The 104,110-nt window shown below is 36.9% G+C and overlaps 3 protein-coding genes across 4 annotated transcripts; 1 reads left to right on the top strand and 2 right to left on the bottom strand.

Moving 5' to 3' along the window:
* Positions 1-10,119: 10,119 nt before the first annotated feature.
* On the bottom strand, positions 10,120-22,149 carry LOC149837027 (uncharacterized). Its single transcript, XM_090005766.1, has 4 exons — positions 22,015-22,149; positions 19,677-19,792; positions 11,312-11,526; positions 10,120-10,561 (listed from the first exon to the last, which is right to left on the bottom strand). Exons 2-4 carry the CDS (start codon positions 19,764-19,766, stop codon positions 10,261-10,263), a joined length of 606 nt encoding a protein of 201 aa, XP_089861892.1. The 5' UTR covers positions 19,767-19,792; positions 22,015-22,149; the 3' UTR covers positions 10,120-10,260.
* A 14,548-nt stretch (positions 22,150-36,697) lies between these two features.
* Positions 36,698-74,221, bottom strand: LOC149837026 (uncharacterized). Its single transcript, XM_090007210.1, has 25 exons — positions 74,122-74,221; positions 70,135-70,258; positions 69,437-69,508; positions 68,847-68,948; positions 68,477-68,645; positions 68,249-68,347; positions 65,829-65,978; positions 65,652-65,691; positions 65,433-65,490; positions 65,203-65,285; positions 64,805-64,903; positions 64,592-64,707; positions 64,361-64,479; positions 60,446-60,516; positions 59,889-59,994; positions 57,512-57,651; positions 46,825-46,983; positions 46,628-46,731; positions 45,957-46,132; positions 45,682-45,871; positions 45,480-45,579; positions 45,194-45,362; positions 44,547-44,629; positions 44,384-44,460; positions 36,698-37,309 (listed from the first exon to the last, which is right to left on the bottom strand). The coding sequence occupies exons 1-25, from the start codon at positions 74,173-74,175 to the stop codon at positions 37,138-37,140; spliced, it is 2,832 nt and encodes a 943-aa protein (XP_089863336.1). The 5' UTR covers positions 74,176-74,221; the 3' UTR covers positions 36,698-37,137.
* A 17,917-nt stretch (positions 74,222-92,138) lies between these two features.
* On the top strand, positions 92,139-98,734 carry LOC149837025 (uncharacterized). Of its 2 annotated transcripts, none has more exons than XM_090005765.1 (4): positions 92,139-92,162; positions 93,600-93,959; positions 95,257-97,697; positions 98,414-98,734. In XM_090005765.1, the coding sequence occupies exons 2-3, from the start codon at positions 93,616-93,618 to the stop codon at positions 97,664-97,666; spliced, it is 2,754 nt and encodes a 917-aa protein (XP_089861891.1). In that variant the 5' UTR covers positions 92,139-92,162; positions 93,600-93,615; the 3' UTR covers positions 97,667-97,697; positions 98,414-98,734. The 2 variants fall into 2 exon arrangements, with proteins under 2 accessions (XP_089861891.1, XP_089861890.1); XM_090005764.1 differs by having other exon boundaries at positions 93,591-93,959.
* Positions 98,735-104,110: the final 5,376 nt, after the last annotated feature.

The following is a 104,110-nucleotide window of genomic DNA, read 5'->3' as shown; positions in this document are numbered from 1 at the left end:
TCATGACACTACCTGTGAATTTTATCAAGAGTATCATGTTGTTGGTTGTAAAAAAAAAATTCAAATAAGAAACCCAAGGCTATTTTTGCATAACCTAGGGTTTCTTGTGGTCTCAAGACCTTTTCTTTCCCTGAAAAATTTATAGCAAAATACACATCCAATTCTACCCCAACTATATTCCATTAAAAATTCTTTCCTCCCAAAACATTCAAGCAAACACACCCTTAACTATTTTTTTACTCATGCACAGGGGAAGATATAAGGACAGGTCCTTATAAGGTCTTGGACACTTGTCCTATAATGAGCCATGTTTGGGCCTAATATTTGGGCTTAGGCATGGCCAAGCATGACAGATGACTCCAAACTCAGGTCAAACAGAAATTGCATCTTAATAGGCTTAGAAAAGATCAAAACTTTTGGTAGGAGTTGAATTCAAAGCCAGGAGCATAGATCTCTACCAAATCCATTTCAAACATATATCTATATGTAATTGGGTTGGATCTTGTCAGAGTTTGAGTCAAACTCATATTTGAGCTCAGACTCTAATGTAATTAAATGTAGCTTAATTAAGTTTGGCCCATGTAAAAAGGTTTACTTTGAATTTTGATGTTGTAAACAAACTAGAATTGAAAACGAAAAATGATTGTATTGTATGAATAATTTGTCTCGATTCTCTAAAAATCCTATAATTTTTTATATTCTCTCAATATCCAAAACCATAAATATCTAACATCATTAGGACCCTTTTACCCTTCACAATTGCGAATTTAGCCTTATTGCGATAAAATTATACTGTCCATCAGCTTGGTCCAACTCTGACTTAAGTCCAAATTTTCAAGTTGTGTTATGCTGACCCCACGAACTCATATAGACTTATTTATGTTTTTTTAGTAAAACTGAAGCTACCAAAATTGCAAATATCCTATTCTTTCGCATATACGTCAATATTTCACATAAATATATTTGCAATTTTGGTGATTTCAGTTTTTTACATAAATATATTTGCAAATTTCTTACTTTTTGCCTATACTTTCCAAAAATTGCATAAATTTATGCGTGAAACCACTTACCACAAAATTCATAAATAGCCAACTTATTCGCATATACTACATGATCTCGCATAAAGTTATTTGTGAATCTCCTTATATCACAAATATCATACTTTAATATTTGCAGAATTATGATAAATATGTGATATTTCTTATTTTTTGTGGATTTCTTGAATCATATATAAACCCATTGTGGTCCCCTTGCTTATTTTTGCATAATCTTGGGATTTTTTTTGTCTTTTGTCCCCAACTTGCTTTTCTTGCAACAATTATTTCCAACTCATTTGCATATATCAGACTTTTTTGCATATACGTTCCAAAATTGTGTGAACTATATTTGCGAAAGACCTACTAATCGACAAAAATCTGACTATTTTGCAAAATTGTTTCTCCATGTATAGACAAGTAAATATGAATAACATAGAACTAAATACATTTAGTTTGCAAGAAATCAAATATATTGAAGTTTAACAATTACAAAGTTACATTCAATACATAGGCTTCATTACAAGGTTGCACTCAAAGTTTAACTTGATTAATTCAATTACAAAGTTTAACTTGGTCCATCTAATTACAAATGTAAGTTTAACTTGATCTATTACAAAGTTGCATAATGGTTTACAACTCAGCTAGATGGGCAAATTTTTCTAGCACCTCTCTAACTGATGTCTCTACCTTTTCATTGTCTTTCGCACCCTTGAAGGCATTTCCTACATGTGATTGTAAAACTTGATCATATGATTTCTTATAATTGTGATATCTTGCTGAAAATAATCCTTTATTAGCAAACAACTAACTACAACGAACATCTCAAACTAGTAAACAATTGACAAATAAATGCATACATATATGAAGTTCAATTTTCGGTTTCTGCTCAAGTACTACATATATTGTATAACAAATATACCACAGTTATATTTGTAAAATGAAGAAATACCAAGTGAAAAATATGTACATATATGAAATGAATTAACAAACAAATGCAAAGTAATTACTCATTCTCTTGTTGAGGGATACCCTCCATAGTTTTCATTATCCAATTTTTGTATATGTAATATTAATCGTATACAATTTATTTTGTTGTTAAGAACATATTAATGAGAAAGGAAAAGCTACAGAAGAAAACATCCCAAAGCTGAAAGAGTATGAGTTTGGCAAAAAGAATCTTTTGTAAGTAACGTGAGTGTTAGTTTTGCATGTTAATTTGTTTATTTTTTTGTTATATCTGCACGTAATTTTGTTTTTATTGTTACCACACTAGATTTACTATGTAGCATATAGCAAGATTCGTACAAAGACTCCAAGTGGCTCACAATGAGGATCGAGAAAAAGGCAACTTGCCGAAAACCCTTTACTTCATCCTGTATTTCTCTATGACTTCGAAAAACAATATTTATATTATTGTACTACCGATTAAAAAACTAACTAGTAAACATTGTATGTTCATTGCAAATGATTGCAACTAAAGGGCAACGAGGTGGGGCAACTGACTGATCATGCATATATTTTTGGATGTATTTCATACTAAAATATGCATGATTTCATGAGAAAATGTTTTAAAAATCGAATTTTATGCTAGTTTTGGGTAAATGTGCTAAAATAATTAAAAAATAGAAAATGCTTGAAAATTAGTTTTATTTTGTAATTTAATGTATATTTTAATGTTTGTCATTAATGTAGTATTGTTAGTTTTAAAAAAATAAAAAAATTAGAGTTAAAATAGAGTAACTAGATTCTTTTTAAAAACATAAGTCGAAATGAGGTATTTGGTAAATAATATTTTTTAGGGTAGTGTTTTAGAATTTTCAAAAATCGTGTAACAACCCCAAATGGTTTTAAAAACTCATGAAGGGTGAAAATTTCTCTCGTCTTCTCCTTGGCGCCAAACCCTTTCTTCCCTAACCCTTCTCCTCCACCTCTTCTTGCCTCTTCTTCCCCTTCTCCCTCTTTCTCTCATCTTTCCTTTTTCGGTGGAGGCATCCGGTCTACGGTGATGGCATGAAGGAGAATTCCAAACCCTCTTTTCTAACCCCTCAAAGTTACGGTAAGCTACAACTTCCTCTTCTTCTTCTTATCCTCTACTTCTTCTCTTTCTTTCTTTTTATTTGAAGTTTCTGTTTGTGCATTAGTTTGTTTTAAAAAGAAAAAATGAAAAAAATAGATCGGATTGTGTGTGTTGCATTCCAATTTTCGCATCAACAGTTGAGTTCTTATTTTCATGCATTAGCATTTTCCAGATCATTTCTCTTGTTCATTTCTGTTCTTGCATTTCCATTTTAGTTCCCTGTTTAGGTGCATCGTATCTGCATCCATTTCTTTACAACAACATCTTATCGGTAATGTGTTGTGCTGGCAATCAATAACGATTTATGTGAAGTTTCCAGCATCTGAGCCTGATTTGCATTTGAAAGATAATCGATCATCTGATTAATTATCATTTGCATTTGAAGAATTGATCATCTAGAGTGATCAAACTTGATTCACGGTTCCTCTTGAAATGTCTACTGTTTTCGGCGATGAGATGAAGAGATCTGATTGAAATATCTATTGTTTTCGGCGATTCTCGGTTTGAAAGCCTATTAATTGATTTCTGAAAGCAAGGGGAGGTCTGGAGACAAATCTGGCCGGCGTGCATGAATCCTCTGTACCTGCCGTAGATAGCCTATCAGAATCCTCTGCTTAAGCCAGAATAAATTCACAATTATTGGGAAGAATCTGGTGGTTTTATTCTTGATCCACCATGAAATTCATTTCACGATTTACTGTTTTCGATTAATGATCAGAATCATGAAGATCTTTGTCGATGCTATTACTGTTTTTGGGTGACTAATTGCTGAAATTTCATCAAGGGATGATCTGATTCTATCAAATATCGATCAAATGGTTGAAGTTTTTGATCAACAATTTCTGTCTGAGTGTTTAGATTTCTGAGCACCGTGTACTTGAGCTCTAGCTACTGTTTGAAATTTCGATGGATGTCTTCTGCTATTTGAAATTCCAGCGATTATTTTTGAAAAAAAAAATCAATCGGATGTCTGAATTCGATGTGAATGTTAAGAGACACTGATTTTTGAATCAGTGATCTACTATTTTCTGTTAAAAGCAATAAGCTCTGAGCATTGTATTTTCATTGATTTCTGGCAAGGGGACTGTTCTCTGATCGTCGTTTGAAGGCCAATCAACTGTGTGAGTGTTTTGATCGACTGAACTTGAATATTTAAAGTTGAACATAGCCTATCTAAATAATAGAATTTTTGAGTTTTTTTTACTGTTTCTAAACTCTATTGATTACTGGATCCAGTTTGAATGCCTAGCTGCTGAGTGTTGTATTGGTTTGATTGATTGCTTTACTATCGGATTTCTGAGCATCATCTAACTGCTGGTGAATGGATGTTAGTTAAGTGTTTTGTTAGCTGATTAGTAGAATAATTTTGTTAGTTGTAGTTAAGTAATGTGTAATAGTTAGCTTAGTTATTAGTTAAGTGAGTACTTGTTAGTATAATTGTGATTTCATTTACCTAGTTAAGTAATTAGATTTACTCAATGCTATGCCATTAGATTCACCTAGTTGCGAATGATTGATTAGTTGTTTTAATATTACATTTAGTGTTTAGGTTTACTTAGTGATTTGTCATTTAGCGTTTAGTAATCTTTTTCATTCAAATTTGTCATTTAGATTTCTTTCATGTTATCTTTCATTGTTTTAGCATTTAATTAGTATATCTGTTTAGTATAGTTTCTCTGTCTATCAACCTTAGGTCACCCTGCTTTACGAACCACTTTTGGTGGATAGACAAGTAGGTAGAGCGATGTGTGAAACATTATCCGCCATTAGAAAGAATGGATATTGATTATATATAGCTTGATACGATTTTACTTTGAAGAACTTAATCTTCTAGTAGGTTACCCTCATACAAAATGCATGTGATTGCATGTTTGCAAGGAATCTTGCTAACGTGCCACTCTTCATAAGATCACAAATGCCTCTGAAGATCAACACTATAGCTATAAGATCAATCATGAGCTTTGTACCATTGTCAAATGCAATGCAATGCAATGCTTACACACGTATTTGTTGTGCATTTTTTTTTTAATTTCTCTCGCCTTTCTTCTATCTTCGGCACCACAACGCCTCTCATATGCTGCCCCCACAATCTTTTTTTTTCTCAAAAAGTTTCATCAGCGTGAAATGAAGCTTTTCAATAAGTGGAATTAGGGGCTTGTCACATATGGCAAGAATCCACGAAATGAAGTTCTTCGCTATATTAGATGTTAAGCAGCCATATCTTTTCGCTGAAAAGTAACAATTAGACTAATGTTTTAGATGCATGTCAATAGTAACATAATTATATATGTGTATGCTTTGTTTATTAATTTTTTTTAGAAAATAATTGTATTGTTTTTTTGTGGTTGCTCGAGCTGCGCTCTACCAAAGTGTACTGAGTGGTGAACCAAATTTCTTCGAAAAGTTTTCAATCAAATGCTTTATGCAAAATTCAACATGACATGTAAGCCATGTGTGAGGGACAACATACTTTAAACCTGGATGCCTATCTGGGATAACTGTCAATACCCCTCTCTCTATAAACTCATCGAAGTGTATGAATTTGCGTTTTAATACCTCTAAAAACTATGCCCATGAATCATTGGACTCTTTATCAACAACTACAAATGCTACCAAAAATATCTTACTGCAAGGATCAATAGTATGGGTCGACAACAATATACTTGTGTGTCTTCGTTTTATGAACATGCCATCTACCATAAGAACTAGAGGATATGCTTTAAAAAACTCATCAATGTTTGGCCGGAAGGATAAGAACAAATACTTAAATCTATCTTTCTGATCGGTCTTAATATAGCCTAGCAATCATCGATTAGCCTTCATTAGATGATACAAATAGACATGAAGGATCTTGAAAGACTCTTTGAATAAACCATATAATGCAGCCTTCATGTGTTTTCATCCACGCCATGTTTGTTTGTAAGTAACCTCCACACCTTCCTCGTAACTGATATCATTCATGATTTCTCTTAGAGTTATCTTCGGGTTATCGTGCATGTGTTTGTGAATAACACCTAAAATTCTCTTGAAAGGCATTTTCTCCACTACAAGGTTGCCTAGTGATCCACTAGATGTATGCTCATTATTACTACCACATGTATACTCACTATCATACATCTTCACTTGAAAGAAACATGTTTCACGCACCTTTGGACAATAGATCTTTCAGGGACAATCAATCATCATATGAGTTTTCTTTCTTGTGCATACGATAGTGATTCTGTTGTTGCATCTCTTTAAGAATTTTGTTTTATAGTTATTTCTGATCACATGATCTCTCAAAAATTCATGATAGTGCTTATCATTAAACCTTATGCCAAAAAAAAATCTTGATCATTTGAGTGTGTTGATAGCCATTGAAATTGTTCACAATCAGTATGCAATTGTTCATACAAATTAGATGTCTTCACTTCAATGATTTTCAATTGCAGTGATCCATTGATCATGTACAATATCAATATCATCCACTATTTGGGACAATTGGATAATCGGTAAATGACTGAGCTCGATAGATGGTGCCTGAGATATATGCACATTCTCCACGAGATTCACATCATTTCATTGATCAACTACTTTTTGTTTAATTTCTCCTTCGTTAACTTTGCATACTTTCAAGTAAACATCACCACTAAATAACATCGATTTTGCGACATCCTCCTCCTCTTCAACATCTATCAATATTTCTTAGTTTTTTAAGTTTAGAGAATAACTATACTGAAGGCTCAATAAGTATGTCGCATATCCGATTTTATGAGACATCAAAGCTGCAAATTTTTTAAAGGTGATATTTTTGGAGACCATTATAAATTTTTAATTAATGCAATCAGACTTACGGTAGTATATTTTAGCCCTTTCAGATGCCATCATTGACAGTCTACAACAACCATGATAATATACATTAGCCATTTCAATGCTTGTGCATAGTGAACCCTAGCCACATTACACCAACACAAAAACAATAAATATTAACTAAAGGACAAGCAAGCAATCATAAATCATCTACAACAATATGTATTCCTATGAAAAAAATTATAAACTACCCTAAATGATAAATCCAGTAGCTGAGGAAGTCAATGATAATACAAAAAAATACACAAAATACATCAATAGCAACAACCAAACACAGATACACATGGGATATTCAATGATCGTGAGTTGGATTCATTCACACCTTTGATTGTAGGCTACCATATTAAACAGAAATACGCATGAGGATACACATGTATATATTGTATTGAACTACTTTTTGAACCTATAGATGGGACCTCAGAATGCAAGAATCGGTTCTATAGAGAAGTTCTTTGCAGATACAAGCGAGAATAAGAAACCCTCAAACAAAAATGAGTATATATATATACAAAATCACAAATATTAAAAAAAAATACATATAATAAAAAAACTGCAAATATTTAAGTAAGATATTTATGATTTTGTTGGTTCCCTTTAAGTGGAGTTTTAAACATAAATTTATGCGATTTTGAAAAGTATATGTGAAAAGGTAGGATATTTACGAAAGGTATTTCACAAATATATTTATGTGAAATATTGACGTATATGTAAAAGAGTAGGATACTTTGTTATTCTAGTGGTTTCAGTTTCACCAAAAAAACGTAAATAAATTTATGAGAGTTTGTGAGGTCCACATAAAAAAATCTATGATTCTGGATTTAAGTGGAAGTTGAACCTAGCCGACAGGTAGTGTAATTTTGTCGCAATTAGGCTTAAATTCATACTTGCAAAGGGTAAAAGGATCCTAACGATGCTGGATATTTATGATTTTGGATACATGAAGATTATCGAAAATTATAAGGTTTTTAAATAATCGGGTCAAATTATTTGTACAATATGGTCATTTTTTGAATTAAAAATGTTAAAGTCCAAATTCAAGTCTAATTTGGAATCTAACTAAGGCTTTGTTTGAGAGTCCAGAGATGAGAGAGAAGATGGCATTTAATGAAGGTTTAATTAATATCACATGCTCCCACATGTGTTTGGGAACCCTGTTTTGGGAGATGAGAATGGTGTTGAGAGTAGAGAAGGGGTGGAGGGTCATTTTCATCACAAGGATGTAGTTGACAACTCCATCCTCATCTCACATTTTCTTCTCCACTCCCATCATCCTTCTCATCTCATCTCCAACACCGGCTCCCACACAGCCTAAATGAACTTGTTTTCTGTTGGATATCTGACCCAAACTCAAAATTTTGCATCTTAAGCTTTTAGATAAGAATTTTCTTTGTATTGCATGTAGCAATGTCATAGATCTGGTAACATTGCTTGTTTGAGCTCTGCTCATTTATCATGGCCCGAGTCAGACAAGCCCAGCCACGATTTGGCTCGTATAAAAAGACTCAAGTTGTATTTAAAGTTGTGAAGAATGGGATTTGACCATGAGACCCCTCTCTTACATGTCATATACTTTAACAAACTATGCATTTATACTGCATGTCATATTCTCATGAGCTGAGTGAAGCCAAAAGCCTCTGTTCATGCTCGACTTGTTTATCTGCTCGTGGCTGGACTTGCCAGCCACACAACTAGAAGAAGAACGAGTTCATGGTGAGCCAAAGAGAGCAGAGACACGAGCTGCTCTGTTCATTTTCCAGCCCTAAGCAGCAGTCAGCTGTAAGGTTTTTTTTTTTTCGAATCAAAAGCTGGGCTGCTTCTTTTTAATTTGGAGACATCTGGCCCTGATCAGCTCCGGTTGGGATTAATGGCGCGGCATATGCCAAATGGCACAAAATTAATTCTTAATCTCTTTATATTAATTTAGTTGCTTATGAATATGCGATATTCAATTACTTACAAATTAAAATTCAACATAAATTGCCCCAAGGGGTTGGCATAGTGGAGTGAAGCTGTGGCTGCTAGATGGGCAGTCAAGGTTTGATTCCCATGGGAATTGCCCCTCTGCGCCGACACCTAGCATAGGCACTGGAGGCAGGGGTCCTAGCCTTGGAGTTTTATGCTGCGACCGTAGGTATGGCAGGCTGAGCCAGCGCAACCAGGTCTTCGTGCCAGGTGCGGTTTCTTCAGGTTGTAAATCCAAAAATTCAACATAAACTAAGTTAAACAATTCGTGTTATACGATGGTCCAAATCAAACAGATTGGGTTTCAACAAATGTGTTGTCCAGTGGCAAGTTCAGTGACATGAGAAATCTTATAACCTTTTTCATTAAAAAAAAATCGATAAATAAATTTGTTTTTATTCTTAGGCATACAGATTTGGGAAACTGATATTTCCAATCAGGAGGAAATCATGTATTTTGTGGATTCTATGCTGTTTCACCCCATACTAATTCATGGTTACATAGATAGGACCAGTGCAAACACACATCACAAAAAATTTGTTTTGCCATTTGTTGGGCGTCTTTTGAGACCAAGAAAAGGCCAAATTACAATTTTCTAAAAAAAAATATTACCATGGGATTTTCTAACCCAGAGGATTCTTAAAATCCTAGGGTCTGTTATAATGGATTCAGGTTAATTCAGTCCATATCCAGGTAGACCAGACGAGACTTGACCCTATGCCAAAGTACAGTCTGGGTTTTTATGTGAAAAATCTACCAGTCACATGAAGGCTGAGCTAGAGTAACTATGGTTGATGAAGAGTTAACGGTATAGAACTCTTCGGAACCGTAGTCACAAATATCACCAGTATTTTAAAATACCATGATTTTATCATGATATTTTCAGAGGCCAATAATATAAAAAAGCCCAATATTTTCCAAATATCATCTACCTCAAAAATATTGTGTTTCTATTATCATATTAATGTAATAAAACATTTTTTTAGAGTTTTTCACACTATTCATAGTTATATATATTTATTTTTCTGAGAAAAAAAACTAGATTTTTTAAAATATCACGCAATTTAATTTTTCCTCGCTGATAAGATCTCTGACAGACACCCATATTCCAGGGCCATACAAACCACACACTTTCAGCATGTTCAAGAGAAATCTATGCACATCAAGAAAATCCACAAAGGAAAGCATCTGATAGTGAAAGTAAAACTAAAGCCAAAGTCTCGTACTATTAATTTAGCAATGAGGGGAACAGGAATCATCCAAGTTATTTTGTGGTAGTATGTTTTTCTAGTTCCAACTAGGCAACACCACAATATTCAGACTTCATTGTCTAACCTATACGGTGGGAAGTTGGTGCTCAGTCCTCCCAGTAGGGATATCTGATGTAAGGACCAAACCATAGTCACCCTTGGAGTCTTCCTCTTCTTCATAGTCTGCTCTGGAGTTGAGTGTCAACATTTGGCAAATCAACCAAAAGAGAGTGGAATCAAGGGCCAGGAATGCACCACCACCAAAGAGACCTGTTTTGGCAGTTGGACACGTATAGCTCATGTCATGGTGTGTACTGTGCACAATATGAAGGCTCTCAGTAATTGTAGCCCACAGCAGCAGAACTCCAGCAAGGACAGAAACAGAACTGGCACCAGATACAGGAAACTCACATTAACAATGTCAGAATTTGTGACGCTAAAATTGAACTGCCCACATAGCAAAGTTGGACCACTGCCAGATCAATAGTGAACTTTGGTACTGAATTGATAACCCAAAGCAAAGGCCGTTATAAACATAATGTGACGACAGTAAACTTAGTATAACCGCAAATATTTGATACAGTAGTGCTTTGATGAATTTGTAAACAACCATTTCTTTGGCTATGTTTATACTAAATGCTAAAAAAATGTAACATGTTTTGCTTTTGCTTTACAATTTTGATAAATGGAAATATAAAGGGCGCCTCATTTGAGAAAACAAAGGCCGTTCTTTTTCTGTTTATGTTTTTTAATCTTCCTCCCTCTCTCTTGCTGTGAAGCTCTAGCGTCATCCCCTGCATCTCCACAAACATCCAGCGTCATCTCTAACTAGAGAGACATAGAGCTTTCCTTATGGTGCAAACACAGTTTATTTTTTCTAAAGTTTTTCATCCAAACAAAACTATTTTGAACTCATTAAACTGATAAAATTAAGTGAAACAAAATATTCCTAGGTCCCAACATACATACATATGCACTAACATGCATGTATGTATATTGAGAGGAAGAAAGGTCATCTGCTGGTAATCAATAGGAAGCTCTAGTTAAAATGTTTAGTAGAAGAATAATGAAATTTCAAAATTAATGCCCTCAACTAGCACAGACAGCAAGATACAAGAATATCGTTGACCACTTACATTGCAATCACAGAGAACACGAGAAGAGTGGTGCTCCGGAACAAGCCTGCAGCTGGAATTGACTTCCCTTTATAAGGGTGGAACACAGCGATGAAGCCAAGAACAGTTGAAAAGAATAATAAAATGACAGACAAACTGCCCAAAGCAACTGTATGATCATTTGGGAATTTGCAAATCACAAGATTCCTTAACGTGGTTACTTCTCCAGCTGCTGGCTGCAGGAATTAGTAACCAACATTAGAAAAGAATCACTAACAGAAAACAAGTAGGAAAAAAATGAAAATAGGTGCAGTATGTACCAAAATGAACTCAAAACTATCCAAGAATGAAAGAAATGAATGCATTTGTTCCACACATAATCTAACAATAATTTTCCAATATCTTGAACAATTTTCAAAATTGAGGACTATGTAAAATAAAATTTACAAGTGCACAGCCACAGTCATAAATATTGCTGATGCAAATATTGCCATCAATGCACTGTTATTCACAAGAATAGAATCTTCGCTTCCTGCCATTGCAATTGCTTAAACATTATATACCTATACATTTTAAGGAAAGATTTGCACTGAGTTCTCATGATGGGATCATTTTGGTCAGAACTTTGCCAACAGACAGTACTTAGGCAACAGAATTGCTGAATCCCATGGAACCATATAATTGCCAATGACTTAGTTGTTTACTTCATATGCTTGATAGCATATCTTGAAAGTACAAAATGTTCTGAATACAGACTAATATCTGAAAGATCTTACAGAATTGTGTCTTCGTTTTTTTCTTGGTAAAGAAAAAACCAAGTTGGTGTGCGATAGTAAGTTTCTAAAGTGCAGATCTGGATTTTCTTGATGTTTTTCTGCACTTTAGAAACGTTGTGCAATAGAAAGCATGAGAATTCTTGAGAGATATTTATACCAGAGTTACCGGAAACACCTAGGTAAGTGGGAAAGCGTGTTTTGGAAGCGTGAAACGTCGCGCTTCCAAAACGCACGGAGAAGCGTGCTTCCCTTTTATGGGAAGCGCACTTCCCTTTAATGGGAAACGCTTTTCCTTTTTTCGGGAATCACACTTCCCCCTCGCTTCCTCCATTTTTTCATTTTTTTTTTTGTATTTTTATTTTTATTTTTTTATCTTTTTTTGCTTCCCCCTCGCTTCCTATGCCGCTTCCAAGACAATTCCTGATTCACTCCTAAATCATCCCACGCTTCCCGCTTCCTAAAATTTTGAAAGTGCCTCGCTTCCCGCTTCCTAAAATTTTGAAAGTGCCTCGCTTCCCGCTTCCTAAAATTTTGAAAGTGCCTCGCTTCCCACTTCCGCACCCGCTTCCTCAACTGGCAACCATATGATTTATACCATGAAGGACATGGCTTTTAGTGAAATCTCCACAAAAGAATGACGTCATTGAAGGAAGGTGACAAATCCATCCAGGATTATTACAACAAGATGACCCTCTTATGGAGAGAACTTTCCCTCTTGGAACCTAAGCTGAAGACAGAAACAACTTAAAAGAGAACAATTTTCCATGTTCCTTAAAGGTCTAAGGCCAGAGTTCGAGGGAGTGAAAATGATGCTACTCCATAAACCCAAAATTCCTTTTATCCATGAGACTTTTACCGAGTTGAGTATGGAGGAAGGAAGATTGAAGGAGGATAAGGAAGACAAAACAAGTGACACCATTCTTGCCGCCTCCAAACCTGGTGCCACTACCAAGGCACATAGACTTTTACACTTTAGAAAACAAAACAATGGAGGATCAAGGAAGATCATGTCACTTTTGAAATGAGCCGAGGCATATCAATCCGGCTTGCCCAAAGTTAAAGTCAAAGGTGGTTTCGGTTGGAGACACCTCCACTAAAACAAGCAATGATGCCAACAAAAAAGATGGTGAACTTAAAGATCTATCAATTGCGCAATTGGCAGAGGCTCTACAACAAATTTTTAAGACATCTACTCCTACTTCCGGTATCGTGGTCTCATCTTCTTCTCCTCTGGGTATGACATCTTGGATCCTTGACTTGGGAGCCTCTTTTCACATAACACCTATTGAGTCTTTACTATCCAATTGTCACACCAATAAAAAAAATCCTAGGGTTTCTACCGTTGATGGCACTTTTTTAGAAATCACTAGCATTGAAGACTTAAAAAATGATTCTAAAAATCTCTTTATTCCAAAAGTTAGAGTTATTCCCAAATTGAATTTAAATTTATTTTTGATTTCTCAAATTTTCGATCATGGGCATGAAATCTCCTTCTCATATAAAGGTTGCTTGGTGCTGGATCGTTAGTCAGGGAAGTTGATTGGAGAAGGCCATAGAAGAGGAGATTTATACTACATGAATTTTTTGTGTATTCTTATAAACTCTTTTTGTAACTATACCCAAGGAAAAAATATTGAAACTTGGCATAGAAGACTAGGACATCCAAGTGTATTTAAATTATCTTATTTTCCTTTTTTGGAAAAAACTTGTAATAAGAAATAAGTTGTTTGCAAAGATTGTATACTTGAAAAAATGAAGACTCTTCCTTTCCCTTCTAGAACTTATGAAACTAAGGGCATGTTCGGTTGGATCATTCTGATTTACTTTCTCATTTGAATGAGAAAGTGAATCTGATTTGTATAAGCAACCGAACATAAAAAGTTAAGTTGTGAGAAAGTGAATCTCATTTGCCTTTGCAAATGAGAGTCCCTTTCTAATTTGCTTGAGATTCAAAATCAATTAGAAAGTGATTCTGAATCATGTTTTTTGAAAGGAGCATCTGAACGTGCCCTAAGAGACCTTTTGAATTGGTACACTCAAACTTGTGGGGACCCGCTCTGGTCATGTCTAAAGTAGGGCTCTCCTACTATGTTACATTTATTGATGATCATACTAGATATACTTGGATCTATTTTCTTAGGCAAAAATCGAAAACCTTCTCTTGTTTTAAGGATTTTTATAACTTAATTAAAAAACAATTTCAAACTAACATTCTTATTTTCTGTTCTAATTCAGAAGGCGGATTTTTATTAAATGAATTCAAATGTTAACTGAAGGAAAATGACTTGTTACATCAAAGATCTTGCCTAAAAACCCCATAACAAAATGGTTTTGCCAAAGCATGGACATATTATAGATACTACTAGAACTCTTCTTATTTCAAAAAATGTTCCTAAAAGCTTTTGGGCCAAAGCCACTCTTACCGTCATCTATTTAATAAATAGAACACCATCATTCGTTTTGAAAAACATCTCTCCCTTAGAAAAACTTTTCAATATCGAACCGGATTTTAAAAGACTAAGAATTTCCAGTTGTATTGAATATGCTTTTCTTGGTTATGGGAAAAATCAAAAGGGTTATAAATGTTATTATTTAAAAAACGAAAAACTTTATATTTCTAGAAATGTCACTTTTCTTGAAGATGAAAATGGATTTGAAAAGGATGTGACTAAGGAAAATATTGATTACTCCTTGTTCGATTTATTGCCTAAGGAAAAGTATGAATCATCTAAGATTGATGATGATGATGATTGTATTACTAATTGATCCTAGCAACGATAATAATGATGATTGCATTACTAATGACCCTAGTAATGATAATGTGAATGACGATTCTCTGAATCTTTCTAGAAATGAAGACAATGTTAACAAAGCCAATGATATTCAAGAGTAACAATGAAGAACATCCATGTGCACTTGATAAGTTCATGCAAAACCAACTCATAAATGAAACCAACTTAGGAGATCGGATCATATATCTAAGGCCCTAGTAGATTTGTGTCATATGAGTCTTTTTTTCCAAAATATAGAGCTTGTCTATTAGTTATTCATGTCTTTCATGAACCTTCTACATATAAAGAAGCCAAAGACTATTTCCATTAAGTAGAAGCAATGAAGGTTGAGTTTGATGCTCTCTATAGAGATAAAACCAGGGAAACTGTGAGCCTTCCCTTAGGAAAGAAAATCATAGGATGTAAGTGGGTATTCAAAGTTAAAACCAAGAGTGACAAAACTTTGGAAAGGTATAAGGCTAGGCTAGTAGCCAAAGGGTGTGCTTAGGAAAATGATATCGATCATGAAGAAATTTTTTGATGCAGAGCATCCAGATCATCCCGACATATGCGAGGAGATGGAGAATGACTCGCCTTTGACAGCCCGTTACGGGAAAATATACTCTAGAAGATCCAACCAAAGTCCTAGCCATTTGGGTCCAAACGGATCTCAAGGGTAAAAGCATCATTTCATACTTATTTATTTTCTAAGATTTTTGTTCTATGAATCTCAGAAAATTTATTTTGATGTATGGCTCCAATTTTGTGATTTTTTTGGAAACATACATAAAACATTTGTAATTTTATTTAATTTTTTAGGGGCCCGGATCTTCCGTGAGATTTTATTATTTTTTTTTTTTAGGTCCAGATCTGGATCAGTTTTGGTTTGAAGACCCACATTGCTTTTGGCCTCTTGTAGTTGGGCAGTCAAGAGGTCCAAGGAGAAATACACATTTGAATTTGGGTCTCTCATTGGCATCTTGGAAGGTGACATTCCAAGGGCCCAATGAGAGTCCATGGGCTATAAGAGGAATGCCAAAATCGTGAAAGGGGTTTTTTTTGCCCTCTTTCTGAAATTTGTGAAGGACTGTTGGACTGCCCCTTGGAGAAGAGACTTGTGGGTTTCATTGTTGGACATTGAGGTTGCTGAGTGAGACGTTCTCCTGGGGGAACTGAGAATCGTGTGGAGCTTGTGTTGCGTGACTGGTGAGCCAACGTGTGGAGGTGCTACTTCGTGAGGTCTAAGCATCTGGGAGTGAACCCTGTTCGTGTGGCAACAGCTGAGCCGTTCCAGTTTGAAGTCGCCTTTGGGCATTGATGTTGCTGTACCACCAGATTATTGTTCGAATTGTGTCCAAGAACCCAGCTGATCGTGGTGGATGTCAAGAGAACCTGGAGTCATCTTTGTGGATGTTAATCGTGTTTGTTACTGAGATTATTCACACTAATCTGTTTTATTTCATCTGCTGAATCATGGTTTAATGTTGTGCTAAGTGATTTATATTTAAAGTCTGATCCTTGATGCTTGCTGAAATGATACCCTGCCTAAGTCACACGGACTCGGCTAGGGAGGCGCCGCACCCGAGTCGACACGGGTGCGGCTTCAGACACGGTCCGGACTCGGTCAATGCCGAGTCAGACTCGGTCAACAAGTTGAGGCCGAGTCCGTCCTTGTTTTGGACTCGGTCAATGTTGACTGAGTCCAAAAATGTCCATTTGTAGGGTGAAAAAACTAAAAAAATGAATTTTTTATATTTTTTATTTTAAAAAATATATAAAAAGAGGCTGTGTTGTGCACAGTCACAGTGCACAGTGACAGTGTTGTGCACAGTCACAGACCTTTGCACTATTTTTTTAAAATATATATATATATAGCCAAGTCCCCGTGTCCAAAAATTTTAAAATCGCGCCGCACCCGTGTCGCACCCGCACCCATGTGACATAGTACGCTGCTGATTGTTGCTGAATGCATGCAGTGCTAGCTAAAACCTGAACATTGGTCAAGCGTGTGAATGTTGTTCAGTCATATTCCCTGATTTTGTGGAGGTTTTACTAATCTTGAAAGAATAGTATTGTTGAAATATTGACTGAGTCGTATTGCATTGTGTTTTTGTCACTCTGAAATCGATTCAGCAGTGGGAAAACACTGATAGTGTTTTGCCTGAATTCATTGTATCCAATCGCAGCCAGGGTAGCTGGGCACCCTTTTGATTCTTGTTCGTGACCCACAGGGTCCCATCCTTGGGTTTTCTTGTATAACCCACTCATCTATATCAGACCTGTTGGATCTGCTTTGACGCCACCTAGAGGGTCTGATTCAGTATTTCAACATTGCCAAAACTTTCAGCTGAATTGATAAATTAATTGCTTGTTTCTTGTAAGTTCAAGCTATTTGTTTAAATTGCTTTGGAAGTGCCAATATTTTTTGTGATATTGAAGTCCGGAGGGAAGTTGGGACACGGAATATTGGAATGTTCTTATTGCAGGTCACAAACGATTATATATATATATATATATATATATATATATATATATATATATATATATATATATATTGGGAAAACCCCGCGGTAGGTGTGCTTGCGAACCGACTCCTATAGTTGGGTTGCATCACTTTTTCACCGGTAGTTAGAATGACCGGTGTTAGGATTCTCATAATTGTAATTTGATTTACCAATTAGATGTCAAGAATGCATTTCTTAATAGAGATCTTAGTGAAGAAGTGCACATAAACCCTCTAATCGGACTTGATGCCGAGGAAGGTAAAGTTCCTCAACTTAAGAAAGCTTTGTATGGTCTTAAACAAACTCCTAAAGCCTAGTATGATCGTTTTAATAAAGTCATGATTGGTTTTGGTTTTATATCTTGTTATAATGACACTCCTCTCTTTGTCAAGAATGCAAGAACGGGCATCATTATTTTACTTTTATATGTAGATATGATTATTACTGGTAGTGATAGAAAAGGAGTTGAGTTTATTAAAAATGTTCTTAAAATTTGATATGTTTGATCTTGGTTTTCTAAAGTATTTTCAAGGTATTGAGATTGCCTACTCCCCTCGAGGATATCTTTTGTCTCAAATGAAATTGGCATATGAAATTGTTGTTAGGTCCGGGTTGACAAATGAAAAGGTTGTGGAAACTCTTAAAGTCATCAATGCTAAAATGAGGGTCAACGATGGAACTCCCTTAGAGGATCCCACACCTTACAAACAGCTAATTGGATCGCTTACATACTTGTCTATCACTTGACCCGACATAACACATACCATAGATAGCGCTAGCCAATTTCAGCATGCACCCACTCCAGTTCACATGAGTGGAGTCATGTGGGTCGTTCAATACAATAAGGGCACTTTAACTAAATGATTATTTCTCTCATCTTTCTCTTGTTTAAATTTAATTGCTTATAGCGATTCTAATTGAGGAGGCAATCCTAATGATCGTATTTCTACAAGAGGAGATTGTGTTTTTTTTGTAACTCCCTCATATCTTAGAGGTGCAAGAAGCAATAGAAAGTGTTGTTTTCCTACACTGAAGTTGAGTACCAAGCAATGACTTCTACTACCATGAAAATTGTATGGCTGAAAAATCTTCTAAAAGACAGGCATCAACATCTTTACACCTACAAAGACGTGTTGAGATAATAAAAGTGTCATCTACATTACAAGCAATCACACCTTCCACGAGCGGGCAAAGGACATAGAGATGGATTGTCACTATGTTAATGAAGAATTCCTCAAAGAAACTATCGAGCTACCTTATGTGACATCAAAATATTAAATTGTTGATTTCTTCACTAAAGCCTTGCCATCGCCTCGCTTGTCTTTTCTTCTTAACAAATTGCCAGTCATTTCCCTGTCAGTTTAAGGGGGTGTTAAATGTATTATATATATATATATATATATATATATATATATATTTTTTTTTTTTTTTTTTTAAATATGTATTTTTTATAGATTGTAATATAAGTATTTTTATTTTTATTTTATTTGTAATAAGTACTGTCCATTAGGAGCAGTTTGGTCTTTTTTTATTTTGGTTCTTATTTTGTAATAGGCATTGCCCATTAGGAGCAGTATAGATTTTTTTTCGTAGGCACTGCTGTTGGGCTAGTCCAACGGCTAGTCAAACTAGCCTTTGGATTATCCCAACGACTAGTTGGGCTAGCCTCTCTCTCTTCCTCATGTATATATATGTGGATCTCTTCCCACATTTGTTCAATGTTTTCCTTGAGCATTTTATCAATAAATATTATTTGTTTTTTATATGTTTTTCAACCCTTTAGTGGCTTGTGCCTGTGTATCACTAGTGAATTTTGTATTTGCCCTTAGTCACTATTGTGTATTGCCCATTGTGGCTTTGTATTTTTGCACATCTTACAGTGTCTTGTGTTGTGCACATATTCTTTTGTATTTCATTACAATGCCTAACAACTGTCACACTTAAAGATGCTACCTTCTAGTTTTATAGTGAGGGGTAAGAGTATACATGACAATATGACATTATTTTTGTTGTACTTCAACCAAAGCTGGAATAGTTGCTGCATCTTGCAATACAAAAATTACTTAAGAACATACTTTTCATATAATTTTTTTAATGAAGCTGAATGCATGATCCAACTCACCATAATGCCACCTAAATTTAAATTTCTAACTAAGATGCATTATTCACTAAATAGCCTAAAAGTAAAAACCATCAACAAGCATAGAGCCATTTGGATATCAAACACTTGAAGTTATTGTAGTTTCCACTTTCCAAGCAACAGTGTGTAATAAGAAGTTAGCAAAACTAAATAATTGGTTATTACTAAAGAACCATAAGTCCAGAAAATGAAAACCTTCTTGTTCTCTGCAACTACTCCAAATATGAATGCAAGAGAACCAACTAATGCCATTGAAATAGCAATACGTGCAGGACTTAGAGCCATTATGCCACGATTTTTAGCACCACACCCTGGAAACAAGGTAAAAAAAAATCTGGCTTTAGTCCACAGAAAAGATACCAGATAAACTGTCAACAGCAATTTGCAATACAATATGGTAAGAGTAAGCTTCTCAAGGGAATATCTCTGTATAAAATAATGTTGTCCTCTAGCAGATTGGAGAGCAGACACAGAAGGACAAGATCCATTACCAAAATAACAAGGCTGTCAAAGGCATGTCTGTGGATACAGAAATATGAGGCACTAATGAGCATAGCTACACACAATTAGTCAGCCATCTATGATACGCTTGGCCTAGGAGCAAGATAATAAAAATAAAATACTGAATATTTCTCTTAAACCAAATGCACATATGTTTTGGCTACAAAGAAATTACATGTTTTTATTTCATGGCAGGATACAAAAATATAAACAGTACAAAGCATTGACAAACAATGAAAATATTTGATGGAATTTAAATAGGTTTCTTGTTCTACAAAAATGCAAGAAATAAACTTTCAAATAACAAGAGAAAAGTGTTAAGATGAGAAAAATAATTTCATGTAATAAAAATACCAGAAGAAAATTGGAATTCTGATAAAATCTATCTCATCGATTTCTCACATTATAGAAATATGTATTGCAATCAGCACTCCAGTGCAAACTTGCACATGCCTATAAAGTAATGTCACATGGATACTCCATTTTGACTTCTGTTCCATATCCCCTTACATAAAAGACATGTTGAATATAGTTCAGAAAAATGGCCAGACCCCCATATCCAGTCATATCCATGTGACATATCCATAAAGTTATGTGCTGAAAACACCATATTCAACTATTTTCATTAGCTTTTTTCTGGGTCATGAAAAATACCAGTTAGAAAGTATGAAAATATTTTGGAACTCCAAAAATATCAAGAACATAAAACATCAAATAGAAACTAAAACAATGCAATTCTGTATCCAATCATGAAGGTTGACATGCTTCACATTGTATTAGCATCTACAAACAAAGCATGTCATGACCATCAAACGAAAGCAACCTGCTCATTTCATGACCACTGATATTCGGACCTGTTATTATATGAATAAGGAGAAAAGGAAAACCAGGTAACCATTGAAAAAAAAATTATAAAAAGAAATGCCACATAATGAAAAAAACCATAAATGTGGGAAAAAATAACGGTCAAGGAAAAAAGATGTCTTATAAGGATGTGAATATTATTGAGAAGAACTACACAAGTGTCATGAATCTCATATCAAGATCACAAAGATGATAAACACAGGAAAGATGCCACAGAAACAAAGAACTCAACCCAGTAATAACAAGAACAATAGCACAACACACAGATCGGGGGGTTCTCAAAACTAAAAAAAATGGGGAAGAGAGAGAGAGCAAACTAACCATGAACAAGACCAAGGTAAAAGGAGAACTAGACAGGACAATTCCACATATTTCAAACTGCTAAGAAGCAAACGGATTTTAAAAACACTCTTTTTGAACAAAAAATCTTCAAAAATCAAATTTTTTACAATCTAACAAGCATACTTCTAGAAAAGAAAACTAAAAAAGTAGAAAATTCCGAAATATTTCAAACTACAAAGAAGCAGAAAGACTTTGAAAACTCTCATTTTGAACAAAAAAAATATCTTCACATATTGCAAATTATTCAAAACACCATATATGCTTTCTCTTTTAAAAAAGGAATATTTGGTCCCAAAAAAACACCTATTTTGGGAAAGGAAAAAGAACTGAACCAGTACAGAGAAATTTTTATTGGACAAGTTGGGACTAAAATAAAACAATGGTTTAGGGTCTTGGTTGGGTGTTGTCACACCTCTTCAATTATATCGCAATCCTTTAAACATAAAAAAGCAAAAAAAAAATCAACGATCAACCTAACAAAAATATATATAAAAAGAAAAACGATTGGATCGTCATTAAAACCTTCACACAAAAATGGTAAAAGAACGAATTTAAACCAATAAAAATAAATAAATAAATCAAGCAACCCAAATCCCAAACACCCAAGAATACAACAAATAAAAAAATATACACAAAAAAACACTACCTACCAAATCAAAACCCAACAAGTAAAAGAAGAGAAACACCGAATCAGAATAGAATGAAACCACAAACGACTTCAACATACGAAACAGATCACCCAAATAACAAAAAAACAAATATCTAACAAAAAAAAGAAAAATAAAAAACAAATACCCAAGAAACAAAAAAAAAAAAAAAAGGTTACCTCTTTTATGTGAAGAGGGCTAAGACTCCCACACTAACGCACAGATTCAGCAGAATGCAAGAGGGTTCCCCCAGAAATATATGGAGAGAGACTAGTTTCCAAATGGAAACGCCCTCCTTAATTATTGGTTAGGAGTAATCTTTTCAGACCATGACAATGATGGAAATACTTTATTACCCTCTTTTATCAGCTGTCACCGGGAATTTTAGTTTTTTTTAGATGGCAGTGGACCGGGGCGGGGTACAAGGTCTCCACCCCTGCCATCACGGGTTTTGATTTTATAACCTCCATTCCCTCCCGGGTCCAAATGAAACGAAGCGGGGCGAGACCCATTTTCTCCGGTCCACTGCCATCCCTACTTCTAAAAAGCTTGTTCTGAACATGAGACCCTTTCTCTTTTGAGCAATTTAAAGGAAGGACCAACATAAATTAACACCAGTTTGATCCAATCTCAGTGCCTAGTTAGGGTTGATAAACAAGACTATTTTGGGTTGTTCGGGCTCGGCTCGTAGGTCCAGCTCGTCACTAGCCCAAACTCATTACAAGCCGAACACAAGCTGGCTCATTTTTTTAAAAATATTTTTAACCATTTTACTCACCTGGCCAGTCAAGTTGGATCCAGGTTTAAACTGGCCAATGACCCGCATATATATATATATACGTCTCCTCTCTATACAGAACGAAGATGGGCTGAACCTGGCTGGAACTATTGTAAATGAGTGGAAATTCCAAAATTTCGGATCCTAAACATCCTGCCCCGGTTCACATGGGACTCATTAGGGAAGTCAAGATCCGACCCAAACTTTGATCCCCAACCAACTTGGTGGGGACAGTCTCCATGTGGTTCTTTTTATAGTCTATGAGGGCCAAGTCAACTTCTTGGGGACCCACATCCCTGTGATAAAAATAAAAAAGATTAAGAACGTTATCAAAGGCTTGCTTGAAGAGCATGGATCATGGACCATGTTTAGGGTCCGATGTGGGCCAACCACATGAGCTGGACTCTTATGTATAACAAAAATTGAGTCCGTGAGCGCCAAAAGATAGAAGAAACTTGCTTCGACAGCTTGGCAGTTTTATTTCCTTCCCAATATTTACCTTTTTTACTGGCTCTTTTTCCTTTTTTGGTTGACGAGGTCAGTCTTTAGCTTGGATAATTTACATATAGGCTGCTAACGTAGGGAGAACTTACGCTTATCCAGCTCAGATTTCAAATGTTGAAGTTAAAGCTTAAGGGTTTCCCTTTTCAATAAATTGTTCATGACTGCTTGAGTTATTTTTTGTCACCTGACTCTAAACTCTTTAAAAAGACACATTTAACGGTTCCTTTTTTTAAATTATTAAAATAGTTAATTCTTGAAAAAGATGCATCTAAACTTTTCTTTTTCTAAATTATTAAAATTCACTTTTGTAATTCATAGATATTATAAAAGCAAGTTAACTTTTTAAAAAGACACATTTAACCTTTCATTTTTTAAAATTATTAAGATAGTTAACTTCTAAAAAAGATACATTTAACATTTTCTTTTCTTTTCTTTTCTATTCTAAAATAATTAAAATTCACTTTTGTAATTCCTAAATATTGTAAAAGCGTAACACTACAAGAAAAATGAATTGACGATGCTAATCTGACGCTAATTCGTTTAGCGATGGATTGACGACGAATTAGCGATGGATAGCGTCCGTTGTAATTTTTTGGTCGCTAATTAGCGACAGAACTGATATATCGCTAATTTACGATGGATTAGCGAATGTCATGATCCGTCGTTAATCCGTCGCTAAATAAGCACGGATTTAGTTTTGCGACAGATACATATCCGTCGCTAATCTATCACTATTTTAGCGATGGATTATATTCCGTCTCAAAACCAAATATTAGCGACGGATAATATCTATGGCAAAATTTAAAAAAAAAATTGAAATATAAATATTGGGAAAAAAAATCGTTATACAATTTATATAGGTTATGTATAAAAGACAAAGTATACATAATAAATACATATACAAAGTAGGTGAAACAAATTTAACACAAGTTATAAGTGAAACCCAAGGCCACGGTTCAGTAGGATCTATGTTGATGAGCAAACCACATACTCACAATGAAAAGAAATAATAACCTAAGTGCATGTGATATAAACATAAGTAAACCACTAGAGATGCATTCAAGAATCAACAAGTGCAGCTTGTCCAACACAGGCAATTGAATGAGTGGTTATTAAAGTGTAAACTTCAGGCATGTTCATTGGTTAAATTACGATAGTTAGGATACAAAATGAGCATGACACAAAAAACAAAAGGTTCACATATAAATAGTGTAAGAGCTCAACCTTCTTCGCGAGTTCAATAATATGACCCACATAAAGATCTTCACGCTCTCTAACACGTTCAATAGCATGAAACCGCTCTTCATTCTCAAACATGGTGACAGCTTTACTGATACATAGATATGCCAAATTAGCCTAAACACAAAAGAAGATCAGCAAATATACAATTCTGGCAACACATTAAGTGAAACCTATATTGCTGTAAGCATAAGTGCAAATGATCCTTTAATCAACATCATCCAAATATGCACCTAATGGAGTAGCCCAATCCAAACAAGGTAACTAAAACTGAATTTACTTAGCAATTTACACATGTACAAAACAAGAAAAAGAATTTTTTAAAAAAATAAATAAAAAGAAAGCTTGCAACAGACAGGAAACATGATTTCAACAATTTGACTCAGCTGCAAAGAACAAAGTATTATGACCAAGTTGCCAGCTAAACAAAAATAACCTATCCAAAAAGAAACAAAACCAAAAGTAGATACAGATTTATAAATTTATAAGATCAAAGGAAAAGGAGAACCTCCATCGAGTGGTTGAAGTAAGCTCCTTGTATTCCTGAATAAGAGAAAAAGGACAGAGAAAGAAACATAAATATGAAACTATAGAAAATGAGATACAGACAGCATGGGTGAAAAGAGAGAAAAGAAAAAGGCAATGGAACTCTAAAGTAAATAAACTCACTTCTAGCATTTTTACAAATTTCTCCTTGGCTTTTTTCTGCTTGATGCGTTGTTCCTCGGCTTCCTGCTTTTTTGTTTGACCTAGGTACTATACCATCAAGAGCATAACATACTCAAAGAAGAATATAATAAAAACTTGACAGAATCCACATGGTTGTGTTGTGTTGTATAAATAGAAAAACCATGAGAACTGAGATGGCAGGCTCAAACAAGTATCAACTAAGCATCTTTTTGCCATAAATATCAGTAGATATACCTCATCAAATGCTTGCTTCCTCTCACCAAGTGTTCTAAGAGCACCATACCTCTTGTCATTTATAATTACTCGCATGGCCTGAAGCTTGTTCTTTTTAGTTTTAAACAATCATCACGAATGAAATAAACAACCAAAAAGATGTTGAATAAGACATAATTACCTGCTCCCAGGTCCAATCATGTGCAGATTCCAGGAGCTCCTTAAATGCATTTTGTGCCTCCTGTTTTAAGGGAAAGGAGGGGGGCAACTAAATGTAAGCTCCAACTTTAAATGGTTAGAAATCCAAGCAACAAGAAGAAAATAAGAAAAATACCTGTTTAGTGGCATAAACCAATGGTTCTTCATCAACAGCCTTCTCCTCTGGCACATGTGTCACATTAACCTTTCCAGTAACAGGCATTCCCCTTTTAGCTTCCTAGGCAAGCAAAATGAACATCATAATCACAATGAACCATCTAAAGCCAAAAACCTTCAAACAAAAAGCAACTGAATTCTGTTTTCGGCAGATTTGAGGATGCTTGATTTATATTTGGAAGTTTAAGTTGTCTCTCACATGCCAAAAAATTTAAATAAACAAGCACAAGATTTACATGTCAGAGTTTAAGAGAGAAAGGGGTTAGGGCTCAGCTCAAAGGGGCTTTGATGGATTGGTCGGAATCCTTCATGCCAGAAATCCTTCAGGCACAGTGAGAGGATGTTGTGCCAGAGGTTTGTTGCTCATCGAGGGGCATCGATCGCTATGAATAGACAGTCGTAACAAGGAAACTCTGAGGTCGGGGTGAGAGAGGCAGTGAGAAACGGTGGTGAGGCAGCGAGAGAGGGGTGTCGCTAGTCGGAGGCCAGAGGATGGCAAGGGGAGCACCGGGATCGGTTGTGAGAGAGGCAGCGAGAGAGAGTGGGGGTGCTCGGGGGTAAGGCAGCAAAACAAGGGAAGCATCGGAGGTGAGGCAGTGAGAGATGATGGTTACTCGTCGGATGGACACCAGAAGAACGACGTTAGTCGCTTGCCGGTGTCAGGAGGGAGGCAATGAGAGCAAGAGGGTTCGGGGGAGAGAGACACAGAGGGAGGGGGAGAGGGACGCTTGAGTGCGTCATCGCCGGAGGTGGGTGGTGCCGTAGTCCTTGGGTACATCATCACCGGAGGGGGGTGGTGCCGTAGTCCCTGGGTGCGTCGTCGCCAGAGGGAGGGGGAGAGAGGGAGAGGAGGGAGACGGGAAAGGGGAAGAGAGAGAGAGAGGGAGTAGGGTCATCGGAGGGAGAGGGAGAATTTCGCGGGCGATTTCATATCAAAAAATAGTGACGGAAAAATTATCTCGCTCATCCATAGAGAAGTGACGGAGTTTGAAATAGAATGTTTTCGTCGTTAATTAGTGACGGATTTTGAGAGAGATTTTTTTTGTCGATAATTCTACAACTAATTTCAATTTTAAAGACAATTAGTTTTCTCTAGTTAATTCAGTGCAAATTTGCGACGAAAATAATTTATCGCAAATTTTTATCGTTAATTAACATTTTTCTTTTAAAGTAAGCAGGGGCACTGGGGGACAAAAAATACATGCTTTATATATATTTTTTTTAAATGACACTTTCACCATGTGTTGTAATAGTGTCATTAAAAATTTCTTTGCCTGATTTTTTCAAAAAACAAATTTGTTACTTACTTGGCATATTGCAATTTTTACGGACAACCACAAAGAATTGTCACCACTTCTTTCTCTCTCTTAATAATTGTCATGAATAAAAAACTTTTGTAAAGAATGGTGAAATCCTGGCTCTCTAGGACTCTCTTTGTTAACATATCTCAAAGTAAATCCTATCTCTCTCTTACGTAGGAGGGATCCATATTTTATTATTTTGGATATATGTGATAAATACTGAATCTAAGATTTATTTTCTTAATTGATATTTATCAGTAGTTTAGGTTTGTTAAGATTATGATTCTTCTTTAATAAATATTATAAATATAAGGAAGATCTAAGGCAGTTGAGTTAAGATTATAAACTAATGTTTTCAGTTTATTTTAGTTCTTTTTTTATGACTTCTCATTACTTTTCAGCAATTTTCTTGCATTTTATATTCTTTTCTAGATAATTTATAATTGAATAGTTTTTTCTCATAAATTGAGTTATTTTGATTTACATTAATTTGATATCAAAGTGAGGATTATCACCATGATGATATTCAAGGGATATCCAGTTGGTCACTTCATTTTTAAAGCATTCAATTGGGAGAGCAACAAATGGTTGAAATGAGCACAGAGTAGTTTATACAAACTTGCAAAGATCCTCAAAGCAAGACGAAGGACTATCTCTAACGTTAAAAGAGTTTGTTGAAGAAGCAATGCAACGTTCAGAATATTGAAAGAAGAAAGTCATGCGTGACATAGGAGGTGAAAATAAGAACCTAAATCAACCAACCCTCCCGGCCAGGTCATACCCATCGCCAACTTACCAGGCACTACCATCATCGGTGCATCCTCCATCACCACCACCGATGCGGCTCTCCAGTCACCCAAGTTATCTCCATCACACGTCCCATCAGAAGGCTATGAGTTTTGGCTTGATGTGCCTCCTCCTTCTCTTGTACCACTGGCCCCTTGTCCACTGTCACCCCCATCATCCTCCACTCTCTCCTTTCCATGTCCCGTGTGTTCCCTCACCCAATCTGACCCCTCTTCCTTCTATCCCCTTGTCCTTTGGATTGCAAGCCAACTAACCCACCACTTATGCCTTGATGGTCGACCCAGAGTCGATCAAAGGGTTGCCATCGGACCAGTTGCACCTCTAGTTCCTAGCCAGCATACCCATTGGCAAGGGTGCCTCGCGCCCTACCCAAGCAAGTCAAAGCAGGTTATATGTCCCCCCCACGAACAGGGCAGTTAGCTACATCTCATGTTCGGGAGTCCCAAAGAGCACCACGTATTTTAACATGTGTGTCTCGTATCCCCATGTTTGTCAGCATTAATTAGCATTGGAGTTTGATGTGATTGCAAAGACTTAAGTACCCTCTCCTCCATTGGTGCAAAAAGAAATGTCGATTCTTGAAAAGGAGTGGTTGTAAAGACTTAAGTGCCCCGAAGATGATTATTTAAGACTCAGTCTCTGCATTGCAGGATTATCCGAGAAAGAAATCACCCTTGGAGGAGACCATGAACATCAACCCTCTCACTTTCTCTCTCCCTTCTATTTCTGCTTCTGTGCACATCCAGCAGAAGATCCTACATTGCTCCATCAAGCACCGACTGACCTGCACATTGACTATTGTGGAGCCTGATTCAGAGTTTTTACCCTTACAGGAGGATGGTTTGGGGGCTCATCCCAACGTGGGTAGCATCATTCAACTAAATGAGTTGTAGATTCTGATTCAGAGTTTTACCCTTACAGGAGAGGGGTCTGGAAACTCCTCCCAGCGTGGGTAGCATCATTCAACTTGAAGAGTTGTGGAGTCTGATTTAGAGTTTTTACCCTTACAGAAAGGGGGGTCTGAGGGCTCCTCCCAGCGTGTGTAGCATCATTCAACTTGAAGAGTTATGGAGTCTGATTCAGAGTTTTTACTCTTACAGAAGGGGGGTCTGAGAGCTCCTTCCAGCGTGGGTAGCATCATTCAACTTGATGAGTTGTGCAGCTTGATTTAGAGTTTTTACCCTTATAGGAGGAGGGTTTGGGGGCTCCTCCCAACGTGGATAGCATCGTTCAACTTGATTCGTTGTGGAGCCTGATTCAGAGTTTTTGCCCTTACAGGAGAAGGGTTTGGGGGCTCCTCACAGCATGGGTAGCATCGTTCAACTTGATTCGTTGTGGAGCCTGATTTAGAGTTTTTGTCCTTACAGGAGGGGGGTCCGGGGGCTCCCCCCCCCCCCCCCCGGCACGAGTCCCGGGTGTCGTGGTTAAAAAATGCACAGGGTGTCGTGGTGAGAAAGACATATGTTTGTTCCAAGCAAGGTTGAAAGAAATCAATGGAAAATCCAACAGGGAGCATGCCAGAATCAAGATGTGGATGTCAAGCGAGAATGGTGTTGTGCAACTCAAATAACACAAAATAATAAGGGTCTGGTTTTTAGTTAAAATAGGGAATGAAATGACAAAAGAAATTGCTTAAATTTTACAGGAATAAACTAGACTCAATAACGAAGACACCACTTTTTACGGATTTGGAATATGATATTCGGTTAGGGTGATATGGCTCTGACAAGTTGATCCTAATTCGGGTAGCGATTTACAGTGATTTGCTTACTGAATAACATTATAAATCGCTATAGCGATTTGCGGAAGACACTACAAATCACTATAGTGAGATCCAAAAACACTATAAATCGCTATAGCGATTTGTGGAAGACACTACAAATCGCTGTTGAAAAGTCGGATAACACTATAAATCGTTGTAGGGCTCATTGGAGACCCGAAAATACTACAAATCACTGTAGGAAAGCTCGATAACACTACAAATCGCTGTTGGAAGGCCCAAAAAAAATTTGGTCCGGAGGGCGCTGCCCTTCGAGCCCCCCGCCAGGGGCGACCCCCACTGGACCCCCGCCCGCTGACCGCGCAGCGGGATCCGTGCCGGGGGGGAGCCCCCGGACCCCCCTCCTGTAAGGGCAAAAACTCTAAATCAGGCTCCACAACGAATCAAGTTGAATGATGCTACCCATGCTGGGAGGAGCCCTCAGACCCCCCTTCTGTAAGGGTAAAAACTCTGAATCAGACTCCACAACTCTTCAAGTTGAACGATGCTACAGTCAGTGTGCAGGTCAGTCGGTGTTTGATGAAGTAATGTAGGATCGTCTGTTGGATGTGCACATAAGTAGAGAGAGAAGTGAGAGGGTTGATGTTCATGGCCTTCTCCAGGGAGAACTCTTTGTCTCCCTTGATTTCTTCTCTAGAGAGAGAGAGGGTTTTACAGTGTTTTACGGAGAAAGAAGAAGAAGACTTTGAAGAGTCAACATCATCCTCGACTTTCTGGATGGAGGACAAGTTTGTCCTTTTTTTGAACTGTTTGTTTTTTTCTTTTTTGAATAAAGGGCATTTTTGTCATTTTCTCAAACCATCACTTTATAAGAAGAATAGCAAAAAAGGGTACTTAAGTCTTTACAACAACACCAGAGTCCGATGCAAAGTTATGTCAACATACACGGGAATACGAGCCCCATGTGCTTGTATACGTGGTGCTCATTCAAAGCCCCGAACACAGACGTGGGATTAAGTGAATCATCGGGGGGGAACATACACCACCCTCTCCAAGCAAGTGGGACTCCACCCGAGCTGACCGCCATCCCTCCCCCTCCCTCGTCTATTATTTTCTCGGTAGGGCAGAAGTAGACCACTGGCACCGACCCATATGCTGACTTGTCCTCGAGTGGTACAGATCGGTGGGGGCCAAGCCTGCCAACAACAGCCCTGCTCTGACGTCTCTCCCTTCTCTGATTTCCTCATCATTATCTCCTTCTTCTGATTTTCCTACTGAAGAGCTACCCCCCACTAACCAAAATCAAGTGAAGAAGTCGCCACCGACCACCTCTCATCGACGCCACCCTCTCTCGTCACCGGTGGTGGTGCTACTAGCTATCCTCTAAAGGAGATGGAGGAGAGATATGGGTTGCAAAACCCTAGCTCATCCTCCACATTCTCTCTTTTCTATTGTGATGGATGATGGGAGTTGCAACCCGCTTTACCCTTTCAACTTCAAACCCTTCTGGTTTAAGGCAAAAAAGTTGGTTTTGATCCGTATTTAACTCGAGCATACCCATTTTAGATCCAACTTTGCCCCCAAATCTTGCTTGAGCTTACTTATTTAAACCTTCTTAGATAGACTTTTTTTTTATCTAAGCCAACTTTGAGTTATTTTGGAACCAACCAGTATTCCCAACGTATCCTATCCATTTGACGCTGGACCAACTATTATTCACATGGATCCTATTAAGGCTAACTTAGATCCGGTTGATTATAACTGGATCCAAATGCATCTTAAGATGGATCTTCTTGATTTGATTGATTTTTTATATGAAGATCCATTTGGTTACACGCCACAACAGTCATTAGATGATGAATTTTTCATTCTACACTTGCGTGATCTATCTCTTTGAGAGGTCACAATGGTTTATTATTTTCTATAGTTAGAACACAACAAGAACAAGTGTAATCGGGATAAAGACTTGAGAGCAAGTCTTCTCCAACTTAAAAGCAAAGATGTAAGAGTGAAACCACACATACCGAACCCATTAGGAAAGTCAAGATCCGACCCAAACTTTGATCCCCAACCAACTTGGTGGGGCAGTCTCCATATGGTCCTTTTTATATTGACTACACGAGTCTACGAGGGCCAAGTCAACTAATTGGGACCCACATCGCTGTGATAAAAATTACAAAGATTAAGAACGTTGTCAAAGGCTTGCTTGAAGAGCATGGACCAGGACCATGTTTAGGGTCCAATGTGGGCCCACCACATGAGCTGGATATAACAAAAATTGAGTCCATGAGCACCAAAAATAGAGGAAACGGGCTTTGACAGCTTGGCAGTTCTATTTACTTTTCAATATTTACCTTTTTACTGGTTCTTTAGCTTGGATAATTTACATATAGGCAGCTAACGTAGGGATAATTTATTCTTAGCTACCTCAGTTTTTAAATATTGAAGTTAAAAGCTTCTCTTTTCACTAAATTGCTCATTTGTTGGCTTGAGTTATTTTTTGAAAAAAAAAATCAAATTCCCTCCCGACATTTCAAACTTTACCAATACCCAACAAAGTTTTTACTTGGGTTAATCAAATGACATTAATACTAACATTAGGTTGTTCTTGGGTTAACCTAACTTTTCCATTTTACTTGTGTAACTAGGAAAATAAAATGTGTAGGGCTGTCAACTAAATGTACTTAGCAAAAATTTTATTGCTTACAATGATACTTGAATATGGTTGATGAATATTTAATAAAAAAAATTATATATTTTGATTGTAATAAGCCAATCAACCCAACAATTACTCGACCCACTAAAATCTGATCATACAGATGTGATCAACATGTTTAATTTTATAGAAATAAACTCTTAATCTTTCAATTATAGCACATAGTTAGGTTTTATAATTAAGATTTAAAAAATCAATAGTCTATAATTTTCAAAAATAGTCAATGCTTAAAAAAATATATTTTTTATTAAAAAACATTATCCAAGTGTTATTTTCTAGCAAATCAATCATGCTGAACACATATGCAAGGTCAAATTTCCAAAAAACAACCTGAAACCCCTATTTAGTGGTGATAATCTCATGATAAGCTAAAAAAGCATTATGCAGCTGCCACTTTTCCCAAATCCCCATAGGCTCAAAATTAAGTAGATTAAGTTGTCAGATCTAAATGAAAATCTTAAAACTCACATGTTTACTATCACAGCAATAGCTAATGGTTCTTGATTCTTGAATTAGTAAAACTTTTGTCAACTATATATAACCACTTGGGCTTTTGGGTCAAATAAAGATGCAATTAGTTTGTGTTAGGATATTTATCGGATCAATAATTGAGGAACCAAAGAAACCCAATTGCGTTATAGTATGTCAAGTATTTGTTAGGCCGATTGGCTTATCACGATCTAAATATATAATTGTTTTTCAAAAAATATTCAACAATAAACTTCATGGTGTAGTGGTTTGAGTTGTGGTTTATATTAAAAAGGTTAACAGTTTAAGTGTCAGTGTAGGTAATAAATTTTTTTTGCTAAATACATTTAGTTGACAGATTTTATTTTCCTAATTATAAGGGTAAAATGGTAACTTCAAAACATGAGTTATGTTAACCCAAAAATAACCCAATGTCAGTTTATGATTGGGGTCATTTGATTAACCCAAGTAAAAACTTTGGTGGGCATTTTGCAAAGTCCCAAACGTTTAGTGTTCAAATGAATTAGGTCCAAACATTTGGGGGGTATTTGAAAATTTCCCTATTTTTTTTTGTTGCATTACTCTAGTTAACTCTTTAAAAAGACACATTTAACCTTTATTTTTTAAATTATTAAAATAGTTAATTCTTTAAAAAGATGCATTTAACCTTTTCTTTTTAAAATTATTAAAACTCACTTTTTATGACGATATTAAAACTCACCTTTGAAATTCCTAAATATTATAAAAGCAGAAGCATAAAAGACAAATTTGACCTTTTCTTTTTTAAATTATTAAAATAGTAAAGACACATTTAATCTTTTCTTTTTTAAATTATTAAAAATCACTTTTGTAATTCTTAAATATTATTAAAGCATAAGCAGAGGCACTAGATGCCAAAAATTACAGGCTTTATAATTTTTTAAATGACACTCACCATGTGTTGTAATAGTGTCATTAAAATTTTGTTTGCCCATCTTGATAGAGTTTTAAAAAAAAAATTATTAATTACATGGCATATTATAATTTTTATGACAACCACAAAAAAGTGTAACAACCTATTACTCTCTCTTAATAATTGTCATAAATAAAAAAAAAAAAAACGGTGAAACCCTCCCTCTCAAGCTCTCTATGTTAACCTATCTCAAAGTAAATCCTCTCTCTCTCTCTCTCTCTCTCTCTCTCTCTCTATATATATATATATATATATATATATATATATATATATATATATATATATATATATATATATATATATATATATATATATATATAAAACTTAATTGAGAAAGTTGTTATTGTATAAGGTAGCTATCTGTTTCTTTAGGGTGATCTTATAGAGGGCAAGCGATAGCTCTATAGTTGGCGCCAGATCAATTTCTCTGTGTAAAAAAAATATACTCAGCTTTAGGGATGGCAGTTGATCAGGAGAAATGAAAATTTGTCCAAACCTGCTCCATTTGGGGCAAGGATGGAGGAACACCAAACGGAAAATGGAACAGGGATGAAAGTGAAAATCAAAACCCACGCAGGGATGGCGGCGAGGTGGATTTACTCTTTCCCTTGATCCATCACGCCCCTGATTTTCGTTATTAAATTTACTAATATACCTTTAATATTTTATAAAATAATATTTAAATCCCTTATATATATTTGTTTCCTAACCCGGAAGTTCCAGTGAATCGGAAAGAAATGAGAATCCGTCTGTACACATCCCATTTGGGATGGGGATAGAGGACATAAAACGGTGAATGAACCGACGCTGGAGATGAAAATCAAAACCTGTGCCGGATAAAGGAAAAAATTTTGAGATGGGGCAGAGGTGGATAGCTTGTCTCCCGCTCTCGCCCAGATCCACTGCCATCCCTACACAGCTTTGGCTTGTGGGGTTTAGCACGGCCTTCCACTGTAGCCTGTTATCACGTGAGCAGACCCTGTGATCATCATCTTATTACAACTTGGGACTAATTTTGAGAATCAAAGTTGCTTGAGTATCATACAAGTTAATCAGTGCTGGTCATGAATGAGCAAGCAAGCTTGAGATCTTGGGTGGACTGGCTGAATTCTGTGGATCTTGTGTTGTTCGACCACCAAAATCACTTCCTTTCAATTGTTGACAATTCAAGTATTCTAAAAGGGCAGTTGTTTTCCTTATTTTTCATATACATCTTTAAGAAAAAATAATTTTATGTTGTATTCGTGCATACATTTTTAATGGATACATTAATTTTATTTGTTCTCATAATAAGACTTTGAGATAAACTTTACTTATCTAAGAGCTCTTCTCTGTGGGGCAAGATATCATCATAATTTAATTTAAGACTGTTCATGCATGCAGACAAGATTGTAGTGTAGGGTCTGGGTCTGGGTCTGGGTCTGGATCTGGATCTGTTATGTGCAAGATTGATAATGGATGTCTCACCAAACCCTTTGATTTTCACCCCAACTCCTTCAGCCTCATAAACACCATAGAGGCACAGACTCTATATCAGCTAGGAGTCGGATCATCACTGGTTCTAACAAACCTGATTCAGCCTTTGATGCACTGTAGGGTCTGGGTCTGAGTATGGGTATGGGTCCGAGCAAACAAATAGATATTGAAACCAGGCTAAGCCTTGAGAACATAGTTCATATTTAATTAAGCTGGTGTGGTTGCCAAGTCTTGCACGATTGGACCTGTATGCGGATCGAGAGTCTGAATCCGATTAGAATTTTACCTTGGTTGGTCTAGATTTTGCAAGTTGGACTCTGTTTTGGAAACCGACCTGAAAGCAATTCATTATAAAATACCACCTCTCTATATTATAACATTTAATCATTCTTCTGCGCATGCATGAACATAGTCTTAAATTAAATTAAGATGATATGCACGAATATAGCTTTAGAGGAGGAGGAGTTTTTCTTAAGAGATCAGAAAGAAGCACCCGGTGTATTTAGGGCTGTCAACAGGTTGGGTTTGGTTTGGACTCAGGTGGAACCAAACTTGGATCAGATTTTCGGCTATGGCATCGGGTCAAGACCCGATTCTAATCGAAAAACCATATGTGGACCCGATAAGAACTACATGAACCAAAACCTGGACCATACCCAGTAAAACCATATTTTTTTATCATTTTTACATTGAAAAATTGCAGGTCTTAATCAGAATTCGGGTCGTGTCCGGGTCTGGTAATAAATTTCACAAACTATACCCAGGTTCATGTATTAATCGGACCTTCGGGTCCAGACCTGGGTCTTCTTATTTATCACCATACCTGGACCCTATAGGTTCAGGTCAGGTCCGAGTAAAACAGGCCTGTTGACACCCCTAAGTGTATTACCAAAGGGCGGGTTGGGACCAACGGTGGCTCCGCTTGTCTGGCAGGAGCAGTTAGTGCATGTCACCTTGTGTTGGGACGTTGCAAGTTGGAATCCCAATGGTATATGGTTGTATAACTGGTAGGGGTCTGACTAACCCCAGCTTTCTCTATAAAAAAAAACAGAGCAGGTTGGGTGTTATACCTTGTTTGTGAAGAGAGGCTGCTCACTGCAGATCGAATTCAGCACTGGGTGTCTCTCTCGCCAACCTATGTCTTACGTGCAGGTCTTCTACTTTTATAACTCACTATGGCTATAAAAAATTTGACTGGAGTAGTTATTTGTTAGATCCTTTTTGGTAATCAATATTATTGAAATTGCAAAATAAATATTATTTGTATGAGACTCATCTTATTCCAAGATAAAAGTTACTAGCATGAGAAATTCAATGACATTAAGGTTAAGTGTTTATCTAAATATTTTTTAAAACGATAATTTGAGCAATTTTTTAAAAAGTTAAATGTTTATATAAATATTTTTAAACTGAGACATCTAAAAGTAAATCTTCCATATGTTAAGAGTCTATATGTAGATTACATTTTGCATAAAAGATAATCCATGTGATTGCACCAGATCCGAACTCAGGTGGGCAAGGGGGACCTCAAGGGTTTTACCAACCGGCCGGCGATGGGGGAGCTTTTCCCTTGGATTATCAAAAAAACAAAAATTGTAATGGCATGTTTGGGAGTTAATAAAATGAACAAAAGGAATTCCGATAAACGACTGTTGCACTTTCATACGTGGGACAGTACCAAGACATTTAATGAAATAGCAGGGCGCATTATTATCACCTCAAAGTTTCACAAGATGGCAAAATAAACAAAAAACAAACGGGATTTTTCTGACATTCGAATTTTGGTGTAGAATTTGATGCACAGAATGCTTTTACAAAAATGTCAAAATCTTTCCCGTACCAACTGTTGAGATCATCCATACAGTTGCAGCACATGATCAAGTATTGGCAAAATATGGATCAATGTCTTCAAGTACAACAGCTGGCCACATCGAGGGTGAGAACTACGCCTCAGAAGATGATAAGGAGGAGCACATGAGATAGAGTGCACAACTTTTCAGATCATGGGATCACCGTTGATCACATCCCAAGCTTAAAACTTCACCCTGTTCTCGAAGCTGACTTCAGTTGATCTTTGCCTTGGGCTTCCTGGGCCTAAGAACGAACCAGAGCACAGCCAAGACAACTAAAAATGCAGGGATTGTGGATGCATCGACTTCAACATGCACCTTCCGTTGCTTCGTGCAGTGGATCGGACTTAATGCTGCAATAGTAGCATTTGCTGTCTCCATGAACCTGCAGAAAGAATAGGTTAAACAGCATAAAACTGACAATGGAGATAAAAAAAAAAACTCGAAGTTTCTGACACTTCGCCAAGTTTCCAAATGGCGACTATAATTTAGAATTTTCAATCAAGGAATTCATACATCACCTCCATTGCATGAATTCTATACTGACATGGTTAAAACATTCGACTTAGGGCAACCAAAAAAATTCCCATGTCACATAGATACAGATGTGGGAGCAGGACACTGGATATGCTTGGTACCATACAATAATTTTCAAAATTTAGGACACAGGATACGGTCGTACACACACATAGATGTACGTATGTAAAAAACAACAATTCTAAATCACTACAGTTAGGAACATCAAATAATGAAACTAAGTTGAAATTGAAATGTAATGTAATCGATGGCAAATTTTAAAAGAAAAAAAAAACTCATGAATACAAAATAAGTAAATAAAATCATAAATGAAAATAGATAAAGTTAATGACAAAATCTTGATTGTATGTGAAACTGGCATGACTGTCCATGATGTGTCCTGTCGTGTCAACACGGGACACACATGCTAAGTGAAGTGTCCGTGTGACAGACAATTTCCAATAAAGGTAGGATAAAGTAGAGGGTAGTATCAGGTACAAGGTCTTCCCTGTTTATGTACACAAGGCTAAGTCCACATCCAGCATAAGTCACACTTTCCTCCTTCACATGCAAAAGGACGATTCTGTTCCAGTTGTGTTGATGCAACTCAGCTAGGATCCTGTCCTAATGTTAGGTTATAACTTTAATCCAACTTCAATAGCTAGATCAATTAATATTAGTCCAAACATTTCAATAAGCACCACCTATAATTTAGTCGAAAAGAAAGAAAATCTGTACATTTTTTTATAACTTGAATTGGCAATCAAGCAATCTAGAGCTCAGGATTTGTCAAAAATTTACAATTCTAGCCACTTGACCGTCAAGCACCACACACTATATTGCTCACTTAATGTTGCAAATATATCCTCACTTTTAGCAACTGATCATGTAACGCCCCAAATTTCAAACTTGCGAATCTTTTCAGAAAAACAGGCAAGAGACTAGAAATATCTCTTTCCTTCAGAGTTTGTTTATGAAATCAGCGAAAGATTTTTCTTTTGTTAAAAGAACCAAAACTCACAAAATTAGGTTATCCTAAAGAAAATTCGTTACAAAACCCAAAGCGTCCAGAACGCGAGCTAAGAGCAGGAAGAAGAAGTCTTGAAGTCATCTTGCAATCACGTCATCGCCCGTAGTGTACCTAATCATCACCTGTACTCATAGAATGGGTTAGTTTCGCGAAAAACTAGTAAGTGCACAAGAGAGACTACAGGAAACTCAATTAAGTACATTTAATTCAGTATGTTGAGCAGTTTAAAGCAGATATGCAGTTAAACAGGTAAGCAGTACAACAGGGTAAGCAGTGCAAACGAGTAAGTAGTGCAAACGGGTAAGCGGTTCAAAGTAAGTAAGCAACGCAACTGCCATAACATAGCATACGATTCAATTGATCGTAGGTTGTGAACCACCGCGCAACAAGTTTGTTTTCGTTCCTAGAACGAGGTCTCTGCATCTAATCTAGGTCATCGTTTATCGCTCTCACTACTTCTAACAAACGCTTTGTCCTGAACAACCTTAAACTATTCCCATCTCTCAAGGCCTTACGCGGCTAACTGTCACCGATTATGACTCACTAAGGCGTCATACTTTCTCAGAAAAGCTCACCCGTTCGTAGAAGGTCCAAAACATGATCATGATCTAAAATCGCTAAAGATATGATTCTCACATCAGGGATCAGTGTGTAATCATGCTAAAGCAGAAAGCCAAAACTATAGATTCATAACTGGCTATCTCAAACAATCTCAGAAGATCATCACAGCTCACCATGACTATTTATGGTAAGCAAAAACACAAGATCTACGTCGGATTGCTCGGTCCGAGAGATATACGACCTGACAAGGAATTACCGCCCTAGAGGGTACACCTGGTCTTGGACCATACACTTCCTCACAGGAGTTCAGCGTCTTCGCGGCTACCCGTTCGTGGACAGTGTACATCCTTACAGAGATTCTACCGCTTTAGCCGGATTACCAGATCTGGGAAATGTACAACCTCACAAGGAATTCTGCCCTAGATGGTATACCTGGTCTTGGACCATACATACCCTCACAGTGAGACCCTTGGGAAGTCGGTTCCCAACAAATGTCATATCCAATGAAAATCATTGTGATACACGCATCAACACAAATGACCGCTCTCAGGGTCGATAGCCACTATTACAATCAACAAGATCAACGCTTGATCATCTGGTCTGAGAAATGTATAACCTCACAAGGAATTCCACCCTAAATGGTATACCTGGTCTTGGACCATACACTTCCTCACAGGAGTTCACCGTCTTTGTGGCTACCCGTTCGTGGACAGTGTACATCCTCACAGAGAATCTACCACTCTAGCTGGTTACCTGATCTTGATCATACAGGCCCTCGCAGATAATCCTTTGGAGATCAGGTCCTCAACAGACACCCTACTCAGTGATACATGCATCAATACAGTCGATTGCTCCAAACAATTGACCGCTCTTGGGTCAGTAGCCACCCATATGGGCACAAGCATGAATATCAGCAATATGTAGTGTATCACTGCACATAGTAAAACAAAACACACGAGAACATGCAGATATGGCAATCCAGCTGATTCTATAGGCGAAGAGTAACTAACTTTATCTGACAACCAAACAAAACAATTGAATAAGACAAACACTCATAACAATGCTCGTAATACATACAATTATCATCAAATGGCTCAGTCCATCAGCAAGTAATTCATAAGCAATCATACGGCAGCAGTTATATCACAATATGTAAGCAGCTTATAAGACAAGCGGCCACATCAATCCTAGTTGCCACCAGTTCGTAGATTACGAGCTGTATGCAATCACATCAATCATAAGAGATACAAGCCAACAAGTGCTACATTACAATAAGCATCAAACAGTTCGACCAAGGGGTAAAGCAAATCACATGCTAATATGTAGCAACATAATGTTATTATTATAAGCATTTAACTAGTATGAGAAGCTAGATGTTACTTAGCAAAGAACTGCGTAAGCAATTTAACAACTAGAGTAATGCCTCGACAGGCGGGTACAGCTCAACGAGTAGCATACTGAACTACCGAGCAAGCAAGCAATCCACCAGTGTGAACAAACTTTATGTTTCGATATTACTGGTATGCGGGTACGCGCAGGCAAAACGTATAAACAACTGAGACTAGTTCGGGCGTCTGTTATTCTATGTATTTTCAATAACCCGAATAGCTAGTTGAGTCCGCTTCAAAGGGACGACTTTAGCCGAGAGAGGATTCCCCAAATGAGGCAGTGTCACGGATGCATCCAACTTCTGCAGAAGTGTTGAGCTAACTATTGTAGCCCCTTTCCCCTTAACTCCAATGACTGGGGAGGCCGGGTCATTGCCCGTGGGGTAGTTGTTAACAACCTGTCCATTGGAGTTTTGTACCGCTTTGTCCTCTCCCTTGACAGAACAACCAGAAGCGAATGGGTGCATTAGGGGTTATTTAACTAACGACCCATCCTATGTTGTGGTCTTTGAACCATTCAAGCATCTTGCCTGTGAAGGCGAATGTGAGGTCATTTATGTGATTACAGCATTGTGCATTTAACACTATTCGAGGTCGCACGACCGTCTCATCCGATCATCGCAGTACTAGACGTGTCGTGCACGACTACAAGTACTCTAGGATGAAAGGGGTATAGTTCCTCAATAGAAGCCTCAACAGGAGTGTTTCACAAAGATGTAATGTTTATCTTTTGAAACAGTAGTACCTTGTGCCAATATTATGCATGCGATTTTCTAGAATCACATCCGCTATCGAGGTATCTACATGCCTCGCATGACTAGATATCGGCCTCGATAGACGGGATACAGGTTTCTCAACAAAACCCTTGTTAAGAAGTTCGCTCGAACCCCCAATTCGAGATTACTCGAAATATGCCGAATAGACGAACAGAACCAACCAATCACATCCTTCCAAATGCTTCGATTTGGGGCAGTCTTTGATGCTTTTGCGCAGCTCCCTAAAATCTCAAGTCGACTCTGCAGGACTGCGTACACGAAGAGCTAGGATCCTTACGAGGTATCCCTCTCCTTAGACGAAGGTGTATCACCAGCTCCCGATTGAACTCTTGTCTCAAAAGGGAGAGAAAGAGCGGTGAATGCCCGAAGATGCCTTTAAGGCATACGCAAAGAGCGAAAACTTGTGCGTCGTCTGTAATAGCAAGGCAGTAATAACACATATGCAAAAGCAAAAGCCTAAGCGCAAAGCGCGACGGCAAAGCAAAGACGGTAAGGAGAAGTACAATGCAAAATCCTTTGCACAATGCGCGACAGCAAGACAAAGACTGTAAGCAGGAGTAAAACGCAAAAGCCTTATGCGATGCGCGACGGCAAAGTAAAAGACTGTAAGCAGGAGTGCAACGCAAAACCTTTGCGCGATGCACGACGACAAAGTAAAAGACTGTAAGCAAGAGTGCAACGCAAAACCTTTGCGCGATGCGCGACGGCAAAGTAAAAGACTGTAAGTAGAAGTGGAATGCAAAACCTTTGTGCGATGCGCGACGACAAAGTAAAAGACGGTAAGCATGAGTGCAACGCAAAACCTTTATGCAATGCGCGACGGCAAAGTAAAAGACTGTAAGCAGGAGTGCAACGCAAAACCTTTGCGCGATGCGCGACGGCAAAGTAAAAGACAAGGATCGTGAAACCGCGTCCTTGAGTTAAATGCATACTCGTATATATATATATATATATATATATATATATATATATATATATATATATATATATATATATATATATATTTATTTATTTATTTATTTATTTATTTAACGGTCCTTTTTAGTTAATTGAACTCAATTCAATTGTACAAGTCTTCTGTGCAATCTTCCCCTACCTTTGAGAGTTGCAAGTTTGCTGGCGTCTGCGAGTGTAAGCGATGGACGACTCGGGTTGCGGAGCACGAGCAGGATCTGTCGCACGAGCTGCAAAAGTAACGATCTTAGCAAGCTAATACCAAAAATAGAAGGTCAGGGGCACTGTCGCCATCCTGACGTAAGGAAAGCAGAGGCAGAGGCATCGTGCCCTTGCGCACTTGCTATAAGCGCAAGAAGCAGGGGCAGGGGTTGTGAGCCCCTGTCGACCTGCTGTCAGCAAACAACGAGGAGGCAGGGGCCTCACTCCTGCCGACAAAGAGCCACAGAGGCAGGGAGCATGCTCCCTGCCAGCCAGAACAGAAAAGGCGGGGGAGGGAGCAGAGGCTCCCTGCTGAACCTGCCTCAACAGGAAACAGGACAGGGGGCGCAGCCCCCTGCTAGAAACGAGACAGGCAACAAGATCAAGGCAAAGGGGTGAAACCCCCTACCGGAAAAACAAACAAGGTGCAGGGGGCAACGGTCCCCGCCAACCTTGAAGAAATGCGAGGCAGGGTCCAATGACCCTTGCTGCCGAAGAACAGGTGCAGGGGCCATCGGCTCCTGCTGGAAAAGATAAAGGGCAGGGGCCGATGGCCCCTGCTGAAACAGCAAAAAGGGTAGGGGGATTCGGCTCCTGCCGACCTGCCGAGAAACGAGAGGCAGGGGCCAAGGCCCCTACAGGCATATGCTATGCAGGCGACAGGGGGCGTCACCCCTGTCCACAAAGGACAGGCAGGGCTCCAACCCCTGTCGACCTACCAGAAACGACAGGTAGGGGCCCTGCCAATCCAAAAGTTTCAGGCGACAAAGAGAGAGTGAGGGGCAGGGGCTGGAAACCCCTGCGAGTCAATCAACAACAAGCGACAGGGGGGCATCACCCCCTGCCAACCAGTCGGACACAGGCGACAGGGGGCGTCGCCCCTGCCAGCCTGCCAACTGGAAGGGAGGAGAGAAGAAGACGGGGGTGCAGGGAGGGGCTCAACCCCCTCCCCTACCGCAACTGTGAGCAGGGAGGGGCTCGACCACCTCCCCTGCCTTAACAAGGAGCAAGGAGGGTCGGACCCTCCCCTATGCATTGAGACAGAGAGGGGGTTCGACCCTCCCTGGTAAAAGAGAAGGCAGGCAGGGGGCCCAAAACCCCTGTCGAAACCTTTCTTACAGGCGGTAGGGGTTTTACCCCTGCCGACCTGTCGGCAAAGTGGTAGGGGCTTAAGCCCCAGCCGGACGGCTATCCCTTGCCGTAACAGACCGACAGGCAAGGGCTTTGGCCCCTGCCGGTCGACGAAGGGAAGAAGAAAAAGGGAAGAGGAGGCGGTAGAGGGGGTACGCACCTGGGAAGATCGCGGCGACGAGGGAGTCCACGAACGGCCGATGGCGAGGCATGGATGGCCAGACGATCGTCGACGACGATGATCGGGGGTTCACGGCGGTCGCTGATGGTTTCAATCGCTGACGGCTGAAGAAGGGGGGGGGGAGTCGCCGGCGAAGCTCCGGCCTGTCGATGATCGGACGGGAGGTCGCAGGTGGCGGCCTAACAGGATTTTCCGGCAACTCACAGAAGACGAGAGAGTCAGAAGGAGGGGGGTCGCCGATGGGGGTGCTCGGCAACACAGAGGTCGGCAAGGGGGGTCGATCGAGAGAGAGAGAGAGAGAACAGAAGGGGGGAAGGAAGTTTCGAGAGACCTCCTTCCCTTTGTCGCTGCGTGCTTTTATTAGCACGCAGCCGACTAAGCCCGTGACAAATCCGGGTCGGGTCCGGGTTAGGGTCCAACCCGGGCCCAAATAAAAAAAAACTGAGTTGTTACAGATCAAGTTTGATCGGCCAGTGAAACAGCTGGCACCTTCTAGAGAAACAACTGTATGAACCTCAAAGCTATTTTTGATAGTTCCCACCAGATACTGATACAATAAACGACCGCAAACAGGTAGTAAAATGTTAGCTTTCAAGAAGGTGGCAAATTTTCAAAAAGGCAGAAATACAGAAACCATTTTTAGTGTATATGGCAAGGTACTGCAAGTGCACCCTTTTAGTAACTTTTGGGGGCATATGGAAAGCAAGGACTCGTCCCTCACCCTTTGGATGCATCATCGAGTAGAGAGATGAGATTCACAGCATCCCTGTATCGTAGATCACCAGTAGCAGTTGCAATCTGCAGTCAGACAAAAAAAATGTCATACTGAAGAAAGAAAAAACCACGAAAAGATTATGAGTTCAGAAATCCTAAAGTACACTTACTCGTCTCCAGAAGCTAACAACAGAAGAATACTTGTGTATCAGGTTCTGCTCCTGAGATTTGAACAGCTTAAAGGTTTGGGCAGCTGCTCATTATTAAGGAAAGTCTATGAAAGACCAGTTCTTGCAAAGAGGGTGAGCAGAGTTTCCCTTTACACTAACAGATGCCCATGTGCATCTTGTTCACAAATTAGCTTGATATGCCCTCTTTGAAGCCCAGAAGTGCACCCCTCATTAAGTCCAAACTCAATTTTTTGAAATATGGTGCTAACCCGCCATATTTTCATGTTAGTCTGCTTTGTTTTCAAAAGAGCATATATATTAAGCTGAAGGTTTGCATATGTTCATAGCCCTCATTCAGCAATTATGCAAATACTAGAAGAAAGATTTTTCGTTTTTTATGTTTGCTATTTTACTTTGCGATCAGGATAATTGGCAACTATGATCCTAGGAACCATCAACACATTTGCAAGTGATACCTATCGTAGAGACTGAAAGCTTTATTGCCGAATCTTACAGTCTTACAAGATTTGGTGAACCAAAAACTCCTCGATAGATGGTAACCACCAAGCAAGAATGCCACAAGTATCCAGCTAACCACACAAATGCATGAGCCCTTAGATGCTAGTTTACAAGTTACAGAAGGATACTTGTCCTCTCCATAATAAGGAGACGAATGGCTTCGTTCATGAGTTGTAGTGACTCATCCAGGGCAGTCATGATGTAGCTCCTAGCAATTGTATCAGATTGGAACTGCGAGGTAAGCCAGCCTTGAGAAGTAATGGAATAAGGATTGCATCCAACAGACCAAATCCAATCCTACACATGATGGCATTAAAAAAGTTACACTAGCAAGCTGCTGATGAAGAAACAAAAATCAAAAAAACCCTTTCCCACATCCTAATTTTTTAGAACGTCAATTAAAAGATGTTTTACCTCCATTGCATTTTCATGAGCATGACTGTAAACCAGGTGAAGAGGGAGCAATCCAGCTAGATGTTCAGCAGTAGCAGCCAAAGCAGCTTTAACAGGCATTCTGTTGAAACACAAACAAGTTGCAGGAACATGTGCCAACTTTTAAAACAACTTTGGTAAAGAAGAGATTTTTTTTATTTCTTGCAAGTAACAGTACTCCAACCTTAAATCCCACAAAAGTGACTGTCCATTACACTGAAGATGGCTCTCAAAAGATGAAGAACTTGACTGGACAACAATGACCATATCAGAAAGCGCCTTGGCTTGATAGTACTTGTCCACTAAGATTGGATCAGCGTGTATAAACCAGAAAATGGGAACTTCCAGAGTAGTTCTGCTATAGGGATGTTTCCCTGCACAAATGGAAGCATGTTAAGGTTATTCAAGGAAGCAAGAGACACGTCACTAGAAAAAAAAGATTTGTATGGTGGCAGGAACCTTTAAATGAACCATGTTCGTTTAAACTCCTCAACTGATGCTGAAGAATCAAGGAATCAAGATATGATCTAACTGTTGATCTGTAGGTTGCGTTCACAAGCAACAATGGGACAGCTGCTGCACGTCGTGCAACTGAGAAAGCCATTGCTAAAGCAAGATCGTCCGAGAGAGTCAGCCTGCCAAGTTACAGAATAAGTACAGTTAAACAAGTTTTTATAAATGCAAGCAACCTCTCTAGCTTTCTCCATGTTCGTGACATTAAAGTTTGAAGGATCCTCATGCCAAGAGAAACAACATGTACAAGCAATTTAGGCTACGGATGAACCTGGAAATTAGCTTTTGAGACCAGCATTTCATGTAAAACCAAAATGATTCGGGCTAGAGTCCTCAACACTTACCCCACATAACCAAGCTCAAACAATTGATTGAAACTTTGGCTGAGAACAAGTACTCTCATACTTGCTATTGCCAAACAGACAAAATTATGAATATTGATACACAGAATGGTGATGCTTACATGAAAAAATAATGGTAGAATCAGTATTCAAAACCAAGATCCTTTGACTAAGATAGTGCAACTTTATCGATAAAGCTACCACTTCCAACCCCCAAATAACTTAAAAAAACATTGAACTTTTTACCGAAAATGACACAAATAACTCAGTACTTACATATGTGGACTAAACTGAGGAGTTTGAGACGGCAACAACAAAGATGAGAGACCATCCATGATAGACTTAAGATCTACCGGCAGTTTATCAATCCGTGATATTTTCTGCAAGACAAGGATACAAAAGATCAAAAAGAAGAGGGTTGCCTATGAACGCAAGTGAGGGAATGAGAATGCATGAACAGAGCAGAAGAATACCTCCTGGGTGATAAAAAATAGTTGAAAAGATATCTTCTCATAGTGATGATATGCCCCATCAGTAGTTGAAGGTGAAATGACATGCCTCATAGATCCCCAAAGTGTAGCACCTAGATGAGCAAGAAAAGCATCTCTTGCAACAGTGTAATTGTGAAACTCCTTCAATGCAGAAAAAGAATGTCATGTTGGGAGCATAGATTGTTCAAAGAAAAAGAAAAAACCATAGAGCCAATAAAATAGACTAAATCTAAAAGTGAGGAGACACGGGCATTTTAAAGTTCTCAACCAATTAGTATACCTAGTTATTGTAATGAAAATAGCGGAAGCACCAATAATCCAAAGATCTCTTTAAAAGAGTCAAACAAAAAGCCAAGAACACAAGCACGTAAAGTGCACAAATAACCCACTAAGGGGTGAAATGACTAAAGGCAAAAAGGTATTATTGAAGAGAGAGACAAAGTGGCTGAAAAGCCTTATCTTTACAAGAGGGAAAGCTCCTCTATTTATAGAAGAGCCAACATATTAGAGAGGGACCACAAAAGGGCTCCCTTCTAGTCGTTGGGAGCCCCAACGGTCATAAATGTGACCGTTGGGGCCCCAACGACTAGATGGGTGGGGCCCTTTAGTGGTCCAATTACAATAAAACAAAAAAAGAAAAAAGGAAAAATAAAAAGATAAAAAGAAAGAAAAAAGAAAAACCTAAAACAAAATTTACAAGGTAATTTACCAAAACACCCCTATCGGGTATTTGGATGGACATGAAAAAAAGATATATGTATATATATACATATATGTATATACATATAAGTATATATATATAAGTATATATCTATACACATTTTAACACGCCTCCTCAAACTTTACGGGGAGAAGACCGAAAGTTTGCCAAGAAGAAACATAAAACGCGAAGTTGGAAGCGCTTTGGTGAAGAAGTCAGCCAACTGATATTCTGAAGTAACAAATGGTAGTGTGATGGTTCCTCTGAAAAAATCGTCTCGAATATAGTGGCAATCCATTTCAATATGCTTGGTTCGCTCGTGAAATGTATGATTGCTAGCGGTGTAAGCGCTCTTGTTATCACAACACATCTTGATGGAAGAAGAAATGAGGATGCCTATGTCATAGAGGAGACTTCTAAGCCACACAATTTTCATAGTTGTCATCGCGATGGACCGATATTCAGCTTCAGTGGATGATAGAGAAACTTTTTGTTGCTTCTTACATCTCCACGAAATGAGAGATTCTCCTAAAAAAAATGCAAAAACCAGTAGTTGAGATTCGATCATTGGGATTTTCCCCCCAATATGCATCAGTATAAGTAGTTAATTCAAGAGATGAAGAAGAGGATAAAAAAGCCCTTTGGAGATGGAGTTTTTGATATATCGCACAATCCACATCACGGTCGCCATGTGAACTGTAGTAGGGGCATGCTGAAATTGACTTGCAGCATGAACCGCATGAGCAATATCCGGACGGGTAATGGATAAGTAAGTAAGTGATCCAATCAATTGCTGATAGGGGGGTAGGATCCTCAAGAAGAATGCTATCCTCATGTCTCAACTTTGCATTTATAACTTCAGAAGTTTCAACTTTCTTTTCTTCTGAAACTCCTGATTTGGTACAGATGTCTGCTGCTAATTTCATTTGAGATAAAAATATATCCTCGACGAGAATATGTCACTTCAATACCTAAAAAATATCTCAAAAACCCCAAGTCAGACATATCAAAAGTTTTCTTTAACATGGACTTGACATCATTTACTCCCTTTTTGTCATTTCCAATGATGATCATATTATCAACCTAAAGAAGTAGAATAACAATGGAGTCACCTGTTTTTTTAACAAAAATAGCAATGTCAGTATAACAAGAAATAAAACCCAAATTGATTAATACATTACTAAACTTGTCATACCAAGCTTTGGGAGCTTGCTTAAGACCATATAATGCCTTTTTTTAATTTCAAAATTTTACCATTTAAATTCATGTCAGGCGGTGGTTTTGTGAAATTGTCTATGAAGAGACAATACACATACGAGCATAAATACTTTATAAAAGAAGTGCACGAAAGCACTCTCACAACACTTGAACAAAATACGCAAAAAGCGTAAAAACAATGAACATGCAATAATGCATGTATTTTATAGAATGAGCAAATGCTTGAGACTCTCAAGCTTAAGGATTTACAAGGGGGAACACCCCTATTTATACAAAATGAAAGGAGTGCAAAGGGGGCTCCCAAAGGAGTCGTTGGGGAGCCCCCAACGGTCACATTTGTGACCGTTGGGGGGCCCCAACGACTCTATTGGGGGACCCTCAATGCACTTTATGAAAAAATATTAAAAACAAAAAACAAAAAATAAAGAAATGTAAAATGCAAAAATAAATTACAACATATTCCAAAATGGAATATGCGCAAGATTACAAGAATACCCTTTTAGAGTAAGAAATAAAAATATGAATAAATATATATATTTATATATGTAGAGATACATATACATATAATATATTATATGTATATGTATCTCTAAGTACATAAGTATATATATTTATACTTACAACATGTTTTTGGAGATACATTTTAACACCCCCCCTCAAACTTACGGTGTGATAACCGCAAGTTTGTCAAGAGCGAACATAGTGCTTTTGTGAAGAAGTCTGCAAGTTGATACTCAGACGTCATGTATGGTAGATCAATGATCTTCTTCAAATATTCTTCTCTGACATAGTGACAGTCTATTTCTATATGCTTTGTTCGCTCGTGAAAGGTGTGATTCTTGGCAATATAAATTGTGCTTTTATTGTCACAGCACAGCTTTGTTGGTTCTCTGATCAGTACTCTCATATCTTCCAAAAGGCGTCAAATCCATACAATATCCATGGTAGTGGATGCCATGGCTCTATATTTGGCTTCGGTGGATGACAGAGAGACCTTCTGTTGCTTTTTACATCGCCATGAGATCAAGGACTCACCTAAGAAAACACAAAAGCCAGTGGTGGAGTGACGGTTACTAGGGTCACCTCCCCAATTTGAGTCAGTATAAGCAAGTAATTTCAATTCAGAAGAAGAAGATAGAAATACTCCCTTATTCACAGTTCCCTTCAAATATCTGATGATGCGAAGCACAACACTCATATGAACGGTTGTAGGAGCGTGCTGACTGACTGGCGATGTGTATAGCATGTGACAAATCAGGTCGAGTAATGCTAAGATACATTAAAGAACCTACCAACTGCCTGTAAGGAGTAGGATCGGTTAGAGGAACACCGTCGTCAATCTTCATTTTTGCTCCCACAACTTCAGAAGTTTCGCATACTTTGTCATCAGAAATTCCTGACCTGTCAATAATCTCGCAAGCAAGTTTAGACTGAGATAGAAAATAACCACGTTGCGAATAGGCAACCTCAATTCCAAGAAAATATGTCAGAAAACCCAAGTCTGACATCTCAAATTTTGAAGTCAAGACGGACTTAATGCCCTTGACTCCTTGAACATCATCACCTGTAATTAACATGTCATCAACATATAGTAATAATATCACAATCCCTGCCTTAGATTTTCTAGTAAATAGAGCAGTGTCAGTATAACATGAGGAGAAACCATTTTCCAGCATTACACTGGTAAATATGTCATACCAGGCTTTGGGGGCATGTTTCAAACCATAGAGGGTCTTTCGAAGACGAAGAACTTTATCTTTAGGAATCTTCATGCCTGGTGGAGCATCCATATACACTTCTTCATTAAGATCACCATTTAAAAAAGCATTTTTCACATCCATTTGAAAAATATTCCAATTTTTAATAGATGTAATAGTGATAAGACATCTAACTGTAACCATTCGGGCTATAGGAGCAAAAGTTTTTTCATAATCAATTTCATACTCTTGCCCATACCCTTTTGCAACTAAGCGAGCTTTATACCTTTCAAGGGATCCGTCGCTCTTAGTTTTAACCTTAAAAACCCATCGACAACCTATAGTTTTCTTTTCTATGGGTAGAGTTTGAAAATCCCAAGTTTCAGCATTTTTAAGAGCATTAAGTTCATTTTGCATAGCTTCTTATCATTCTATACATTTTTGAGCTTCTTCAAAATTTCCTGGTTCAAAATAAGAATGAATGGAACTAAGACAAGCCCTATATCGGGGTGAAAATGAATCAAAAGAGACAAAACGAGTTGGAGGTCTCCTATTCCTCTCAGATCTTCGGTGATCGAGAGCAGGAACAAGTTCACTATATTAATCAATAGCACTTCTAAAGGTGTCTTGGTTTCTGCGTGAGTAGGTTATTGGATCACTTGAAATTTTGTTTTCTTGTTCATTGAGTGGGTTATGTTCTTCAATATCACCATCAATTTCCTCATCATGGTTTGATGATACATCATCATCACTAGATATATCATCATTACTAGACAATAACTCAAAAAGGAAGGAGCAATCAAAATTTTCTTGTTGAGAAACATTTTTTCAAATCCACTTTCATTTTCCAAAAAAATTATATTTCTAGAGACATATAACTTATCATCTCGAAGATCACAACAACGAAATCCTTTTTGAGTTTCAGAATATCCAATAAAAGCGCAGGGGATAGCTTTGGGAGAGAGCTTGTCATTTTTATCCGTAAGTATGAAACACTTACACCCGAAGACTCGTAACCTATTATAATCAGGTTCGAGCTTATATAAAATCTCAAAAGGGGATATTTTCCCTAATATCCTAGAAGGTAAGCGATTTATCAGATAAATAGAAGCAAGAGTTGCTTCAGCCCAAAAATTTTTAGGAATGTTTTGGGAAATAAAAAAGGTTCTAGTGGTCTCAATGATATGCCTATGTTTTCTTTCGGCCAACCCATTCTGTTGAGGGGTTTTAGGATAAGATCTTTGGTGAATGATTCTGTGATCCTCAAGATATATTTTAAATTGGTTGGAGAGATATTCTCCTCCAAAATCATTTCTAAAAATCTTCATATTACTGTTGAATTGATTCTTGATCATTGAATGGAAGGTTTTAAAGCATGAAAAAACTTCATGTTTGAACTTAAGAAAAAAGATCCATGAATATCTAGAGAAATCATCCACAAAAATGACATAATAAGAAAAGCCTCCTTTTGAGACAACAGGTGCGGGTCCCCTAACATCGGAATGAACAATTTCAAAGGTTTTAGATGAGAACATAGTTCTTTGCTCAAAAGGTAAACTTTGCATTTTTCCGAGAATACAATCATTACAAGAAAATGAACTTTTACATAGGTCCTTCGCAAAATGTAAATAACATAACTTGGTGATATTAGGATGACCAAGTCTTTTGTGCCACATATTTATATCTTTGTTTCGGGCAACATTACAAAAAGATTTTGGAACTTGAAGAGATTACATATAGTATAAGTCTCCTTTTCTAAAGCCTTTCCCAATCAATTTCTCGGACCGGCGATCCTGTATTAAACATTTATCACACAAAAATTTAATATCGCAACCATGGTCCGAGAGTTGAGAAATAGAGAGAAGGTTTAAGTTTAGTTTAGGTATGAATCTAATTTTTGGAATGAAAAAATCTTGAGTTTCAAAATTACCTATTCCTTTAATTTTAAGAGAGGTTCCATCCGCAGTGGAAACAAAGGATGGAGAAACATTTTTTGAATAGTCGGAAAGCGAAAACACGTTTGGGGACATATGAAAATATGCACCTGAGTCCAAAAGCCAAGAGACTTTACCTGGAAAGGAAGAAGTGGACACGGCGGCACCGGAGGTAGCTCCCTTGAGGAGAGGTTGAAGGGCTTCCACTATTTGATTTAAAGAGAGTGACCCACTTGATGATGCCTCTTCCTTTTGTGGTACACCGGTGGTAGCCATGGCGAGAAGTTTCTTCTATTTGGGACATATGGGCTTGATATGCCCCGGTTATTTACAAAAATGACAAATGATCTTGCTATAGTCTCTCTTTCCTCTTTGTCCACCATCATTTCCTTGATTTTGTGATTTGAAATGAGGAGGACGATAGGTCTTTACATTATTTCTGGGTCTTGATACGGCATTGACCTCATTATTTTCTTCATAATTACAAAGAACCGCAAGAACATTTGATCCTTGTTTACATAGACTCATACGAGTCTCCTCACCACTTAATTTGGTGAGAACATCTTCACGAGAAGGAGGAGTAAATGAGGATAGAAGTGATGACCTTATTTGCTCCAATTCCGGCCTTAACCCATTCAAAAAATTGAAGAACCGATCTTCTTCAAGTTGCTTGTGACGGAGTTCAATTGCCTCGCCACTCCATTTTGGTTCAAGCATGGAAAGCTCATCCCAAATGGAGGAGAGGTCGGCAAAATATTCCCTAATAGACATTTCACCTTGAGTAAGAGAGAGAGCCTTCTTTTGAAGGTAATACTTGTGGGATAGATCTCTTGATGTATACATTTTCTCGAGATAACGCCAAGCTTCCGATGCTCTTTTGAATTTGACAATATTGGCATTAATCTTTGTTTCAACGGATGCGAAGAACCATGAAAGAATCTTGAAGTTCTTCATTTCCCATTCGTCGTGCTTTTTGGAGTATTCTTCAAGAGCTTTGATCCTTTCTTCTCTCTCAAGAATCTTGATTTCACTTCCGTCCATTATGGTTATTTTGGGTTCCGGTTCCGGAATTGTGCCTTGCACATAACCCCATAATCCTTTACCTTTTATGTGAGCTTCCATGTTCCCGGCCCAAATATGATAGTTGGACCCATTCAACTTGAAGCCAAGAGCGAAGTGAGACTCTTTTTCACCCATTAAGGAGTTAAGAAAAGGAGGGAGTACCAACACAATGCTTCAACTTCTAGCTTGCACAAGATCCTTCTAAAATATTTGAGAAGCAAGATCCACCACTTCAAATTCTAAGAATCTGAAGGCACGGTTTTCGAGGCACTCGAAAAAAGGAGAATCCCACGATCCTCAATCACCAACCGAGCTTTGATACCATGTGAAATTGTCTATGAAGAGACAATACGCATACAAGCATAAATACTTTATAAAAGAAGTGCACGAAAGCACTCTCACAACACTTGAACAAAATACGCAAAAAAGCGTAAAAACAATGAACATGCAATAATGCATGTATTTTATAGAAGGAGCAAATGCTTGAGACTCTCAAGCTTAAGGATTTACAAAGGGGAACACCCCTATTTATACAAAATGAAAGGAGTGCAAAGGGGGGCTCCCAAAGGAGTCGTTGGGGAGCCCCCAACGGTCACATTTGTGACCGTTGGGGGGCCCCAACGACTCTATTGGGGGACCCCCAATGCACTTTATGAAAAAATATTAAAAACAAAAAACAAAAAATAAAGAAATGTAAAATGCAAAAATAAATTACAACATATTCCAAAATGGAATATGCGCAAGATTACAAGAATACCCTTTTAGGGTAAGAAATAAAAATATGAATAAATATATATATTTATATATGTAGAGATACATATACATATAATATATTATATGTATATGTATCTCTAAGTACATAAGTATATATATTTATACTTACAACATGTTTTTGGAGATACATTTTAACAGGTTCCATATAAACTTCTAAACTTCTTCACCCAGTTCTCCATTTAAAAAGGCATTATTGACATCAAGTTGAAAAATGAGCCATTTTTTAATAGAGGTTATTGCAATAAGGGCTCGAACACTAGTCATTCGGGCAACAGATGCAAAAGTCTCATCATAATCCACCCCATATTCTTGGGCATATCCTTTGGCTACTAATCGAGCCTTAAATCTTTCTAAAGAACCACCACTTTTAGTTTTTACTTTGAAAACCCATCTACATCCAATGGGTTTCTTGCCATTAAGGGAATCAATGATTTTCCAAGTTTGTGCTTTATTAAGTGCACTAAGTTCAAGTTTCATTGCTTCATTCCAATGGGCATATTGTTTGGCATCATTATAATGGGATGGTTCATGGAAAGAATGAAGAGCTAACAAACAGGCTAAAAAATTTAGAGAAAAAGAATCATAAGATACAAATCTATTAGGTATTTTAGAAATACGCTTTGATCTCCTTTGAGAGGATTCTTCTAACGATTCGTTTTGAGAGAATTTTTCAAGGGCACAAGGAAGGTTATTTTCATTTCTTCTAGTATAAACTTGTGTATGACTTGTTATATTTTCATTTAGGTTTTCATGTAGATCATGTTGCTCATCATTTTGAGGTTCAATATGATCCTCAATGGCAGCTTCAGGAGGTTCAATAGTTTCAACATGATTGTCCATGCATTTTTCTTGAGGTAACAAGTTAAACAAAAAAGAATAATCAACATTTTCATTTAGGTTATGCGAAAAACTATTTTCTTCTTCTAGGAAAGTGATGTCTTTTGAAATATAAAGTTTGTTATTTAATAGGTCAAAACAGCGATAACCTTTTTGTTTTTTGCCATATCCTAAGAAAATACATTCAATTGCCCTTGAAGAAAGTTTATCGTTTTTGTGGGTTAGAACAAAACACTTACATCCAAAAACTCTTAGTCTTTTATAGTCGGGAGACATATTGTAAAGTTTTTCAAACAGAGAAAGATTTTTCAAAGAGGATGAGGGTGTTCTATTGATTAAATATGTTGAAGTCAGAACAGCTTCGGCCCAAAAAAATGGAATATTTTTTGAAATTAATAGAGTTCTTGTTGTCTCTATTATATTTCTATACTTTCTTTCTACGAGACCATTTTGTTGTGAATTGTTAGGACAAGAACGTTGATGAAAAATTCCATTTTCACTCAAATATCTTTGAAAATCATTGGACATGTATTCTCCTCCCGAGTCCGATCTAAGAATGGACAGGTTTCCTAAAAATTGATTTTTAACCATTGCATGAAATTCTTTAAAAAATGAGAAAACCTCAGATTTAGGGTTTAGGAAGTAAATGCATGTAAATCGAGTAAAATCGTCAACAAAGACAACATAATATGAGAAACCTCCTTTAGATATAACAGAAGAGGGACCCCATACATCGAAATGAACAAGTTCGAACGGGCGTGTGGAAACATAATTTCTTTGAGGAAATGAAATAGCTTTAGATTTCCCAAAAATGCAATCTTTACAAGTCATGTGTTTGTCTTTACAAGTATTGTCCAAAAAAGGAAAAAGAAACATCTTTAAAAAGTTCAGATGACCAAGTCTCTTATGACAAACTTTAATACTTTTGACATTTACAAAATTACAAAATGACTTGGATGAAAGTGTCAAAAAATCCATAAAATAAAGATGGCCTTGCCCAATCAGCTTAATATGTCCTGGTTCATTACAGTAGTGACAAATTACTCCTTTTCTATACCCATTATTTTTTGAAAAAATGGGGTGGTCTATAAGCTTTTATATTGGTTCCCGGCCTAGTAACGTCCAAAATTTCATCATTCTTAAGGCTTATGCCAAGACGAGTTTCCTCTTGGCATACTTCGGCAAGAGCATCTTCAATAGGTAAGGCTTTACTTTCTATGAAGAAGAGATGCCCTAACTTGTTCAAATTTGGGCCTAAGCCCATGAAGAAATTGAAAGAAATGTTTATTTTCAATTTGTTCTCTTCTAAGCTCAATATCTTTCGGAGCTATCCACTTGGGCTCAAGAAGAGCGAGTTCATGCCAAAGAGGGGTTAAAGCACTAAAATAATCACGGACACTCATGTCCGCTTGTCTAGTAGATCTGATCTTTTCTTGACAAAAAAATTGTCTAGCTAGATCTTTTTTTGTATACATATCCTTAAGGAAGAACCATGTTTCATTGGCTCTCCTAAATTTAGCAATGTTGGCACAATTTTTAATATCAACATTGATCATAAACCATGCCAAAATTTTGGCATGGTTACTTTCCCAATCTTCTACCTTGGATTGATGCTCATTATTGGCTTTGATGTGGTCATCACCATCTAGAGCTTTATCAACACCTCCTTCAATTTTGGTGAGCTTTAAGGTGGGTTCAAGAGTAGTGCCCATCACAAAGCCCCATAACTTCTTACCTCTTAGATGAATTTTCATAGCTGATGCCCACGTAAGATAGTTTGCGCCATTGAGTTTGAAGAAGAGCTCAACTCTTGATTCATGCTCTATTGATGACGGGAAAGATAGAAAATGTAGGGCTCCCAATGGTCTTTCAAGAACATTGAAAATCCAATAGCTTTGATACCATGTAATAAAAATAAAGGAAGCACCAATAATCCAAAGATCTCTTTAAAAGAGTCAAACAAAGAGCCAAGAAGACAAGCACGCAAAGTGCATAAATAACCCACTAAGGGGTGAAGTGCCTAAAGGCAAAAAGGTATTATTGAAGAGAGAGACAAAGTGGGCTGAAAAGCCTTATCTTTACAAGAGGGAAAGGTCCTCTATTTATAGAGGAGCCAACATATTAGAGAGGGACCACAAAGGGGTTCCCTTCTAGTTGTTGGGGCCTCAACGATTAGATGGGTGGGGGCCCTTAGTGGTCCAATTACAATAAAACAAAAAAAGAAAAAAAGGAAAAATAAAAAGATAAAAAGAAAGAAAAAAGAAAAACCTAAAAACAAAAATTACAAGGTAATTTACCAAAATACCCCTATCGGGTATTTGGATAGACATGAAAAAAAGATATATATATATATATATATATATATATATATATATATATACATTTTAACAGTTATGACATTCTGTAAAAGCCTGTATTTAATATCTAGTGAGAAGGAAATGGAGTACCTCTGGTGTATCACTAAATAAATTCCAATTCTCCATTCGTCTTAATGCTTCAATGGCTTTTTTCTTATGGTTCTCATCATATTCCTCGCCTTCAAAAGCCTGCAGCTCATTTTTCAGGTCGTGCATCCTCTCATCAAGTTCTAAATTAACATTCATATTTTACAGGAAGTCAGATATCCTATTTGATGGGACAAAGCTCCTCAAAAGTTACAGAACTCTTATCTTAAGCATACTGTATGTGAAAATAACAAAAATCAAAATTATTGAAAAAAATAGTTATATCTAAGAGAAGCAGTAACATGTTGATATAATAAAGGTAAAAAAGCAAAAGATACCAGATATTAGATTTTAGAAGTTTATATCCTTCACCTTGAAGTTCACATGTCAACCCTGATCAAAGATGGACCCATTAATCTAGAGAACCAAGGCAATGGATGCATAAGCTTTTATGCACTTGTCTGAGTAGATGTAGAAAAAAGAGACTTCTAAATGTCTTCAACATCTCCCATGCTATTTTTTATTGCTTCTCAAAAAAAATGCTACAGGTACACCAGGTTCCCTTTGTCAATAGCTTCCAAACATTTATTCATTTCTTGCCTCTCCCCAGAACTCAATTCTACAAAAGAATTTTTGGCATTCCCCAATCAATCTAAAACCTATCAAGAAACTACTGCCATATTAGAAAGAGTGGTTGTTTGAAATTATCAGAGCCTCCAAACAGGTTGTCACAAACATCAATTATTTTTTACAACCAGTACATTTACTTGCTAGCTGTCTTTTTCTTTTTATAAATTACACCTTTTGACAAGAGAAACTTTGCATTTCCTTGAAAACACAGAAGATAGAGACTCAGTACGTAGGAAGACACATGATCTATTTTACTGAACAATATTTTTCCTGGTAGAATAAATACTTTTGTCATCCATGTTTCAACTTTTTATTTTTTGTTCTATCCATGCAGATGAACCACTATCTCTCTTGCACCCCTGCTGAAGCCGGTTTGATGAGATGTTTCCGTATTAGCGATCCCATGTAACATAAAAAGATCTTTAAGTAAAAACTCCTTTTCTTGTTCAATAATGAAGTGCAAGCAGACAGCACTTGCCGACCAAATATGTCCAGGTTACTGGATTGTTGCATGTCCCGAAGTCCAAACATCAGGATATCATACATGTGGAAAATTTCACTGATGGAGATATGTACTGTTTCAGTTTTGATAGCTCTCGCAAAAATAGGCTCAAAATCTTCCTTAGGGGAGATGAAAAAATGGTCTCTTTGCCAGTCTCATTTTGATCAGAAAGTGTTCTGACAATCAAATTTACACAAAATGCAACTGAAGACAGACAGGTGCCCATTTACAATTCCTTTTAATCAAGATCAGAAAAACTTGGTCCAAATAATATCACAAGTACATATAACAATTATAAATTTGATGTTTCCATCTCTGTTGAAGGTTTACCAAAATGAACTCTAGGAATACTAGGCATTAAACAAAAATTTTCTTTCTGCTTCAGAAAAAATGGCTTCCATGAAAAACATTTAACAGTAGTTATATTTTCACACGTTTGCCACACTTGTTCAATAGATTATATTTTCAGCAATAGGATTAGGTCAAAGGGAAAGTTGTTAGCCAATATGCAAAGTAATGATTTTATCTAAACAACATATGAATAAAGGAATCCTCCGAGAAGTTATCATGCTTAAACATCAACAATTTAATGTCAAATGGCAGGACCTATATGTTGTCTATCTACACATTTTCCAGAGTTTCACAGTAAGATCATGTTGGATAAGTAGTTAATATGCGATCTGGAAACTCATTATGTCAAATCAAGACCACAATTTTCTTGCCAATGTAACAACAAATAGTGCATTTTGATGGCCAGTTTATTGAACAAGCAAATGATGCCCTCAGAAACAGCTTCAGTTTTTGCTTCTATATTTTTAAAAACCAGATAATAATTTCTGCTCAAAGCCTCCTGACATTTTACACAAAAGGGAAAAGGAAGAAGGGGAAGAAGAAACCAAACATGCAATTGATAGAAACACCTCATGAACGCTTTTAAAAGATGGAGAAATTATTTATTTATCTTTTTCTGTGAATTACATCAGAATGAAGTAATTCACTAAGTCAGGTATACTGTGCGGTTTGTGCATGCTTATTTCAAGATTCACACATGGAGAACTGTATACTGTTCAATGAGCATAAATATCTTCAAAGATTTTATTAACAATTCTTCTTAATTATGGAAAGTTATAAAATGACAAAATCTACTGAATTTATAATGTCAGAAACTGTCACAATAAGCAGTGGTTTGGTGATTTGAAACTTCCATGGGAATCTAGCCTGTGGGTTAAAAGTGAGGAACAGTGATACCTTCACAGAGGGCAAGTTTGTTTTTTCTTCCCTTGCAGTGTCTGAAAGCAAACAGCTCATATATATCAATCTCCGCTAAAAGGATGTCAATGGCATGATGATCTTGCTGCATCATATTGGAATAGAACCAAATTTGCATCAGTTTTTATGCATGATCCCAGTGTAGTAGTCATCAATTATGTAACATAAACAAAAAAAATTAAAAAGAACAAGGTTCCTTCACTTCCTAAACCAAAGAACTGATGCAATTTATGTGACAACCAAAAGAACCATAAGAATTTCAAATAGCAATGATACCAAGTAATAGAGAAGTAAAACATTTTTCTTTAAGCCACACAAGACTTTGCAAATAAATAAATAGTATAGAAATTGTTCATATACAAGAAATATAACAAAAGCCATAAACAGTGGTGGGGTGGTCTTCAACAAACTACTGTCATGGGCTTTCAATTACACAGAAAAACATGTTCCGCCAATAGCAGTACAAACCACACAAGAAAATAACAAACTACAAGTGCTACAATATTCAACAAATATTTTACAGTGTATAAACGTACATCACCAAATACAGCAAATCTCTCCTGAATTGCATCTTGTAGTTTATTTTCAGCTTCTGCTTCAGTTATCTCTGAAGGCCAATGCAAGAAAAGTATAAGAAACTGACTAACAACAAAAGACCATACAGCAGCAGATTAAAAAATTAGCAGAATATTAGGCACCAGGCAGTGCAACATGTAAATGATTCAAGTTACATGAGCCTAGCTACCAGTCCAAACAGGACCTTCACATTGTTTCTAGCAAGTAATAATGTGCAGTTTTGCACTTTTCTACAAGAATCATATGATAAAAGTTCCTCACAGCCAAACTGAGACAATCATGTAAGCAAGCCTGAGGTTTTTATTTCCATTAAATGACAATGATTCTTTGACCACAAATTGAGTTTCAACAGAATGACCCCAACCAATCCACTCCATGTCAGCGATGGATCTAGGACTATCAAATTCTTGAAACTTTTTCTGAAATGTAATCAATGACAACCAGGTTTAACGGGAAGATGTTTAATTTTCAAATTAGAGCAACAGAACTAATATGTCATGTACCTAAGAGAAACATAAGAAATGATAAGACATCTCTTTGAGAGTTTCTGAAATGTAATCAATGAAAAATAGTGTTTGGATTACTTATAAATACTATTTATCTTTTTAAACAACCTAAACTTTTATCATATTTTAGCTCTATATCAATTTCATCAAAAATAAACAAAAATTATCCTCCTTTTTAAAGGCAGGGGAGGCTGTATTTGTTTCTATCTCTGTCTATAAGTCATTCCTTGCTATCATAGGCTCACATATCTCCTCCCTCCCCCTTGCTTCTCCACTTCAATTGTTAACCGAGAACGATGAAGTTTGAGCAGCTCCCCAGATAATCCACTAGGTTGGCCTACAAATAGTGGCTGCCAGGACCAGATTGGGTTGGTTCAGCTTGGAGAGCAGATCCAGAATTCCAAGAACAGATTCAGACTAGACCACCAGCACAAAGTATCTAATTGGTGAAGACATTGAGAATTTTGGTAAGGTGGGTTTGTAAGAAGGCTTATATTGCATGGACTGCATCTAGTTGATCAGGCCTAGAGGAATCACCCAGTCAGATTAGTGATGATCCACTCGAGTGGGACAGTGCTGTGCCATTTGTACTAATACATCTGAAAATAACATATATCTTTGTCATTTTTTTTACAGTAGGGCTATGTCACATGGATACTGATCAGGAATAGGACATGATGCAGATGCGCTTGGTACAATATGATAATTTTCAAAAATTTGGACAAGGGGACACGATCATATACACAGATGTATGCATGTGTGTGTATTAAAAAAACAATTCTAAATCACAATAATTAGGAACATCAAATGATCAAACTACGTTGAAATTGAAACATAATGTAATTGATGACAAATTTTAAAAGAACAAGTGAACAGAAAATAAGTAAATAAGATCATAAGAGGAAATAGATAAAGTTAATGACACTGTAGATTGTGTGTGAAACCGGTTTGGCTATCCTGAAGTGTCCAAGTGCCGTGTCATGTCAACACGGGATACACACACTAAGTGAAGTGTCCATGTGACATAGTTGCAGGGGAATTTTTGTCTTTTTGTCAGTTCACGATTGATTTTCTATGCAGGATACATGAAGACTGATGTTATTTAGCAATCCCTAGTTCATCACTGTAATCCAGCACATCTCATCCATTTTGGCATGTTGAATTCTGTCTGTAAGATCCAGAATGAAACACATACTCTAAACAAAGAGAATCAAGATAGGTATTTGCATGTCCCATACTTGTGAATGTCAAAAACATGCTTGGTTATGTAACAAGCAGGTGTAATGCCTTAAGAGGGAATGTGTCTTACTTTTTCTGCTTAAGTTTTAGTTCTTTTCATATTGTCAAAGGTTAATTTAGACCTTTTTTTTCTGTTCCCATCATGTTTGGGTTATTCTTTCAATACAGTCAAAAGTCAGATCAGTGTTTGTTTTTGCATTTCTTCCTTACATGTTGGGTTCCTTCTTGTGACATTTATTTATCCAAGCTAATAGAATTGTGAGACTATTCTCCAGATACATTCTCTTCTTAATTTCACAATGAAGACATTGCACGAAGCCAATCTCTAAATATCTACTTTGATCCAGCAAATCAGGCCATTTTTTTACATAGTAAAGCTCTAGAATGCATATGCAACTTTAAAATGAAGAAAATGAACAGACTTAAGACCAAATTAACTGTAGATAAACTTTGATATTGTGAACAAATAGCAAAACTCATTTGATCTAGAGTTCTACAGCAACTACACTTGAGAACCAAAAATGCATCACGCTCCCCTGATGGCTTATAGAACAATATTATTTGAATTGAAAGTAGAAACTTACATGCAACTTAATCACTATCAAAAGGTCATAAAAGCTTGGATAAACGAACCTCTCAAGCATCTAACTGAACCTAAAAGATCAATATGAGAAAGCAAAACATTTTAAAATAGAAAGGGAATAAAACTGCAACATAGAACCTACTAAGACTGCGAATGCAACATGATAATCAGTTAAAGGTCCAATTATTTGCAATTAGAATCACAAACTAAAGACAGGCGATGTGGAACAAAGTTTCCAGGGAAGTCCAGCTTAACATGCATGAACTCCTTAGAAGCTTTGACCAGTCTCACATGAGGTACTATGAATATATGTTTGGTTTGCTGGGCCACATGTGACTCCAAACCAAATTTTGTTTGGAGTCATATGAATCAGAATCACAAGAGGCAGCTTGTGTTGCAAAGGCAAATGAGAGTCGGTTTGTCACCACTCATTTTCTGATGTTTGGTCTCTCATTTGCATGAGAGTGAATCCCATGAAACATTACCAAACATGCCCTAAGTTTCCATCTAGAAATGATGATAAAAACATTGTAAAGTTGTAAGAAGATGAGTTCTTGGATCACCATCAAACAACACTTCAAAGAGCTCCAACCAAAGTGTCGAGAAAGAACACTCACAAGAACCACAAAGGTTCATACAAAATACCCAAAAAAGGGTATGCAACAACAAAGAGAATATATATATATATATATATATATATATATATTATTGATTGAGAATCTCACTAGAAAAGCATTACATTATGAGGGGGCAAAGCCCCATATTTATACACAATGAATGGGCTTGGAGGAGGGAGTTGTTGGGCTTCCAATGGCTCTAAATAGAGCCGTTGAGAGCCCAACGCCTCTTTGTCTTTTTTACTAAGTCAAATATTAACTAGTCAAAAAGACTAAAGTAAAAGTAAAGACAAAAAAAATCCTATTCTAACTAAACTAGGCCTATGCTAACTAAACTAAAAATAAAATAACAAAGATTCCTAGTTAGCCTAGGTTATTACATATAATTCAACAAAAGTTTTGAGTTTACATGGCCATGTGGGCAATCTGGTTTCCATAAACAACCTATATCCTGGCAACGTCACTTGAAACACACAAAGCAGCCCAGAACAAGTTGGATTCTTTAATTTTACAACAGCATTTGCAGAAGTGTTATATTTATCAGTATGTGCATATTGCCAACAAAGGCATGTGGTCCTAGCATAGAATTCAGCTGGTTACTTTAATTTTATCTTTCAAGATGGAGAGAAACAACTGAGGGAATACAGATCCACAAAAACAAGAACATGTTCAAGAGTATGTCGCTCTGAAGTCTTTTCTGAACATAGATTCTAGAAATCTTTTCTGAACATAGATTCTAGAAATCTTTTCTGAACATAGATTCTAGAAGGAACAAACTGATGTTAGTTACAAACCAATTTACTAGCACCAAACCTTTTTGAAAACATCGTTTTCATTCTACATCGAAAATGGATACTGATAAGCTAACAGAACTACCAACAGAAAAAGCAGTGTTTCAATCAAAACAGAACATTATGCCAACAGAATTACCTGAGACAGCACCAACAGTTTTCCCAACATTTGGCAAACTAAGATCTGTACGAACACCCTGTCCACCAACAGCAGGACCCCATGAAAAAGGGCCAGCACTCAAATCGATAAATGCCCATCTAACACAGATCGCAAACATAATAAATAATAGTAGGGAAAAAAAGAATCACAATGCAGAAACCACATAAACTTTGATTAAATGCATATGCAATCTTACAGGATATCACAAACCTATCTCTCCCTATCCACGTGTCAGTGAGACATTCAGGATGAAGACCACTAAATTCTCCAGATTTGAGTTCCTTCTTGAAAAGAAGCTTCATATCCTCATTTTTACCATTTAATATCTAGCAGATAAATATGATCAGATTCAGGGCAATATATTAACCATCACATTTACATAGCTCAGCAATATCTGAAACTCAAAAATGGAAACATTAGTACCCTTTGACCAATAGTGTAAAGTATGGAAACAGCATCATTTCCTTGGTATAATTTCTCAACATCTTTTACAACATCTGAAAAGGCATTTGACCATTCAACCTGCAACAACATAGGTTTTAACATAATCACTCAACAAGATACTATAGTGCCATCATTCTACTTTTTTTTTCATCACTCTAATAACTTTGAAATTGAACCAAGTAGTACACGGATAAAAATTGAAGGGAAAGGCAATTTAAAGTTACACCAAAGGTAGGTTTTTGTTTACCATATAAGAAAAAACTAAAAATAAATAGCAGACACAAACACTATAGAAGCTAATAAGCAACCAAACCATTAAATCAAGAAAAACTAGTTACTCAAACTCACAAAAATCAAGCTAGAATGAGAAAACCTACAGTGTCGATGTCTTCAGTTGTCGTCCATGCAAACTTTAGCATCGGATGTTTTCCATAAAGTGGCCTCTTCCCCTTACCAACATCTAGAAAATAAAAAACACTTATTAACCTAATAACATAGAGTTTTAGTACATCACAGCTACTAGCACGGGATGTATCCAAAGCGTCATAAATATGACAAGTTGATCAAACATTGTAGCAATGGGGATACCATATCGAAATTGACCTACCAAAAGAACTTCCTGGCAGGCTTTCTGACTGAAGAATCTTAGTACGCAAGTCCGTATTCTAGACAACAAGTTCAGTGAAATCAGCAATAGGGGACGTTCAGTCATGAACATGGACAATATAAACAAAACCAAGAAATCTGAAAAATCATAAATCCATCTAATAAAACCAATTTAACTGTCCATCAAAACTTTAAGCAGAAGAAAATAATAAAAACACACCTCCTTAAGGAGATTAATTTCTGACTCTGATAATCCTCTTCTGCGCATACAAAGATTTGATGTCATCAGTAAATCTGACAAACATGTAGCTAAACTCTCATTTATCAACTTGCTAAATCATACTTGTATGAGTACATCATCATTCTTCACATATAACAGACATAAAGAGGTACTTACCTGTAACCATAGCGACCTCGTTTAGCATCGTGCTTGGGGTTCAAGACAAATATGTTATAAGCATTTTTAAGATCGAGGTAGTCAACTAAACTTGTGAAGAAATAGTCCATTACATCCATATCTACTTGCCAAAGAATTTCAGCATCATCCCTGTGAAAATGAATTCCAACAAAAAAATTCTTGAGCCAGATGGTATCTTCAATAGAATTTATCCAGAGATAGTGGCCAGTCAAGTTCAGAAAGCTAGAAAGAAAATGAAAGGGCTAGTAATAAAGGGTGGCCATGAAATTCGCATGAAAAAAATTAATACAACAATATATGAAAGCATCATCAATGATTGGACTGCTTCAGTTTTTTCAAATTATAAAAGATCATATACATGCATCAGGAAACACTTTCATGAAAAGAATATGTGGATGATATGCCTACAAGTGTCTTCCTCATCTCGCCCCTCCACTCTTCTTTTTTTATTTCTTTTTCTCCCTTTTTATTTTTTTCTTCTTTTTTTATTTTTGTTGTTTACATATATGCATGTGTTTTTGACACACACACATATATAAAATCTGTTTTTTAGTTGTCTATCTATCTATCTATATATAGGGCTAATCTAACATTAAACTACTCACGTTTAACATTAGATGGATTCAATCTTATTAAAATAACTAAAATACCCTTAAAAGAAGGCATTTTTATAAATACATGATTACTTTTTGAGATAAAAAAGGTAACTTTGATAGATTCATAAAGTTACTTTTTTGGAAAAGGTTTTGACTTTTCAATTCTCTCCAAGTTCAAAAGACCCTTAATGCCTATAAAAGCATGCATTTTCAAAAATATCATTCTTTTAATGGGGTTTTTAGTCATTTTAATAAGATTAAATCCATCTAATGCTAAACACAACTAGTTTAATGTTAGATTAACCCATATATATATAACACGGTTCATCCTATCCCCTTTTTCTTTACGTTACCATTAAGACCCTCCAAATATCAAAGTTTTAGGTGTTTTGTGCTAAATTTGAACCATTAGATGTGCTTATCAATACTTATTTATTGAGAAACAAGCTTTGTTTCAAATTGATTTGATGTAAACAATGTGAACATTTTCATAAAATTTTAGTACGATATCAACCAATTGTTTTGGGATGAAGGCGTAGTTGTTGTTGTTGTCGTTGTTGTTGATCAACCAATGTTTTTTTTACCTTTTTAAAATACATATCTGAGCATAAAGATGCTTAATCAATTACATGTTCTTCATTCATCAACAATCGCAAACACATCTGACCGTCAAGATAGAGTATAAAACATCTAAAAACTATGATTTTTGGAAGGTCCTAACAGTAACCTAACAAAACAAGGGCAGGATAATCCTCTCTCTCTCTCTCTCTCTCTCTCTCTCTCTCTCTCTCTCTCTCTCTCTCTCTCTCTCTCTCTCTCTATCTATCTATATATATATATATATATAAGTAATTGAATAGTGTGCTCCAAGCTTTGGTGTATGTTCAATATTATGCAATTTCATGAATTTTGCGACATGTTACACTGAATTACACACTTCATCCATAGTTAGAATCATATGTTAGTTACTAAATTTAATTATTTATTACAAAATTTTTGCTTTTCTTGATGTTTAGTTTTTTGGTCCCGCCTAGTCCTGCCTAGGCCTCAACTAGTCCTTTTAAGGGTCTTCCGCCTAGGCTCCGACTAGCGTTTTGACAACTAAGGTTCAAAGTACCCTATTGGAATCTCATTACACATCAGTATGACACCGTAAGCCTGACATGCTGACCATTTCTGGACTGTTGTGTGGCAAATCCCCAATACAGGGAAATTAATTTGCAATATTTATTAATGGTGTAATATCCTTCACAGGAAAGAGGAAAACAGTATAAGATAATGGCCTTCAAATCAAGTGCACTGCAACCAACTCAAACTCCAGGAATGAAGCAACACCAGTGACAAAAACAGAAGGGGCCTAGCTATCAGTAAAAATGTTTCAGCAAATGCTGGCTGTGCTGATGGTTCACTAAAAACAACAAAGATTAAGATAAAGCATATAGTCATGGATCTAAATGCAGTAACAAAAAACTCTGGGAATTGCATTGCCAATTGCACACTCTCATACATATAAGTACCAAATCATCACATTTAATCTGTCGCAAGCAATAGCTATTATAGATACATAGATGAATATCAAAAGTCAGACTGAAAATATGGAATTACACATGGATCTAAATGCAGTAACAGAAAACTCTGGGAATTGCATTGCCAATTGCACACTCTCATGCATATAAGTACCAAATCATCACATTTAATCTGTTGCAAGCAACAGTTATTATAGCTACATAGATGAATATCAAAAGTTAGACTGCAAATATGGAATTAGATTAACATCTATAGCAGTTATGCTGCTTGGTTTACCTAGCATTCGATACATTATCTTTGCGAGACAGAACTTCTATGGCATGCTCAAACACAGAAGTAACTTTCTCTCCCATTTGGATGGCATGCACAGAGAAGCTGTAAAAGTGTTGAGAATCAATCATATCAATGGTCAACCAGATGTAAGACCAAATCTGTTATGAAAGAACATGGCAAATATAATATCTAAGACCAAATACAGAGGCAAGAAGGTCATAGACAAATTACTTGTAATTTACATGACTAACATGGGGAAGATTGTGGCTTGCTTGTCCATCTAGGCCAGTCTTAGAAAATGGGCTCAAACGCTCCCCAACCTGTCGAACTCGAGTATGCTCAAAAATGTGATCAATTTTGGTAAACCACCTCTCTAGCTCTTCAGGACCAAGCTTGAATTCTGAAAAATATTCATGTCATCAAGGTCATACTTGAAAAAACAAAAGATTTACAATGCCTCAGAAGAATGATTACGGTTATGGAATAGCCACTATTCATCCATAACCAAAGTACGGAATTAAATGTTACAGAGAACATGTAAGAAAATACAAAAATAAACAAGATGACAAGATATTATATGACTGCAATAATGGATACTCACCATGGTTTCCCTTTCCATCGAACCCTATGAAAATGAAATTCACAGGGATTGGAAGGTACAAGGATTCAACTTCTGAAAGCTTCAAATAGTTTGCAATGCTTCCTGAGACAAAGGAAATTGAAGAAGTCAAATGATCATGAACAAAATGAACTGAAACTTATTGAACCTTATAGCAAATACTGGTATAACTATGATTGCAATCAGCTCAGCTGCAACAGGCTAACTGTTGTAAGCAATTCTAGCAATCATATTCTATGTGCAATTCATAAAGCATTAAATGTAAGTAAAGAACACTTCTGCGAAGAGCTTTTCAAGACCCAGAAGAAGAATGCAATTGCAGAAAGAAGGCGTATAGCAAGGAACTAGCCAGATCAAACATAAAATAGTCAAATGAAAGCTAACCCATTTCCAGTTTGTTTCTTTTCTTTTTATATAAAGAACTTAATTGGTTTCATTTGAAAAGAGTAGAAGAAGCTGCTTATATATATACCCCCAAAGAAACATTTTGCTATCAAAAAACAAAACGGCAACTTATTTAGACAAAGAAACTTCCAGTGGACTAAGCAAAACCCTATAACCCAAGCATTTACCTGCTCTCGTGTAATTAAGTACACCCATCTTCCTGGAGGTAGAAGACTCCACACTTTCCAGATCATCAAAACCTGCAACATCAAGAGTATCAGTATAACACAACCAATCCAAACAAAAGTTGGCAAACTACAGCAACTGTCTTATTTGGAATTGATGACATACAGTCTTCGCATAAACTTTTAGGCTCAATTAACTTGTCCTTTTCTTTGAAGACATATATGCAAGCATGTACATATACATCCATGCATCTATCAGTTTTGAAAATTACTAGCAAAAGCAAGCTACTGGAACTTGATGTCATCCATCAATGGAATTTTCATCAATAGAATGCATATTTCACATAGTAATAACCAAGAACTTAAAACAACAAGCACAAACCTTTTCTAACAAAACATAGTAAGATACCCAGAACTCTCCAATACATTTACCATTAGCAGGTTCACTTAGACTATGTTAAGCTATATTTTACAGGCTACATCTGTAGATGGAAAATGAAAAAGAATCATCATATTCACCATATTCCAGAAACATAAACATTAGGTGATAAATTCCATGATTATGACATTATTAAATCTAGCAGACCAGTTCAATGCACAATTATGCCTTTAGAACAATATCAAACCATCAATACAGTGATCAATGACACTTGTTATGTAGAGGGGAGAAAAGAAAAAGCAAATCCACATAGATAGCTTACCACCATGAATTACATCCTCATTCCAAAATTTGCTCTTTCCTTTAAGGTTAAATAGGGAAAAAACAGAAAATTTCCCAGTCTTTCGACTACCCCAACCAGCTCCTAACACTCCAGCTGCTAATACCTGAACAGCATCAGCCAAAATCAGTTGAAATAATATTAACTATGAAGTACTAAATTTTAATATATTATGATGCAAGCACATAATTAACAGCCTGGTAGCCAATGCATAAATAGGTTGCAATTGCCTACGAAGGTTTGACTTTTGAGATAGTATGACGGAAGCACATAATTAACTGCCTCCTAACCATCTCATGAATTGCAACACTCTTTTTTGTTTATGATCATCTATAAAAAAAATCAATAAAAGATATAAGCAAATAAGAATAAATTGGATGTTGTCAAACCAACCAAGTGTGTTGTGAAACTGATTGTCTATGTTTCTTTCCCTTTACTTTGTATAACCTTGTCAAGTAAGGAACATTTTAGTCCTTATGTTGAATCATTATAGAGTAGGATATGCTTGACCTTTATATTTTTTTCCTAGAGGCCTTTTTATTCTTTTTAATTTAATATTTTAACATGCACTATGTAATGGTTTCATTTGTCTCCTGATCATTGACTATGTCACATAAACTTGGGCATGGGTATGGGACAGGACACGTTTGTTACGATACAAGAGTTCAGTAAAAGCCACAACACAGGGACGTGGCCATACATCAGATATATATAAAATAAACAAAAAGTTAAAAGTAAAGTGTGTCCGATGTACAATGTACACAATGAAGCATGACTATATTCTTAAGTGCAGATTCTTTAACAGTACTAGTTCACTATAATTATTAAATATTAAATAACTAACCTAAGCTAAATTTGAAATGCCTGTAACCAATGACAAATTTTAAAAGAAAAAATGAATTTCACTACAAAAAAGGGATCCAGATCATAATGTGAGGATAAAATGTTGACCATGTCCAAACATTGGTTGATTGTATCCACAACACAAAGTGTCTTGAGGTGTCTAGTGTAGTGTCGTGTTGACAAGAGACACACATTAGGGGAAGTGTCCATGTGACATAGACTACTAACGGGAATATGACGATTCTTTCTATGTCAAGTCCCTAGTCTTTATATGGCACTTGAACATCAAACTTGTTATTGTCATCTTAGATCCATGTGTTTCTTATGCTGTCAACATGCCAACTGTGATAGTCATGCAGTTTGCTAATGCCCTATGTAGTCAAAAGTGCCAACTAGGCACTGACTAGTCGGCCTAGGAGTAAATAAAATGCCTAGGCTTTGCAATTCCTAGGTGGGTACCTTAAAAGGTACTAATTTTTCAGATAAGGCACCGACTAGAGCACTTAATCGGTGGGTAAGCAGCCACACCTAGGTGTAAAGGCAGTTTAGTCATTTTATTGTTATTATATGTATTATGTTGTTCTTTTTGTAATTTGTATAAATATAATTTTGTATGTGTGTGTGTTTGTGATTAGTTTTGTGAAATGATGAAAACATGCTTAGTTATTTATATATACGTTTGTGTTACTTTGCTTTTTGGGATTTTTTTTTGTGGAACATTGAAAGCATGTACAGTTAATTTTAATTGATCATGTTTTTTACATCGGTGTATGTTACTTTGTTTCTAATGAATTTTTATATAAAAGCCTAAAAGCATGTTTAATATTACTAGTCATGTAATATGTTATTTATATATGTATGTGTTATTGTGCTTCTGTGAAAGGCTGAAAGTATGACTTTTTTGTATAAATAAACAATTAAATAAATACACACGCAAATATATAATATATATACATACATTTTCTGATTATACTATGAATAAATGTGTGTGTATGTGTGTTAAAATCATTTTTTTTCTAAAAGGCTAAATGCATATTTTGTTTATTATACTGAATATGTTATGAATAATTGAATATGTGCATGTGTAATTATGTGTATTCTGGTTATGCATATTTTGTGAAACCATGTGGAATTTTGTACTTGTGTGATGAAAACATATTATTACTAAAAGAATTAAGCACATTTTTATGTATATTTTGTATACTTTTGTATATTTTAATTGGGGTACCGACTAGTCCTCGACAAGTCTTTTTAGGGGTCTAACGACTAGGCACTGCCTAGAGATTTTGAATTTGACTACATAGCTAATGTTAGTTGCTCATGTCAACCCCAAATCCATTTGAAGATCAAACACTATTGTCATTTGTCATCTCAAAATTCAAATCCATGCATAAAAAGGACACAATTAAGCTTGGGTTAATTTGGTTTAGCTAGCATTTGTAATTATAAGCATTTATCCTCTCATTTGATTAAGTACTATTTCTGTATACTGTAATGGACAAAATGTTCCTCAAATAGTGGAAGTAATAACACGTGATGGATGTGAAGCAATAAATTGCCTTATTTGGCAGAATAGAGTTTGCTTTTTTTTCAACTTGTATTGTGTGGATTTTGTTAGTGCTTTGGTTTTAATTTCATGTTGCCCATGGAAAGGGAGATGGGTTGAATTTCTCAGGAAAGGGTTTATCTCATGCAATGATGCCCATAATGGTATTAAAGCATGTCTGTCTTGTTGTTCACTAGGTCACTAGTTTCATTGTCTCATATTCTCCAATATTTCCATCTCATTTCTTATCAGCTAGAGCATGTAACCCTTCAACTTGACCCATTGATTCCAGTGCTCCATTTGTATAACTGGAGAATCGGAGATAAATCCACCCCAATTGACTGTAAACCTACATCTATCTCTACTCTTACTGCAGATGCTACTGTTCTCAAGTTTACCAAGATGGGAAATGTTACTGTGACCCTATTGGTAAGTTTTGTTTTTGAATGTCTGTGAACCTTAACTAGTGGCGATCTTTCCGTGTTTTAACTTCAGCAACAATGTGCTCCCTTTTTTCGGTGCACCAATAACAAGTCACCATGCACATGCAGACACATCCCACTAAAAAAATTATATACTTTCACTACACAAACAAGAATATATAGTTGAATCAAACAACATAAGCAGTGGATGATTCCCAGAGCCAGAAAACATTACTATGACTGAAAGTCAGAATAGATTGTATGGCATGTTATACTTCCACACACAGAGAGAGAATCAACTATCCTTGCTTCATTCTTTTTCCTTTTTTAGGTTCTACTCAAATTTGGTCAGACTTTTTCTCCTAATATGGTCAAAATAAATAACTAATAAAAAAGTGAACTAACTTCTTCTAATTTCTTTGTTTTTCTGTTTTTACTAGTTTCTCCTTTATACAATTTACAATACACTGGTTTATAAGTATGCTGCAACACATTATGATACAGTACATCTTTAGCTTGTGGAATACCGGAACAATGCTAATATCAAAGCATTAGACATGGCCACATAGTCGTGCATTACCAAGACCTTGGTTCTTAGCGTGTTTGGTGATGCAATTAAGGCACACGTAACAACCGATGCGATCTCCATGATAAATTAATTGATAACTTATCTGACAAAAAACGAAGGTCGTGATAACAACTAGAAGCATCAGCTAGAGGAGTTTAATACAGAATTAAACATCAAATTCTTCAATTAATTAGAGGATTATTGTGATGATGATGATGATAATGATTGTGATACAGATAGTTCGACTATCATTTCCTAAAACGCATGATCCCGTTAGATCCCAATCACTCTTGAGATTGTTTGTCATCCCTAAATTACACCGAAAAAAGGGGATCAAAACACAAAATTCAACCGCGCAGCAGCAACGACGGCAATAATTGCTAGATGAAACCCTAATCCTATAAACCCAATAAGGTGGTTTTTGTGTCGGATACCACGTGATCACCAAGCTACGAACACGATAAAGAGGGGAAGCAAGCAAAGGGAGAAGAAATAGAAATTTGCATATGTGAAGTCTAGTGAAAGCTGGAAAAGAACAAAGAAAAACGCGAAATTTTTGGGAATTTAGAAGATCCGGCAATAACGAGTACCTGCACGATCAAAGCGACCAGGAGCAAGGAGGCGACGATCGAACGGCTCGTCATTCTCGATGGCGATGAGAGAGAGCGCGCGGGAGAGGGCGGTGGGGGAAGTCTCAGAGTAATCAAGTTGGGAAGATGGCTATATATGGAGTCCTGTCAACGGGTCGGGTCTGACACGATCATGGACCGATTGGATCACATAGGACCCGGGTTCAAAACAAATGAATTGAGTGCGATCAGTTATTCCGGACTGACCCATGTAGTCCGTTACCAACATCCGATCAATATCCGCTATTTTCACTATAAAAAAAAAAAAGTGTGAAAATTTTATGTGCCACAACGACAAGGACACGAACCGTGACGAGTTGGAAATGCAAGTTCCCAAAATTTTTAAACCTAGGACACGAGGGCATACATTTTTTTCATTATTTAATTTGTTAAAGAATATTGTTTGACATATTAATGTATGAAAAAATGGTTTGTACTTAAAATGTTATTAAAGCTATTAGAAACACCAGTGACTTGGTAGTCGCGAGGTTGAATTTTTTTTTGAGTCTGCATCTAAGTTCGGTTTTCTAAAAATCATCGCTGTAGTTTGACAGACCTAAAATTCACTGTAGTTAGCCTTAACTATCCTAAACCAAACCCAATTTACATATCAAAAAAAATCATATCTTGATATGTCAATATCATGGTTCAACCAAAACCTAGCTTATCTATCTTTGGATCCTAACGAACCAACATTTTTTAAACTTTAAAAAGTTTTCTAGGCCTAATCCTAAGCCATAAAATGTTGAAACTTTTACCTTACGAGCATACATGCTTTCAAACTCTTTTTGCATGTGTTAAAAATTTGTCCGGATATATAATCTTTAAACTCTCTCTTAAACCATAAAATTGAACTGAACCTATAACGCCTTGATCCATCATATAAATAAATCATTTTTTATCATTTAAAAGCCTTAAAACTCCAAAAAAAAAATGTTCTTCATACCTGAAATCTCTAACAATGACCAAACCCAAAGTTTGCCTGAACTTCGGACTCACAACAATATGTCCTTCATACAATGCGGACATAGAGGAAAAACACATTGTCTTTTTACACAAATTTCATCCAATTTGAACCCAACTCTCTTAGTTCCTTTTGCAGTTGGGAACATGGGATTTGGACTTCTTACTAGAGGATATTGAATTTGCAATCAAACAAATCTAATAGTTGTTGTAACATCCCAATTTTATATCAAGAAATTTTAGAGATTTTTTTTTAACACCAGTGGAAGGGCTATCAAAGCCATTTGCAAACCCAAATAGACTTGGGTGGGTTATAATCAAACCACCACACATACATGATTGAAATAGAGTTCGAAACAAATCATTCATTAATTTAACATTCAATCGTAATAAAATCAGAGTCTTAATATAATATTAAAATATCTAAAATGCCCAAGAGCCAAAACATAAGCCAAGTATTCAGGAAAAGAATAATTATGTATGTCATGACACCATCATAAATATACTTCATCACTATCTTACTCAATGCCCGAAAAATGATAAAAGTAGAGAGTCAAACTGTGCCCCAGTAGGTAACACTCTACCATACGAAAAAGAAAATCAATTTCAAATACACAAAGTATAAATGTCCATATCAATCAAGCACATATCATATATCTAAATTACCTACACACTTGAGCATACAGGTAAATAAACAATATTAACTTACTCTTTAGCACAATACCTGCATTGAAATTTGTCAGTAATCAAGATCATGCAATATTACATACAATCATTTAATATATCTCAACATATGGAACATGTGAAACATGTGTAGAAGGTGAACCTTGTCTCTAATGCACTATTTCTCTTTTCTCGTCTCGTACACTCCAAGAGACTCAACTTTGATCTAACCAATCAGATTGAGGGTTCATTATACCATATATTTATTAACCCTATGGACAAAGAAAGATATGCAAACACCCACTGAGTCTGCCAACAACCAAGTGACACTCTAATGGTCAAGGGAATCAATTCTAACTCTGCAGAGACGTGGATCAACCAATCTAGGTTTTATCAAGTAGTATTGGTTTCCTATGCTGAAGATGGGAAACTGAGGAGACGCCTCACTCTCCAAATCTACAGTCATGTGTACTGCTTACCCTTTCTAAGGTAAACAATTGGTTTGGACGAGTTACTAATTGTTAATTAATTAAACTCACCAGTCAACTCAAGTGCCACCGCACCAAAGGGCCCTCAAGCCTGAGTTTTCCTCTAAATGCTTTTACAAACAATATAAAACAATATAAACTCATTCAAACTAAGCTCTCAGTAACATATAGTTGTTATGGGATACCCTTGAGCCAGACTTGCAGTAACATACTTCTCTCGAAAGTACCCTTCAGTCATACCTCGCTTGATCTTTAGAGTGTGTATGAGCATGCATGACAAACATTCACAATATGGTGCACAAAAACACTGTTGTGGATCCACTGAACCCGGGTTTCCTCATGAGGCGAGTGCATGTAGGATCTCTCACAACCTACCATATTTCAACATGCTTCATATACACCACTAACACAATGCATGATGTTCATGCGCATAACATAAACAATGAGTACATATTGTCATCTCATAAGGTTCGACTCATATGATACATCACATCAAGCAAACATGGCATTCATCATAACCATCATGTATAAACATCTATCATGTTGTCATACACCAATTTTATAAAATTCTTAGACAATACCAAGATCTATAAACCGACCATGTACATGAAAGCATGTCATAGAATAAATCACATTGGTTCACAATTTATTATTTATAAACAGTAAATAGCAGAAATCACTCTGTTGTTACAGGTTCTGCCACGACACATACAGAGCTCTAACAATTAATCAATTTTTTTGGATAATACATATAATTGTCCCCTAACATCTTCAATTTACAAATCCAAAAAACCTCTTATATTTTAATTACAGTAATTCTCGGACAAAAACTTGTTGAATTATTGTCCCTAAAGAAGCAATGATTTAGCATCCTATATGAAGGCCTATAATTTTCTCAATTTTTGTGATAATATACTTATATGTTACCTTTCAATAGAAATTACTCTTGTTGCAAAACTCCTTGCCAATATTTTCAAAAATAATTTAGACCGAACTATCAGAGAATTATGCAGATCTTAATTTCTTATAAGTAACAAATTCTTACCAACTTGAATAGAGTTAGAGTACTAACTGGTAAGAGTTATAAATTTTTTCTTATTTTTCATAGAATGTTCAAGATGTATAACAATATATATTAAAAAATCATCAAAAAAATCCATAAAACAGATTTACTTTTTTTTTTTTGCGGTAGGACATAGCAGATTTGATTATGCACACAGGCTAGGTTTTCTGGTTCGTATTACAAAAACTATAACCCTCAAATGATAGGTTTTCTGGCCAAGCCCTATTTAATGAAACTTTATGTACATGTCTATACAACTCATGTTAAAGAATTTCATTAGAATTCAATTCGTTTATGCCTTATGATTTTTCTACCAAAGTTATTCAGTTAGAAAAATACAAACAATATATAGGTATTGTCTGAATTTAACAGTCTATATGAAAACACATGTAAAAACATCTAATCATGAATTTCTAAACATGTTACCCATATAATAGATCAATCATTGTGTTGTAATATAGAATAGAAAATGATTCATGTTTTAACACATATCCAAAATCATGTTTTTCCTAATATCTAAAGCACATCTTTGAAAAAATACTCTTTTCATAATCTATCATGGTATTTAATAAAACAAACTTTATTACAGATCTATTAAATTACCATACACAACAATTTCAATATTATTATTCATCTAATCATGCATATAAATCAGTAAACATACATAATCAAAACTGATTTGCATCTAATTTAAAATACTACACGGTTTTTTTTCTTCAAATTTTATTTTTGGTAAAACCCCAAATAAGATCTTATTTTCGAAGAAATTAATATTTTTGAAATATATAAGCATGAGGTGTGTCATATACAAACATTTAAAACCTTTCTAATGCAAGATCTATGGTTGATCCACTATGGATCTTGATTTTGCATTCGCTACGTACTCGAAATTCATTTTCGAGCCTATACGATAGAGGTACCTACCTCAAATATGAGTTCTAATGAATTGAATGTTTTCTCTACTTGATGCAACATCTAATTATAGCTTTAATGGTTGCTAGAATCTTCTAAGTTTGAAGAAGAACAGGGAAAAATAAAAAGAGAGAGAAAGGGTTAGGGACGACCCCCCCTTATTCTCTTCTTTTTAAAGAGAGATGGCAAGGCTAGGGCATGTCATTGGCTTGCCTTAGCAACCCACAATACAAGGTGAGAGAGGGTTGTTCGACCCTCTTTTTCTTTCCTCTTTTTGAACTCCAAAATTCAACACAAGTTGAATTTCAAAACTTTTCTTTTCACATTTTCTTTTTTCTTTCTTTCTTTCTTTTAGTAACTAAGGTCCAACCATGAGGGTATGGCCCCACCTCCTTGGTAATTTACTTAAATAATTTTAATTAATTTTATTTTTTTATTTATGAAAAAACCAATATTTCTAAAATGGATCGTGGATCCATGTCAGGTCTTGGATTTTATACCAAATTCCAACACAATAAATTTTCAAACCTAATTTGGATCCAAACCCACATACTAAATCCAAATTTAAGTGAAATTAGTTTCAAACCCAATTAAAATTTAAATTTTATTTAAATTCTAATTTACACAATTTTAACTCTGGATTAAATTCAAATTTCATTTTAACTTTTGACAAAATTCTAATCCACCTGAAATTTCATTTCCAATCAATGTACCACATAAATTATAATTAACAAGCATATTTAAATAAATAAATGTCATATTTAAGATAATAAATCATCTTTGTTTATTTAAATACTTATCAAAATTTTTGCAAGTATTACATCCTACTTTCCTTAAAAAAATTTGTCCACAAAATTCAATACTAAACTACTCAAACAACTAATGGTATTTCTCCTGCATGGCCAACTCGGGTTTGCATGTATATTCCTTTATTCCATGATGTTGCCAACATACTTTCACCAGATGAATGGTCTTCGACCTCAACATTGACTCCTTTCAATCCACGATCTCAATTAGGTGTTTATTCATAGTCAAGTCCTCTTGTACCTTAATATCCGCATACTGGATTGCATGAGATGGGTTTGGTACATGCTTTTTGAGGATGAACACATGAAATACATCATGAATCTGAGCATACTAAGGTGGCAACGCTACCCAATAAGTCGTTGCACCTATCTTCTTTAGGACTTCAAATGGTCCTAGATACCTAGGACTGTGCTTCTCTTTCTTACTAAAATGAATCACAATCTTAGTAGGAGAAACTCGAACAAAGACAAAGTCTCCCACCTCGAATGTGAGATCTCATTGTCGTCGGTCTGCATAATTCTTCTACATACTCTGAGTTGCCAATAATTTATCTCATATCTTTTGTACCTGCTCAGTGTAGTGCTTAATCATTACTGATGACTCAGTCGACCTCACATGAACCTCATCCCAATAAACAAGTAATCGACACAATCGTCCGTATAATGCTTCATAAGTCATTATCCCTATACTAGCATGATAATTGTTGTTATAGGCAAACCCTGCCAACACAATATGTCAGTTCCACTCGCTTCTTCAGTCCATGACACATGCTCTCAACATATCCTCTAATGTTGGGATTGTCCGCTCTGATTGTCCATTTGCTTGAGGGTAAAAGGTTGTACAGAACTTCAACTTCATACCCAAGGTTTTCTGCAAATGACCCCAGAACTTGAATAGAAACCATGGATCTATGTATGATATGATTGATCACTATAGACCATGTAGTCATACTATCACTTTCACATACAAATCTGCCAAGCTCTCTAAGGTATGATTGAACTTAATAGAGAGAAAATGGGCTAACTTGGTGAGTTGATCCTCTATCACCCATATAACATCCTTACTCCTATGAGTCTTAAGTAAGTCCACCATGAAGTCCTTCATGATTAATTTTCACTTTTACTTAGGGATATTTATCTACTGCAACAACCCACCAGATCTCTGGCGCTTTATCTTGACATACTTTCTGGTCAAGCATCTAGACACATACTTAGCTACTTTCCTCTTTATTCACATCCACCAATAACTGAAAAGTTAAACATGTATAGGTAAAAACTCAATTTCTACTACAGAGGTACAAATTAATTAAAGTTGTTTGAATACTTACTTTCATTGTAGATATTTGTACAATTTGATACTACTAGGGTGTATGATATATCTGCTTTTATAAGCTTCATTCAGAAGATTCTCTCAAATATGTGGGTTATTGGACACCCATAGCCTACGCCATATGCTCCAGTTTTCTTCTAAATGTAGGGCTAACTCATCTTGTTGCACACATCTAATATCTGTGAGAATTGCGGATCATCTTTTTGTTTCTTGATGATTTGGTCCATCAATTTAGTCCCTACGATCATACTAGATATACTAATTATTCCTTGGTCTCATCCAAAAGGATTCCAGTCGATAAGATCCTCAGTTTGGCTCCATAGACTAGCCAATACACTGCTCGCTTTCTTGCTTAAGGTGCCTGCCACTGCATTTGCCTTTCTTGGGTGGTATGCAATAGTGAACTCATAACCCTTTACGAATTTGAGTCACCACCTCAGATGCATGTTCAACTATTTTAAAATAAACAAATACTTGAGGCTCTTATGGTTGGTGAACACCTCAAACTGCTCATTGTATAAGTATTGCCTTCAAATATTTAGAGCAAACACTATTGCTACCAACTCTAGGTCATGTGTAGGACAATTACGCTCGTTCACCTTCAACTAACAAGATGCAAAAGCTATAACATTCTTATTCTATATCAACAGACACCCCAAACTCGTACCTCAGGCATCTGTATACACAACGAACCCATCTTGTCTTGATGGCAAGGTCAACACTGGCATAAATGTGAGTTTTTGCTTTACCAACTAGAAGCTCTCAACGCACTTGCTGTCACAAACAAATTTCACTCATTTGAGAAGGAGTTTGATCATTGGCAAGGCAGTACATGAAAACTTCTAAATAACATACCGATAATAGCTTGCCAATCCAAAGAAACTGTGGAACTCAATAACTTTTTTTGGCTTACACCAATCTAACACAACCTCCACCTAACAGAAAAAATCTAAGATTTATTGTTAAGGTTCCAAAAATGCCATACCAACATTTAACAATTTACATAACAAATTTTCTCACTTTAAAAGAATCTATAGATACTCCATCATTCAAGATCACATGTCCCAAAAGTTAAATCTTCTTAGGCCAGAATTCGCACATAGAGAACTTTGCATAAAGCTGGTGTTCTTTTAGAATCTCCAAAATGATCCTCAAATGTGCTTTGTAATCTTTCACACTCTCTGAATAGATCAAGATATCATCTATGAAGACAATCATGAACTAGTCCAAGTACAATATGAAGTCTCTGTTCATGAGATCCATGAATGTTGCTGGAGCATTTGTGAGTTTGAATGACATAACCACAAACTAGTAATGCTTGTATCACGTTCTAAACATCGTCTTAGGGATGTTCTCATCCCTAATTATGAGTTGATGATAGCCTAATCTTAAGTCAATCTTAGAAAACACCTTTACAAGATTTGATAACTTGAGTTAAAATCTCTATTTTAATGGTTTTTTCTTTTCCTTAAGGTATAAACTTAGAAAATCAAAATCAAAAGTTTTATTTTAGAATTTACTTTAGCCTTTTATAATTGGTAAAATAAATCTTTGATCCATGGCAAAAGGTATTTATTCTTGATCGTAGCCTGATTCAATATCCGATAATCGATGCAAAGCCACATAAAATCATCATTCTTTTTGACAAACAGGACTAGTGATCCCTATAGTGACACACTTAGTTGGATAAATTCTTTGTCGGTCAGTTCTTGTAGTTGTTTTTTAAGTTACTCGAACTTAGTCGATACTATATGATATAGAGATTTCAAGATTAAAGTCGTTTCAGACACCAACTCAATCATGAAATCGACTTTCTGCACTGGAGGTAGTCTAGGAAGCTCATCAGAGAATACATACGTGAATTCTCTGACCACATTGAATTCTTCTAGAGGGGTTGTCTTAGGATCAATCATATAGCCAATGGCTATGAAGGCCTCGCATTTATTCTCCACCTTCCTCTAAGCCTTAAGGGTTGAGATCAATATCACTTTCTCTATGGGTTTACCAGTTTGATACTCAAGGACATACTGATTTGGGTGAACAAATTGGATTCACCTTTCACAACATGCCATACAAGCATAGTGCTCGTACAACCCATCCATACCCATGATCATATTGTACTCGATCATTTCTAACATAATCAGGTTGGTTGATAGGTTATGTCCTAAAATTTTTACCTCTATATCTGGCAAATAACTTAGAATGATCATTCTATCGCTCGAGGGTATAACAATTTCTAACAAATAACCCAAAGTGACAAAAGGCAAGTTCAACAAACTAGCAAAACATATAACAATAAAAGAATGAGTTGCTCCATTATCGAATAGTACTCTAGCACTGTAGCCTAGGATAGGGATAATACCTTCAATCACATCCGCATCTTAGGCCATAGTAGTGGCATATATATGACCTATTGTTTTCTTCTATCCCTGCGACTGATGTTGTTGTTGTTATTGTTGAGGATATTGCTGAGCCTATCCCCCAATTGTAATCCTTTCCTTATTACTCTTCATCTAAGGGCACTCCCTAACGAAGTGATCCATCTCGTTGCACTGCAAGCAAACTCTTGTGTCTTGCAGACACGACTTCCCTTCATGGGCCTGATGACACTTCGAACATCGATTGTCCTACTGCTGGTGCCTCTTGCCTGGTGGCATGAATTTGTTTCAGTTGATTCTCTTCTTGTCGTTGTTCTTTTGACTACTGATTGTTGATGTCTTAGCTTCTTTCATGAAGTCCTATGATTCTCGATCCAATAATCCTCCAGTAGGGTAGCCACCTTAATGGCCTTGTCCAAAATCTATGGTCCATGCATGTAAACTTTCATGTGCATAGCCGACTTCAACCTATTGGTGAATTTCATAGATTATTCCCGGTTCATCATATATAGGTTGAGGCAATACCGCTCCAACTGTGATAGCGGGTAATGTACTCCGCTAGGGTCTCCTTCTATTACAGGTCTAAGGACTCCTACATCTTATCACGAGCATGTTTTGAAAAGTACATTAGGTTAAACATTTCCAAAAACTGGGCCCAAGTCATTGGCCCATCTTAGAACCTCACAATATGGGTGGTCCTCCACCACTTCGTTGTCTGCTTTGTCAATTTGTATATCCCTAAATTAACCTTTTGATCATCAGAAACCTCTAAAACCCCAAAAATGTGTTTGATCTCTCAAATCTAATTTTTTGAAACCTTAGGATTTATCTTTTCTGCAAAGGTCGGTGGCACCATCTCCATAAACTTCTTGTATGACATAACGCCCCCTGCGATAGGCCTATTCTCTGTGACCTGCCTGTCTTGAGTCACCTGCTATAAGTTGGCTCCCATGGCCTACATTGTTTAGGCCTGTTGTCCTACCACTCCAGTGAAGTAGTCAAGGGTATTCATGATATCATTGCAACGCCTTTGTCAAACCATCTATTAAAAAAATTTGAAGTAGAAATGAGTTTCTGATCAAACTTTTGTGTTATGTTTCTAACATGGGTCTAAGTTGTCGTATAGACTAAAGTTTCAAATATTAACTTGCTTAAAGCAAAAAACTATAATTGGAATATACTTACAATGATGCCAAATTATTGTGTGTTAGAATCGTCATACTCTTTTCTTAAACTCACTTGGCTATGATACCAAAGTTGTAACACCCCAAATTTATATTGAGAAATTTCAACTTTTTTTTTAAACATCAACAGAAGGGCTATCAAGAATAAACTTGGGTGGGTTACTATCAAACCACCATCCACGCGTAATCAAAATAGAGGTCCAAACAAACCATTCATTAATTTAACATTCAATTATAATAAAACCAGAGTCTTAATATATTATTAAAATATCTAAAATGCTTAAGCACCAAAACATAATCTTAGTATTCAAGAAGAGAGCAATGACGTCCATCCTGATACCAATACAAGCTTTCCGCATGCCCAACTTACTCATTGCCTGAAAATGGTAAAGGTAGGGGGTCAAATTGTGCTCTAGTAAGTAACACTCGACCATACAAATAAGAAAATCAATTCTAAATATACAAAGTATGCAATGCCCATATCAATCAAACATATATCATAGATCCAGATTACATACACATACTTGAGCATAGAGGTAAATAAATAATATTAACTTACTTTTTAGCATAATACCTGCATTCAAACTTGTTAATAATCAAGATCATGCACTATTGCATAAAATCATTTCATATATCTCAACATGTGGAATATGTGAAACATGTAAAGCAAGTGAACCTCGTCTCTAATGTGTTGTTTCTCTTTTCTCACCCTGTAAGAGTAGACTCCCAAGGGCTCAACTTTGATCTAACCAATCTGATAGGGGGTTTGTTATGTCATATCTTTCATTAACTATATGGAAACAAAAAAATCTGCAAACAATCACTGAATCAACCAATAGTCGAGAGATACTTTAGTAGTCTAAGGAATTGATTTCTACTCTATAGAGTTGTGGATCTGCCAACCTAGGCCTTATCGGGTAGTCTTGGTTTTCAACTCTAAGGATGAAGAACCAGGGAGATGCCTTGCCCTTCAAATTAATCATTTATTTTCTCGATCGTATATACTACCCACCCTCTCTAAGCTAGACAATTGGTTTGGATGAGTTACTTAGTGTTAATTAATTAGACTCACCAATCAACTCAAGTGCCTCCACACCAAGGGCCCTCCAGTCTGAGTTTTTCTTAGAATGCTCTCACAAACAACACAAAACAACATAAATTCATTCAAACCAAACCCTTAATAACATTTGCTCGCTTTGGGATTCCCTTGAGTCAGACTCCCGATAACATACTCTCCTCATAAGTACCCTTAAGTCATACCTCTTTTGAAGTTTAGAGTGTGTATGAACATGCATGACAAACATTCACAATATGGTGCACACAAACACTGTTATGGTTCTATCAAACCTAGGCTCCCTCATGAGTTGTATGCATATAGGATCTCTCAAAAGCTACCATATTTCAACATGTTTCACATACACCACTCACACAATGCATGATGCTCATGCGCATAACATAAATCATGAATACACATTGTCATCTCATAAGGTTCAACTCATATGACACATCACATCAAGCAAACATGATATTCATCACAACCATCATGCATAAACATTCATCATGTTGTCATAAATCAATCTCATACAATTCTTAGTTAATTTCATGATCTACAAACCGACCATGTACATGAAAACATGTTATACAATGAATCACATAGGTTCATAATTCATTATCTAGAAACAATAAATAATAGAAATCACCTTGTTGTTACAACTTCTGCCACAACTCGTACAAAGCTCTAACAATCAATAAAAAATTACGTGTAATATATACAATTATCCCCTAACATCTTCAATTTACAGATCTATAAAACCTTTTATATTTTTATTATAGTAATTTCCGCACTGAAACTGGTTTTTTGTCAATAGACATAGGTATAGAACTTTGCTCCTTGAAGAAGCAATGATTCAACACTATATCCAAATACTTATAATTTTCTAATAATAGCCTTATTTGTTTCCTTTTAATAAAATCTACTCTTGTTGCAATAATCCTTGCCAACATTTTTTAGAATTAATCTGGACCAAACTTCTGTGATAGAATTTTATAGATCTTGATTTCCTGTAAGTAACAGATTCTTAGCAACTTGGATAAAGTTCTGGTACTTACTGGTAAGAGTCATATAGAGTGTTCAAGATGTCTAACAAAATATATCAAAAAAATCAGCTAAAAAATCTATAAAACAATTTAAATCTTTTTATGGTGGGACATACTAGATCCGGTTATGCACATAGGTCAGGTTTCATGGTTCATATTACATAAACTAACACCCTCAAATGATAGGCTTTCTGGCCAAACCCCATTTACTAGGACTTTATGCACATGTCTACACGATCCATGTAAAAGAATTTTGTCAGAATCTAATTTATTTGAGCATTATGATTTTTCTACTGATGTTATTCAGTTAGGAAAATACAAACAACGTATAACTGTTGTCTCAAATTAACAATCTACATAAAAACACATGTAAAAGCACTTAATCATGGATTTCTAAACATATTACACACATCATCAAGCAATCATGATGTTGTAACATAGAATAGAAATTGATTCATGTATTAACAAATACCCAAAATCATATTTTTTTCAAGATCTAAAGCACATATTTGAAAAAACACTCTTTGTATTTAATAAAATCAACTTTATTACAAGTTTATTAAATCATCATACACATCAATTTCAAGATTATTATTTACCTAATCATTCATACAAATCATTAAACATGCATAAACAAACTGTTTTGCATCTAATCTATAATATTACAATTTTTTCCCTGAAAAACGTTTTCTGTAAAACCCCAAATTGAATCTTGCTTTCGAAGAAAACGATATTTTTGAAGTATATGAGCATGAGCTATGTCATATACAAACATTTAAAACCTATCTAATGTAAGATCTATGGTTGATTCACCATGGATCATCATGGATCTTGATTTTGCATTCCCTATATACTCGAAATCCAATTTCGAGCCTATATGATAGAAGTACCTATCTCAAATGTGAGTTCCAATAGATTGAATGTCTTCTCCACTTGATGCAACCTTCAATTGTAGCTCCAATGATTTTTGAAATCTCCTCCAAAGTTTGAAGGATAAGAGAGGAGAAGAGATAAAGAAAGAGAGATAAAGGGGTGGGTGTGCCCCCCTTGTTCTATTATTTTTAAAGAGAGAGGGAAAGGCTAAGGCAAGTCATTGGCTTCCCTTAGCAACCCACAATAAGGAGAGAGAGGGCTGCTCAAGCCCCCATTCCTTTCCTCTTTTTGAAATCTAAAATCCAACACAATTTGGATTTCAAAACTTTTTTTTTTGCAATTTTTTCTTCTTTCTTTCTTTTTAGTAACTAAGGTCCAACCATAAGGGTATGGTCCCACTAGGGAGCATCCCAGCATCCTTGGTAATTTACTAAATTAATTTTATATATTTAATTATAAAAAACCTAATATTTCTAAAATGGATCTTGGATCCATGTTAGGTTTTAGATTTCATACCAAATTCTAACCCAATAATTTTTCAAAATTAATTTGGATCCAAACCAACATACTAAATCCAAATTTAAGTGAAATTAGTTCTAAACCCAATTAAAATTTCAATTCTATTTAAATTCTAATTTACATGATTTTAAATTTAGATTAAATTCAAATTTCATTTTAACTTTTGATAAAGTTCCAATTCACTTGAAATTTCATTTTCAATTAATGTGCCACATAAATTATAATTAACAAGCCTTTTTAAATAAATAAAGATCAGATTTAAGATAATAATTCCTCTTTATTTATTTAAGTAATTGCCAAAAAAAATTGCGGGTATTACAGTTGCATGAGTCGATTAAAGAACAACGACTTGGTGATAATGATATCAACATGATGTGATATATTGATGCCATCGATGATGCACTATAAAGAATTCGTTGGACTCTCATTGGTGTGGAGTTAATGGAATAGATTATTGTAGTACAATTCTTAACCAAGGATCATGAGATGTTAATTATCACACTCAAGGCTTATGAGGATCAATGTGAACACTCATACTCGAGTAAATACTTTATGCAAGAAATGCTAGAAAATGTTACCTGCTAAGTGTTCGATGAAATACTCGAGTTGCTTCCTATAGTTGTTGTGAATAATGATGCATCAACCATTGTGAGGATAGTCACGCCCAATAAGGTATGTGTAAAGGGATGGAAGAAGGCATGACTGAAGCACAACCCCCCAATGACCATTGCAGATGCACCAAAACACAATAAGAAAGTGATTCAGTTGTGGACAACATGAGTACTTATTTGGCTTTGCCTATTGTTGCCTCTACTGAGCATCCAAATCAGTTACTGAAGGGCATCACCCATTTGCACAACCCTACCCAGGTAATGTTCATGTGTACCACCACTTGCAAGCAAGTTATGATGATAATGTCTCAGTGTCTTTATAAAGCACCCCACACGACCAACATACCTCGCATTGTCATAACATCTTGTGCTTATGTATTCATGCATTATCGCAATGCTCAGCCGCCTACTCATCCTTGCATTATTGCTATGCCTTATGCTCGTGTATCCCTTGCTATCAATCCTCACCCTACTATAATTATAGGACTTCGCTGCAACAAGTCGTTGGTGAAGTTACAACAACCCAATGCACGATATGTGTTAAAGGTGACACTTGGTACAATTGACAGACAATTACTTTAGCACTATCTGCCACTTAGATGGCCAACTCACAACATATGAGGAATATCCTACCTTAGTGTTTGATCTAGGAGAGGGGGGAAGATAATTAGTTGCTAGACCAGTTCTTGCCTTGAGGATAAGGCATGTTTGAGATGGGTGGATTGATACAAACCGTTTCTTGCTCCAGGTCCGACCCAACCCTAGATTCACTATAGTTGGGACCTAATCCGAAAGAGCCGCCCAACTCCAAGATCCATTGCAGATTAACCCGTCCAGCCTGAAATCCTATTCAAGTTGAAACTATGTTTGTACATTTACTCTTTTGGCTATCTTGTAGTCCATAAACAGAGGTGCACAATTTATGTATTTTTTCAATGAAGCTTTAAGAGAATTCTCTCAATCCTTCATTCTTGGTTTGATTCTTGATTCACTAAGGGAACATATTTCTCCTTTACCTCTTCTTTCACGTCCATCATCAACCCGTAGAGAATGTCTTTTCTCCCTCCCTTGCCATCGACCCCTCATCTATCATACGCATACCTGCGTAGTCACCTAGGAGACACACATATCTCTCTCATCGCTGCGCACCCCTCACTTATGTGATGTGTGTCCCTCTCCCGAGTTGCGCTCCATTTTGCATACATAGAATTCATAGAACCATCCTTCGTACGAGCTCGGGTTCTAATAGCTAAATACATCCAACATTATTTAGGGTGTCAACATGTTAGGTATGACTTGATCCCAGCCCATACTAGATCTAATATGATTAAGGTTTGATAACAAAGAAAGGAATTTGATAAACTTTTAGGGTCAAAGCATATGGAGCCAAGTATGGTTTGTGAAATTTCATACAATATTTGGGTTCAACCAGTCTCAATTAAGATATGCAAATTTTTAATGTAAACAACTATATAAGAAACATTGTTTTATTGGGTTTATTAGACTTAGGTATGTTTTTGTCATAGTTTAAACACAAATTATATACTAAATTACTCATGGATTAAATCCATTTAATCTTGTTGAACCAAACCAAGTGATGGTTGCACTACTTGTTAAAGAAGAGTTTTGACAACATTTTCCCCCTTTTCAATCAAGCCAAAAATATTGCCTTGGTTTAATTAGACTCGAGAAGTTGATCCTTCATGTGAGATGGTAATCTCACATAATAAAATCCAAGGAAAAGAATGCAGCGATCAGAACTTAAGGGCCCGTTTTTGTGATGCTGAAAGTTGGGTTTTTTTCGCAGAAACTACACCCATCGATGCGTTTCTGCGGGGCCCACAACGACAACACAAACATCAGTTTCCCTTTCTGCAAGGAAAGGGAGCCCGAAATCAATGTTTGAATCCCCCCTTTCAGGGGAAACGTTTCCCATTGAAGGGGTCCGATTCATTTTTTGACAAAGCACCTTCTTCCGTGACCAGCAAACACACTCTATGGGCAATACCTTAATGAATCTCCTACCCCTATTGCTGTTTGAGAGCTTGAATTTTACAAAAAATGTGAGGGGATATGACGTTCCCTATTGCATTTTTAACTTATTCTCACAAGGATGTAATTGACAACTCACCAACAGGCGCTCGGCGCCTAGGAGCTGTTAGTGCATGTCACCATGTGTTGGGACGTTGAAAGTTCAATACTCAATGGTATGTTGAGTAACTGGTTAGGGGCTGCCTAACCCCAGCTTGCCTTTCAAAAAAAAAAAAGGTGTAGTTGACAACTCCATTCCTAATAAGTTTTAATATCTATTATGACGATCTCTCTCATTTTTGCTTTAATACTGGCTCACAAACATGGCCTAAATCATCACAAATTTAAAGGTATCAATGATTCAGATAGGTGACTCATTGGGGTGCACTTTGATTTTGCCCAAATAACAAGCACTCATGTTTAGTTATGTTGGATGGAAAAAAAAAAATCTAAAACCAAGCTTTACAATTTAAAGTGTCCATACTCCATAATATTGTTTTCCCCTTTAAAACACTTACACAATATATGGTAATGCAAAATATCCAAAAAAAGGTCACAGTTTAAGCCCAACTAAATACAATAATTTATTGGGGATAATGTAGTTTAAGGTCAATGGAGTAGACATGTAGAATCCATAACATCAAAAGGCATTTGGGTGGGTGGAAAACATAGTGACAAACATTTTTTTTAGCTAAAATCTCGTTTTTCAAAAACTTGCAAGAAATTGAATTTTTTCATAAATCTTGCATTTTTGGCAAAATATCAGCAATAAAAAAATAATTTTTTATAAGAAAATATTAATAAAAAACATTTAAAAATAAAAATACACAGTTTTTTCATGATAAATAACTGTTTAAAACATAAATCTCGTGAGACATTGCCGTTTTAAACTTTTAGGCAATTTCTCACAATATTATCGCGAGATTTTTCATAAATATCGTGATATTTGTCAGTATGGTGGAAAAAAGTGAAGTGAAGGGTGCTCTTCTAGGAGTTGCTGATTCTAAATCCACAAGTTGATTGCCTTTCTTGACAGTTGGTAATTATAAACTCCTATGCCAATGCCTATATCTTCATAAGTTGGTAAGGAAGCATCCATACTCTTTAGGGCTCCCAGCAAAATATAAGAAAATGCAACAAAAGTTTGATATGTAAGGTTTAATATTATTACTATATGTATCTGCTTATTGTGTAAGGTTGTGCTGGACGTGCATTTATTATTATTATTATTATTGTTTTTTACGATGAAAAACCTTCATCGCGCCTGCCTCCCTACAAGGCAAACCTCGGGTGGGGTCACCGACACCCAAGCTCTTACGACGCCCACCAGTTAAAGGCACCCGCACACCCAATGAGAGTCACCCCTTCCTCCCATGTTTATTTGAATTGGGTGAACTCCTTTATTTGGAATTGTTTGATTCAACAATCAGGGATTAACACATGATGTTGGGCATCATATTCAAATGATAGATTCCATCCTCACTTGGTTCAAGTTGGTTCTGATTACTTGAAAACTAGCTAGGAATTAGGATCATTTATGCTTCTAAAAATCCAATTTTCAGATGGTTGAATCCTCAACATAGATCTAGCCCATTGATGACCATACTCACAGTTGGAAACACCACAAAGCCGGTCCATGACACATGAACGGGTGATCGAGCCAAGGCAGATCAACATGAGACTTTGAGTCAAGCCCGCATCGCAATGGGGCCAATACCTAGTCAAAGAGTCGGGCCAATTACGAGTCAATGTTGACACGATGTATCGTCTAGTCTAAGCTCTCACCCGGTTTCAAATTAGGTCTTTCCTGAGTTTAAGATGTGCGCCTACGGCCTCTGAGTCTGGTCCATGGGCTGGGCCTCTTCTGTCTACGTTCCGGTTTGGTCAAAGCCAAGCAAAGGGATGCAACAGTCCAGATTACAGCTAGCTGGGTGAACCCTACGTCAAGCATGAGTGGGTTCGAAAGGACAAAAACGCAATATGGTAAATTATATGAGGGTATTTTTGTCATCTAAATATTTTTCTATAAAAGACAATCCCTTCCTCACCCGAACGGCGATCTTCGACTCTGGAAAGCGAAGAAGGTGAGCGCGAAATTAAACATTTTTTATTTTTTTTAATTTATTACTTTTGATTTACTCTGAATTTTCTGGTAAATCTCCTCTTTTATTTTTTATTTTTTGATGAATTAAAAGAGGGAGAATTCTTCCGACTAAATTGCTGTTTTTGAGGGGGTTTCTGTATTCTTTTGGGAGGAATTCGACGATTTTTGCACCGCCCTCTGTAGGGTAAATCTCGTTTTTTTAATGATTTTTTCCTTTGAGGAATCGAACGATTATCTGCCCAAATTTCTATTTTTAAGGGGTTTTACGTATTTTTTGGGAGGAGTCGGACAATTTTGGCACATCTCTATATCTCTGTGATTTTTTCTTTGAATTCCTCCTTTTAGGGATTCGGGTGTGTTTTTTCCTCGTTGGAAATTTCTTGTCTTCGAGGGTTTTCGAATGCGTTTTTGTATGGTTAGGTTATCTGGATTTTATTGAAACTACTTTTGTTTGCTTTGTGGATGGGGTTTCAGTAAATGCCCTAATTTCCATTCCTTTTAGTTGAGGGCCATTTTCTTCGATTTAGTTCTCTTACTTTGCATTCCTTGTTAATTAGTAAAGAGGAGTCTGTTTTCACCCCTGTAGATCGGTCTTGCGGTGGGGGGTTTCTTGTGTTTGCGAATCTCATTTCCTTTTGAGATGAGCGTCTGTTGCTTCCTCTCCCCTCGATATTTCTAGTTGGGGGTTTATGGATTGTGTTGGTTCCTACTTGGGATATGGTCGCCTTCTTTGGCCGCATGGCTAAATCGCGGCATGCTTTTCAGCGTGTTGGGATATCGCCTCTCTTTGTCGACACTAGGATCCGCTTTTGATATTACAGGTCGTAGTTTTCTGGGTTTCTTCTTACGCTGTTTTCTGCCGCGACTTATTGGCAGCTTCTGAAAACCTCGGAAGCATGCTTCTGAATCGTGGAGATACTCAGCTTCTTTCACAAGCTGAATTTGAGCCTTTGCGGATGTTGGAAATGCACTTCCAATGTTGGGAAAGGTTTTTTTTCTTTGTAAATTTACTATAGGCTCCTATAGTAAAATCTACGTACCGGTAGGTATTTGTGGGCAAATGGCTTAAAGATGCGTTTAGGTAAAAGCACAGTTTTTTTGTTTCGTTAATTGTTTCTGTTGTTGCTTCTTAGTCACTTCTCCTTATGGGTCCTAAATGTTACAAGTTTCTTTCATTAAGTCATTTTTCAAACATTCGCTTCTTTGCTTCATATTCTAGTCACCACTTTTTTTACTCTGGTAGCCATGGTTTCCGCTATAAAAAATACGTGTGTTCAAACGTCCCTCTTTTTTGGCTGCTTACAATTTCGGTTTTAGTTCTGATAAATTTGATGCTGAACTTATTCCTTCTTCTAGTATAGTCTGGAAATACGAAGTTTTGAAGATTCTCTGACACCTCTGGGGTTAGTTTTTCTAGGTTAATTTGGTCCAAGATGTACAATGGAATAGGATTGCAGACACCCAGAGGGTCAGGAACGAATGGGTACATCCAGACTAACAAGTTCTTCGTCAGACCAAAGAATTTGAAGGTTGAAGCAAAAGAATTTGAAAGTGGTCAGGGAATCGGCGGGGTTAAAAAGGCGAATAAGGAGATTCTGGAGCATGATCGAAAGAGGGAGATTGAAGTGAAGTTGGTCATGCTCGAGGAGACTCTTGCTGATCAAGGGTATACGGAAGATGAGATTCTGGAGAAGGTTGAGGCGGCGAGGAAGGGATTAGAAGTGGCCGCAGCTGCAGCTTCTGAAAGGGGAGATGTGAGTATCGATGACACAAAAAAGTAAGCATCTTTCTTTCTTCTTGGCCTCTTTTTCTGCGAACAGGATTACATATGAGTGGCTTATTTATGTTGTAGATTGGATTGTTTTTGTACCTTCTCATTTCTATTTGAGTCTCAACATTTTTGGGTTTTTTTAGCCGTCTGAGTTTAGATTAGGCAAGTTGATTAGTGATTTTTTTTGCTTGCTTGACTAGAGAAAGACTATTGACTTTCGATGAAGGTGACCTATTCCATTTTCCAACCTGTTCTCTGATTGTTCGGGTCCTTTTTTGATTTTGGGGTTTGGAAAGAATCATGCCAAGGGGCAAAGAGAGATTTGGAGATGTCAAACTGAGGAAAACCTAGCTCCTTTTTATCCGGAGATTTTTTTAGTTTCTCTCCCTAATCCCTTTCTGTGCAATTCACAAAGGAGATATGTTGTTATTTCATAGTGGTGAAATGTAACGTTTTCTCTACCTACTCCATTCTCTTGGATATAAATTGCAGGAGGAATTCAGATGAAAATCCTTCTATTTGTCTGTTTCCTTACTTTTCTGTATCCAAAATGGAGCCCCTACCATGTGCTGATCAAACAAAGTGCAATTCGTGATTTTGTCTTATTGTCTTCAAAGTTCTTGATTCTTTCTGATAGCAGCTTCTTAAGCAGGAAGCAGTGGGGGAGGCATCTAGGAAAAGTCCCGATGCAGGAAGTAGAAGCACTTGGGAAGCCTTTAGGAAGCTTGTTCAATAGGGGGAACTAGTGGGGTCTTTAGGAGCTGGAAAGAGGAATCAGGAACCTTGGATCATCTGTTGGGAAAGTATGACCTTTTTCACATCGAGCATGCTTCCCAGGTTCTCTCCGTGATCCCTGGCTTGCTTTGAAGCACACTTTGAGGGTTTTATAGGTGTTTCCACGAATATTGTTCTGGATAATTGAATCTTTCTATTGGAATTTACATTGATCTGCATATGACAAATGTTGACTTTATTGCTGAAAGCCTTTCTGTCTTTGATTTGTATATCTATTTACTGTTCTCTTGTTTTAAGTGGCTGTTACCCCTATAGTTGCGTGCTCCCTGTGGTGGACAAGAACTCATGGTCTTATATCTTCAGAATCTCATTTGTTATTCGGTCCATCTTTTTTCGTATCAGTGGTTCACAAGAACATTCTGGATACTATTATGTGTGTGTTTGCTCACACGCGCACACACACACACACACATATACACATGCTGCAATTGTGCTTCCTTCTCCTGTTAAAAAAAGAGCAGCAGCAAAAAATGTGTATTTTCTAATAATGATGCATTGCTTTGTCCAGGATATCCGATACACAGACTCACCAGATTGCTGTGAGAAAGGAAAAGAAATTGGAAACTCTGAGGGCAGCACTTGGGCTTACGAAGAATGAACCATCTCAAAAGGATTTGGAAGAGCCGAAGAAACAAGAAAAGCTTTCCCATGATGACATACATGATCAGGACAGTGACAAGGAGAAACAAAAGGACGAAAAGTGGATTGTGTCAAAAGATAAGATGAAACATGAGAAGGATGATGATTTGCTTAACAGTGACAGGGAAAAGGGTAAGGATGAGAGCTATAGGAAACATGATTTTAGAAGTGAAAGGGATGATCGGCCTTCAAAAAAGCGTGATGTAAATATTGATGAGCACAGGAGGAAGGATGAAATTGAAAATTCTATGGGCCAGAAAAATTATGGTAGGAAGAGAAGGGATGATGATGGTTCTGACAGTGACCTTGACAATAAAGAAAATAGAATACAAAAGGAGTCCAGAAAATTCAGCAAAAGATATGACTTGGAGGATGCGTTTGATATTGGTAGCATCAGAAAGATTAGCGAAGGCAAATTTGAGAAGCAGCGGAGACAAACTAGGAGGCATGATAGTGATGATGATTCTGACAGTTATGGCAGTGAGAAGAGGTCGAAAAAAGAAATGGATAATTATAAGAGAAGTGGGAGGCATGATGTGGGTGACGAATCACATCGAAATAGGCATATGAAATCCATGGACAGTCTGATGGAGAAAGAAAAAGCCAACATAAAAATTTCACAAAAAGGACTGGATAAATATAAAAAAGATGGGAAGCATGATACTGATGATGAATCAGATACAGATAGCGAGCTTTATAAGACCCAGAGGAAGAGTGCAGAGCATGTGAAGCATAGAAGTCGGCATGATAGTGGTGGGAATGAATCTGATATTGATGGCCTTAAAAAATCTACTGGCAAGGGAGTGGATGAACATAGGAAGCGTGGAAAGCGACATGATACTGATGACGAGTCAGATACTGATAGTGATAGTGAAAACAACAGAAGAGCAATCAAGAAACGTGGGAGACATAGCAGGCATGATAGTGAGAAGTTTGATAATTCTCTGAGCAGTGTGGGAAAAACTGAAAAAGCAATGCAGAAGCATGGAAGAACAAGCGGGAGACAAGTTAGGAATGATGACGTTGATTCTGGTTTGCATAAGAAAGCTCACAAAATGCAGATAAAACATGTTAGAGGCAATAGGAGACGTGATACTGATGATGTTTCTGATAGCTTGGGTGACAAGGGAAAATACAAGAGAAGGATGGAGAAAAGAAGCAGAAGACATGACACTGATGATGATTCTGATAGCTCGAGTGACAAAGGAAAATCCAAGAGACAGATGGAGAAAAGCAACAGAAGGCATGACACTGGTGATGATTCTGATAGCTCGGGTGATAAGGGAAGGTCCAAGAGACGGATGGTGAAAATCAACAGAAGACATGACACTGATGATGATTCTGATAGTTTAGGTGACAAGAAGTCCAAACATAGGATGAAGAAACATAGCAAAACTCACAAGAAACATGCTCCCCGAAAAGTTGAAAGTCAAACAGATACTGATGATAGCTATAGTACTGGAAGTGACGACAGTGGCAGCAGTGATGACAGTGATTACAGCAGTAGTAGTGGTCATGACAGTCCTGTTAAAAAAATGTCTGAAAAAGATGACAGGAAAAGTAAAATTGGATCTCTGGGTAAAAGTCAAGTTAGAGATGATTCTGTGAGTGACCATAAGCTCCTCCCTACTAAGACTCATGGAAGTTCTGCGAGGAATGAGGGAAATGTAGGCCACAGCAGTGATAGTCAACAGAGTGGTGGTGTGGATGAAAAGTCTTTGGCAAGGAAATTAGAGCAAGCTAACCGATCTGGATTAGCGAGAGACAATTGGGATATGAGGGAACACAATCATGAAACATTAAAAGGAAAGAGAAAACTAGAAGATGAGGAATACAATGATCAGCCACATCCAAAATCTCAGCATGTTAGTTGGAATGTGGAGCTGGATACAGTGCAAAATGATTTCTCCAGAAAACACCAGGACTTAGGCGAGCCTATGAGGAATGACAAGCAGAGGGAGAATAGGAGCCATGTTGATGGGGGGGAGAATAGGAGCCATGTTGATGGGGGGGAGAATAGGAGCCATGTTCGTGGGGGTAACAGGGAGGACAACATCAGGGATGGCTGGACAAATGAAAAAGCTCAAACCTTGAACAGAGCTGGAGAAAAGCGGGTATTTCAAGAGCCTCATGATAGAGATGACTATGGAAGAGATAGGCATGATAGAGATGTGGACCGGCAGTCTAAGAGGAGCCGACATGATGACCATTACGGTGGAGGGAGTAGGCATGACAGAGGTCATGATGATTTTTCTGATAGGCAAAGATATGGTCGTTGAATGGCACAACATGCATGGAATGTATTGGAAGGTAAGTTGTCTGACCTAGCTGCTTGTTGTAAACGTGTTATTTGCAGCAACACCAAGAATGCTTCTGTATTGTCCGACCGAAGTTTGGATGCCTAAAGTTATCTAATTTCTTTTCAGTCTTAAAGTTCCTTATGTATTAGGGATACTCCCGTCCTCTGTGTATGTACAATAGTCCTAGAAGGCAGTAGTTGTACCTGGAGACTGACAGAGATGAGATTGATCATGGATCTTCAGTATTGATGTAAAACCACCTGTTTTGGTTTACACTTATCTTCATGTGTTGCCTAATGGGCTTATACTAGTTTGTATCTGTCTGCTGTTTTCAGATATCCTTCTTCTTGGTATGGATCACTTTTTGTGGTCCACCTCTCTTAGGTTTTCTCTAACCAGTTGTACCAACAGCAAAAATGTTGTCAAATAAAACACCAAAAGGCCGTAACATGCACCTCTCTCTCTCTCTCTTCATTCCATCATGGCAGAGTAGATGCTAGCATTTTATCTCATGTTAAAACCATGACCATCCTCATCTGTCTATTTCAGTGTCATCCTCATTTTTTCATTTTGTGTATGTAAGGGATAGTGAGTCCTAGACCAAATGGAGTTGCCTGCCTCTGGTTCACTTTCAGTTTGCTGGATTTGTTGAATTGTTTTGAAGCTGCAATTTTTTTTTAATCTGTTCGTATGGATACTGATTGGTATTCTTGTGATCATCATCAGGTTCTGACATCTGCACCGCTATTGAATAGACGCATGGTGGAGTTCTATAATGCGTTGAATGGAGACGTAATCCTTTCGTTTTGAAGACAAGGCTGATTTCTGTAATGGCAACGCAGCATTTTATCTACTTGCTATGTCTGGTTGATGCTCACAAAGACCTGTCTTGCACTACTTATATGGATATCCTCTGTATTTGGATAAGTTCTATAGTTGTACCAGACAGTTTGGGCAAGCCTGCTGACGGAGGCTCCAGAGCATATAATCTCATTGCCCATCATTTCCTTTGTTTGCCAGTTTCTGTTGCATTGCAGAATTTGTTTTTTAAATTGCTAGAATTTTCTGCTTCACATTGCACTGATCTATGTTTCAGACCATAGAATCATTGGAACCTTCAACGTCTATTCTTTGGTGGGAATTGATTTTGATCATTTCAACGGCTTACAATTTTCATAAATTTTTGAGGCTCCAAATACCATTATTTCAATCCAAAATGCATGATGCACGTGTCAATTTTTAGTAAATCAATCATACAACACATCTATGGGGTTAGAAATTTGAAAAAAACACTGGAAATCCATTAGCATGTTTCATTTAGCACTGTGTCTATTTTGTAGGTTTTCATTTTATATATATATATATATGACCATACAAATGTGATCTATATGTTTGTTTTTGTAGGAATCAGTTTTTGGAGCATTTGATTTTGATGCATAAATATGTTTTTATAAAGTTTTGAAAATCAATGACTTAAATTTTCATAAAATTTTGAGTCTTCAAATAACAATTTTTTTCATAAAAAAATGCGTGATCTAAGTGCTGATTTTTATTAAATCAACCATGCCGAACACATCTATGGGGTTGAAATTTTGAAAAAAAATGCAGAAAATCCAATGACATGTTTTATTTAGCTTAACATTAGATGAATTCAATCCTAATTAAAATATTCTTAAAAGAATGATATTTTTGAATTCTTTTTTTGATAGATTCCTATTCATTTTTTTGAAAAAGGTGTTTTGACTTTTCAATTCTGGCAAAGTTCAAGATTTATAATACCCAAAAAAGTAATCACATTTTCAAAAATATCATTTTCTAAAGAAATTTTAGTAATTTTAATAAGGTTGAATTCATATATTTATATAATACTAGGTTGCATTATATTAAGAATTCACCATTAGTTTACCTGCATAGAACTGAGAAATAGCTCTGTAGGCTATATGGGGTCGGTCTTGGATGATGAGTTCCAGTCTTTCTAGCCTTGATATGGCCTGTATGATTCAAGTCATGCCGGATGGCTAATGCATTATTTTAGAGCTAATTTGAGCAACACTTGTACATTTGCTGAGAAACATCTCAAACACCTGATGTGTCTGTTTGGGAAAATGGTGTTGGAAAGCGTAGACACATATATTGTGTTAGTAATGAGCTGACTTAACTAGCATTTAGGAGGGTAGTACGAATGGGGTTAGGGTTGTGGACCATTGTATTCTGAGCACAAGAACTGGCTTTGTTAGCACATGAAAGTCCAAATGAAACATCTTCCCTTGCATTTCCAACTAATCAGTTCCTCACTCTTGAGCTTTTGCCCATCACAACCAACTTTCAACATAGGTTGGGACCACATGGTTCCTCGGTTACAGATGAAATTGTGAGTCGAGCCTGTATCAATGAGATGAAATCAGTGCCTTTTTTACCTTGCCTTACACCCGCACTGACCGTAGTACCGTCGTAATGAATGGCTCACACTGACGTTTCTAGTGTTCCCTCGCTTAACGTCACACTGCATCTCTTCTCTGGTTACATCATTTCCATTTTCCTCTACTACATACATGTACAAACATTTATATGCTGGATTCCATTTCTCTTTGTAATTTTAGTACAATCTCCATTTCGGTGCTCCAACATCTGCTTGGGTGTAAGGATTTTTTATTTGCACATTGGGACTAATGTAGCCTAACACCACACCCCTGCCTCTCCCTTTGGAACTCACTACTCCTCAAGTATCGATGCTGAGGCTCTTCATTTGTTTATCTCTTTTTTGGCCTGTTCGACTGTCTGGAGCTAACCATGGTCGATTGGTTTAGTGGCTCACTTCTCTTCCACAATTCGGGTTACATCAAAACACTCCAACAAGGTCTGGGGGCGTGCAACCTGCACCTCTACATGTGTGAATGCCCCAGTGAATGCCTGTGCCTGCCAGCCACAACTCACAAGCCATGTTGCTTATGCTTTCAAATTCTGCTTAGAATTCATGAATCGTCTCCGTTCGCCTAATCTTAGAGATTGCTTTATCGAAATCCAAATAGGCCAATGGTCTTAAACAGAAAGTCAGTGCCTTCACAAATTGATCCCAAGATGGGTGTCCTAGTTGAGTCTCTAGCCTTATATAGCAATGAACTGCTTCAGCTTTTTAAGTAAATTGGTGAGAAAACCTCCTTTGGGCCACCATTAGCATTCTCATCCTTTTCTCACTATTACAATATTCTTTTTTTTTTTTCGATAAGAAATGCTGGGGTTAGGCAGGGACCCCTACCTGTATATTCAAAAAACTACTTACAGAAATATACAAAAACTACATTAAGTGTTATGGATAGGATGCCAGTCAGGTGGCTCATCCTCCCAAACACGAGTGGAATTCTGGGTTGCTAAGTGAGCTAAACAACTTCTTACTATTGTCCTAACTAGTCCGCTTGTCTGGTAGGAGCAGCTACTGCACTTCACCTTGTGTTGGGACGTTGCAGGTTCAAAACCCAATGGTATAGTTGTATAACTACTGCTAGGAGTCTGCCTAACTCCAGCTTGCCTTTCGATAAAGAGAAAAACACTAGCCGGACCCTAATGACCCTCAGACATCTCAACTACCTACTGTGATAAAAAAGAGTGAACTAGAGTGGCCTGCACCAACTCCAATTGCATTCATGCTACCCTACCAGATGCTAAGTTAGCTCATTGCTAATAAGCAATGAGCACTCATCCCGGGCAATTTCTCCACCATTTTCATGCGAAACCCACTTCAGAGCACGAGGGCTGTCAGCGTACATATCACTGGATCAATCGAGAGTTAGATTGGGAGGGCATGAAGAGAGTGGTGCATGAATTTGTTGGCGAATGTGACCTGTGCCTAGGCATGAACATGAGCCGAGTCTGGGCTGTTCGAATTCGGTTCACTTCAAATTACCTGTGTTCAAGCTCAGCTCTAGCTTGAACAGCATTGTTCAGACTTGACTCAGTTCCGAGCCTGAGCTGAGCTTGACCGTTCCAAAAAGTTTTTACCAGTAAAGGGTTCTGAAAAGGTGGGATTTGATCCCCATTCTCGCAAAACGGTGCATGAATGACCCACCATTAAGCCAGATTGTTTGTTGTGTTTATTATGACCCAGAAAAACTTACACTAGAAACCTCCTAGATTATTGTACAAAGAAAAGTATATAAGGCGTGAACCTAGAACTCAGCACCTTTTGAGGAAGAAACTAACGCCCTACCCATTAAGTAAAGGATGACTTTTTGGCTTTATGTTGCAAACATATTGTATATATACTTTTATGCGAGCTTAATCGAGTTCTAGATCAAGCTCAGCTCGTTCATGCACACCGAGCCTAGACTTATGTTCAAGCTCAGCTAATTTATGTTCACTGTCGAGCTTGAACCGAGCTTGAACCGAGCTCGAGCTAGCTCGGTTCGTTGTGCATCCCTATCTGTGCCAATGCAGCAAATACGTGACCATGCTGCCCACAAGATTATTGCAGCCTCTTCCGATTCTGAAGCAAGTGGATGAAGATATTTCCGTGGACTTCCTTGAAGGGTCGCTTGTGGTAAACCAGAAATAAGTGATACTTGATGTGGTTGATTGCCTCACAAAATACACACATTTCATCGCCTTGTCTCATCCAAATCCAGCCAAGGATGTAGCTCAGATTTTTGCGGTAATGTTGCCCAACTTCATGGGACGCCTGGTTCGAGTTTAAGTGATAGAAATCCCATTTCCAAAGAGTATTTCAAACTGCAAGGCACATCTGTCGACATGAGCTTAGCCTATCACCCTCAAATGCATAGCCAACCATAAGTGTCAAACCAATACTTAGACTTAGAAGGCTACCTCTGAGCCTTCTTAGTAGACTGACCACGATGACGGTTGCAACAGATTGTGTGGGCCAAGTGGTTCTATAACACAGCCTATCATGCTTCGATTCAAATGATGACATTTCAAGCCCTCTATTGCCGACCACCACCCAGTATTCTGCACTACGTAAGTGGCACTTCACAGGCGAATTCTGTGGACACCAATTTATATAAGCATGACCAGCTCTTGCGTACACTTAAGCTCCATCTCCAAGCTGCACAAAACCAAGTGAAACATGTCTATAACAGGTGACCCGTGAAACATTTTATATAAGCATGGTCCAGACCTATCAGTTCTGCACATGTCAACTGGCGCAAGGTCAAGCTGAGCAACTTGGTTCAACATGTAGAAAACCACGTCAGAGGGGTCCCTCAAATCCCAACCGGGGTCATGGACTACATATCATGGACCAAGTGCTGAACAAAATTGTTCTTGTACAAACTCTCATAAAAGCAGTTTTCTAGATCATAGGTCATCCAAGAATCTGCAAAGGCTAGAGTAGGGCTTTCTTCCATATGCAAAGAAATATCAGCCTTCAAAAAGATGTCTGCTTTGTTGAGGATGTTGACTAAGGGCCTGTTTGGAATCTAGGAACTGGGATAAGAGTTAATGTGTTTGGCAAAAAGTTAGGTCAAACTACCACCTGGTAGTTGTTTGGAAACTGGTAGCTGGGATGAGAGTTAATGCATTTGAGATGGGAAGTGGCATTGTATTTACACTAAAGCATGGAATTAACAACTGCCACTTCCTGAAATGTCACTTCCCATCCCAGCTACTAGTTTCCAAACAGGGCCTAATAGTCTTTAGATTTTTGGGCAACTTAATTGATAGATTCCTTTTATACCCTCTATCAAAGATGGCAATCCCCCAGCTTGACTGTTCCAGAAAATAAGAATAAAAAATCTAAAAGGAACAATTTTAGTTATGTCTAATACATGACAGTTAAAGGAAAACGGATTGCAAGCTGATTATGAAAAAGCTGTCATGATATTCTACTATCTGTAAAGCATAGATTATCATTTGTCAAACTCAAGTCAACCTTATAGTTAATTATCTGGGTGCCCCTCAACAATGCTGCATGCAAAACCATGACTTGTTTTAAATTTTATGCATTTTTTGAGTAAATATATTACAGCTTCTAATTGTTACATCATATATAAATGAAATAATCACGTTTTAGTATATGGGTTCTTTGGATGACAGTTATCTGAAGATAAACGGCTTCCAGAACCTCATAGATGGGATTCTCATCACCTTGGTGGACTACACCGCCATTTTTGCTAGCATTGGAAGGGTGTAATATAGGCATGTCAAACAGACCTACCATATAATGACCTTTGAACAAAGGTTATGTTGAAGATAAACAACATCCAAGGCACCTCAACATTTGGTTAGGCCCTCAGTCATTAAAGGCTGTGTTTTGGACACCTCTGTTCTCAAAAGACAGGATATTGTCCACATATTATCAGCCCCCACCAGCAAGAGAGCGAAAAACAGAGATTGTGTTGATAACAAAAGACGTCAATTTTAGACACACTGCACTATAACCAACACTCTTCTTCTTGCCTTCCTCACACAGAA

Source organism: Nuphar pumila, chromosome 5 (assembly GCF_984573655.1).
Source record: "Nuphar pumila chromosome 5, dmNupPumi1.hap1.1, whole genome shotgun sequence".
NCBI classification, from domain to species: domain Eukaryota; kingdom Viridiplantae; phylum Streptophyta; class Magnoliopsida; order Nymphaeales; family Nymphaeaceae; genus Nuphar; species Nuphar pumila.
This window is presented reverse-complemented; position numbering and strand designations above follow the sequence as displayed.

What these genes read in the sequence shown, in the direction of transcription:
- LOC149837027 (XM_090005766.1), bottom strand. Translation starts at nt 19,766, where the DNA reads ATGGCTCTAAGTCCTGCACGTATTGCTATTTCAATGGCATTAGTTGGT. An exon ending in TAGTTGCAGAGAACAAGAAG is followed by an intron (nt 11,527 to 19,676) that starts GTTTTCATTTTC and finishes TAATTCCTGCAG; the next exon opens with CCAGCAGCTGGAGAAGTAAC. An exon ending in GTGTTCTCTGTGATTGCAAT is followed by an intron (nt 10,562 to 11,311) that starts GTAAGTGGTCAA and finishes ATCTGGTGCCAG; the next exon opens with TTCTGTTTCTGTCCTTGCTG.
- LOC149837026 (XM_090007210.1), bottom strand. Translation starts at nt 74,175, where the DNA reads ATGACGAGCCGTTCGATCGTCGCCTCCTTGCTCCTGGTCGCTTTGATC. An exon ending in GATTTGCTGTATTTGGTGAT is followed by an intron (nt 59,995 to 60,445) that starts GTACGTTTATAC and finishes AATATGATGCAG; the next exon opens with CAAGATCATCATGCCATTGA. An exon ending in CGAACATGGTTCATTTAAAG is followed by an intron (nt 45,872 to 45,956) that starts GTTCCTGCCACC and finishes CCATTTGTGCAG; the next exon opens with GGAAACATCCCTATAGCAGA.
- LOC149837025 (XM_090005765.1), top strand. Translation starts at nt 93,616, where the DNA reads ATGTACAATGGAATAGGATTGCAGACACCCAGAGGGTCAGGAACGAAT. An exon ending in AGTATCGATGACACAAAAAA is followed by an intron (nt 93,960 to 95,256) that starts GTAAGCATCTTT and finishes TGCTTTGTCCAG; the next exon opens with GATATCCGATACACAGACTC.